General features: G+C 48.7%; 2 protein-coding genes across 2 annotated transcripts in view; both read left to right on the plus strand.

The window, feature by feature from the left end:
* The window catches only part of LOC306795069 (pancreatic secretory granule membrane major glycoprotein GP2-like), a 3502-nt gene extending 3398 nt beyond the window's left edge, over positions 1-104 (plus strand). The window contains exon 9 of the mRNA XM_079293409.1: positions 1-104. This exon is cut by the window's left edge and continues 132 nt beyond it. The gene's annotated coding sequence lies outside the window, so the exon portion shown is untranslated.
* A 28475-nt stretch (positions 105-28579) lies between these two features.
* On the plus strand, positions 28580-120794 carry LOC306794520 (alpha-tectorin-like; the record flags this gene model as incomplete). The annotated part of the gene is given in 25 exon segments (XM_079292627.1): positions 28580-28757; positions 29228-29407; positions 50826-50941; positions 51190-51468; positions 51565-51660; positions 51786-51951; positions 111714-112114; positions 112208-112578; positions 112580-112779; positions 112864-113444; positions 113709-114261; positions 114350-114948; positions 115116-115270; positions 115416-115816; positions 115975-116171; positions 116550-116945; positions 117065-117348; positions 117469-117746; positions 117904-118023; positions 118640-118824; positions 118920-119080; positions 119573-119824; positions 120007-120166; positions 120261-120363; positions 120463-120794. Coding segments are annotated over 25 exon segments (6504 nt in total). The 3' UTR covers positions 120555-120794.
* Positions 120795-121896: the final 1102 nt, after the last annotated feature.

A 121896-nucleotide genomic window follows, 5' to 3' on the forward strand; every position in this document is an offset into this window, starting at 1 on the left:
ATATTCTCAACATACATTTACTTTTAGATTGTGTTTCTATTAGAGAGGCCTTTTCCTTGTGTTGTGTTCTGTTTTTGTGGTTTGCTGAAAATTGAAGTAATTCTGCTTTATAACCATAAATGTGTAGCATGCTGAAGCTGAAATTGCTTGCCTTTTGTTGTTTTCACTATATAAGATGTTTATCGAGTGTATCCTTAGTTTCTTTGTCGGGGTTCTAATCATTAGATTTCTATCATTTAAGAAGTAACCAACCATGTATAATGAAGGTTGAAAATATAAATAAATTTTCTCAATGCATGGAGTATGGATCTCATTTTCTATTGTCCTTAGAAGAAGGTTGTGTGGTTGCTGCAAGCTGCCAGCATCACTTAATAATTGAATCAACAATGACCGGGTTATGGCTTAATACCTGCAACCCACTGCAGTGTAATGAATTTTGCATTTACAAAGGATTTACACTCAATGAAATGCAAGATGTCTTTAATCTGAACATGAGGTTTGCATGCTTCTTTTAACATTCCCTCATTGACAAAATATAATTGAATTAACTGCCACATATAGCTAAAATCTTTAGACAACAAAGGAGTGGGAAAGAAAATTGAGCGAGGATCTAACAATAAATTGAAGGCACCGTGTCCTGCTCACTCTCACACACAACCAGCAGAGATGTGCAGCAACACATGAAAGTCATGTCACAAGGAAGGTCAATAAATGATCACATACATAAACAAAGAAATCTGATATGAACAGGGCCTATCTCTGTAATTATTTTTTTCCAACAAAAGTATATAAAATAATTGTTCTATTGTGCAGCTCAAGGTGGTGTCACATTGACATTTAGGAGGAAATTTCTTCCGAGAATAAAAATCAGTGTATCAATGAAGCAAGAGTGTTGCAGTAAAAAAACACATAATTCCCATAATTTACTACTGTTACGACCACATTAAAAAAATTTCTCTTGGTTTTGGAGGGGCAGTGGAGGATAGTTCGTCACAAAGCAGCAGACAAGATAACACCAGATTAACATGGACCAGGATGGGGTGAATGTTGGTTTGTTGTCTGCTGCAATTAATGAGCTTTACAGAATTCCCACTTCACTAGCTTAGGACCCCGCCTCAGCCGAGGGTGACCCTACGTTGATTATTTGGAGCGTTGCGGAATGGTTAGTGGAGAATAGCCCGTAGCGGTTTGGGGGAGGTTTAGTTGAGGATCCACTGCGGCTCCCGGGCCTTGCAAATCCCCATGTGGTATAGGAGGATGATGACTGTGGGGGGAGATAACCTTGGGTGGAATGGTTTAACAAGAGGGCGGGAGGGTGGGATGCGGAAAGCACGAGCCAGCTGAGGCTTAGAGTGGGTAGGTATTTGTAGGAGTGTGGCCGGAAGTGGGCGAGTGGCTGAGGCGTGGTCCTGCTCCTGAAATTCAGCTTAATCAATTGTTTTACAATTCACTAGCTTAGGACCTCGCCTCAGCCGAGGGTGAACCTACGTCGATTATTTGGAGCGTTGAGGAATGGTTGGTGGAGATTAGCCCGTAGCGGTTTGGGGGAGGCTTAGTTGAGGATCCACTGCGGCTCCTGGGCCTTGCAGATCCCCAAAATAAGTCCTCCTGGAAGCAGGGTTGCCTGCCCGTGCGCAGGTCGATGAAGCTGGCGAGTGTAGTTGGTAGGCGTGGTAAGGGAATTTGGGCTTTATGGCAAAATTTAACATGGGGCTTAGTGGGCCACCGGCACTTGTGTGACACGGTGACAATGTGTCGGACAAACGGCCTACCTCCCATGCAAACTTTTGGGAACACTTGGGCCGTTGAGGGCAGAATGTGTAGGCAGTGGTCAAATCCTATAGATGGCGCCCTTGACCAGTGGCTGAAAAAGTGGGAGGGGCCAGGCCCAAAGGGGTGTTTTGGGACTTTCGGGTGGAAACCATGGAAACGGACGGGGAATGGACCGGTCAAGGTCCCGCCCATAGAAATGGGCGGGGCATGGCCAAATGGGGCGATTTGTGCCTCTCGGGTGGAAACCATGGAAATGGATCGGGAATGGACCGGTCAAGCTGGCAAACATGGAAATGGGCGGGGCATGGCCAAATGGGGCGATTTGTGCCTTTAGGGTGGAAACCATGGAAATGGATCGGGAATGGACCGGTCAAGCTGGCAAACATGGAAATGGGCGGGGCATGGCCAAATGGGGCGATTTGTGCCTTTCGGGTGGAAACCATGGAAATGGATCGGGAATGGACCGGTCAAGCTGGCAAACATGGAAATGGGCGGGGCATGGCCAAATGGGGCGATTTGTGCCTTTCGGGTGGAAACCATGGAAATGGATGTGGAATGGACCGGTCACGCTTCCAAATGGGCGGGGCATGGCCAAATGGGGCGTTTTCTGCCTTTCGGGTCCAAAGCCTTGGAAAACATGGAAACGGATCACGTATCACCATATGATGCCACAAACATGTCGGAATGTTCCTGAAAAAAAACAAAAAACTTCCCAAAGGGCTACAGACTTCTCCTTTGGCATGCTGACTCGGGTCATCGGAGGGAGTGTGTGGTGCAAAATCCAGACAGTTTCAACCTTCTTTACCCGAATTATGGTCAATTGTTACACATTGCACAAATTGCACCAATTTCGGCCCCTGATCCTGTTTCTGGGCACCTTAACTTGGACCTACGACCTCTATATTTGGATCATTTAACCTACACGACCCTCCCTTCATTCACAAAAACAATGTATTCCTTTATCTTGCTTTAAAGTATTTTTAATGAATTAAAAGACTCTTAATGATGTGTACATGTTGCTGTTTCTGTTGGGTGCAATAAAAACACTTGTAACTGGCTTATCATTCCATAATTGACATATGATGGACATAAGAGGACACTCTACAAGGTTCAATTGGATTCAAGTCGTTAGCATGCTGCTACCGGAAGTTAGCTTTCCCAAGGGTCTACAGATATCTCGCTTTAGATCCTGCATCGGCTTATAACAGGCGACTGATTTATGCAAAAATCAGGCACTTCCAACCTTTCACTGCGATTTAATGGCCTGTTTCTCACCTGCCAAAACAGGCCGAAAGATGAGGTCATATGCCTCAATTTTGACCTTTGGGGCTGTTTTTGGGAACCTTAACTTGCAGCTACGACCTCTAGATTTGGATCATTTAACCTACACGACCCTCTCTTAATTCACAAAAACAATGTATTGCTCTATATTGCTTTAAAGTATTTTTAATGAATTAAAAGACTCTTAATGATGTGTACAGTCATTAGCATGCCGCCAACAGGAGATAGCTTTCCAGAGGATCTGCAGATTTGCTGCTCCATGTGCTCATTCAAGTCATCAAGGGGAGTGTCTCGTTCAATTACAACACAGTTCCAACCCTTTTCTGAGAAGTTATGACATTCAATACTTTCCATTCAAATGTAGTCGGAATGTCCCTTTTTGGAAAATGGGCCATTTCGGATTGAGAACAAAGGTCAGTTTTCCCTCAGTTTTCACTCTTTGGTTTCGGCGGGAGATTTTTGCCGGCCCCTAAAAACACAAATAAATGACATTTTTGACATGTAATTGACAATTCTTGGACAAAATTGAACACTCTACTGGGATTGATTGGTTTTGTAGCATTAGCACGTTGCTAACAGAAGATAGCTTTCCAGAGGGTCTGCAGGTTCTATTGCACCATTTTCACATTCACGTCATCAAGGGGAATGTTGTCATGCAATCGCCCATCAAATTCAACCATGTTATGAGAAGTTATGACAAGTTGAAGGATGGCCGTTTGGGTAATCACTTTCCATTAATTTTATCCTTCAAAATGCCCCATTCAAATGTAGGCCAACTGACCCTCTTCCCGCGCAGGCATGCTAAGTGCTAGGGAGTCCCATCCAACTTGAATGTGCCTCATTGGGGCCTGTCTACAACATATTAAAAAAGCAGGGCTCTGACATATTCAGAAGTAAAAATTGGTCTGATCTCATCAAGAGTACGACAGGGTGTACAGCTTAGGGACGTGTACCCCATGCTGAAGTCTGAGTTTGATACAGGCAAAAATCAGTTCTAGATAATCTAGAGGGATTTTTTTCACGTGGTCTTATTGTAGGCCTTGTCCACAATGTGTGTGCATAATCTGGGGGTTCTAGGACCCATATTTGAGAAGTTATGGCCATTCTTGCATATGGCAAAAAATAAGCGAATAAGGCCCCAATTAAGCCCAATTAAGCCCTTTGTGGGTGTTTTTGGGGACCTTAACTTCCAGCTATGAGGCCCAGATTATAGGTGTGTAATGGTGACGAGGCCCTCTTTGAAGCAGAAAAGGATTTAAAACCCTACCCCTTTTTAAAGTATAAAAATATTGAGAAAAGACTGGTAAAATCTGGATTTTGACCACTTTTTAATATTGGTCAATTTTGAAACACTTGTAAATGGCCTTCTTTGATGAAATTCACATATGATGGACAATACAGGACCCTCTTCAAGGTTCAATTGAATTCAAGTCGTTAGCATGCTGCTACCGGAAGTTAGCTTTCCCAAGGGTCTACAGATATCTCGCTTTAGATCCTGCATCACCTTATCACAGACGACTGATATATGCAAAAATCAGGCAGTTCCAACCTTTCACTACGATTTAATGGCCCGTTTCTCACTTGCCAAAACAGGCCGAAAGATGAGGTCATATGCCTCAATTTTGACCTTTGGGGCTGTTTTTGGGAACCTTAACTTGCAGCTACGACCTCTAGATTTGGATCATTTAACCTACACGACCCTCTCTTCATTCACAAAAACAATCTATTGCTCTATCTTGCTTTAAAGTATTTTTAATGAATTAAAAGACTCTTAATGATGTGTACATGTTGCTGTTTCTGTTGGGTGCAATAAAAACACTTGTAACTGGCTTATCATTCCATAATTGACATATGATGGACATAAGAGGACCCTCTTCAAGGTGAAATTGGATTCAAGTCGTTAGCATGCTGCTACCGGAAGTTAGCTTTCCCAAGGGTCTACAGATATCTCGCTTTAGATCCTGCATCAGCTTATCACAGGCGACTGATTTATGCAAAAATCAGGCACTTCCAACCTTTCACTGCGATTTAATGGCCCGTTTCTCACTTGCCAAAACAGGCCGAAAGATGAGGTCATATGCCTCAATTTTGACCTTTGTGTTTGGGGACCTTATCTTGCAGCTATGACAGCTAAATTTGGGGGAATTCATATTCACAAGCCCATCTTTAAAGGGGAAAAGGAATCAAATCTCTACTTTGAATTAAAGTGTACATTTTCAGAGAAAAGACTGTTGAAGGCCATATCATCCTTATGACTCAGAAAGGGACATTTCACCTACATATGACTGGGGTCTCGTTTAGTCCAAAAATCCCAACCCGATCGGCCCTTCTGTTCCCAGACCTCCCAAACAATATCTAGAGTAGGCTCTGGGCTAGGAGGTTGACACTTATGAGGGGGCATACCTGGGAACAGCCAAACAGGTGTGCAAACTTTCAACCAAATCGGATGACTTAGATTTTTGGGCAAATTCAATGACATTGCCTCAGTTTGCCTGAGATACCAAAATTTCACAATTTGAGGGGCTAGCCCCACCAAACTTGGTGTGTGTGTTCATATGAAGCCACAGACCCTGTGTACCAAATCTGGTGGCTGTAGCACATTTAGATCCAATTGCACCATATATGGTGACAAAAAAGGGCCGTCCCGACTACATTTGATAGGGCTCTCATGTAGGCTGCATGTCCCACAAATCCAAGCCCGAATGGCATAAAGTGTCCCTACAGGCTTTGGGGAACCCCGGGACCATTAGTGCCATTCGGGTTGGGATTTTTGGCATAAACGAGAGCCCCATCAAATGTAGTTGGAATGACACTTTTCCAGTTATAAGGGTATTTGTCTTTGTAAAAGGGCCGTCCCGACTACATATGATAGGGCTCTCATGTAGGCTGCATGTCCCACATATCCAAGCCCGAATGGCATAAAGTGTCCCTACAGGCTTTGGGGAACCCCGGGACCATTAGTGCCATTCGGGTTGGGATTTTTGGCATAAACGAGAGCCCCATCAAATGTAGTTGGAATGACACTTTTCCAGTTATATGGGTATTTGTCTTTGTAAAAGGGCCGTCCCGACTACATTTGATGGGGCTCTCATGTAGGCCGCATGTCCCACAATTAGTGCCATTTGGGAGCTTATCCTTAGAACTCAGAAAGGGACGTTCCACCTACATTTGACTGGGGTCTCGTTTAGTCCAAAAATCCCAACCCGATCGGCCCTTCTGTTCCCAGACGTCCCATACAATATCTAGAGTAGGCTCTGGGCTAGGAGGTTGACACTTATGAGGGGGCATACCTGGGAACAGCCAAACAGGTGTGCAAACTTTCAACCAAATCGGATGACTTTGATTTTTGGGCAAATTCAATGACATTGCCTCAGTTTGCCTGAGATACCAAAATTTCACAATTTGAGGGGCTAGCCCCACCAAACTTGGTGTGTGTGTTCATATGAAGCCACAGACCCTGTGTACCAAATCTGGTGGCTGTAGCACATTTAGATCTAATTGCACCATATATGGTGACGAAAAAGGGCCGTCCCGACTACATTTGATAGGGCTCTCATGTAGGCTGCATGTCCCACAAATCCAAGCCCGAATGGCATAAAGTGTCCCTACAGGCTTTGGGGACACCCGGGACGATAAGTGCCACTTGGGTTGGGATTTTTGGCATAAACGAGAGCCCCATCAAATGTAGTTGGAATGACACTTTTCCAGTTATAAGCGTATTTGTCTTTGTAAAAGGGCCGTTCCGACTACATTTGATGGGGCTCTCATGTAGGCCGCATGTCCCACAAATCCAAGCCAGAATGGCATAAAGTGTCCCTACAGGCTTTGGGGAACCCCGGGACGATTAGTGCCATTCGGGTTGGGATTTTTGGCATAAACAAGAGCCCCATCAAATGTAGTTGGAATGACACTTTTCCAGTTATAAGCGTATTTGTCTTTGTAAAAGGGCCGTTCCGACTACATTTGATGGGGCTCTCATGTAGGCCGCATGTCCCACAATTAGTGCCATTTGGGAGCTTATCCTTATGTCTCAGAAAGGGACATTTCACCTACAATTGACTGGGGTCTCGTTTAGTCCAAAAATCCCAACCCGATCGGCCCTTCTGTTCCCAGTCCTCCCAAACAATATCTGGAGTAGGCTCTGGGCTAGGAGGTTGACACTTATGAGGGGGCATACCTGGGAACATCCAAACAGGTGTGCAAAGTTTCAAGCAAATCGGATGACTTTAATTTTTGGGCAAATTCAATGAAATTGCCTCACTTTGCATGAGATACCAAAATTTCACAATTTGAGGGGCTAGCCCCACCATACTTGGTGTGTGTGTTCATATGAAGCCACAGACCCAGTGTACCAAATTTGGTGGCTGTAGCACATTTAGATCAAATTGCACAAGTACATTTCATGTCACCCAACACCATACTGCCTGAATGGCAACTTTTGTCCCAAAAATATTGTTCCGCTACAATTTAACGCTGATCCAAGATATCTACGTTTGAGGGCGAGATATTGAACGGTTGAAGAGCTATGGCAGTTTAAAATGTCAATCCTGAAGTCCGCGGAGGTGGCCCTCGAATGTCCCTTTCGGTCCGATTCGTCCCCCCAAATGGCCCGATTTGACCCATTCGGCCCCCCAAATGTCCCTTTGTGTCCCGGGTGACATGGGGCCTATTCTGCCATTCCGGGGACATTTCCCCTAATGTCCCTTTGTAGCCCAAATGGCCCACAAATCCAAGCCCGAATGGCATAAAGTGTCCCTACAGGCTTTGGGGACACCCGGGACCATCAGTGCCATTCGGGTTGGGATTTTTGGCATAAACGAGAGCCCCATCAAATGTAGTCGGAATGACACTTTTCCAGTTATAAGGGTATTTGTCTTTGTAAAAGGGCCGTTCCGACTACATTTGATGGGGCTCTCATGTAGGCCGCATGTCCCACAATTAGTGCCATTTGGGAGCTTATCCTTATGTCTCAGAAAGGGACATTTCACCTACAATTGACTGGGGTCTCGTTTAGTCCAAAAATCCCAACCCGATCGGCCCTTCTGTTCCCAGTCCTCCCAAACAATATCTAGAGTAGGCTCTGGGCTAGGAGGCTGAAACGTATGAGGGGGCATACGTGGGAACAGCCAAACAGGTGTGCAAAGTTTCAACCAAATCGGATGACTTTGATTTTTGGGCAAATTCAATGACATTGCCTCAGTTTGCCTGAGATACCAACATTTCACAATTTGAGGGGCTAGCCCCACCAAACTTGGTGTGTGTGTTCATATGAAGCCACAGACCCAGTGTACCAAATTTGGTGGCTGTAGCACATTTAGATCAAATTGCACAAGTACATTTCATGTCACCCAACACCATACTGCCTGAATGGCAACTTTTGTCCCAAAAATATTGTTCCGCTACAATTTAACGCTGATCCAAGATATCTACGTTTGAGGGCGAGATATTGAATGGTTGAAGAGATATGGCAGTTTAAAATGTCAATCCTGAAGTCTGCGGAGGTGGCCCTCGGATGTCCCTTTCGGTCTGATTCGTCCCCCCAAATGGCCCGATTTGACCCATTCGGCCCCCCAAATGCCCCTTTGTGTCCCCGGTGACATGGGGCCTATTCTGCCATTCCGGGGACATTTCCCCTAATGTCCCTTTGTGTCCCCGGTGACATGGGGCCTATTCTGCCATTCCGGGGACATTTCCCCTAATGTCCCTTTGTAGGCCAAATGGCCCACAAATCCAAGCCCAAATGGCATAAAGTGTCCCTACAGGCTTTGGGGACAACCGGGACGATAAGTGCCAATAGGGTTGGGATTTTTGGCATAAACGAGAGCCCCATCAAATGTAGTCGGAATGACACTTTTCCAGATATAAGGGTATTTGTCTTTGTAAAAGGGCCGTTCCGACTACATTTGATGGAGCTCTCATGTAGGCCGCATGTCCCACAATTAGTGCCATTTGGGAGCTTATCCTTAGAACTCAGAAAGGGACGTTCCACCTACATTTGACTGGGGTCTCGTTTAGTCCAAAAATCCCAGCCCGATCGGCCCTTCTGTTCCCAGACGTCCCTTACAATATCTAGAGTAGGCTCTGGGCTAGGAGGTTGACACTTATGAGGGGGCATACCTGGGAACAGCCAAACAGGTGTGCAAACTTTCAACCAAATCGGATGACTTTGATTTTTGGGCAAATTCAATGACATTGCCTCAGTTTGCCTGAGATACCAAAATTTCACAATTTGAGGGGCTAGCCCCACCAAACTTGGTGTGTGTGTTCATATGAAGCCACAGACCCTGTGTACCAAATCTGGTGGCTGTAGGACATTTAGATCCAATTGCACCATATATGGTGACAAAAAAGGGCCGTCCCGACTACATATGATAGGGCTCTCATGTAGGCTGCATGTCCCACAAATCCAAGCCCGAATGGCATAAAGTGTCCCTACAGGCTTTGGGGACACCCGGGACGATAAGTGCCACTTGGGTTGGGATTTTTGGCATAAACGAGAGCCCCATCAAATGTAGTCGGAATGACACTTTTCCAGTTATAAGGGTATTTGTCTTTGTAAAAGGGCCGTTCCGACTACATTTGATGGGGCTCTCATGTAGGCCGCATGTCCCACAATTTGTGCCATTTGGGAGCTTATCCTTAGAACTCAGAAAGGGACGTTCCACCTACATTTGACTGGGGTCTCGTTTAGTCCAAAAATCCCAACCCGATCGGCCCTTCTGTTCCCAGACGTCCCATACAATATCTAGAGTAGGCTCTGGGCTAGGAGGTTGACACTTATGAGGGGGCATACCTGGGAACAGCCAAACAGGTGTGCAAACTTTCAACCAAATCGGATGACTTTGATTTTTGGGCAAATTCAATGACATTGCCTCAGTTTGCCTGAGATACCAAAATTTCACAATTTGAGGGGCTAGCCCCACCAAATTTGGTGTGTGTGTTCATATGAAGCCACATACCCTGTGTACCAAATCTGGTGGCTGTAGCACATTTAGATCTAATTGCACCATATATGGTGACGAAAAAGGGCCGTCCCGACTACATATGATAGGGCTCTCATGTAGGCTGCATGTCCCACATATCCAAGCCTGAATGGCATAAAGTGTCCCTACAGGCTTTGGGGAACCCCGGGACCACTAGTGCCATTCGGGTTGGGATTTTTGGCATAAACGAGAGCCCCATCAAATGTAGTTGGAATGACACTTTTCCAGTTATATGGGTATTTGTCTTTGTAAAAGGGCCGTCCCGACTACATTTGATGGGGCTCTCATGTAGGCCGGATGTCCCTCAATTAGTGCCATTTGGGAGCTTATCCTTCTGACTCAGAAAGGGACATTTCACCTACATTTGACTGGGGTCTCGTTTAGTCCAAAAATCCCAACCCGATCGGCCCTTCTGTTCCCAGACGTCCCAAACAATATCTAGAGTAGGCTCTGGGCTAGGAGGTTGACACTTATGAGGGGGCATACCTGGGAACAGCCAAACAGGTGTGCAAACTTTCAAGTAAATCGGATGACTTTAATTTTTGGGCAAATTCAATGACATTGCCTCACTTTGCCTGAGACACCAACATTTCACAATTTGAGGGGCTAGCCCCACCAAACTTGGTGTGTGTGTTCATATGAAGCCCCAGACACTGTCTACCAAATGTAGTGGCTGTAGAACATTTAGATCAAATTGCACAAGTGCATTTCATGTCATCCAACACCATACTGCCCGAATGGCAACTTTTGTCCCAGAAATATTGTTCCGGTACAATTTAACGCTGATCCAAGATATCTACGTTTGAGGGCGAGATATTGAACGGTTGAAGAGATATGGCAGTTTAAAATGTCAATCCTGAAGTCTGCGGAGGTGGCCCTCGAATGTCCCTTTCGGTCCGATTCGTCCCCCCACATGGCCCAATTTGACCCATTCGGCCCCCCGAATGTCCCTTTGTGTCCCCGGTGACATGGGGCCTATTCTGCCATTCCGGGAACATTTCCCGTAATGTCCCTTTGTAGGCCAAATGGCCCACAAATCCAAGCCCGAATGGCATAAAGTGTCCCTACAGGCTTTGGGGACAACCGGGACGATAAGTGCCAATAGGGTTGGGATTTTTGGCATAAACGAGAGCCCCATCAAATGTAGTCGGAATGACACTTTTCCAGATATAAGGGTATTTGTCTTTGTAAAAGGGCTGTTCCGACTACATTTGATGGAGCTCTCATGTAGGCCGCATGTCCCACAATTAGTGTCATTTGGGAGCTTATCCTTAGAACTCAGAAAGGGACGTTCCACCTACATTTGACTGGGGTCTCGTTTAGTCCGAAAATCCCAACCCGATCGGCCCTTCTGTTCCCAGACGTCCCAAACAATATCTAGAGTAGGCTCTGGGCTAGGAGGCTGAAACGTATGAGGGGGCATACGTGGGAACAGCCAAACAGGTGTGCAAAGTTTCAACCAAATCGGATGACTTTAATTTTTGGGCAAATTCAATGACATTGCCTCACTTTGCCTGAGACACCAACATTTCACAATTTGAGGGGCTAGCCCCACCAAACTTGGTGTGTGTGTTCATATGAAGCCACCGACCCTGTGTACCAAATCTGGTGGCTGTAGCACATTTAGATCCAATTGCACCATATATGGTGACGAAAAAGGGCCGTCCCGACTACATATGATAGGGCTCTCATGTAGGCTGCATGTCCCACAAATCCAAGCCCGAATGGCATAAAGTGTCCCTACAGGCTTTGGGGACACCCGGGACGATAAGTGCCAATTGGGTTGGGATTTTTGGCATAAACGAGAGCCCCATCAAATGTAGTCGGAATGACACTTTTCCAGATATAAGGGTATTTGTCTTTGTAAAAGGGCCATTCCGACTACATTTGATGGAGCTCTCATGTAGGCCGCATGTCCCACAATTAGTGCCATTTGGGAGCTTATCCTTAGAACTCAGAAAGGGACGTTCCACCTACATTTGACTGGGGTCTCGTTTAGTCCAAAAATCCCAACCCGATCGGCCCTTCTGTTCCCAGACCTCCCAAACAATATCTGGAGTAGGCTCTGGGCTAGGAGGTTGACACTTATGAGGGGGCATACCTGGGAACAGCCAAACAGGTGTGCAAACTTTCAACCAAATCGGATGACTTTGATTTCTGGGCAAATTCAATGACATTGCCTCAGTTTGCCTGAGATACCAAAATTTCACAATTTGAGGGGCTAGCCCCACCAAACTTGGTGTGTGTGTTCATATGAAGCCACAGGCCCTGTGTACCAAATCTGGTGGCTGTAGCACATTTAGATCCAATTGCACCATATATGGTGACAAAAAAGGGCCGTCCCGACTACATATGATAGGGCTCTCATGTAGGCTGCATGTCCCACATATCCAAGCCCGAATGGCATAAAGTGTCCCTACAGGCTTTGGGGAACCCCGGGACCATTAGTGCCATTCGGGTTGGGATTTTTGGCATAAACGAGAGCCCCATCAAATGTAGTTGGAATGACACTTTTCCAGTTATAAGGGTATTTGTCTTTGTAAAAGGGCCGTCCCGACTACATATGATAGGGCTCTCATGTAGGCTGCATGTCCCACATATCCAAGCCCGAATGGCATAAAGTGTCCCTACAGGCTTTGGGGAACCCCGGGACCATTAGTGCCATTCGGGTTGGGATTTTTGGCATAAACGAGAGCCCCATCAAATGTAGTTGGAATGACACTTTTCCAGTTATATGGGTATTTGTCTTTGTAAAAGGGCCGTCCCGACTACATTTGATGGGGCTCTCATGTAGGCCGCATGTCCCACAATTAGTGCCATTTGGGAGCTTATCCTTAGAACTCAGAAAGGGACGTTCCACCTACATTTGACTGGGGTCTCGTTTAGTCCAAAAATCCCAACCCGATCGGCCCTTCTGTTCCCAGACGTCCCATACAATATCTAGAGTAGGCTCTGGGCTAGGAGGTTGACACTTATGAGGGGGCATACCTGGGAACAGCCAAACAGGTGTGCAAACTTTCAACCAAATCGGATGACTTTAATTTTTGGGCAAATTCAATGACATTGCCTCACTTTGCCTGAGACACCAACATTTCACAATTTGAGGGGCTAGCCCCACCAAACTTGGTGTGTGTGTTCATATGAAGCCCCAGACACTGTCTACCAAATGTAGTGGCTGTAGAACATTTAGATCAAATTGCACAAGTGCATTTCATGTCATCCAACACCATACTGCCCGAATGGCAACTTTTGTCCCAGAAATATTGTTCCGGTACAATTTAACGCTGATCCAAGATATCTACGTTTGAGGGCGAGATATTGAACGGTTGAAGAGATATGGCAGTTTAAAATGTCAATCCTGAAGTCTGCGGAGGTGGCCCTCGAATGTCCCTTTCGGTCCGATTCGTCCCCCCACATGGCCCAATTTGACCCATTCGGCCCCCCGAATGTCCCTTTGTGTCCCCGGTGACATGGGGCCTATTCTGCCATTCCGGGAACATTTCCCGTAATGTCCCTTTGTAGGCCAAATGGCCCACAAATCCAAGCCCGAATGGCATAAAGTGTCCCTACAGGCTTTGGGGACAACCGGGACGATAAGTGCCAATAGGGTTGGGATTTTTGGCATAAACGAGAGCCCCATCAAATGTAGTCGGAATGACACTTTTCCAGATATAAGGGTATTTGTCTTTGTAAAAGGGCTGTTCCGACTACATTTGATGGAGCTCTCATGTAGGCCGCATGTCCCACAATTAGTGTCATTTGAGAGCTTATCCTTAGAACTCAGAAAGGGACGTTCCACCTACATTTGACTGGGGTCTCGTTTAGTCCGAAAATCCCAACCCGATCGGCCCTTCTGTTCCCAGACGTCCCAAACAATATCTAGAGTAGGCTCTGGGCTAGGAGGCTGAAACGTATGAGGGGGCATACGTGGGAACAGCCAAACAGGTGTGCAAAGTTTCAACCAAATCGGATGACTTTAATTTTTGGGCAAATTCAATGACATTGCCTCACTTTGCCTGAGACACCAACATTTCACAATTTGAGGGGCTAGCCCCACCAAACTTGGTGTGTGTGTTCATATGAAGCCACAGACCCTGTGTACCAACTCTGGTGGCTGTAGCACATTTAGATCCAATTGCACCATATATGGTGACGAAAAAGGGCCGTCCCGACTACATATGATAGGGCTCTCATGTAGGCTGCATGTCCCACAAATCCAAGCCCGAATGGCATAAAGTGTCCCTACAGGCTTTGGGGACACCCGGGACGATAAGTGCCAATTGGGTTGGGATTTTTGGCATAAACGAGAGCCCCATCAAATGTAGTCGGAATGACACTTTTCCAGATATAAGGGTATTTGTCTTTGTAAAAGGGCCATTCCGACTACATTTGATGGAGCTCTCATGTAGGCCGCATGTCCCACAATTAGTGCCATTTGGGAGCTTATCCTTAGAACTCAGAAAGGGACGTTCCACCTACATTTGACTGGGGTCTCGTTTAGTCCAAAAATCCCAACCCGATCGGCCCTTCTGTTCCCAGACCTCCCAAACAATATCTGGAGTAGGCTCTGGGCTAGGAGGTTGACACTTATGAGGGGGCATACCTGGGAACAGCCAAACAGGTGTGCAAACTTTCAACCAAATCGGATGACTTTGATTTCTGGGCAAATTCAATGACATTGCCTGTTTGCCTGAGATACCAAAATTTCACAATTTGAGGGGCTAGCCCCACCAAACTTGGTGTGTGTGTTCATATGAAGCCACAGGCCCTGTGTACCAAATCTGGTGGCTGTAGCACATTTAGATCCAATTGCACCATATATGGTGACAAAAAAGGGCCGTCCCGACTACATATGATAGGGCTCTCATGTAGGCTGCATGTCCCACATATCCAAGCCCGAATGGCATAAAGTGTCCCTACAGGCTTTGGGGAACCCCGGGACCATTAGTGCCATTCGGGTTGGGATTTTTGGCATAAACGAGAGCCCCATCAAATGTAGTTGGAATGACACTTTTCCAGTTATAAGGGTATTTGTCTTTGTAAAAGGGCCGTCCCGACTACATATGATAGGGCTCTCATGTAGGCTGCATGTCCCACATATCCAAGCCCGAATGGCATAAAGTGTCCCTACAGGCTTTGGGGAACCCCGGGACCATTAGTGCCATTCGGGTTGGGATTTTTGGCATAAACGAGAGCCCCATCAAATGTAGTTGGAATGACACTTTTCCAGTTATATGGGTATTTGTCTTTGTAAAAGGGCCGTCCCGACTACATTTGATGGGGCTCTCATGTAGGCCGCATGTCCCACAATTAGTGCCATTTGGGAGCTTATCCTTAGAACTCAGAAAGGGACGTTCCACCTACATTTGACTGGGGTCTCGTTTAGTCCAAAAATCCCAACCCGATCGGCCCTTCTGTTCCCAGACGTCCCATACAATATCTAGAGTAGGCTCTGGGCTAGGAGGTTGACACTTATGAGGGGGCATACCTGGGAACAGCCAAACAGGTGTGCAAACTTTCAACCAAATCGGGTGACTTTGATTTTTGGGCAAATTCAATGACATTGCCTCAGTTTGCCTGAGATACCAAAATTTCACAATTTGAGGGGCTAGCCCCACCAAACTTGGTGTGTGTGTTCATATGAAGCCACAGACCCTGTGTACCAAATCTGGTGGCTGTAGCACATTTAGATCCAATTGCACCATATATGGTGACAAAAAAGGGCCGTCCCGACTACATTTGATAGGGCTCTCATGTAGGCTGCATGTCCCACAAATCCAAGCCCGAATGGCATAAAGTGTCCCTACAGGCTTTGGGGAACCCCGGGACCATTAGTGCCATTCGGGTTGGGATTTTTGGCATAAACGAGAGCCCCATCAAATGTAGTTGGAATGACACTTTTCCAGTTATAAGGGTATTTGTCTTTGTAAAAGGGCCGTCCCGACTACATATGATAGGGCTCTCATGTAGGCTGCATGTCCCACATATCCAAGCCCGAATGGCATAAAGTGTCCCTACAGGCTTTGGGGAACCCCGGGACCATTAGTGCCATTCGGGTTGGGATTTTTGGCATAAACGAGAGCCCCATCAAATGTAGTTGGAATGACACTTTTCCAGTTATATGGGTATTTGTCTTTGTAAAAGGGCCGTCCCGACTACATTTGATGGGGCTCTCATGTAGGCCGCATGTCCCACAATTAGTGCCATTTGGGAGCTTATCCTTAGAACTCAGAAAGGGACGTTCCACCTACATTTGACTGGGGTCTCGTTTAGTCCAAAAATCCCAACCCGATCGGCCCTTCTGTTCCCAGACGTCCCATACAATATCTAGAGTAGGCTCTGGGCTAGGAGGTTGACACTTATGAGGGGGCATACCTGGGAACAGCCAAACAGGTGTGCAAACTTTCAACCAAATCGGATGACTTTGATTTTTGGGCAAATTCAATGACATTGCCTCAGTTTGCCTGAGATACCAAAATTTCACAATTTGAGGGGCTAGCCCCACCAAACTTGGTGTGTGTGTTCATATGAAGCCACAGACCCTGTGTACCAAATCTGGTGGCTGTAGCACATTTAGATCCAATTGCACCATATATGGTGACAAAAAAGGGCCGTCCCGACTACATTTGATAGGGCTCTCATGTAGGCTGCATGTCCCACAAATCCAAGCCCGAATGGCATAAAGTGTCCCTACAGGCTTTCGGGACACCCGGGACGGTAAGTGCCACTTGGGTTGGGATTTTTGGCATAAACGTGAGCCCCATCAAATGTAGTTGGAATGACACTTTTCCAGTTATGAGGGTATTTGTCTTTGTAAAAGGGCCGTCCCGACTACATATGATAGGGCTCTCATGTAGGCTGCATGTCCCACAAATCCAAGCCCGAATGGCATAAAGTGTCCCTACAGGCTTTCGGGACACCCGGGACGGTAAGTGCCACTTGGGTTGGGATTTTTGGCATAAACGTGAGCCCCATCAAATGTAGTTGGAATGACACTTTTCCAGTTATGAGGGTATTTGTCTTTGTAACAAGGCCATCCCGACTACATATGATAGGGCTCTCATGTAGGCTGCATGTCCCACAAATCCAAGCCTGAATGGCATAAAGTGTCCCTACAGGCTTTGGGGAACCCCGGGACCATTAGTGCCATTCGGGTTGGGATTTTTGGCATAAACGAGAGCCCCATCAAATGTAGTTGGAATGACACTTTTCCAGTTATATGGGTATTTGTCTTTGTAAAAGGGCCGTCCCGACTACATTTGATGGGGCTCTCATGTAGGCCGGATGTCCCTCAATTAGTGCCATTTGGGAGCTTATCCTTCTGACTCAGAAAGGGACATTTCACCTACATTTGACTGGGGTCTCGTTTAGTCCAAAAATCCCAACCCGATCGGCCCTTCTGTTCCCAGACGTCCCATACAATATCTAGAGTAGGCTCTGGGCTAGGAGGTTGACACTTATGAGGGGGCATACCTGGGAACAGCCAAACAGGTGTGCAAACTTTCAACCAAATCGGATGACTTTGATTTTTGAGCAAATTCAATGACATTGCCTCAGTTTGCCTGAGATACCAAATTTCACAATTTGAGGGGCTAGCCCCACCATACTTGGTGTGTGTGTTCATATGAAGCCACAGACCCAGTGTACCAAATTTGGTGGCTGTAGCACATTTAGATCAAATTGCACAAGTACATTTCATGTCACCCAACACCATACTGCCTGAATGGCAACTTTTGTCCCAAAAATATTGTTCCGCTACAATTTAACGCTGATCCAAGATATCTACGTTTGAGGGCGAGATATTGAACGGTTGAAGAGATATGGCAGTTTAAAATGTCAATCCTGAAGTCTGCGGAGGTGGCCCTCGAATGTCCCTTTCGGTCTGATTCGTCCCCCCAAATGGCCCGATTTGACCCATTCGGCCCCCCAAATGCCCCTTTGTGTCCCCGGTGACATGGGGCCTATTCTGCCATTCCGGGGACAGGCCCCCCTAATGTCCCTTTGTGTCCCCGGTGACATGGGGCCTATTCTGCCATTCCGGGGACATTTCCCCTAATGTCCCTTTGTAGGCCAAATGGCCCGTCCCGAATGGCAGTTTTGTTCCCAAATCAGTTTTGGGCGTTTGCCCCCTGGTGGTCGCAAACCATAAAGGGACATTCGGGCACATGGGTCAAAAACTTTGGAAAATCATAACTCGCTGACCGGAGGTCCCAAGGGAACGCCGTTCCCCCACCTGAGACCTGCCACCCTGCCCTACGGGACGAGCACCCCTCCCGATTTTTAGCGGCACTCCTTCGGTCCGTTAGGTCGGGGACAAAAAGGGCCGATTTTATCCTTCTCGCTAATACAATTGTACTCAGACTGTCCCGGAGTGACCTAAGGCCGGGAAGGTAGGTTATCGACGGTGGAGTTCTGCTGATCGATGGTCGGCAAGATTGAGTAAGGATTTATGGGTTTGAAGATGGCGTTGGATACGGCGGAACCGATGTTGGACGGGCGTTTGCAGGAGGGCGGATCTTCTGAACTTCTGGAATGAGAAACGAGAAAGCCATGGTGTTGTGGTGGCCCAGACGTGAGCTGCATCGAGAATGCGCCCTTGACTGATGGGTGTCGCAGCGTCATTTGATGATTGGGTAAACGACTAGGTTGTCAGGAGTTTAAGATATGGACTTGCTGGGCCATCCATGGCCCCACGTAATGGCTGCGGCTACTATTGGTCAGATTTCGTAGCATGAGGGGAAACGACTTGGCATTTGCTTGTGAGGTCCGAGGATGGTCTACGGCAAAACGTCGTCTGTCGTGGAAACCCCCCAAAGACGGCAGAGGGAGCGGCATCGTTGGGGAGCGGCATCATTGTGTTCACCGATTGTGTGGGTCCATTGCTGGAAGTGGACGGGGTGGGGGCACTGGCATCCCGGTGCCAGGTGTCCTGGTTACGGCAACTTGCTGTGGTTGCTGGAAGTAGGAGGCGGTGGGCACTGGCATCTCGGTGCCAGGTGCCTCGGCTAAGGCGACTTGCTGTGTTTGCTGGAGGTAGGCGGCGGAGGGCGCTGGCAACCTGGTGACGGGTGTCCCGGTTACGGCGACTTGCTGTGGTTGCTGGAAGTAGGAGGCATTGGGCACTGGCATCCCGGTGCCAGGTGTCCCGGTTATGGTAACTTGCTGTGTTTTCTGAAAGTAGGCGGCCGGGGGCAATGGCATCCCGGTGCCAGGTGTCCCGTTACGGCAATTTGCTGTGTTTTCTGAAAGTAGGCGGCCGGGGGCAATGGCATCCCGGTGCCAGTCCGGGGGGGACTGGCATTGCACTGATCTGTTGCTGCGATTCGTTGTTTTCTTGCTGCGATCCGTTGCTGCGTTCCGTTGTTGCGATGCGTTGTTGCTTGTGTTGTGAAAAATGTAGCTGTCTTTCACACTTAGAGCAGGTTTAAGAATGAAACAGAAAGCTCTCAGAGGCGTATAGTTACATCAAAGCAATAGATTTATTTATCAACAGAGTTATTCAGCCCAGCTATCAAACAAGCTTGGGTGCTAATGGTTGAACTTCGCAGAGATTCACCATGAGACACGCTTGAACACATCAGCGTGAACCTTAATATAGGGGGTCCACCCCTTGATACACATTGGTCAAAGTCAAAGATGCAGGCGTGGCACGTTTGTACGTTATGGCACCTGGGTGGAGGCCGTGGATGTCCATCCACCTTGGCCCCTCCCAATAGGCGTTGGTTTCCATCAGTGTGAGTGAGATGATGCATGCGACAAGACCTGAGAAAGAGTGTGTGAAGAAGCCGGGCTCAGCTGGGGCGTTGTCCCTCGCTTGAATCTGACTGTCTTATCTATCTGAAGATGGCTGCCTGTTTCTTGTGACGCAGTTAAATAAGTAACCTTCCTCCTGCTTCTCTCTGGCCCTGCTGTGTTGTGAGCACTGTATAAGTGGTTAATAGAACTGCATAAGCTAATGGTTATTAAAACTACAAATATGCTAGTGATTAATTAAACTGTATATAAGCCAATTGCTACTTAAAGCTGCATATAAGCTAATTGCTACTTAAAGCTGCATATAAGCTAATTGCTGATTAAAGCTGTATATAAGCTAGCTGCTGATTAAAGCTGTATATAAGCTAATTTTATCAACACTTGCTGTGATCTGTTGCTGCGATTCGTTGTTGCTTGCTGCAATCCGTTGCTGCAATCCGTTGCTGCATTCCGTGGCTGCGTTGTTGCGTTCCGTTGCTGCGATTCGTTGTCATTTGCTGCGATCCGTTGCTGCGTTGCTGCTGCTGCGTTCCGTTGTTGCTTGCTGCGATCCGTTGCTGCGATTAGTTGTTGCGTTGCTGCGATTAGTTGTTGCATTGCTGTGTTGCGTTGCTGCGTTCCGTTGGTGCGTTCCGTTGGTGCTTAGAGAGGGGGACCGGTTAGAGAGGGGGACAGAGAAAAGAAGACCTGGCAACCCGGTGCCTGGGTATAGGCAGAAGAAGGGTGGTGTAAGGGAACAGCGAAGGGACAGACAGGTGAATCCGGCGAGAAGGTGGAATGGAATACTGTGGAAATTGAAGGGAGGAAGATAGAGTCGGCATCTTGTATGGAAAGTTGAGTTTGCCTGAGGTAGTGGAGGGGGATGAGGGGTGACGCGCTGCAACCTGGCATTCCGGAACTTTGTGGGTTGGAGGCAGAGCTTGGGGTGCATTGTGGCGTCACGGTCGTTGGCGTTACGCCGGTGTGTTTTGGATGTAGGTACGTTTGTGTTTTGTGTTTGTGATGGTGAAGTTGGCATGATGTTGCCCAAGAACCAACAATACAGAACATCAGGAAGGGAAAGCAGGGCTTACCCCAGCCTGTTCTCAGTAGGGGGAGAAACTGCTGACCCGGACGGGGGACATCGTCGGGCAGTGGAAAGAGCACTTTGAGGAACTCCTAAACCGGACCCATCACAATGGGTGATCCAGTCTCTGTACGACTGCAGTAGGAGCTGTGTCCGCATTCTCGGCAATACGTCAGACACGTTCCCGGTGGGTGTTGGCCTCCGCCAGGGCTGCCCTTTGTCACCGGTCCTGTTCATGACTTTCATGGACAGGATATCTAGGCACAGCCGGGGGGCGGAGAATGTCAGGTTCGGGGGTCTCGGGATCGCCTCTCTGCTGTTTGCAGATGATGTGGTCCTGTTAGCCTCCTCGGATCTTGACCTCCAGCATTCACTGGGGTGGTTTGCAGCCGAGTGTGGAGCGGCGGGGATGAGAGTTAGCTCCTCCAAATCTGAGGCCATGGTGCTCTGCCGGAAACCGGTGGATTGCTCCCTCCAGTTGGGGACGGAGTGCCTACCGCAAGCGAAGGAGTTCAAGTATCTCGGGGTCTTGTTCACGAGTGAGGGTAAGATGGAGCGGGAGATTGACAGGCGGATCGGTGCGGCTGCAGCAGTAAAGCAGGCGCTGCACCGGACCGTCTTGGTGAGGGGGGAGCTGAGCCGGAAGACAAAGCTCTCATTTTACCACTCGGTCTACATTCCTACCCTCACCTATGGTCACGAACTCTGGGTCGTGACCGGAAGGACAAGGTTGCGGCTACAAGCGGCCGAAATGAGCTTCCTCCGGAGGGTGGCCGGGCTCAGCCTTAGAGATAGGGTAAGGAGCTCGGTCAACAGGAGGGAGCTTGGAGTCGAGCCGCTACTCCTTCGCGTCGAAGGGAGTCAGCTGAGGTGGTTCGGGCATCTAATTAGGATGCCTTCTGGACGCCTGCTGCCACTGCGACCCGACCCTGGATAAGCGGAGGAAAATGGATGGATGGATGGATTTAGACATTTAGAAGTGGAAATAAATGAATATGAATGATTTGGGATTCAGATACTCCAGCCGATCACCTCCTGCAGCCTGACACACCAGACTCAGGGCCCACTAATGAGTCTCCTGTCTCTATATAAACTCTGGTCCTGCAGTCTGGGGTTGTCAGGTCGTACCGTCTTTCACCCGCTGAACCCCCGTGGCATCCTCTGCCCTCCTTGTGTTTATGGATTACACTCCGCCGCTCTGCCCTCCTTGTGGTCTACGGATTACACTCTGCCGCTCTGCCCACCTTGTGTTAAAGGGACTACACTCGCCGTCAAGTGGCCAGCCCTCCGGTGTCGAGCCACGGGACTCACACCGTCGATCTGTCTACTCTCTGGTATCGAGCCACGGGACTTCACGCCGTCAACCTACCAGCCCTCCGGTGTCGAGCCACGGGACTCACACCAGCAATCCACCTGTCCTCCGGTGTCAGACCACGGGCTCCACACCTGCACACACAGTCTAAAATAAAACCTGTTAATATTAACTTCTGTCTCCTGTGGTCTTGCGTTTGGGTCCTACCTGTGAACTCCCGTGACACTCTCTCTCTCTCTCTCTCTCTCTCACCCACACAGACCCTTTTATTTAAGGATATGCAGTGTTAACAGTATCACCCTGATGTCCTGCCTGCTGTCCTCCCTTTGTCACTGAAAAATGTCTTTCATTATGTTTTGGGTGATGAAATAATTAAATTGACACTTTTTAAAATGAGAATTTTATTTTGATTCACGAGGCAAATTCATCCAAGATAATCCTCTGTATCGATCCTCTGTATCGATTGTCATTCTTGAGATTACATTTTGCAAAAAAGAATGCGACATGGATGAAATAAAAGCTATTCATTGTTTTTCAAATGTGTAAGTAGCTGTAAGATAAAGAACAAATCATGCGACTCGATTAACCCATGATAGCCTTTATTGTCTTGAAACACTGTGGTTGAGTGTTCTTATGCTGCATGCCAACACTCCTTCATCTTGCACATTTCAAACCGCATTGTTGAAGTGCCTTTTAATAAGTACCTCAACCTATTACACATTGTTTCTTTGTATGAGTTGACTTTCCAGTTAGTTACACACCTACTTAAACCATTCAGATTCACTGGCAGGTAGTTAATGGCGTGACTGTAAAAGGGGAACTACACCCATTTTAAAGATTCCTGTGTGTTATTCCTATGACCTGAGCCTCCCATCCATTGTCTATGGAGCAGCATCAGACTTCATACTAATTATAGATTTAGTTCCCTGGTTTCTGGCTTTGAGAGAGTCATGTTCATAAATAATGATTGAAATGATTGAACTTTTCTTGGCCATGGGAATAACATATTGGTATTCTTAAGTTAATTTAGATGGTGGTACCCTTTACTTTTCTAATGAATAAACTGGGTTACTTTTAACTAAACTAGAAATAAACAAAAAAGGGAACTGAATGCTGGACTAAACATATAGAAGACATATAAATCTACTGATAATTTATAATAATAACTTCACAATCATTACACTGCTTTTTCAAAAGAACTTAAAAGAACTGATACGCTCAAATGGATGGTGACCGAAAGACAATAGAACGTTTGTTTGTTTATTGTCTTTGATTGAAAATCCTTTAAATAATTGCAGAATTGTTATTCTCACCCATTAAGAAGGGACAGGAGGTTGGCATCAGAGGAGCGGAGCCGGTGGGATGGAGTGTGGTGGTGAAGCAGGTCGGTGAGGTAGGAGGGGGCCTGATTGTGGAGGGCTTTGTGAGTGAGGAGAAGGATTTTGTATTCGATCCGTTGTGGGACGGGGAGCCAGTGGAGGTTCTGGAGAACAGGGGTGATGTGGTCACGGGAGCAGGAGTGGGAGTGGGTGAGCAGGCGAGCAGCAGAGTTTTGGATGTACTGGAGTTTGTTTAGGATTTTGGATGATGTGCTGTGAAGAATGCTGTTGCAGTGGTCGATTCTGGAAGTGATGAAGGCGTGGATCGGAGTTTCAGCAGCAGATGAGGAGCGTGATGGGCGGAGACGGTCTATGTTTTTTAAGTGGAAAAAGGCAGTTCTGGTGATTTGTTTGACGTGGTGTTCAAAGGAGAGGTTGCTGTCGAACATGACTCCAAGGTTAATAAACCATTATATTTGTTAAGTATACTCGTGTGTCTCTTTGTTACAGTTTTAGAGCAGATATGTGACAACATGCATTTTTGCAAATGCATTATTTCTAATTCCAACTATTGGAATTATTGGTGTTGCAATGTAACTGATAATATAATGACACATAATGCCTTTCCTAAGAATTGTTCAGACCGTGAATTTGTCATAATACATGATATGAATATATATATATATATATATATATATATAACATAATATGCAGGACAGTGTTTTCCAAAAACAGCGGACGACATAGCTGCGTTGCTTCCAGTATATGAAACCTCTGACTGCTTCCTTATCTGTCATTTCATCATTTACTGTAACATTGTTTACGGCAAACACTACAATGGAAGGTCCTGAGTGATGAATGGACTACGGTTAGGATAGCTTGTTGATCAGAGGATATGAAGTCCATAGGCAGAATCGGGCAAACGATCCGTTCAAGCATCAACTTCTACTTCCTTATAATAACTGTTATTTTACCACTAATGTCATCCTCTGTATCGATTGTCATTCTTGATTAGATTTTGCAAAAAATAATGCGACATGGATGAAATAAAAGCAATTCATTGTTTTTCAAATGTGTAAGTAGCTGGAAGATAAAGAACAAATCGTGCGACTCCGGTAGATTAACCCATGATAACCTTTATTGTCTTGAAACACTGTGGTTGAGTGTTTGTTGATTTTATGCTGCATGCCAACACTCCTTCATCTTGCACATTTCAAACTGTCACATTGCTGAAGTCCCTCAACATTTTTCACATAGTTTCTTTTTATGAGTCGGTTTTCCAGTTAGTTACACACCTACTTAAACCATTCAGATTTACTGGCAGGTAGTTAATGGCGTGACTGTAAAAGGGGAACTACACACATTTTAAAGATTACTGCGTGTTATTCCTATGACCTGAGCCTCCCATCCATTGTCTATGGAGCAGCATCAGACTTTATACTGATTAGAGATTTACTTCCCTGGTTTCTGGCTTTGAGAGAGTCATGTTCATAAAGACTGATTGAAATGATTGAACTTCTCTAGACCATGGAAATAACAGATTGGTATTCTTAAGTTAATTTAGATGGTGGTACCCTTTACTTTTTTAATGAATAAACTATGTTACTTTTAACTGAACTAGAAATAAACAAAAAAGGGAACTGAATGCTGGACTAAACATATAGAAGATATATAAAGCTACTGATAAGTTATAATAATATCTTCACAATCATTACACTCTTTTTCAAAAGAACTTAAAAGAACTGATACTCTTAAATGGATGGTGACCGAAAGATAATATAATGTTTGTTTGCTTATTGTCTTTTATTGAAGATCCTTTAAATAATTGCAGAATTGTTATTCTCACCCATTAAGAAGGCTACTATGACACCTTCACTGCAGACCCCTCGAACAAATCAATCATCCTCATTTTCTATGATCATGCACCAGCCAGTAAAGGTCTGCGTGCATTTGTTTTTACGAGGGTAACCAATATCATTTGAGATACAACATTCATTAATACTCAAAGTACTTTGAAGCAAGTACATCGACACTAAAATAACTTTCGAACAACTTCCTTGCTGAACCAATTCTGATAATCTGTGTTATTATAAATGCACAATGGGAGGTTTGGTTCACTAGTTATGTCGAAGCAATTTCATTCGATTGATGCAAACATTGAAACAACACATTTATGGGTCTGTGCCAACTTTTACTGTACAAAGCCTTGTTGCAGTGCTGCAGCCTCACAGACGTGACGCATAGGAGCCAAAGAAGCACATGCGAACAGGTAATTCATTGATTTGATTTTAAAATAAGTTATTCATTTTAAACTGCCTGGTTGATATTGTTAGCATTTTACACACACACACACACACACACACATATATATATATATTTATATATATATATTTATATATATATATATATATATATATATATTTAAAACTCCAGAATTTCTTAACTTTGTAAGATATGTCTTTTTTAACTTTTGTGCCATTTTTTCTGAAACTTTCAGAAACTTTTGCAGTTGCAGTCAATTAATATTTAAAAAAAGTCTGCACATGTATGACAATTTTGTGTAGAATGGGCATTTTAATGTATATCTTGATCAATAGGAATTTAAATCTCCAAACATCTTTTGCGATTATGAAACCATATAACACATTTAAGGTCCATGCCTATGCATCCTTGGTTTGGGTATGCAGTCTCTGAGTGCTTTCTAGTTGTTGGTTTTTTTGGAATTTAATTAAATACATTTGGTCGGCAGGTTTATATTTGTGGCTTTGGAGAATGGCACATCTAATCATGTTGCCTGTGCTGCTTTTGGGATTGATAAGTAAGTATGAAATTCAGTCCGTTTCAATTAAATACATTTTTAGTTTTGTTGTATTTCAGTAAATTCACTAACAGACTTGATGTTAGCAGAACAGACTGATTGTTATCCAATTATATCTATGTGTTTGTTTTCATAGGTACAGTGACTCCTCAGACAACAGGTGAATTGAAGTTTAGATAATCTCTTCGTAATTTGTTCATGCTATTAAAATGTCAGTCATACAGTTGCTCTAGTTATTACTTCAAGATTATACACATTTCCCCTGGATTGCAGCTAATACTGCGGTTTATAATTGTTGTACATATATATATATATATATATATATAGACATACATAGATACAAAATACACAATTTATATCCTCTGCCAGTGTGGAGGTTGCAGAGGTACCACACCCAAGGCATTGCTTTGCTTTGCTTTAATCTACAAGTTAATAAGTTACAAATACCAGGCTGATGTATCAATTAAATACATTTTTATTTTTGTTGTATTTACCTAAATTCACTAACTGAATTTGTTTTTGATGTGAGCAAAGCAGACAGATTTTTATCCAATTAAATATGTTTGTTTTCATAGGTACGGTGACTCCTCACACGGCAGGTGAATTGGAGTTTAGATAATCTCTTAGTAATTTGTTCATGCTATTAAAATGTCAGTCATACAGTTGCTCGAGTTATTACTTCAAGATTATACCCATTTCCCCTGAATTGCAGCTAATACTGCTGGTTATGATTGTTATATAGACATACTTACACAATTTACATCCTATGCCAGTGTGGAGGTTGCAGAGGTACCACACCCAAGGCATTGCTTTGCTTTGTTTTAATTTACAAGTTAACAAGTTATGAATACAAGGTTGAAAGGTGGAGTTTCACCGCCACCCTCTGGTTGCACTTGGTATGTGGTACAAAGATTACTTTGCTGCACCTGCAACTATGCCCAACGGTGATTTTATGGTGTAGAAAACAAGATCTTCAGGTGGTGTTACATTGCTTTTTAAATTAGAACTTTTTGACAGAAGTAATTTTGACTGTCCCAGAAAGCAAAGCCAGTGAGCCTTTGAGAGAATTCTGTCTTTTCTAATGTTTTCATTGACAAATGTTCTGTTCCTGCTATAACATGCCATAATGGCTGCTGGGAAAAAGGTTTATTTTGGTTGGTCAGAATATTAGATTAAAAGAGTCCACAAAAACACAAATAACACAAAAAGCATATTTTGTATCAAACATTGGTATGATAGGTGTGGTGATCTAGAAATGTACAAAAAAACACTATGGATGGACATTCCATCTCTTCTTAAAAATGTGATGTCTTTTGTTCTTTCTAGGAACCCTCTACTTAATAACCGGAACAAGAAGCAGCAACACAGATGATGGAAGTTCTCCTAACATTCGCCTGCAACGATCATTTCTGTATTTTGGAAGGACGTATAATCAGATTTATGTATGTAAATATAATATTAGCAAATACAAAATCCATATATGTTATGTTTTGTGGAGGAATCTGGTTAGTAAATCACAAGAACTGTTGTAAATGTGCAACAAATAAATGAATGGAGCTAATGAATAAATTGGAGAAGTAAAAAAAAATGCACTATGCTATTAAACTAATGCTACTTTATATTTGACTTCAACTGAAACATATATTGTTACTAATTCTTTGTTAGTAAGAACTGGTTGACTTGTTTCCAGGTGAACCACAATGGACATCTGACCTTTAACTCACGTTGGGGAAGTTACACCCCTCAAAGGTTTCCACTGCATGGATCCAGGGACGTCATTGCTCCACTCTGGACAGATTTAGACAACAGAGCGAATGGTCAGGTCTACTACAACCAATACACCAGTGGCAGCATCCTCCACCAAGCTACGCAAGACATTAATCGTTACTTCCCAGGATTGAGTTTCAATGCCAACTGGGTCTTTGTTGCAACATGGTATGAGGTGGCCTACTATCCCACCACTGGAACAGTAAGTTATCTTGTTCTAAATGAGGAAACACATGACGTGTATTTGACCTATTACAACATATATTTACGATAATAACCACAAGTAATTTTTTTTCAGCAAACAACAGTTCAAGCAGTCTTGATCTCTGGTGGCCAGTACACATTTGTGCTGATGAATTATGGGATAATAGCCTCAACAAACCGAAATATACAGGTTAGAGGCATTACAATGATATGTGACTTACAATGTAAAAGTGGCCATGACTTACTTAAACCTGAATGCAGATGTGCAAAAACAAAAAATAAAACTACTTGTATTGATGCGACATGTATTTCCAGGCTGGATATGACACAGTGAGCTCCACTCACCATTTCACCATCCCTGGATCATTCTCTAACAATGCATCAGGCAGTAACTCAAATTTCCGCCTGAGCAGCAATGTCAATGTGCCCGGTCGCTGGGCTTTCCGGACAGACCATGGATCAGAAGGCTGTACTTACAATGGTAAGATCAGAACCAGAGGGTGGTCACCATATAGTTCTTTACAGTAATGTGGATATGTGTTCACCACTCCACGGAGATATGTATTAAGTGTTTGTTGAACGAAATAAACAATGTATATTTTGCTGCAGACAGCTGAGTATAATGTACATACTGCTATTACATTACAATATGGTGACATATAATTTAATTGCAAGTTAAGTTTTTTCATTTCATGCCAAAGTAGTTCTCAAAAGGCAAGCGCTGACCACAACAATGTAATGTCTCAAGTTGAAGGCGGCTGGCGACTTTTCTTGCAAGGCATCCTCTTCTTTATCCCCTAATTTTTGTCACCGTTCTACTGTTTATTATGAAAACAAAGGCAACATTGTCCACAAAGAATTAAAGTCAAATGTCTGATAATGTAAAAGTAATAGTGTCGACTCGTTTCACTCTATTCCGTGAAGTGAACTTTTCCTTTCTTTCTTCTGAAGGTGAATCCGTGCAGCTTGGTGACACATTCTGGAGTGACAGTACCTGTGCACAGAAGTGCACCTGCACCTCAGCAGGCCTGCAGTGTCACAACCAACGCTGCTCCTTTTCCCAAATCTGCCAACCTACTGCCTTTCAGTTCAGCTGCCAGACGGTGCGGAGAGGCACCTGCACCATCAGTGGTGATCCACATTACTATACCTTCGATAACAAAGTGTTTCATTTCCAAGGCACCTGCACTTATGTTCTCTCTGAACAATGTGGTCGTGGGTTGCCCTACTATAGAGTAGAGGGCAAGAACGAGCATCTGGGCAACACTCGTGTTTCCTGGACACGACTGGTCAAAGTGTTTGTCTATAATGAAACCATTGAGCTTGTCAAGGGACGTCGTGGTGCAATTAAGGTTGGTATTAAGAAATAAGTCTCCACTTGCTGTGATATTTTAGTTTTGTTCATATTTTTACAACTATGTCTTTGCTTGTTGGTGTGTTTACAGGTTAATGGCATCTTCGCACACACTCCATGCTCTCTCAACAATGGCACGGTCCAGGTTTACGAGTCAGGTTTTTCTGTGATCGTCAGTACTGACTTTGGTTTGGAGGTGTCTTATGACACAAATCATTATGTTCGGATCAGGGTGCCCTACACTTACCAGAATGCAACATGTGGCCTGTGTGGAAACTTCAACAATGACCTCACGGATGACTTTCAAACCCGCCAAGGAAAAGTTGTCAGCTCTGATGTGGATTTTGCCAACAGCTGGAAAGCATTGGGAGACAATGAGCCTGGTTGTGATGCACAGTGTGGAGGTCTGAGCTGTGCTGCCTGTACGAAGGCTCAGGCAGCTTTATACAGCAATACTGCTCATTGTGGTATCCTCCAGAGCACTTCTGGACCTTTTGCCGCTTGTCATCAACAACTTCCCCCACAGACCTTTTTGCAAAGCTGTGTGTATGATATGTGTGTAGGAGAAGGAAATCAAACCATTCTGTGCCAAGCCCTATATGTGTATGCAAGTCGGTGTCAACAGAATGGTGTACAGCTGCCAAGCTGGAGGAGGCAAGGCTTCTGTGGTATGTCTGTCAGTCAAAAACATTATTTCATATAATCCTTGGGCTGTCATGATGTCAAGATACATCTTGTTTTCTTTTGTCTAGAAATCCAATGCCCAGCAAACAGCCACTTTGAGCAGCGAGGCACATCATGTCCAGCTACCTGTGTCAGCCCCAATTCTACCGTCGACTGCCCTCTTCCTGTCCAGGAGAGCTGCATCTGCAATTCAGGCTACATACTTAGTGGTGGGGTCTGCATCCCTCATGCTGAGTGTGGCTGCAGCTTTGAGGGTTGCTACTACCGCTCTGGAGAAACTGTAATACTAGACAACGACTGTGGGAGACGATGTAGCTGCAGTGATGGCTCCATGACTTGCCGTTCCCATGGTTGTGGTCCACTTGAATCATGCAGTGTGGAGGAGGGAGAAAGAGGATGCAGACCTAACAGCTATGGAACAACAATAGCTGCCCCAACAACAACTGCAGCCCCAACAACAACTACAGCCCCAACAACAACTGCAGCCCCAACAACAACAGCTGCCCCAACAACAACAGCTGCCCAAACAACAACAGCTGCCCCAACAACAACTGCAGCCCCAACAACAACTGCTGCCCCAACAACAACTGCTGCCCCAACAACAACTGCTGCCCCAACAACAACTGCTGCCCCAACAACAACAGCTGCCCCAACAACAACTGCAGCCCCAACAACAACTGCTGCCCCAACAACCACTGTAGCCCCAACAACAACTGCTTCCCCAACAACAACTGCTGCCCCAACAACAACTGCTTCCCCAACAACAACTGCTGCCCCAACAACAACTGCTGCCCCAACAACAACTGCAGCCCCAACAACAACAGCTGCCCCAACAACTGCAGCACCAACAACAACTGCTGCCCCAACAACAACAGCTGCCCCAACAACAACAGCTGCCCCAACAACAACTGCATCCCCAACAACAACTGCTGCCCCAACAACAACTGCTTCCCCAACAACAACTGCTGCCCCAACAACAACTGCTGCCCCAACAACAACTGCAGCCCCAACAACAACAGTTGCCCCAACAACAACTGCAGCCCCAACAACAACAGCTGCCCCAACAACAACTGCAGCCCCAACAACAACTGCTGCCCCAACAACAACTGCAGCCCCAACAACAACAGCTGCCCCAACAACAACTGCAGCCCCAACAACAACTGCAGCCCCAACAACTGCTGCCCCAACAACTGCAGCCCCAACAACAACAGCTGCCCCAACAACAACTGCAGCCCCAACAACAACTGCTGCCCCAACAACAACAGCTGCCCCAACAACAACTGCAGCGCCAACAACAACTGCAGCCCCAACAACAACTGCTGCCCCAACAACAACTGCAGCCCCAACAACAACAGCTGCCCCAACAACAACTGCAGCCCCAACAACAACAGCTGCCCCAACAACAACTGCAGCCCCAACAACAACTGCTGCCCCAACAACAGCAGCTGCCCCAACAACAACAGCTGCCCCAACAACAACTGCAGCGCCAACAACAACTGCAGCCCCAACAACAACTGCTGCCCCAACAACAACTGCAGCCCCAACAACAACAGCTGCCCCAACAACAACTGCAGCCCCAACAGCTGCCCCAGCAACAACTGCAGCCCCAACAACAACAGCTGCCCCAACAACAACTGCAGCCCCAACAACAACTGCTGCCCCAACAACAACTGCAGCCCCAACAACAACAGCTGCCCCAACAACAACTGCAGCCCCAACAACAACTGCAGCCCCAACAACTGCTGCCCCAACAACAACTGCAGCCCCAACAACAACAGCTGCCCCAACAACAACTGCAGCCCCAACAACAACTGCTGCCCCAACAACAGCAGCTGCCCCAACAACAACAGCTGCCCCAACAACAACTGCAGCGCCAACAACAACTGCAGCCCCAACAACAACTGCTGCCCCAACAACAACTGCAGCCCCAACAACAACAGCTGCCCCAACAACAACTGCAGCCCCAACAACAACAGCTGCCCCAACAACAACTGCAGCACCAACAACAACTGCAGCCCCAACAACAACTGCTGCCCCAACAACAACTGCAGCCCCAACAACAACAGCTGCCCCAACAACAACTGCAGCCCCAACAACAACAGCTGCCCCAACAACAACTGCAGCCCCAACAACAACTGCTGCCCCAACAACAGCAGCTGCCCCAACAACAACAGCTGCCCCAACAACAACTGCAGCGCCAACAACAACTGCAGCCCCAACAACAACTGCTGCCCCAACAACAACTGCAGCCCCAACAACAACAGCTGCCCCAACAACAACTGCAGCCCCAACAACAACAGCTGCCCCAACAACAACAGCTGCCCCAACAACAACTGCAGCCCCAACAACAACAGCTGCCCCAACAACAACTGCTGCCCCAACAACAACTGCAGCCCCAACAACAACTGCTGCCCCAACAACAACTGCTGCCCCAACAACAACTGCTGCCCCAACAACAACTGCTGCCCCAACAACAACTGCTGCCCCAACAACAACTGCAGCCCCAACAACAACTGCTGCCCCAACAACAACAGCTGCCCCAACAACAACTGCAGCCCCAACAACAACAGCTGCCCCAACAACAACTGCAGCCCCAACAACTGCTGCCCCAACAACAACTGCAGCCCCAACAACAACAGCTGCCCCAACAACAACTGCAGCCCCAACAACAACTGCAGCCCCAACAACTGCTGCCCCAACAACAACTGCTGCCCCAACAACAACAGCTGCCCCAACAACAACTGCTGCCCCAACAACAACTGCAGCCCCAACAACAACTGCTGCCCCATCAACAACTGCAGCCCCAACAACAACTGCAGCCCCAACAACAACAGCTGCCCCAACAACAACTGCAGCCCCAACAACAACTGCAGCCCCAACAACAACAGCTGCCCCAACAACAACTGCTGCCCCAACAACAACAGCTGCCCCAACAACAACTGCAGCCCCAACAACAACTGCAGCCCCAACAACAACAGCTGCCCCAACAACAACTGCTGCCCCAACAACGACTGCAGCCCCAACAACAACTGCTGCCCCAACAACAACTGCAGCCCCAACAACAACTGCTTCCCCAACAACAACAGCAGCCCCAACAACAACTGCTGCCCCAACAACAACTGCTGCCCCAACAACAACTGCAGCCCCAACAACAACTGCTGCCCCAACAACAACTGCTGCCCCAACAACAACTGCTGCCCCAACAACGACTGCTGCCCCAACAACGACTGCAGCCCCAACAACAACTGCTGCCCCAACAACAACTGCTGCCCCAACAACAACTGCAGCCCCAACAACAACTGCTGCCCCAACAACAACTGCAGCCCCAACAACAACAGCTGCCCCAACAACAACTGCAGCCCCAACAACAACTACAGCCCCAACAACAACAGCAGCCCCAACAACAACTGCTGCCCCAACAACAACTGCAGCCCCAACAACAACTGCAGCCCCAACAACAACAGCTGCCCCAACAACAACTGCAGCCCCAACAACAACTGCTGCCCCAACAACAGCAGCTGCCCCAACAACAACAGCTGCCCCAACAACAACTGCAGCCCCAACAACAACTGCAGCGCCAACAACAACTGCAGCCCCAACAACAACTGCAGCCCCAACAACAACTGCAGCCCCAACAACAACTGCAGCCCCAACAACAACTGCTGCCCCAACAACAACTGCTGCCCCAACAACAACAGCTGCCCCAACAACAACTGCAGCCCCAACAACAACAGCTGCCCCAACAACAACAGCTGCCCCAACAACAACTGCTGCCCCAACAACAACTGCAGCCCCAACAACAACTGCTGCCCCATCAACAACTGCAGCCCCAACAACAACTGCAGCCCCAACAACAACAGCTGCCCCAACAACAACTGCAGCCCCAACAACAACTGCAGCCCCAACAACAACAGCTGCCCCAACAACAACTGCTGCCCCAACAACAACTGCTGCCCCAACAACAACAGCTGCCCCAACAACAACTGCAGCCCCAACAACAACTGCAGCCCCAACAACAACAGCTGCCCCAACAACAACTGCTGCCCCAACAACGACTGCAGCCCCAACAACAACTGCTGCCCCAACAACAACTGCAGCCCCAACAACAACTGCTTCCCCAACAACAACAGCAGCCCCAACAACAACTGCTTCCCCAACAACAACAGCAGCCCCAACAACAACTGCTGCCCCAACAACAACTGCTGCCCCAACAACAACTGCAGCCCCAACAACAACTGCTGCCCCAACAACAACTGCTGCCCCAACAACAACTGCTGCCCCAACAACGACTGCAGCCCCAACAACAACTGCTGCCCCAACAACAACTGCTGCCCCAACAACAACTGCAGCCCCAACAACAACTGCTGCCCCAACAACAACTGCAGCCCCAACAACAACAGCTGCCCCAACAACAACTGCAGCCCCAACAACAACTACAGCCCCAACAACAACAGCAGCCCCAACAACAACTGCTGCCCCAACAACAACAGCTGCCCCAACAACAACTGCAGCCCCAACAACAACTGCAGCCCCAACAACAACAGCTGCCCCAACAACAACTGCTGCCCCAACAACGACTGCTGCCCCAACAACGACTGCAGCCCCAACAACAACTGCTGCCCCAACAACAACTGCAGCCCCAACAACAACTGCTTCCCCAACAACAACAGCAGCCCCAACAACAACTGCTGCCCCAACAACAACTGCTGCCCCAACAACAACTGCAGCCCCAACAACAACTGCTGCCCCAACAACAACTGCTGCCCCAACAACAACTGCTGCCCCAACAACGACTGCAGCCCCAACAACAACTGCTGCCCCAACAACAACTGCTGCCCCAACAACAACTGCAGCCCCAACAACAACTGCTGCCCCAACAACAACTGCAGCCCCAACAACAACAGCTGCCCCAACAACAACTGCAGCCCCAACAACAACTACAGCCCCAACAACAACTGCAGCCCCAACAACAACTGCTGCCCCAACAACAACTGCAGCCCCAACAACAACAGCTGCCCCAACAACAACTGCAGCCCCAACAACAACTACAGCCCCAAAAACAACAGCAGCCCCAACAACAACTGCTGCCCCAACAACAACTGCTGCCCCAACAACAACTGCAGCCCCAACAACAACTGCTGCCCCAACAACAACTGCTGCCCCAACAACAACAGCTGCCCCAACAACAACTGCAGCCCCAACAACAACTGCAGCCCCAACAACAACAGCTGCCCCAACAACAACTGCAGCCCCAACAACAACTGCTGCCCCAACAACAACTGCAGCCCCAACAACAACTGCTGCCCCAACAACAACTGCAGCCCCAACAACAACTGCAGCCCCAACAACAACTGCAGCCCCAACAACAACTGCTGCCCCAACAACAACTGCAGCCCCAACAACAACTGCTGCCCCAACAACAACTGCTGCCCCAACAACAACTGTAGCCCCAACAACAACTGCAGCCCCAACAACAACTGCTGCCCCAACAACAACTGCAGCCCCAACAACAACAGCAGCCCCAACAACAACTGCAGCCCCAACAACAACTGCAGCCCCAACAACAACTGCTGCCCCAACAACAACTGCAGCCCCAACAACAACTGCTGCCCCAACAACAACTGCTGCCCCAACAACAACTGCAGCCCCAACAACAACTGCTGCCCCAACAACAACTGCAGCCCCAACAACAACAGCTGCCCCAACAACAACTGCAGCCCCAACAACAACTGCAGCCCCAACAACTGCTGCCCCAACAACAACTGCAGCCCCAACAACAACAGCTGCCCCAACAACAACTGCAGCCCCAACAACAACTGCTGCCCCAACAACAACTGCAGCCCCAACAACAACAGCTGCCCCAACAACAACTGCAGCCCCAACAACAACTGCAGCCCCAACAACTGCTGCCCCAACAACAACTGCAGCCCCAACAACAACAGCTGCCCCAACAACAACTGCAGCCCCAACAACAACTGCTGCCCCAACAACAGCAGCTGCCCCAACAACAACAGCTGCCCCAACAACAACTGCAGCGCCAACAACAACTGCAGCCCCAACAACAACAGCTGCCCCAACAACAACTGTAGCCCCAACAACAACAGCTGCCCCAACAACAACTGCTGCCCCAACAACAACTGCTGCCCCAACAACAACTGCTGCCCCAACAACAACTGCTGCCCCAACAACAACTGCAGCCCCAACAACAACTGCTGCCCCAACAACAACTGCAGCCCCAACAACAACTGCAGCCCCAACAACAACAGCTGCCCCAACAACAACTGCAGCCCCAACAACAACAGCTGCCCCAACAATGACTGCTGCCCCAACAACGACTGCAGCCCCAACAACAACAGCTGCCCCAACAACAACTGCAGCCCCAACAACAACAGCTGCCCCAACAACAACTGCAGCCCCAACAACAACAGCTGCCCCAACAACAACTGCAGCCCCAACAACAACTGCTGCCCCAACAACAACTGCAGCCCCAACAACAACAGCTGCCCCAACAACAACTGTAGCCCCAACAACAACTGCAGCCCCAACAACAACTGCTGCCCCAACAACAACTGCAGCCCCAACAACAACTGCAGCCCCAACAACAACAGCTGCCCCAACAACAACTGCTGCCCCAACAACGACTGCAGCCCCAACAACAACTGCTGCCCCAACAACAACTGTAGCCCCAACAACAACAGCTGCCCCAACAACAACTGCTGCCCCAACAACAACTGCTGCCCCAACAACAACTGCTGCCCCAACAACAACTGCTGCCCCAACTACAACTGTAGCCCCAACAACAACAGCTGCCCCAACAACAACTGCAGCCCCAACAACAACTGCTGCCCCAACAACAACTGCTGCCCCAACAACAACTGCAGCCCCAACAACAACTGCTGCCCCAACAACAACTGCTGCCCCAACAACAGCAGCTGCCCCAACAACAACAGCTGCCCCAACAACAACTGCAGCGCCAACAACAACTGCAGCCCCAACAACAACTGCTGCCCCAACAACAACTGCAGCCCCAACAACAACTGCTGCCCCAACAACAACTGCAGCCCCAACAACAACAGCTGCCCCAACAACAACTGCAGCCCCAACAACAACAGCTGCCCCAACAACAACTGCAGCCCCAACAACAACAGCTGCCCCAACAACAACTGCAGCCCCAACAACAACAGCTGCCCCAACAACAACTGCAGCCCCAACAACAACTGCTGCCCCAACAACAACTGCAGCCCCAACAACAACTGCAGCCCCAACAACAACTGCTGCCCCAACAACAACTGCAGCCCCAACAACAACTGCTGCCCCAACAACAACTGCAGCCCCAACAACAACAGCTGCCCCAACAACAACTGCAGCCCCAACAACAACTGCAGCCCCAACAACTGCTGCCCCAACAACAACTGCAGCCCCAACAACAACAGCTGCCCCAACAACAACTGCAGCCCCAACAACAACTGCTGCCCCAACAACAACTGCAGCCCCAACAACAACTGCTGCCCCAACAACAACTCCTGCCCCATCAACAACTGCAGCCCCAACAACAACAGCTGCCCCAACAACAGCAGCTGCCCCAACAACAACAGCTGCCCCAACAACAACTGCAGCGCCAACAACAACTGCAGCCCCAACAACAACTGCTGCCCCAACAACAACTGCAGCCCCAACAACAACTGCTGCCCCAACAACAACTGCAGCCCCAACAACAACTGCTGCCCCAACAACAACTGCTGCCCCAACAACAACTGCAGCCCCAACAACAACTGCAGCCCCAACAACTGCTGCCCCAACAACAACTGCAGCCCCAACAACAACAGCTGCCCCAACAACAACTGCAGCCCCAACAACAACTGCAGCCCCAACAACAACAGCTGCCCCAACAACAACTGCAGCCCCAACAACAACAGCTGCCCCAACAACAACTGCAGCGCCAACAACAACTGCAGCCCCAACAACAACTGCTGCCCCAACAACAACTGCAGCCCCAACAACAACAGCTGCCCCAACAACAACTGCAGCCCCAACAACAACAGCTGCCCCAACAACAACTGCAGCCCCAACAACAACTGCTGCCCCAACAACAGCAGCTGCCCCAACAACAACAGCTGCCCCAACAACAACTGCAGCGCCAACAACAACTGCAGCCCCAACAACAACTGCTGCCCCAACAACAACTGCAGCCCCAACAACAACAGCTGCCCCAACAACAACTGCAGCCCCAACAACAACAGCTGCCCCAACAACAACTGCAGCCCCAACAACAACTGCTGCCCCAACAACAACTGCAGCCCCAACAACAACAGCTGCCCCAACAACAACTGCTGCCCCAACAACAACTGCATCCCCAACAACAACAGCTGCCCCAACAACAACTGCAGCCCCAACAACAACTACAGCCCCAACAACAACTGCTGCCCCAACAACAACTGCTGCCCCAACAACAACAGCTGCCCCAACAACAACTGCTGCCCCAACAACAACAGCTGCCCCAACAACAACTGCAGCCCCAACAACAACTGCTGCCCCAACAACAACTGCAGCCCCAACAACAACAGCTGCCCCAACAACAACTGCAGCCCCAACAACAACTGCAGCCCCAACAACTGCTGCCCCAACAACAACTGCAGCCCCAACAACAACAGCTGCCCCAACAACAACTCCAGCCCCAACAACAACTGCTGCCCCAACAACAGCAGCTGCCCCAACAACAACAGCTGCCCCAACAACAACTGCAGCGCCAACAACAACTGCAGCCCCAACAACAACTGCAGCCCCAATAACAACAGCTGCCCCAACAACAACTGCAGCCCCAACAACAACTGCAGCCCCAACAACAGCAGCTGCCCCAACAACAACAGCTGCCCCAACAACAACTGCAGCGCCAACAACAACTGCAGCCCCAACAACAACTGCAGCCCCAACAACAACAGCTGCCCCAACAACAACTGCAGCCCCAACAACAACTGCAGCCCCAACAACAACAGCTGCCCCAACAACAACTGCAGCCCCAACAACAACTGCAGCCCCAACAACAACTGCTGCCCCAACAACAACTGCTGCCCCAACAACAACTGCAGCCCCAACAACAACTGCTGCCCCAACAACAACAGCTGCCCCAACAACGACTGCTGCCCCAACAACGACTGCAGCCCCAACAACAACTGCTGCCCCAACAACAACTGTAGCCCCAACAACAACAGCTGCCCCAACAACAACTGCAGCCCCAACAACAACAGCTGCCCCAACAACAACTGCTGCCCCAACAACGACTGCTGCCCCAACAACGACTGCAGCCCCAACAACAACTGCTGCCCCAACAACAACTGTAGCCCCAACAACAACAGCTGCCCCAACAACAACTGCAGCCCCAACAACAACAGCTGCCCCAACAACAACTGCTGCCCCAACAACAACTGCTGCCCCAACAACAACTGCAGCCCCAACAACAACTGCTGCCCCAACAACAACAGCTGCCCCAACAACAACTGTAGCCCCAACAACAGCAGCTGCCCCAACAACAACAGCTGCCCCAACAACAACTGCAGCGCCAACAACAACTGCAGCCCCAACAACAACTGCTGCCCCAACAACAACTGCAGCCCCAACAACAACTGCAGCCCCAACAACAACAGCTGCCCCAACAACAACTGCAGCCCCAACAACAACAGCTGCCCCAACAACAACTGCAGCCCCAACAACAACAGCTGCCCCAACAACGACTGCTGCCCCAACAACAACTGCAGCCCCAACAACAACTGCTGCCCCAACAACAACTGCAGCCCCAACAACAACAGCTGCCCCAACAACAACTGCAGCCCCAACAACAACTGCAGCCCCAACAACTGCTGCCCCAACAACAACTGCAGCCCCAACAACAACAGCTGCCCCAACAACAACTGCAGCCCCAACAACAAATGCTGCCCCAACAACAGCAGCTGCCCCAACAACAACAGCTGCCCCAACAACAACTGCAGCGCCAACAACAACTGCAGCCCCAACAACAACTGCTGCCCCAACAACAACTGCAGCCCCAACAACAACAGCTGCCCCAACAACAACTGCAGCCCCAACAACAACAGCTGCCCCAACAACAACTGCAGCCCCAACAACAACAGCTGCCCCAACAACAACTGCTGCCCCAACAACAACTGCAGCCCCAACAACAACAGCTGCCCCAACAACAACTGCTGCCCCAACAACAACAGCTGCCCCAACAACAACTGCAGCCCCAACAACAACTGCTGCCCCAACAACAGCAGCTGCCCCAACAACAACAGCTGCCCCAACAACAACTGCTGCCCCAACAACAGCAGCTGCCCCAACAACAACAGCTGCCCCAACAACAACTGCAGCGCCAACAACAACTGCAGCCCCAACAACAACAGCTGCCCCAACAACAACTGCTGCCCCAACAACAACTGCTGCCCCAACAACAACTGCTGCCCCAACAACAACTGCTGCCCCAACAACAACTGCTGCCCCAACAACGACTGCAGCCCCAACAACAACTGCTGCCCCAACAACAACTGCTGCCCCAACAACAACTGCAGCCCCAACAACAACTGCAGCCCCAACAACTGCTGCCCCAACAACAACTGCAGCCCCAACAACAACAGCTGCCCCAACAACAACTGCTGCCCCAACAACAACTGCTGCCCCAACAACAACTGCTGCCCCAACAACAACTGCTGCCCCAACAACAACTGCTGCCCCAACAACGACTGCAGCCACAACAACAACTGCAGCCCCAACAACTGCTGCCCCAACAACAACTGCAGCCCCAACAACAACAGCTGCCCCAACAACAACTGCAGCCCCAACAACAACTGCTGCCCCAACAACAACTGCAGCCCCAACAACAACAGCTGCCCCAACAACAACTGCAGCCCCAACAACAACTGCAGCCCCAACAACTGCTGCCCCAACAACAACTGCAGCCCCAACAACAACAGCTGCCCCAACAACAACTCCAGCCCCAACAACAACTGCTGCCCCAACAACAGCAGCTGCCCCAACAACAACAGCTGCCCCAACAACAACTGCAGCGCCAACAACAACTGCAGCCCCAACAACAACTGCAGCCCCAACAACAACAGCTGCCCCAACAACAACTGCAGCCCCAACAACAACTGCAGCCCCAACAACAACAGCTGCCCCAACAACAACTGCAGCCCCAACAACAACTGCTGCCCCAACAACAACAGCTGCCCCAACAACGACTGCTGCCCCAACAACGACTGCAGCCCCAACAACAACTGCTGCCCCAACAACAACTGTAGCCCCAACAACAACAGCTGCCCCAACAACAACTGCAGCCCCAACAACAACAGCTGCCCCAACAACAACTGCTGCCCCAACAACGACTGCTGCCCCAACAACGACTGCAGCCCCAACAACAACTGCTGCCCCAACAACAACTGTAGCCCCAACAACAACAGCTGCCCCAACAACAACTGCAGCCCCAACAACAACAGCTGCCCCAACAACAACTGCTGCCCCAACAACAACTGCTGCCCCAACAACAACTGCAGCCCCAACAACAACTGCTGCCCCAACAACAACAGCTGCCCCAACAACAACTGTAGCCCCAACAACAGCAGCTGCCCCAACAACAACAGCTGCCCCAACAACAACTGCAGCGCCAACAACAACTGCAGCCCCAACAACAACTGCTGCCCCAACAACAACTGCAGCCCCAACAACAACTGCAGCCCCAACAACAACAGCTGCCCCAACAACAACTGCAGCCCCAACAACAACAGCTGCCCCAACAACAACTGCAGCCCCAACAACAACAGCTGCCCCAACAACGACTGCTGCCCCAACAACAACTGCAGCCCCAACAACAACTGCTGCCCCAACAACAACTGCAGCCCCAACAACAACAGCTGCCCCAACAACAACTGCAGCCCCAACAACAACTGCAGCCCCAACAACTGCTGCCCCAACAACAACTGCAGCCCCAACAACAACAGCTGCCCCAACAACAACTGCAGCCCCAACAACAACTGCTGCCCCAACAACAGCAGCTGCCCCAACAACAACAGCTGCCCCAACAACAACTGCAGCGCCAACAACAACTGCAGCCCCAACAACAACTGCTGCCCCAACAACAACTGCAGCCCCAACAACAACAGCTGCCCCAACAACAACTGCAGCCCCAACAACAACAGCTGCCCCAACAACAACTGCAGCCCCAACAACAACAGCTGCCCCAACAACAACTGCTGCCCCAACAACAACTGCAGCCCCAACAACAACAGCTGCCCCAACAACAACTGCTGCCCCAACAACAACAGCTGCCCCAACAACAACTGCAGCCCCAACAACAACTGCTGCCCCAACAACAGCAGCTGCCCCAACAACAACAGCTGCCCCAACAACAACTGCTGCCCCAACAACAGCAGCTGCCCCAACAACAACAGCTGCCCCAACAACAACTGCAGCGCCAACAACAACTGCAGCCCCAACAACAACAGCTGCCCCAACAACAACTGCTGCCCCAACAACAACTGCTGCCCCAACAACAACTGCTGCCCCAACAACAACTGCTGCCCCAACAACAACTGCTGCCCCAACAACGACTGCAGCCCCAACAACAACTGCTGCCCCAACAACAACTGCTGCCCCAACAACAACTGCAGCCCCAACAACAACTGCAGCCCCAACAACTGCTGCCCCAACAACAACTGCAGCCCCAACAACAACAGCTGCCCCAACAACAACTGCTGCCCCAACAACAACTGCTGCCCCAACAACAACTGCTGCCCCAACAACAACTGCTGCCCCAACAACAACTGCTGCCCCAACAACGACTGCAGCCACAACAACAACTGCAGCCCCAACAACTGCTGCCCCAACAACAACTGCAGCCCCAACAACAACAGCTGCCCCAACAACAACTGCAGCCCCAACAACAACTGCTGCCCCAACAACAACTGCAGCCCCAACAACAACAGCTGCCCCAACAACAACTGCAGCCCCAACAACAACTGCAGCCCCAACAACTGCTGCCCCAACAACAACTGCAGCCCCAACAACAACAGCTGCCCCAACAACAACTCCAGCCCCAACAACAACTGCTGCCCCAACAACAGCAGCTGCCCCAACAACAACAGCTGCCCCAACAACAACTGCAGCGCCAACAACAACTGCAGCCCCAACAACAACTGCAGCCCCAACAACAACAGCTGCCCCAACAACAACTGCAGCCCCAACAACAACTGCAGCCCCAACAACAACAGCTGCCCCAACAACAACTGCAGCCCCAACAACAACTGCAGCCCCAACAACAACTGCTGCCCCAACAACAACTGCTGCCCCAACAACAACTGCAGCCCCAACAACAACAGCTGCCCCAACAACGACTGCTGCCCCAACAACGACTGCAGCCCCAACAACAACTGCTGCCCCAACAACAACTGTAGCCCCAACAACAACAGCTGCCCCAACCACAACTGCAGCCCCAACAACAACAGCTGCCCCAACAACAACTGCAGCCCCAACAACAACTGCTGCCCCAACAACAGCAGCTGCCCCAACAACAACAGCTGCCCCAACAACAACTGCTGCCCCAACAACAGCAGCTGCCCCAACAACAACAGCTGCCCCAACAACAACTGCAGCGCCAACAACAACTGCAGCCCCAACAACAACAGCTGCCCCAACAACAACTGCTGCCCCAACAACAACTGCTGCCCCAACAACAACTGCTGCCCCAACAACAACTGCTGCCCCAACAACGACTGCAGCCCCAACAACAACTGCTGCCCCAACAACAACTGCTGCCCCAACAACAACTGCAGCCCCAACAACAACTGCAGCCCCAACAACTGCTGCCCCAACAACAACTGCAGCCCCAACAACAACAGCTGCCCCAACAACAACTGCAGCCCCAACAACAACTGCTGCCCCAACAACAACTGCAGCCCCAACAACAACAGCTGCCCCAACAACAACTGCAGCCCCAACAACAACTGCAGCCCCAACAACTGCTGCCCCAACAACAACTGCAGCCCCAACAACAACAGCTGCCCCAACAACAACTCCAGCCCCAACAACAACTGCTGCCCCAACAACAGCAGCTGCCCCAACAACAACAGCTGCCCCAACAACAACTGCAGCGCCAACAACAACTGCAGCCCCAACAACAACTGCTGCCCCAACAACAACTGCAGCCCCAACAACAACAGCTGCCCCAACAACAACTGTAGCCCCAACAACAACAGCTGCCCCAACAACAACTGCAGCCCCAACAACAACTGCAGCCCCAACAACTGCTGCCCCAACAACAACTGCAGCCCCAACAACAACAGCTGCCCCAACAACAACTGCTGCCCCAACAACAACTGCTGCCCCAACAACAGCAGCTGCCCCAACAACAGCAGCTGCCCCAACAACAACAGCTGCCCCAACAACAACTGCTGCCCCAACAACAACTGCAGCCCCAACAACAACTGCAGCCCCAACAACAACTGCAGCGCCAACAACAACTGCTGCCCCAACAACAACTGCAGCCCCAACAACAACTGCAGCCCCAACAACAACTGCAGCCCCAACAACAACAGCTGCCCCAACAACAACTGCAGCCCCAACAACAACTGCAGCCCCAACAACAACAGCTGCCCCAACAACAACTGCAGCCCCAACAACAACAGCTGCCCCAACAACAACTGCTGCCCCAACAACAACTGCTGCCCCAACAACAACTGCAGCCCCAACAACAACTGCTGCCCCAACAACAACAGCTGCCCCAACAACGACTGCTGCCCCAACAACGACTGCAGCCCCAACAACAACTGCTGCCCCAACAACAACTGTAGCCCCAACAACAACAGCTGCCCCAACAACAACTGCAGCCCCAACAACAACAGCTGCCCAACAACAACTGCTGCCCCAACAACAACTGCTGCCCCAACAACAACTGCAGCCCCAACAACAACTGCTGCCCCAACAACAACAGCTGCCCCAACAACAACAGCTGCCCCAACAACAACTGCTGCCCCAACAACGACTGCAGCCCCAACAACAACTGCTGCCCCAACAACAACTGCAGCCCCAACAACAGCAGCTGCCCCAACAACAACAGCTGCCCCAACAACAACTGCAGCGCCAACAACAACTGCAGCCCCAACAACAACTGCTGCCCCAACAACAACTGCAGCCCCAACAACAACTGCTGCCCCAACAACAACTGCAGCCCCAACAACAACAGCTGCCCCAACAACAACTGCAGCCCCAACAACAACAGCTGCCCCAACAACAACTGCAGCCCCAACAACAACAGCTGCCCCAACAACAACTGCAGCCCCAACAACAACAGCTGCCCCAACAACAACTGCAGCCCCAACAACAACAGCTGCCCCAACAACAACTGCAGCCCCAACAACAACAGCTGCCCCAACAACAACTGCAGCCCCAACAACAACTGCTGCCCCAACAACAACTGCAGCCCCAACAACAACTGCAGCCCCAACAACAACTGCTGCCCCAACAACAACTGCAGCCGCAACAACAACTGCAGCCCCAACAACAACAGCTGCCCCAACAACAACTGCTGCCCCAACAACAACTGCATCCCCAACAACAACTGCTGCCCCAACAACGACTGCAGCCCCAACAACAACTGCTGCCCCAACAACAACTGCTGCCCCAACAACAACTGCAGCCCCAACAACAACTGCAGCCCCAACAACTGCTGCCCCAACAACAACTGCAGCCCCAACAACAACAGCTGCCCCAACAACAACTGCAGCCCCAACAACAACTGCTGCCCCAACAACAACTGCAGCCCCAACAACAACTGCAGCCCCAACAACAACTGCAGCCCCAACAACTGCTGCCCCAACAACAACTGCAGCCCCAACAACAACAGCTGCCCCAACAACAACTGCAGCCCCAACAACAACTGCTGCCCCAACAACAGCAGCTGCCCCAACAACAACAGCTGCCCCAACAACAACTGCAGCGCCAACAACAACTGCAGCCCCAACAACAACTGCTGCCCCAACAACAACTGCAGCCCCAACAACAACAGCTGCCCCAACAACAACTGTAGCCCCAACAACAACAGCTGCCCCAACAACAACTGCAGCCCCAACAACAACTGCAGCCCCAACAACTGCTGCCCCAACAACAACTGCAGCCCCAACAACAACAGCTGCCCCAACAACAACTGCAGCCCCAACAACAACTGCTGCCCCAACAACAGCAGCTGCCCCAACAACAGCAGCTGCCCCAACAACAACAGCTGCCCCAACAACAACTGCTGCCCCAACAACAACTGCAGCCCCAACAACAACTGCAGCCCCAACAACAACTGCAGCGCCAACAACAACTGCAGCCCCAACAACAACTGCAGCCCCAACAACAACTGCAGCCCCAACAACAACTGCAGCCCCAACAACAACAGCTGCCCCAACAACAACTGCAGCCCCAACAACAACTGCAGCCCCAACAACAACTGCTGCCCCAACAACAACAGCTGCCCCAACAACAACTGCAGCCCCAACAACAACTGCAGCCCCAACAACAGCAGCTGCCCCAACAACGACTGCAGCCCCAACAACAACTGCTGCCCCAACAACAACTGCTGCCCCAACAACAACTGCAGCCCCAACAACAACTGCAGCCCCAACAACTGCTGCCCCAACAACAACTGCAGCCCCAACAACAACAGCTGCCCCAACAACAACAGCTGCCCCAACAACAACTGCAGCCCCAACAACAACAGCTGCCCCAACAACAACTGTAGCCCCAACAACAACAGCTGCCCCAACAACAACTGCTGCCCCAACAACAACTGCTGCCCCAACAACAACTGCTGCCCCAACAACAACTGCTGCCCCAACAACAACTGCTGCCCCAACAACAACAGCTGCCCCAACAACAACTGCAGCCCCAACAACAACTGCTGCCCCAACAACAGCAGCTGCCCCAACAACAACAGCTGCCCCAACAACAACTGCAGCGCCAACAACAACTGCAGCCCCAACAACAACTGCTGCCCCAACAACAACTGCAGCCCCAACAACAACAGCTGCCCCAACAACAACTGCAGCCCCAACAACAACAGCTGCCCCAACAACAACTGCAGCCCCAACAACAACAGCTGCCCCAACAACAACTGCAGCCCCAACAACAACTGCTGCCCCAACAACAACTGCAGCCCCAACAACAACAGCTGCCCCAACAACAACTGCAGCCCCAACAACACCTGCAGCCCCAACAACTGCTGCCCCAACAACAACTGCAGCCCCAACAACAACAGCTGCCCCAACAACAACTGCAGCCCCAACAACAACTGCTGCCCCAACAACAGCAGCTGCCCCAACAACAACAGCTGCCCCAACAACAACTGCAGCGCCAACAACAACTGCAGCCCCAACAACAACAACTGCTGCCCCAACAACAACTGCAGCCCCAACAACAACAGCTGCCCCAACAACAACTGCAGCCCCAACAACAACAGCTGCCCCAACAACAACTGCAGCGCCAACAACAACTGCAGCCCCAACAACAACTGCTGCCCCAACAACAACTGCAGCCCCAACAACAACAGCTGCCCCAACAACAACTGCAGCCCCAACAACAACAGCTGCCCCAACAACAACTGCAGCCCCAACAACAACTGCAGCCCCAACAACAACTGCTGCCCCAACAACAGCAGCTGCCCCAACAACAACAGCTGCCCCAACAACAACTGCAGCGCCAACAACAACTGCAGCCCCAACAACAACTGCTGCCCCAACAACAACTGCAGCCCCAACAACAACAGCTGCCCCAACAACAACTGCAGCCCCAACAACAACAGCTGCCCCAACAACAACTGCAGCCCCAACAACAACTGCAGCCCCAACAACAACTGCTGCCCCAACAACAACTGCTGCCCCAACAACAACTGTAGCCCCAACAACAACAGCTGCCCCAACAACAACTGCAGCCCCAACAACAACAGCTGCCCCAACAACAACTGCTGCCCCAACAACAACTGCTGCCCCAACAACAACTGCAGCCCCAACAACAACTGCTGCCCCAACAACAACAGCTGCCCCAACAACAACAGCTGCCCCAACAACAACTGCTGCCCCAACAACGACTGCAGCCCCAACAACAACTGCTGCCCCAACAACAACTGTAGCCCCAACAACAGCAGCTGCCCCAACAACAACAGCTGCCCCAACAACAACTGCAGCGCCAACAACAACTGCAGCCCCAACAACAACTGCTGCCCCAACAACAACTGCAGCCCCAACAACAACTGCTGCCCCAACAACAACTGCAGCCCCAACAACAACAGCTGCCCCAACAACAACTGCAGCCCCAACAACAACAGCTGCCCCAACAACAACTGCAGCCCCAACAACAACAGCTGCCCCAACAACAACTGCAGCCCCAACAACAACAGCTGCCCCAACAACAACTGCAGCCCCAACAACAACTGCTGCCCCAACAACAACTGCAGCCCCAACAACAACTGCAGCCCCAACAACAACTGCTGCCCCAACAACAACTGCAGCCCCAACAACAACTGCTGCCCCAACAACAACTGCAGCCCCAACAACAACAGCTGCCCCAACAACAACTGCAGCCCCAACAACAACTGCAGCCCCAACAACTGCTGCCCCAACAACAACTGCAGCCCCAACAACAACAGCTGCCCCAACAACAACTGCAGCCCCAACAACAACTGCTGCCCCAACAACAGCAGCTGCCCCAACAACAACAGCTGCCCCAACAACAACTGCAGCGCCAACAACAACTGCAGCCCCAACAACAACTGCTGCCCCAACAACAACTGCAGCCCCAACAACAACAGCTGCCCCAACAACAACTGCAGCCCCAACAACAACAGCTGCCCCAACAACAACTGCAGCCCCAACAACAACTGCTGCCCCAACAACAACTGCAGCCCCAACAACAACAGCTGCCCCAACAACAACTGCTGCCCCAACAACAACTGCATCCCCAACAACAACAGCTGCCCCAACAACAACTGCAGCCCCAACAACAACAACAGCTGACCCAACTTGGTTTGGGTATGCAGTCTCTGAGTGCTTTCTAGTTGTTGGTTTTTTTGGAATTTAATTAAATACATTTGGTCGGCAGGTTTATATTTGTGGCTTTGGAGAATGGCACATCTAATCATGTTGCCTGTGCTGCTTTTGGGATTGATAAGTAAGTATGAAATTCAGTCCGTTTCAATTAAATACATTTTTAGTTTTGTTGTATTTCAGTAAATTCACTAACAGACTTGATGTTAGCAGAACAGACTGATTGTTATCCAATTATATCTATGTGTTTGTTTTCATAGGTACAGTGACTCCTCAGACAACAGGTGAATTGAAGTTTAGATAATCTCTTCGTAATTTGTTCATGCTATTAAAATGTCAGTCATACAGTTGCTCTAGTTATTACTTCAAGATTATACACATTTCCCCTGGATTGCAGCTAATACTGCGGTTTATAATTGTTGTACATATATATATATATATATATCTATAGACATACATAGATACAAAATACACAATTTATATCCTCTGCCAGTGTGGAGGTTGCAGAGGTACCACACCCAAGGCATTGCTTTGCTTTGCTTTAATCTACAAGTTAATAAGTTACAAATACCAGGCTGATGTATCAATTAAATACATTTTTATTTTTGTTGTATTTACCTAAATTCACTAACTGAATTTGTTTTTGATGTGAGCAAAGCAGACAGATTTTTATCCAATTAAATATGTTTGTTTTCATAGGTACGGTGACTCCTCACACGGCAGGTGAATTGGAGTTTAGATAATCTCTTAGTAATTTGTTCATGCTATTAAAATGTCAGTCATACAGTTGCTCGAGTTATTACTTCAAGATTATACCCATTTCCCCTGAATTGCAGCTAATACTGCTGGTTATGATTGTTATATAGACATACTTACACAATTTACATCCTATGCCAGTGTGGAGGTTGCAGAGGTACCACACCCAAGGCATTGCTTTGCTTTGTTTTAATTTACAAGTTAACAAGTTATGAATACAAGGTTGAAAGGTGGAGTTTCACCGCCACCCTCTGGTTGCACTTGGTATGTGGTACAAAGATTACTTTGCTGCACCTGCAACTATGCCCAACGGTGATTTTATGGTGTAGAAAACAAGATCTTCAGGTGGTGTTACATTGCTTTTTAAATTAGAACTTTTTGACAGAAGTAATTTTGACTGTCCCAGAAAGCAAAGCCAGTGAGCCTTTGAGAGAATTCTGTCTTTTCTAATGTTTTCATTGACAAATGTTCTGTTCCTGCTATAACATGCCATAATGGCTGCTGGGAAAAAGGTTTATTTTGGTTGGTCAGAATATTAGATTAAAAGAGTCCACAAAAACACAAATAACACAAAAAGCATATTTTGTATCAAACATTGGTATGATAGGTGTGGTGATCTAGAAATGTACAAAAAAACACTATGGATGGACATTCCATCTCTTCTTAAAAATGTGATGTCTTTTGTTCTTTCTAGGAACCCTCTACTTAATAACCGGAACAAGAAGCAGCAACACAGATGATGGAAGTTCTCCTAACATTCGCCTGCAACGATCATTTCTGTATTTTGGAAGGACGTATAATCAGATTTATGTATGTAAATATAATATTAGCAAATACAAAATCCATATATGTTATGTTTTGTGGAGGAATCTGGTTAGTAAATCACAAGAACTGTTGTAAATGTGCAACAAATAAATGAATGGAGCTAATGAATAAATTGGAGAAGTAAAAAAAAATGCACTATGCTATTAAACTAATGCTACTTTATATTTGACTTCAACTGAAACATATATTGTTACTAATTCTTTGTTAGTAAGAACTGGTTGACTTGTTTCCAGGTGAACCACAATGGACATCTGACCTTTAACTCACGTTGGGGAAGTTACACCCCTCAAAGGTTTCCACTGCATGGATCCAGGGACGTCATTGCTCCACTCTGGACAGATTTAGACAACAGAGCGAATGGTCAGGTCTACTACAACCAATACACCAGTGGCAGCATCCTCCACCAAGCTACGCAATACATTAATCGTTACTTCCCAGGATTGAGTTTCAATGCCAACTGGGTCTTTGTTGCAACATGGTATGAGGTGGCCTACTATCCCACCACTGGAACAGTAAGTTATCTTGTTCTAAATGAGGAAACACATGACGTGTATTTGACCTATTACAACATATATTTACGATAATAACCACAAGTAATTTTTTTTCAGCAAACAACAGTTCAAGCAGTCTTGATCTCTGGTGGCCAGTACACATTTGTGCTGATGAATTATGGGATAATAGCCTCAACAAACCGAAATATACAGGTTAGAGGCATTACAATGATATGTGACTTACAATGTAAAAGTGGCCATGACTTACTTAAACCTGAATGCAGATGTGCAAAAACAAAAAATAAAACTACTTGTATTGATGCGACATGTATTTCCAGGCTGGATATGACACAGTGAGCTCCACTCACCATTTCACCATCCCTGGATCATTCTCTAACAATGCATCAGGCAGTAACTCAAATTTCCGCCTGAGCAGCAATGTCAATGTGCCCGGTCGCTGGGCTTTCCGGACAGACCATGGATCAGAAGGCTGTACTTACAATGGTAAGATCAGAACCAGAGGGTGGTCACCATATAGTTCTTTACAGTAATGTGGATATGTGTTCACCACTCCACGGAGATATGTATTAAGTGTTTGTTGAACGAAATAAACAATGTATATTTTGCTGCAGACAGCTGAGTATAATGTACATACTGCTATTACATTACAATATGGTGACATATAATTTAATTGCAAGTTAAGTTTTTTCATTTCATGCCAAAGTAGTTCTCAAAAGGCAAGCGCTGACCACAACAATGTAATGTCTCAAGTTGAAGGCGGCTGGCGACTTTTCTTGCAAGGCATCCTCTTCTTTATCCCCTAATTTTTGTCACCGTTCTACTGTTTATTATGAAAACAAAGGCAACATTGTCCACAAAGAATTAAAGTCAAATGTCTGATAATGTAAAAGTAATAGTGTCGACTCGTTTCACTCTATTCCGTGAAGTGAACTTTTCCTTTCTTTCTTCTGAAGGTGAATCCGTGCAGCTTGGTGACACATTCTGGAGTGACAGTACCTGTGCACAGAAGTGCACCTGCACCTCAGCAGGCCTGCAGTGTCACAACCAACGCTGCTCCTTTTCCCAAATCTGCCAACCTACTGCCTTTCAGTTCAGCTGCCAGACGGTGCGGAGAGGCACCTGCACCATCAGTGGTGATCCACATTACTATACCTTCGATAACAAAGTGTTTCATTTCCAAGGCACCTGCACTTATGTTCTCTCTGAACAATGTGGTCGTGGGTTGCCCTACTATAGAGTAGAGGGCAAGAACGAGCATCTGGGCAACACTCGTGTTTCCTGGACACGACTGGTCAAAGTGTTTGTCTATAATGAAACCATTGAGCTTGTCAAGGGACGTCGTGGTGCAATTAAGGTTGGTATTAAGAAATAAGTCTCCACTTGCTGTGATATTTTAGTTTTGTTCATATTTTTACAACTATGTCTTTGCTTGTTGGTGTGTTTACAGGTTAATGGCATCTTCGCACACACTCCATGCTCTCTCAACAATGGCACGGTCCAGGTTTACGAGTCAGGTTTTTCTGTGATCGTCAGTACTGACTTTGGTTTGGAGGTGTCTTATGACACAAATCATTATGTTCGGATCAGGGTGCCCTACACTTACCAGAATGCAACATGTGGCCTGTGTGGAAACTTCAACAATGACCTCACGGATGACTTTCAAACCCGCCAAGGAAAAGTTGTCAGCTCTGATGTGGATTTTGCCAACAGCTGGAAAGCATTGGGAGACAATGAGCCTGGTTGTGATGCACAGTGTGGAGGTCTGAGCTGTGCTGCCTGTACGAAGGCTCAGGCAGCTTTATACAGCAATACTGCTCATTGTGGTATCCTCCAGAGCACTTCTGGACCTTTTGCCGCTTGTCATCAACAACTTCCCCCACAGACCTTTTTGCAAAGCTGTGTGTATGATATGTGTGTAGGAGAAGGAAATCAAACCATTCTGTGCCAAGCCCTATATGTGTATGCAAGTCGGTGTCAACAGAATGGTGTACAGCTGCCAAGCTGGAGGAGGCAAGGCTTCTGTGGTATGTCTGTCAGTCAAAAACATTATTTCATATAATCCTTGGGCTGTCATGATGTCAAGATACATCTTGTTTTCTTTTGTCTAGAAATCCAATGCCCAGCAAACAGCCACTTTGAGCAGCGAGGCACATCATGTCCAGCTACCTGTGTCAGCCCCAATTCTACCGTCGACTGCCCTCTTCCTGTCCAGGAGAGCTGCATCTGCAATTCAGGCTACATACTTAGTGGTGGGGTCTGCATCCCTCATGCTGAGTGTGGCTGCAGCTTTGAGGGTTGCTACTACCGCTCTGGAGAAACTGTAATACTAGACAACGACTGTGGGAGACGATGTAGCTGCAGTGATGGCTCCATGACTTGCCGTTCCCATGGTTGTGGTCCACTTGAATCATGCAGTGTGGAGGAGGGAGAAAGAGGATGCAGACCTAACAGCTATGGAACAACAATAGCTGCCCCAACAACAACTGCAGCCCCAACAACAACTACAGCCCCAACAACAACAGCTGCCCCAACAACAACAGCAGCCCCAACAACAACTGCTGCCCCAACAACAACTGCTGCCCCAACAACAACTGCTGCCCCAACAACAACTGCTGCCCCAACAACAACTGCTGCCCCAACAACAACTGCAGCCCCAACAACAACTGCTGCCCCAACAACCACTGTAGCCCCAACAACAACTGCTTCCCCAACAACAACTGCTGCCCCAACAACAACTGCTTCCCCAACAACAACTGCTGCCCCAACAACAACTGCAGCCCCAACAACAACAGCTGCCCCAACAACTGCTGCCCCAACAACAACTGCATCCCCAACAACAACTGCTTCCCCAACAACAACTGCTGCCCCAACAACAACTGCTGCCCCAACAACAACTGCAGCCCCAACAACAACAGTTGCCCCAACAACAACTGCAGCCCCAACAACAACAGCTGCCCCAACAACAACTGCAGCCCCAACAACAACTGCTGCCCCAACAACAACTGCAGCCCCAACAACAACAGCTGCCCCAACAACAACTGCAGCCCCAACAACAACTGCAGCCCCAACAACTGCTGCCCCAACAACTGCAGCCCCAACAACAACAGCTGCCCCAACAACAACTGCAGCCCCAACAACAACTGCTGCCCCAACAACAGCAGCTGCCCCAACAACAACAGCTGCCCCAACAACAACTGCAGCCCCAACAACAACAGCTGCCCCAACAACAACTGCAACCCCAACAACAACTGCTGCCCCAACAACAGCAGCTGCCCCAACAACAACAGCTGCCCCAACAACAACTGCAGCGCCAACAACAACTGCAGCCCCAACAACAACTGCTGCCCCAACAACAACTGCAGCCCCAACAACAACTGCAGCCCCAACAACAACAGCTGCCCCAACAACAACTGCAGCCCCAACAACAACAGCTGCCCCAGCAACAACAGCTGCCCCAGCAACAACTGCAGCCCCAACAACAACAGCTGCCCCAACAACAACTGCAGCCCCAACAACAACTGCTGCCCCAACAACAACTGCAGCCCCAACAACAACAGCTGCCCCAACAACAACTGCAGCCCCAACAACAACTGCTGCCCCAACAACAACTGCAGCCCCAACAACAACAGCTGCCCCAACAACAACTGCAGCCCCAACAACAACTGCAGCCCCAACAACTGCAGCCCCAACAACAACTGCAGCCCCAACAACAACAGCTGCCCCAACAACAACTGCAGCCCCAACAACAACTGCTGCCCCAACAACAGCAGCTGCCCCAACAACAACAGCTGCCCCAACAACAACTGCAGCGCCAACAACAACTGCAGCCCCAACAACAACTGCTGCCCCAACAACAACTGCAGCCCCAACAACAACAGCTGCCCCAACAACAACTGCAGCCCAAACAACAACAGCTGCCCCAACAACAACTGCAGCACCAACAACAACTGCAGCCCCAACAACAACTGCTGCCCCAACAACAACTGCTGCCCCAACAACAACTGCTGCCCCAACAACAACAGCTGCCCCAACAACAACTGCAGCCCCAACAACAACTGCAGCCCCAACAACAACAGCTGCCCCAACAACAACTGCTGCCCCAACAACGACTGCAGCCCCAACAACAACTGCTGCCCCAACAACAACTGCAGCCCCAACAACAACTGCTTCCCCAACAACAACAGCAGCCCCAACAACAACTGCTGCCCCAACAACAACTGCTGCCCCAACAACAACTGCAGCCCCAACAACAACTGCTGCCCCAACAACAACTGCTGCCCCAACAACGACTGCTGCCCCAACAACGACTGCAGCCCCAACAACAACTGCTGCCCCAACAACAACTGCTGCCCCAACAACAACTGCAGCCCCAACAACAACTGCTGCCCCAACAACAACAGCTGCCCCAACAACAACTGCAGCCCCAACAACAACTACAGCCCCAACAACAACAGCAGCCCCAACAACAACTGCTGCCCCAACAACAACTGCAGCCCCAACAACAACTGCAGCCCCAACAACAACAGCTGCCCCAACAACAACTGCAGCCCCAACAACAACTGCTGCCCCAACAACAGCAGCTGCCCCAACAACAACAGCTGCCCCAACAACAACTGCAGCGCCAACAACAACTGCAGCCCCAACAACAACTGCTGCCCCAACAACAACTGCAGCCCCAACAACAACAGCTGCCCCAACAACAACTGCAGCCCCAACAACAACAGCTGCCCCAACAACAACAGCTGCCCCAACAACAACAGCTGCCCCAACAACAACTGCTGCCCCATCAACAACTGCAGCCCCAACAACAACTGCAGCCCCAACAACAACTGCTGCCCCAACAACAACTGCAGCCCCAACAACAACTGCAGCCCCAACAACAACAGCTGCCCCAACAACAACTGCTGCCCCAACAACAACTGCTGCCCCAACAACAACTGCTGCCCCAACAACAACTGCAGCCCCAACAACAACTGCTGCCCCATCAACAACTGCAGCCCCAACAACAACTGCAGCCCCAACAACAACTGCAGCCCCAACAACAACTGCAGCCCCAACAACAACAGCTGCCCCAACAACAACAGCTGCCCCAACAACAACTGCTGCCCCAACAACAACTGCTGCCCCAACAACAACTGCAGCCCCAACAACAACAGCTGCCCCAACAACAACTGCAGCCCCAACAACAACTACTGCCCCAACAACAACTGCTGCCCCAACAACAACAGCTGCCCCAACAACAACTGCAGCCCCAACAACAACTGCTGCCCCAACAACAGCAGCTGCCCCAACAACAACAGCTGCCCCAACAACAACTGCAGCGCCAACAACAACTGCAGCCCCAACAACAACTGCTGCCCCAACAACAACTGCAGCCCCAACAACAACAGCTGCCCCAACAACAACAGCAGCCCCAACAACAACAGCTGCCCCAACAACAACTGCAGCCCCAACAACAACAGCTGCCCCAACAACAACTGCAGCCCCAACAACAACTGCTGCCCCAACAACAACTGCAGCCCCAACAACAACAGCTGCCACAACAACAACTGCAGCCCCAACAACAACTGCAGCCCCAACAACTGCTGCTCCAACAACAACTGCAGCCCCAACAACAACAGCTGCCCCAACAACAACTGCAGCCCCAACAACAACTGCTGCCCCAACAACAGCAGCTGCCCCAACAACAACAGCTGCCCCAACAACAACTGCAGCGCCAACAACAACTGCAGCCCCAACAACAACTGCAGCCCCAACAACAACTACTGCCCCAACAACAACTGCAGCCCCAACAACAACAGCTGCCCCAACAACAACTGCAGCCCCAACAACAACAGCTGCCCCAACAACAACAGCTGCCCCAACAACAACTGCAGCCCCAACAACAACTGCTGCCCCAACAACAACTGCAGCCCCAACAACAACAGCTGCCCCAACAACAACTGCAGCCCCAACAACAACTGCAGCCCCAACAACTGCTGCCCCAACAACAACTGCAGCCCCAACAACAACAGCTGCCCCAACAACAACTGCAGCCCCAACAACAACTGCTGCCCCAACAACAGCAGCTGCCCCAACAACAACAGCTGCCCCAACAACAACTGCAGCCCCAACAACAACTGCAGCCCCAACAACAACTGCTGCCCCAACAACGACTGCAGCCCCAACAACAACTGCTGCCCCAACAACAACTGCAGCCCCAACAACAACTGCTTCCCCAACAACAACAGCAGCCCCAACAACAACTGCTGCCCCAACAACAACTGCTGCCCCAACAACAACTGCAGCCCCAACAACAACTGCTGCCCCAACAACAACTGCTGCCCCAACAACAACTGCTGCCCCAACAACGACTGCTGCCCCAACAACGACTGCAGCCCCAACAACAACTGCTGCCCCAACAACAACTGCAGCCCCAACAACTGCTGCCCCAACAACAACTGCAGCCCCAACAACAACAGCTGCCCCAACAACAACTGCAGCCCCAACAACAACTGCTGCCCCAACAACAGCAGCTGCCCCAACAACAACAGCTGCCCCAACAACAACTGCAGCGCCAACAACAACTGCAGCCCCAACAACAACTGCTGCCCCAACAACAACTGCAGCCCCAACAACAACAGCTGCCCCAACAACAACTGCAGCCCAAACAACAACAGCTGCCCCAACAACAACTGCAGCACCAACAACAACTGCAGCCCCAACAACAACTGCTGCCCCAACAACAACAGCTGCCCCAACAACAACTGCTGCCCCAACAACAACAGCTGCCCCAACAACAACTGCAGCCCCAACAACAACTGCAGCCCCAACAACAACAGCTGCCCCAACAACAACTGCTGCCCCAACAACGACTGCAGCCCCAACAACAACTGCTGCCCCAACAACAACTGCAGCCCCAACAACAACTGCTTCCCCAACAACAACAGCAGCCCCAACAACAACTGCTGCCCCAACAACAACTGCAGCCCCAACAACAACTGCTGCCCCAACAACAACTGCTGCCCCAACAACGACTGCTGCCCCAACAACGACTGCAGCCCCAACAACAACTGCTGCCCCAACAACAACTGCTGCCCCAACAACAACTGCAGCCCCAACAACAACTGCTGCCCCAACAACAACAGCTGCCCCAACAACAACTGCAGCCCCAACAACAACTACAGCCCCAACAACAACAGCAGCCCCAACAACAACTGCTGCCCCAACAACAACTGCAGCCCCAACAACAACTGCAGCCCCAACAACAACAGCTGCCCCAACAACAACTGCAGCCCCAACAACAACTGCTGCCCCAACAACAGCAGCTGCCCCAACAACAACAGCTGCCCCAACAACAACTGCAGCGCCAACAACAACTGCAGCCCCAACAACAACTGCTGCCCCAACAACAACTGCAGCCCCAACAACAACAGCTGCCCCAACAACAACTGCAGCCCCAACAACAACAGCTGCCCCAACAACAACAGCTGCCCCAACAACAACAGCTGCCCCAACAACAACTGCTGCCCCATCAACAACTGCAGCCCCAACAACAACTGCAGCCCCAACAACAACTGCTGCCCCAACAACAACTGCAGCCCCAACAACAACTGCAGCCCCAACAACAACAGCTGCCCCAACAACAACTGCTGCCCCAACAACAACTGCTGCCCCAACAACAACTGCTGCCCCAACAACAACTGCAGCCCCAACAACAACTGCTGCCCCATCAACAACTGCAGCCCCAACAACAACTGCAGCCCCAACAACAACAGCTGCCCCAACAACAACTGCAGCCCCAACAACAACTGCAGCCCCAACAACAACAGCTGCCCCAACAACAACAGCTGCCCCAACAACAACTGCTGCCCCAACAACAACTGCAGCCCCAACAACAACAGCTGCCCCAACAACAACTGCAGCCCCAACAACAACTACTGCCCCAACAACAACTGCTGCCCCAACAACAACAGCTGCCCCAACAACAACTGCAGCCCCAACAACAACTGCTGCCCCAACAACAGCAGCTGCCCCAACAACAACAGCTGCCCCAACAACAACTGCAGCGCCAACAACAACTGCAGCCCCAACAACAACTGCTGCCCCAACAACAACTGCAGCCCCAACAACAACAGCTGCCCCAACAACAACTGCAGCCCCAACAACAACAGCTGCCCCAACAACAACTGCAGCCCCAACAACAACAGCTGCCCCAACAACAACTGCAGCCCCAACAACAACTGCTGCCCCAACAACAACTGCAGCCCCAACAACAACAGCTGCCACAACAACAACTGCAGCCCCAACAACAACTGCAGCCCCAACAACAACTGCAGCCCCAACAACTGCTGCTCCAACAACAACTGCAGCCCCAACAACAACAGCTGCCCCAACAACAACTGCAGCCCCAACAACAACTGCTGCCCCAACAACAGCAGCTGCCCCAACAACAACAGCTGCCCCAACAACAACTGCAGCGCCAACAACAACTGCAGCCCCAACAACAACTGCAGCCCCAACAACAACTGCTGCCCCAACAACAACTGCAGCCCCAACAACAACAGCTGCCCCAACAACAACTGCAGCCCCAACAACAACAGCTGCCCCAACAACAACAGTTGCCCCAACAACAACTGCAGCCCCAACAACAACTGCTGCCCCAACAACAACTGCAGCCCCAACAACAACAGCTGCCCCAACAACAACTGCAGCCCCAACAACAACTGCAGCCCCAACAACTGCTGCCCCAACAACAACTGCAGCCCCAACAACAACAGCTGCCCCAACAACAACTGCAGCCCCAACAACAACTGCTGCCCCAACAACAGCAGCTGCCCCAACAACAACAGCTGCCCCAACAACAACTGCAGCGCCAACAACAACTGCAGCCCCAACAACAACTGCTGCCCCAACAACAACTGCAGCCCCAACAACAACAGCTGCCCCAACAACAACTGCAGCCCCAACAACAACAGCTGCCCCAACAACAACTGCAGCACCAACAACAACTGCAGCCCCAACAACAACTGCAGCCCCAACAACAACAGCTGCCCCAACAACAACTGCAGCACCAACAACAACTGCAGCCCCAACAACAACTGCTGCCCCAACAACAACAGCTGCCCCAACAACAACAGCTGCCCCAACAACAACAGCTGCCCCAACAACAACTGCAGCCCCAACAACAACTGCAGCCCCAACAACAACAGCTGCCCCAACAACAACTGCTGCCCCAACAACGACTGCAGCCCCAACAACAACTGCTGCCCCAACAACAACTGCAGCCCCAACAACAACTGCTTCCCCAACAACAACAGCAGCCCCAACAACAACTGCTGCCCCAACAACAACTGCTGCCCCAACAACAACTGCAGCCCCAACAACAACTGCTGCCCCAACAACAACTGCTGCCCCAACAACGACTGCTGCCCCAACAACGACTGCAGCCCCAACAACAACTGCTGCCCCAACAACAACTGCAGCCCCAACAACAACTGCTGCCCCAACAACAACTGCAGCCCCAACAACAACAGCTGCCCCAACAACAACTGCTGCCCCAACAACAACTACAGCCCCAACAACAACAGCAGCCCCAACAACAACTGCTGCCCCAACAACAACTGCAGCCCCAACAACAACTGCAGCCCCAACAACAACAGCAGCCCCAACAACAACTGCTGCCCCAACAACAACTGCAGCCCCAACAACAACTGCTGCCCCAACAACAACAGCTGCCCCAACAACAACTGCTGCCCCAACAACAACTGCAGCCCCAACAACAACTGCTGCCCCAACAACAACTGCTGCCCCAACAACAACTGCTGCCCCAACAACGACTGCAGCCCCAACAACAACTGCTGCCCCAACAACGACTGCAGCCCCAACAACAACTGCTGCCCCAACAACAACTGCTGCCCCAACAACAACTGCTGCCCCAACAACAACTGCTGCCCCAACAACAACTGCTGCCCCAACAACAACTGCTGCCCCAACAACAACTGCTGCCCCAACAACAACAGCTGCCCCAACAACAACTGCAGCCCCAACAACAACTGCTGCCCCAACAACAACTGCAGCCCCAACAACAACTGCAGCCCCAACAACAACTGCAGCCCCAACAACAACTGCAGCCCCAACAACAACTGCAGCCCCAACAACAACTGCAGCCCCAACAACAACTGCAGCCCCAACAACAACTGCTGCCCCAACAACAACTGCTGCCCCAACAACAACAGCTGCCCCAACAACAACTGCAGCCCCAACAACAACTGCAGCCCCAACAACAACAGCTGCCCCAACAACAACTGCAGCCCCAACAACAACTGCAGCCCCAACAACAACTGCTGCCCCAACAACAACTGCTGCCCCAACAACAGCAGCTGCCCCAACAACAACAGCTGCCCCAACAACAACTGCAGCGCCAACAACAACTGCAGCCCCAACAACAACTGCTGCCCCAACAACAACTGCAGCCCCAACAACAACAGCTGCCCCAACAACAACTGCAGCCCCAACAACAACAGCTGCCCCAACAACAACAGCTGCCCCAACAACAACTGCTGCCCCAACAACAACTGCAGCCCCAACAACAACTGCTGCCCCATCAACAACTGCAGCCCCAACAACAACTGCAGCCCCAACAACAACAGCTGCCCCAACAACAACTGCAGCCCCAACAACAACTGCAGCCCCAACAACAACAGCTGCCCCAACAACAACTGCTGCCCCAACAACAACTGCTGCCCCAACAACAACAGCTGCCCCAACAACAACTGCAGCCCCAACAACAACTGCAGCCCCAACAACAACAGCTGCCCCAACAACAACTGCTGCCCCAACAACGACTGCAGCCCCAACAACAACTGCTGCCCCAACAACAACTGCAGCCCCAACAACAACTGCTTCCCCAACAACAACAGCAGCCCCAACAACAACTGCAGCCCCAACAACAACAGCTGCCCCAACAACAACTGCAGCCCCAACAACAACTGCAGCCCCAACAACAACAGCTGCCCCAACAACAACTGCAGCCCCAACAACAACAGCTGCCCCAACAACAACTGCAGCGCCAACAACAACTGCAGCCCCAACAACAACTGCTGCCCCAACAACAACTGCAGCCCCAACAACAACAGCTGCCCCAACAACAACTGCTGCCCCAACAACAACTGCTGCCCCAACAACAACTGCAGCCCCAACAACAACTGCTGCCCCAACAACAACAGCTGCCCCAACAACAACAGCTGCCCCAACAACAACTGCTGCCCCAACAACGACTGCAGCCCCAACAACAACTGCTGCCCCAACAACAACTGTAGCCCCAACAACAGCAGCTGCCCCAACAACAACAGCTGCCCCAACAACAACTGCAGCCCCAACAACAACTGCTGCCCCAACAACAACTGCTGCCCCAACAACAACTGCAGCCCCAACAACAACTGCTGCCCCAACAACAACTGCAGCCCCAACAACAACAGCTGCCCCAACAACAACTGCAGCCCCAACAACAACAGCTGCCCCAACAACAACTGCAGCCCCAACAACAACAGCTGCCCCAACAACGACTGCTGCCCCAACAACAACTGCAGCCCCAACAACAACTGCTGCCCCAACAACAACTGCAGCCCCAACAACAACAGCTGCCCCAACAACAACTGCAGCCCCAACAACAACAGCTGCCCCAACAACAACTCCAGCCCCAACAACAACTGCTGCCCCAACAACAACTGCTGCCCCAACAACAACAGCTGCCCCAACAACAACTGCAGCCCCAACAACAACAGCTGCCCCAACAACAACTGCTGCCCCAACAACAACTGCTGCCCCAACAACAACTGCAGCCCCAACAACAACTGCTGCCCCAACAACAACAGCTGCCCCAACAACAACAGCTGCCCCAACAACAACTGCTGCCCCAACAACGACTGCAGCCCCAACAACAACTGCTGCCCCAACAACAACTGTAGCCCCAACAACAGCAGCTGCCCCAACAACAACAGCTGCCCCAACAACAACAGCTGCCCCAACAACAACTGCAGCCCCAACAACAACTGCTGCCCCAACAACAACTGCTGCCCCAACAACAACTGCAGCCCCAACAACAACTGCTGCCCCAACAACAACTGCAGCCCCAACAACAACAGCTGCCCCAACAACAACTGCAGCCCCAACAACAACAGCTGCCCCAACAACAACTGCAGCCCCAACAACAACAGCTGCCCCAACAACGACTGCTGCCCCAACAACAACTGCAGCCCCAACAACAACTGCTGCCCCAACAACAACTGCAGCCCCAACAACAACAGCTGCCCCAACAACAACTGCAGCCCCAACAACAACAGCTGCCCCAACAACAACTCCAGCCCCAACAACAACTGCTGCCCCAACAACAACTGCTGCCCCAACAACAACAGCTGCCCCAACAACAACTGCTGCCCCAACAACAACTGCAGCCCCAACAACAACTGCTGCCCCAACAACAACTGCTGCCCCAACAACAACTGCTGCCCCAACACCAACTGCTGCCCCAACAACGACTGCAGCCCCAACAACGACTGCAGCCCCAACAACAACTGCTGCCCCAACAACAACTGCAGCCCCAACAACAACTGCTGCCCCAACAACAACTGCAGCCCCAACAACAACTGCAGCCCCAACAACAACAGCTGCCCCAACAACAACTGCAGCCCCAACAACAACTGCAGCCCCAACAACAGCAGCTGCCCCAACAACAACAGCTGCCCCAACAACAACTGCAGCGCCAACAACAACTGCAGCCCGAACAACAACTGCAGCCCCAACAACAACAGCTGCCCCAACAACAACTGCAGCCCCAACAACAACAGCTGCCCCAACAACAACTGCAGCCCCAACAACAACAACAGCTGCCCCAACAACAACTGCTGCCCCAACAACAACTGCAGCCCCAACAACAACAGCTGCCCCAACAACAACTGCTGCCCCAACAACAACTGCTGCCCCAACAACAACTGCTGCCCCAACAACAACTGCTGCCCCAACAACGACTGCAGCCCCAACAACAACTGCAGCCCCAACAACTGCTGCCCCAACAACAACTGCAGCCCCAACAACAACAGCTGCCCCAACAACAACTGCAGCCCCAACAACAACTGCTGCCCCAACAACAACTGCAGCCCCAACAACAACAGCTGCCCCAACAACAACTGCAGCCCCAACAACAACTGCAGCCCCAACAACTGCTGCCCCAACAACAACTGCAGCCCCAACAACAACAGCTGCCCCAACAACAACTCCAGCCCCAACAACAACTGCTGCCCCAACAACAGCAGCTGCCCCAACAACAACTGCAGCGCCAACAACAACTGCAGCCCCAACAACAACTGCAGCCCCAACAACAACAGCTGCCCCAACAACAACTGCAGCCCCAACAACAACTGCAGCCCCAACAACAACAGCTGCCCCAACAACAACTGCAGCCCCAACAACAACTGCAGCCCCAACAACAACTGCAGCCCCAACAACAACTGCTGCCCCAACAACAACTGCTGCCCCAACAACAACTGCAGCCCCAACAACAACAGCTGCCCCAACAACAACAGCTGCCCCAACAACGACTGCTGCCCCAACAACGACTGCAGCCCCAACAACAACTGCTGCCCCAACAACAACTGTAGCCCCAACAACAACAGCTGCCCCAACAACAACAGCTGCCCCAACAACAACTGCTGCCCCAACAACAACTGCTGCCCCAACAACAACTGCAGCCCCAACAACAACTGCTGCCCCAACAACAACTGCTACCCCAACAACAACAGCTGCCCCAACAACAACAGCTGCCCCAACAACAACTGCTGCCCCAACAACGACTGCAGCCCCAACAACAACTGCTGCCCCAACAACAACTGTAGCCCCAACAACAGCAGCTGCCCCAACAACAACAGCTGCCCCAACAACAACTGCAGCGCCAACAACAACTGCAGCCCCAACAACAACTGCTGCCCCAACAACAACTGCAGCCCCAACAACAACTGCTGCCCCAACAACAACTGCAGCCCCAACAACAACAGCTGCCCCAACAACAACTGCAGCCCCAACAACAACAGCTGCCCCAACAACAACTGCAGCCCCAACAACAACAGCTGCCCCAACAACGACTGCTGCCCCAACAACAACTGCAGCCCCAACAACAACTGCTGCCCCAACAACAACTGCAGCCCCAACAACAACAGCTGCCCCAACAACAACTGCAGCCCCAACAACAACTGCAGCCCCAACAACTGCTGCCCCAACAACAACTGCAGCCCCAACAACAACAGCTGCCCCAACAACAACTGCAGCCCCAACAACAACTGCTGCCCCAACAACAGCAGCTGCCCCAACAACAACAGCTGCCCCAACAACAACTGCAGCGCTGTTCTGCAGAGCTTGACTAGAGATATACCGACTCAACACATTTAAACCTGGGAGAACAAACAATCTGCAGCCACTGGGTCAAGTTCTGAGAAAACACGTATTTTATTCTGCGCAGGTGCATCAGCTTAAATAGACAGTCACATGACACACTCACACCTGAAATGCATTGGCAATAATTGGGAGCACAATCAGTTGCTTCAATTAACACCCCCACTTGATCACACATTATTGACAACCATAAATCATACAAGGGGAAAAACATGGAAACCAACTGCACTTAACTGCACTTAACTGGCTATGCCCCAAACAAGAACATGGAAAAAGTAAGTAGCTTTGCTTTAGTAGCTGGTTTTGTCATCAGGTCAGCTACCATCCGGTCTGTTGGGCAATACTCCAAACATACTTTACAGTCATTAACAGTTGATCTCACAAAATGGTATTTTATATCAATGTGCTTACATCGCTGTCTGCTCACTGGATTCTTGGCTAATGCAATTGTACCTTGGTTATCTTCAAAAATCTTAGGTACATCATACAGACAGTCATCAAGATGTTCAAGCAGTTGAGATAAGTAAAGACACTCTTGTGTGGTTGCGGCCAACGCCATATACTCTGCCTCACAAGTTGACAGTGCTACCGTTGGCTGCTTTTTGGTCTTCCAGGAAATCAGAGGACCATTCTCACTCAGACTAACACAATAACCAGTTGTACTGCGTCTGTCAGTTGCATCACCTGCCCAATCTGCATCACTGTAAGCAAACAACCTCAGCTCATCACATTTTCTGTAACACAACATTTTGTCATTTGTGCCCTTCAAATATTTCAGTACATGCTTAACAGTTGTCCACTGCTCTTCTGTCGGCTCACTGAAATGCTGTGACAGTCTGCTTACAACAAAGCTCAGATCAGGTCTGGTGCATGAGGTTAGGTAGATTAGGCTACCCACTGCCTCTCTGTATTTTCTGGGGTCACCTAGCTTCTCATCAGTGTAATGCAGCTTTGGTTCACAAGGTGTTGACCTGGGCTTACAATCCTGCATATTAAACCTGTCAAGCAGCTTGTCAACATAGCTCTGCTGTGACATGGTCACACATCCATTACACTGGTCAAAAGTGATACCAAGAAAATTCTTCAGTCTGCCCAAATCTTTCATCTGGAACTTCACAGCAAGCATATTTTTTACTGCTTTTAAAGCACTCTCATCACTGGCTGCAATAACCAGGTCATCAACCCAGATCAGTAGGATCACCTTGTCATGTTCCGTTTCTCTCTCATAAACACAGTGATCGGCTGGATTCTGTACAAACATATTTTCACATAGATAGTCATGCAACATTATGTTCCAGTTTCTACCTGATTGTTTAAGCCCATATAGTGACTTCTTTAGTCTACACACCATCTTCCCATTTGTCTGAGATTTTACATCATAACCCTCTGGCTGTTCCATGTAAATCTCACAATCAATTGGTGCATGTAAGTAGGCGGTTTTAACATCCATCTGATGCAGGATCAGATCCTCCTGGGCAGCTTTCTGCATCAACACTCTCACACTAGTCAGGTCGGCAGTAGGAGAAAACGTTTCTCCATAATCTACACCCATCCGTTGACTGTATCCCTTGGCTACATAGCGGGCCTTGTACTTGTCAGATCCATCAACATTGGTTTTGAGAGTATACACCCATCTACCCCCCACTGCTTTCTTGCCCTCAGGTAAGGTGGTCAGAGTAAATGTGTTGTTATCCCTCAGTGCCTTCATCTCCTCATCCATTGCATCTATCCACTTACTTGAGTTGGATGAAGACACAGCATCTCTGAACGTCTGTGGTACATTACAAACCATCCTGTAGCAATAATCAATGTTGATCTGAGCCTGATCACTCTCTATCCCATAGAAGTCTGGCCTCCTCCTCTCTCTAGCAGGGTATCTCCGTGGAGACTGGGATTCGGGCTTGACTCCACCTGTCTGTAGGCCTATCTGGCTTGGACCTGGCCTAGCTTCTGGGATGTCGTTCTGCTCGGGTTGGTCAGGGTCAGGTCTGGTTGCGTTAGACTGCACACCAGTGTCATCGTCGGACATGTCATCAGTCTGCTGTCCCTCAACACAGGACATGAACCTCACCAGTCGGTGCTTCATCACCTTCCTGCTGTCAGGGTAGTAGACCATATAGGCTGGACTGTTCTTGTCATAACCAACGAAGATGCCCTTGTCAGACCTTGACTCTAGCTTCTTCCTGTCCTGCCTGTAGGCGTAACATACAGTACCAAACTTCTGCATCCTGGAGACATTAGGTCTCCTTCCTGTCAGCATAAAGTAAGGTGTCTCTCTAGTGCGGTTGTTGAAACATCTATTCCTCACCACTGCTGCTGTCTGGACCGCATACGGCCATAGCTCCTTGGCTAACTGGCTCTCCAAGAGCATACATCTCGCCATGTCAAAAAGGGTTCTCCAGTTACGCTCAGCAGTGCCATTCTGGTGTGGTGAGTATGGTGCTGATCTTTCATGTCTGATTCTATTCCTACGCAGTAGAGCTTGGTAACCCTGCCCTGTGAACTCTGTACCATTGTCAGACCTGATACACTTCACTTTCCCATATGGGGCTGTGTCGGCTAGAAACCTCTCTGTGGCTTCTACAGTGTCCCTCTTGTACTTTAGATAGTACACAAACACTGCACTTGAATAGTCGTCAGTAAAGGAAAGTGCATACCTATACCCTTCCTTGGACTCTGGGTCAATGGGGCCTGACAAGTCAGTGTGAACCAGCTCTAAGGCTGATTTGGCCCTCACATCAGGCTTCCTGTTTCTGCTCTGAGTGAACTTGCCCTGAGTACACACTTCACATATCATGGGTTTGGACGCTTTACCCCTGATTGACATTCCATCCACAACATTCTCTAACTTCATGACATCATCAAAATTACAGTGCCCCAAAATCTCGTGCCACGTCTGAATATCATGACAGCTCATACATTGATCATCACAGTCATTGTTTACTGACACAGTAGGCAAATAGAACAGTCTGTTATGCTCATAAATGAGGAAGCGCGTACCGTCTCTATACTGCAAGACGTTTTCTCCTTCCTTGAAGATCACCGTTGCCCCACGATAAGTTGCAGCTCTCACGGAGAAGATGTCTTGGGGATACGAGGGGATGTACAGCGCCTGCTTCAGTGTGGTACTGAGGTGCCGCCCCCTGCTGTCGATCAGACACACCTCGGCGTCTCCTCTGCGCTCCGCGACCCCCGTGCAGCTTGTGCCATCGGCCAGCTCCACGCAGTGCGTCTCGGACTGGAATCGGTCATCGAAGTTCTTGAACTTCGCCAGGTCAGTGATGATATGCGCCGTCGCACCGGTGTCCACCATCAAGCCCTTTCTGGTGACACCGCTTCCTGGCTCGCTGGTCACCAGCTTGAACACGAAGGTGTTGTCATCCATCTCCTCGGACACTCCACGCGCGTTGTCCCGCTGCCACTGTCGCCATCCTCCTCGCCGTCCGGTACTCTCGCCCTGGCCGTACCACTGTTGACCACGCTGACAGTCTCTTACCTTGTGACCTCTCTGGCCACAACGGAAACACACAATGTCCCCGCTCTCGGTGCTGCGTGCACCTGCGCCTGCTGGGGCAGCCCTCCTTGGATGCGCCTGGGCCCTCATGACATTGTCGTCGGCCGCAGCTGTGCGCATACCTTCAGTGCTCTCATAACTGCGCAACTTAGTCTTGAACTCCGCAAAAGAGAGAGTCTCATAACTTTGAGTGATAAAAATGGAAAAAGGCTTAAATGAGTCTGGCAGCCCCTTCAAAATCATTGCAACCAATAGTCCATCGCTTAAAACCTCTCCAGCATTACGCAGCGCTGTGATCGAAATCTCAGCACGTATGACATAGTCAGTCACACTCTCACTACTCATCTTTTGCAAAGAAGTCAGTTCTGTATACAGGCATACAATGCGGGGCTTACCCTTGCCTGCATAATAGTCACGCAAAATCCTGAGCGCTCCACGCCCGTCATCCGCTGCCTCTCGCATGACCAGAGACAAACTTTTGTCATCAAGGAATTGGATCAGTTCCGCGTACGCTTCCGCGTTCTTCGCCGCATCCTCAGCCAGTGCGTTTTCTTCTGCGCCATCGGCGGGCTGATTCAAAATGGTGTCCTTCAGTTTCTGCAACCGCAGATGTCCCAAAAACTTTGTCTCCCACAGTTCATAGTTCTTTTCGTCCCCATTAAAAACAAGACGAGACCAACGTGAACTCGTATGTCCGCTCATGGTGCTGGCACTCCAATCCGTGAGATACGCACACAAGCAAATGTCTCTCAGTGGCTACTCACGCCGGATATCTCTTTGCACAAACGTCTAACGCATCTGGGCCCATAACCTGTTCTGCAGAGCTTGACTAGAGATATACCGACTCAACACATTTAAACCTGGGAGAACAAACAATCTGCAGCCACTGGGTCAAGTTCTGAGAAAACACGTATTTTATTCTGCGCAGGTGCATCAGCTTAAATAGACAGTCACATGACACACTCACACCTGAAATGCATTGGCAATAATTGGGAGCACAATCAGTTGCTTCAATTAACAAGCGCCAACAACAACTGCAGCCCCAACAACAACTGCTGCCCCAACAACAACTGCAGCCCCAACAACAACAGCTGCCCCAACAACAACTGCAGCCCCAACAACAACAGCTGCCCCAACAACAACTGCAGCCCCAACAACAACAGCTGCCCCAACAACAACTGCTGCCCCAACAACAACTGCAGCCCCAACAACAACAGCTGCCCCAACAACAACTGCTGCCCCAACAACAACAGCTGCCCCAACAACAACTGCAGCCCCAACAACAACTGCTGCCCCAACAACAGCAGCTGCCCCAACAACAACAGCTGCCCCAACAACAACTGCTGCCCCAACAACAGCAGCTGCCCCAACAACAACAGCTGCCCCAACAACAACTGCAGCGCCAACAACAACTGCAGCCCCAACAACAACAGCTGCCCCAACAACAACTGCTGCCCCAACAACAACTGCTGCCCCAACAACAACTGCTGCCCCAACAACAACTGCTGCCCCAACAACAACTGCTGCCCCAACAACGACTGCAGCCCCAACAACAACTGCTGCCCCAACAACAACTGCTGCCCCAACAACAACTGCAGCCCCAACAACAACTGCAGCCCCAACAACTGCTGCCCCAACAACAACTGCAGCCCCAACAACAACAGCTGCCCCAACAACAACTGCTGCCCCAACAACAACTGCTGCCCCAACAACAACTGCTGCCCCAACAACAACTGCTGCCCCAACAACAACTGCTGCCCCAACAACGACTGCAGCCCCAACAACAACTGCAGCCCCAACAACTGCTGCCCCAACAACAACTGCAGCCCCAACAACAACAGCTGCCCCAACAACAACTGCAGCCCCAACAACAACTGCTGCCCCAACAACAACTGCAGCCCCAACAACAACAGCTGCCCCAACAACAACTGCAGCCCCAACAACAACTGCAGCCCCAACAACTGCTGCCCCAACAACAACTGCAGCCCCAACAACAACAGCTGCCCCAACAACAACTCCAGCCCCAACAACAACTGCTGCCCCAACAACAGCAGCTGCCCCAACAACAACAGCTGCCCCAACAACAACTGCAGTGCCAACAACAACTGCAGCCCCAACAACAACTGCAGCCCCAACAACAACAGCTGCCCCAACAACAACTGCAGCCCCAACAACAACTGCAGCCCCAACAACAACAGCTGCCCCAACAACAACTGCAGCCCCAACAACAACTGCAGCCCCAACAACAACTGCTGCCCCAACAACAACTGCTGCCCCAACAACAACTGCAGCCCCAACAACAACTGCTGCCCCAACAACAACAGCTGCCCCAACAACGACTGCTGCCCGAACAACGACTGCAGCCCCAACAACAACTGCTGCCCCAACAACAACTGTAGCCCCAACAACAACAGCTGCCCCAACAACAACTGCAGCCCCAACAACAACAGCTGCCCCAACAACAACTGCAGCCCCAACAACAACTGCTGCCCCAACAACAGCAGCTGCCCCAACAACAACAGCTGCCCCAACAACAACTGCTGCCCCAACAACAGCAGCTGCCCCAACAACAACAGCTGCCCCAACAACAACTGCAGCGCCAACAACAACTGCAGCGCCAACAACAACAGCTGCCCCAACAACAACTGCTGCCCCAACAACAACTGCTGCCCCAACAACAACTGCTGCCCCAACAACAACTGCTGCCCCAACAACAACTGCTGCCCCAACAACAACTGCTGCCCCAACAACGACTGCAGCCCCAACAACAACTGCTGCCCCAACAACAACTGCTGCCCCAACAACAACTGCAGCCCCAACAACAACTGCAGCCCCAACAACTGCTGCCCCAACAACAACTGCAGCCCCAACAACAACAGCTGCCCCAACAACAACTGCAGCCCCAACAACAACTGCTGCCCCAACAACAACTGCAGCCCCAACAACAACAGCTGCCCCAACAACAACTGCAGCCCCAACAACAACTGCAGCCCCAACAACTGCTGCCCCAACAACAACTGCAGCCCCAACAACAACAGCTGCCCCAACAACAACTCCAGCCCCAACAACAACTGCTGCCCCAACAACAGCAGCTGCCCCAACAACAACAGCTGCCCCAACAACAACTGCAGCGCCAACAACAACTGCAGCCCCAACAACAACTGCTGCCCCAACAACAACTGCAGCCCCAACAACAACAGCTGCCCCAACAACAACTGTAGCCCCAACAACAACAGCTGCCCCAACAACAACTGCAGCCCCAACAACAACTGCAGCCCCAACAACTGCTGCCCCAACAACAACTGCAGCCCCAACAACAACAGCTGCCCCAACAACAACTGCTGCCCCAACAACAACTGCTGCCCCAACAACAGCAGCTGCCCCAACAACAGCAGCTGCCGCAACAACAACAGCTGCCCCAACAACAACTGCTGCCCCAACAACAACTGCAGCCCCAACAACAACTGCAGCCCCAACAACAACTGCAGCGCCAACAACAACTGCTGCCCCAACAACAACTGCAGCCCCAACAACAACTGCAGCCCCAACAACAACTGCAGCCCCAACAACAACAGCTGCCCCAACAACAACTGCAGCCCCAACAACAACTGCAGCCCCAACAACAACAGCTGCCCCAACAACAACTGCAGCCCCAACAACAACAGCTGCCCCAACAACAACTGCAGCCCCAACAACAACTGCTGCCCCAACAACAACTGCAGCCCCAACAACAACAGCTGCCCCAACAACAACTGCAGCCCCAACAACTGCTGCCCCAACAACAACTGCAGCCCCAACAACAACAGCTGCCCCAACAACAACTGCAGCCCCAACAACAACTGCTGCCCCAACAACAGCAGCTGCCCCAACAACAACAGCTGCCCCAACAACAACTGCAGCGCCAACAACAACTGCAGCCCCAACAACAACTGCTGCCCCAACAACAACTGCAGCCCCAACAACAACAGCTGCCCCAACAACAACTGTAGCCCCAACAACAACTGCTGCCCCAACAACAACTGCAGCCCCAACAACAACTGCTGCCCCAACAACAACTGCAGCCCCAACAACAACAGCTGCCCCAACAACAACAGCTGCCCCAACAACAACTGCAGCCCCAACAACAACTGCTGGCCCAACAACAGCAGCTGCCCCAACAACAGCAGCTGCCCCAACAACAACAGCTGCCCCAACAACAACTGCTGCCCCAACAACAACTGCAGCCCCAACAACAACTGCAGCCCCAACAACAACTGCAGCGCCAACAACAACTGCTGCCCCAACAACAACTGCAGCCCCAACAACAACTGCAGCCCCAACAACAACTGCAGCCCCAACAACAACAGCTGCCCCAACAACAACTGCAGCCCCAACAACAACTGCAGCCCCAACAACAACTGCTGCCCCAACAACAACTGCAGCCCCAACAACAACTGCTTCCCCAACAACAACTGCTGCCCCAACAACAACTGCTGCCCCAACAACAACTGCAGCCCCAACAACAACTGCTGCCCCAACAACAACTGCAGCCCCAACAACAACAGCTGCCCCAACAACAACTGCAGCCCCAACAACAACTGCAGCCCCAACAACAACAGCTGCCCCAACAACAACTGCTGCCCCAACAACAACTGCTGCCCCAACAACAACTGCAGCCCCAACAACAACAGCTGCCCCAACAACAACAGCTGCCCCAACAACAACTGCAGCCCCAACAACAGCTGCCCCAACAACAACTGCTGCCCCAACAACAACTGCAGCCCCAACAACAACAGCTGCCCCAACAACAACTGCTGCCCCAACAACAACTGCTGCCCCAACAACAACAGCTGCCCCAACAACAACTGCTGCCCCAACAACAACTGCAGCCCCAACAACAACAGCAGCCCCAACAACAACTGCAGCCCCAACAACAACAGCTGCCCCAACAACAACTGCAGCCCCAACAACAACAGCAGCCCCAACAACAACTGCTGCCCCAACAACAACAGCTGCCCCAACAACGACTGCTGCCCCAACAACGACTGCAGCCCCAACAACAACTGCTGCCCCAACAACAACTGTAGCCCCAACAACAACAGCTGCCCCAACAACAACTGCAGCCCCAACAACAACAGCTGCCCCAACAACAACTGCTGCCCCAACAACAACTGCTGCCCCAACAACAACTGCAGCCCCAACAACAACTGCTGCCCCAACAACAACAGCTGCCCCAACAACAACAGCTGCCCCAACAACAACTGCTGCCCCAACAACGACTGCAGCCCCAACAACAACTGCTGCCCCAACAACAACTGTAGCCCCAACAACAGCAGCTGCCCCAACAACAACAGCTGCCCCAACAACAACTGCAGCGCCAACAACAACTGCAGCCCCAACAACAACTGCTGCCCCAACAACAACTGCAGCCCCAACAACAACTGCTGCCCCAACAACAACTGCAGCCCCAACAACAACAGCTGCCCCAACAACAACTGCAGCCCCAACAACAACAGCTGCCCCAACAACAACTGCAGCCCCAACAACAACAGCTGCCCCAACAACAACTGCAGCCCCAACAACAACAGCTGCCCCAACAACAACTGCAGCCCCAACAACAACTGCTGACCCAACAACAACTGCAGCCCCAACAACAACTGCAGCCCCAACAACAACTGCTGCCCCAACAACAACTGCAGCCCCAACAACAACTGCTGCCCCAACAACAACTGCAGCCCCAACAACAACAGCTGCCCCAACAACAACTGCAGCCCCAACAACAACTGCAGCCCCAACAACTGCTGCCCCAACAACAACTGCAGCCCCAACAACAACAGCTGCCCCAACAACAACTGCAGCCCCAACAACAACTGCTGCCCCAACAACAGCAGCTGCCCCAACAACAACAGCTGCCCCAACAACAACTGCAGCGCCAACAACAACTGCAGCCCCAACAACAACTGCTGCCCCAACAACAACTGCAGCCCCAACAACAACAGCTGCCCCAACAACAACTGCAGCCCCAACAACAACAGCTGCCCCAACAACAACTGCAGCCCCAACAACAACAGCTGCCCCAACAACAACTGCTGCCCCAACAACAACTGCAGCCCCAACAACAACAGCTGCCCCAACAACAACTGCTGCCCCAACAACAACAGCTGCCCCAACAACAACTGCAGCCCCAACAACAACTGCTGCCCCAACAACAGCAGCTGCCCCAACAACAACAGCTGCCCCAACAACAACTGCTGCCCCAACAACAGCAGCTGCCCCAACAACAACAGCTGCCCCAACAACAACTGCAGCGCCAACAACAACTGCAGCCCCAACAACAACAGCTGCCCCAACAACAACTGCTGCCCCAACAACAACTGCTGCCCCAACAACAACTGCTGCCCCAACAACAACTGCTGCCCCAACAACAACTGCTGCCCCAACAACGACTGCAGCCCCAACAACAACTGCTGCCCCAACAACAACTGCTGCCCCAACAACAACTGCAGCCCCAACAACAACTGCAGCCCCAACAACTGCTGCCCCAACAACAACTGCAGCCCCAACAACAACAGCTGCCCCAACAACAACTGCAGCCCCAACAACAACTGCTGCCCCAACAACAACTGCAGCCCCAACAACAACAGCTGCCCCAACAACAACTGCAGCCCCAACAACAACTGCAGCCCCAACAACTGCTGCCCCAACAACAACTGCAGCCCCAACAACAACAGCTGCCCCAACAACAACTCCAGCCCCAACAACAACTGCTGCCCCAACAACAGCAGCTGCCCCAACAACAACAGCTGCCCCAACAACAACTGCAGCGCCAACAACAACTGCAGCCCCAACAACAACTGCTGCCCCAACAACAACTGCAGCCCCAACAACAACAGCTGCCCCAACAACAACTGTAGCCCCAACAACAACAGCTGCCCCAACAACAACTGCAGCCCCAACAACAACTGCAGCCCCAACAACTGCTGCCCCAACAACAACTGCAGCCCCAACAACAACAGCTGCCCCAACAACAACTGCTGCCCCAACAACAACTGCTGCCCCAACAACAGCAGCTGCCCCAACAACAGCAGCTGCCCCAACAACAACAGCTGCCCCAACAACAACTGCTGCCCCAACAACAACTGCAGCCCCAACAACAACTGCAGCCCCAACAACAACTGCAGCGCCAACAACAACTGCTGCCCCAACAACAACTGCAGCCCCAACAACAACTGCAGCCCCAACAACAACTGCAGCCCCAACAACAACAGCTGCCCCAACAACAACTGCAGCCCCAACAACAACTGCAGCCCCAACAACAACAGCTGCCCCAACAACAACTGCAGCCCCAACAACAACAGCTGCCCCAACAACAACTGCTGCCCCAACAACAACTGCTGCCCCAACAACAACTGCAGCCCCAACAACAACTGCTGCCCCAACAACAACAGCTGCCCCAACAACGACTGCTGCCCCAACAACGACTGCAGCCCCAACAACAACTGCTGCCCCAACAACAACTGTAGCCCCAACAACAACAGCTGCCCCAACAACAACTGCAGCCCCAACAACAACAGCTGCCCCAACAACAACTGCTGCCCCAACAACAACTGCTGCCCCAACAACAACTGCAGCCCCAACAACAACTGCTGCCCCAACAACAACAGCTGCCCCAACAACAACAGCTGCCCCAACAACAACTGCTGCCCCAACAACGACTGCAGCCCCAACAACAACTGCTGCCCCAACAACAACTGTAGCCCCAACAACAGCAGCTGCCCCAACAACAACAGCTGCCCCAACAACAACTGCAGCGCCAACAACAACTGCAGCCCCAACAACAACTGCTGCCCCAACAACAACTGCAGCCCCAACAACAACTGCTGCCCCAACAACAACTGCAGCCCCAACAACAACAGCTGCCCCAACAACAACTGCAGCCCCAACAACAACAGCTGCCCCAACAACAACTGCAGCCCCAACAACAACAGCTGCCCCAACAACAACTGCAGCCCCAACAACAACAGCTGCCCCAACAACAACTGCAGCCCCAACAACAACTGCTGCCCCAACAACAACTGCAGCCCCAACAACAACTGCAGCCCCAACAACAACTGCTGCCCCAACAACAACTGCAGCCCCAACAACAACTGCTGCCCCAACAACAACTGCAGCCCCAACAACAACAGCTGCCCCAACAACAACTGCAGCCCCAACAACAACTGCAGCCCCAACAACTGCTGCCCCAACAACAACTGCAGCCCCAACAACAACAGCTGCCCCAACAACAACTGCAGCCCCAACAACAACTGCTGCCCCAACAACAGCAGCTGCCCCAACAACAACAGCTGCCCCAACAACAACTGCAGCGCCAACAACAACTGCAGCCCCAACAACAACTGCTGCCCCAACAACAACTGCAGCCCCAACAACAACAGCTGCCCCAACAACAACTGCAGCCCCAACAACAACAGCTGCCCCAACAACAACTGCAGCCCCAACAACAACAGCTGCCCCAACAACAACTGCTGCCCCAACAACAACTGCAGCCCCAACAACAACAGCTGCCCCAACAACAACTGCTGCCCCAACAACAACTGCATCCCCAACAACAACAGCTGCCCCAACAACAACTGCAGCCCCAACAACAACTACAGCCCCAACAACAACTGCTGCCCCAACAACAACTGCTGCCCCAACAACAACAGCTGCCCCAACAACAACTGCTGCCCCAACAACAACTGCAGCCCCAACAACAACTGCTGCCCCAACAACAACTGCTGCCCCAACAACAACTGCTGCCCCAACAACAACTGCTGCCCCAACAACAACTGCTGCCCCAACAACGACTGCAGCCCCAACAACAACTGCTGCCCCAACAACAACTGCTGCCCCAACAACAACTGCAGCCCCAACAACAACTGCAGCCCCAACAACTGCTGCCCCAACAACAACTGCAGCCCCAACAACAACAGCTGCCCCAACAACAACTGCAGCCCCAACAACAACTGCTGCCCCAACAACAACTGCAGCCCCAACAACAACAGCTGCCCCAACAACAACTGCAGCCCCAACAACAACTGCAGCCCCAACAACTGCTGCCCCAACAACAACTGCAGCCCCAACAACAACAGCTGCCCCAACAACAACTGCAGCCCCAACAACAACTGCTGCCCCAACAACAGCAGCTGCCCCAACAACAACAGCTGCCCCAACAACAACTGCAGCGCCAACAACAACTGCAGCCCCAACAACAACTGCTGCCCCAACAACAACTGCAGCCCCAACAACAACAGCTGCCCCAACAACAACTGTAGCCCCAACAACAACAGCTGCCCCAACAACAACTGCAGCCCCAACAACAACTGCAGCCCCAACAACTGCTGCCCCAACAACAACTGCAGCCCCAACAACAACAGCTGCCCCAACAACAACTGCAGCCCCAACAACAACTGCTGCCCCAACAACAGCAGCTGCCCCAACAACAGCAGCTGCCCCAACAACAACAGCTGCCCCAACAACAACTGCTGCCCCAACAACAACTGCAGCCCCAACAACAACTGCAGCCCCAACAACAACTGCAGCGCCAACAACAACTGCTGCCCCAACAACAACTGCAGCCCCAACAACAACTGCAGCCCCAACAACAACTGCAGCCCCAACAACAACAGCTGCCCCAACAACAACTGCAGCCCCAACAACAACTGCAGCCCCAACAACAACTGCTGCCCCAACAACAACAGCTGCCCCAACAACAACTGCAGCCCCAACAACAACTGCAGCCCCAACAACTGCTGCCCCAACAACAACTGCAGCCCCAACAACAACAGCTGCCCCAACAACAACTGCAGCCCCAACAACAACTGCTGCCCCAACAACAGCAGCTGCCCCAACAACGACTGCAGCCCCAACAACAACTGCTGCCCCAACAACAACTGCTGCCCCAACAACAACTGCAGCCCCAACAACAACTGCAGCCCCAACAACTGCTGCCCCAACAACAACTGCAGCCCCAACAACAACAGCTGCCCCAACAACAACAGCTGCCCCAACAACAACTGCAGCCCCAACAACAACAGCTGCCCCAACAACAACTGTAGCCCCAACAACAACAGCTGCCCCAACAACAACTGCTGCCCCAACAACAACTGCTGCCCCAACAACAACTGCTGCCCCAACAACAACTGCTGCCCCAACAACAACTGCTGCCCCAACAACAACAGCTGCCCCAACAACAACTGCAGCCCCAACAACAACTGCTGCCCCAACAACAGCAGCTGCCCCAACAACAACAGCTGCCCCAACAACAACTGCAGCGCCAACAACAACTGCAGCCCCAACAACAACTGCTGCCCCAACAACAACTGCAGCCCCAACAACAACAGCTGCCCCAACAACAACTGCAGCCCCAACAACAACAGCTGCCCCAACAACAACTGCAGCCCCAACAACAACAGCTGCCCCAACAACAACTGCAGCCCCAACAACAACTGCTGCCCCAACAACAACTGCAGCCCCAACAACAACAGCTGCCCCAACAACAACTGCAGCCCCAACAACACCTGCAGCCCCAACAACTGCTGCCCCAACAACAACTGCAGCCCCAACAACAACAGCTGCCCCAACAACAACTGCAGCCCCAACAACAACTGCTGCCCCAACAACAGCAGCTGCCCCAACAACAACAGCTGCCCCAACAACAACTGCAGCGCCAACAACAACTGCAGCCCCAACAACAACAACTGCTGCCCCAACAACAACTGCAGCCCCAACAACAACAGCTGCCCCAACAACAACTGCAGCCCCAACAACAACAGCTGCCCCAACAACAACTGCAGCGCCAACAACAACTGCAGCCCCAACAACAACTGCTGCCCCAACAACAACTGCAGCCCCAACAACAACAGCTGCCCCAACAACAACTGCAGCCCCAACAACAACAGCTGCCCCAACAACAACTGCAGCCCCAACAACAACTGCTGCCCCAACAACAGCAGCTGCCCCAACAACAACAGCTGCCCCAACAACAACTGCAGCGCCAACAACAACTGCAGCCCCAACAACAACTGCTGCCCCAACAACAACTGCAGCCCCAACAACAACAGCTGCCCCAACAACAACTGCAGCCCCAACAACAACAGCTGCCCCAACAACAACTGCAGCCCCAACAACAACTGCAGCCCCAACAACAACTGCTGCCCCAACAACAACTGCTGCCCCAACAACAACTGTAGCCCCAACAACAACAGCTGCCCCAACAACAACTGCAGCCCCAACAACAACAGCTGCCCCAACAACAACTGCTGCCCCAACAACAACTGCTGCCCCAACAACAACTGCAGCCCCAACAACAACTGCTGCCCCAACAACAACAGCTGCCCCAACAACAACAGCTGCCCCAACAACAACTGCTGCCCCAACAACGACTGCAGCCCCAACAACAACTGCTGCCCCAACAACAACTGTAGCCCCAACAACAGCAGCTGCCCCAACAACAACAGCTGCCCCAACAACAACTGCAGCGCCAACAACAACTGCAGCCCCAACAACAACTGCTGCCCCAACAACAACTGCAGCCCCAACAACAACTGCTGCCCCAACAACAACTGCAGCCCCAACAACAACAGCTGCCCCAACAACAACTGCAGCCCCAACAACAACAGCTGCCCCAACAACAACTGCAGCCCCAACAACAACAGCTGCCCCAACAACAACTGCAGCCCCAACAACAACAGCTGCCCCAACAACAACTGCAGCCCCAACAACAACTGCTGCCCCAACAACAACTGCAGCCCCAACAACAACTGCAGCCCCAACAACAACTGCTGCCCCAACAACAACTGCAGCCCCAACAACAACTGCTGCCCCAACAACAACTGCAGCCCCAACAACAACAGCTGCCCCAACAACAACTGCAGCCCCAACAACAACTGCAGCCCCAACAACTGCTGCCCCAACAACAACTGCAGCCCCAACAACAACAGCTGCCCCAACAACAACTGCAGCCCCAACAACAACTGCTGCCCCAACAACAGCAGCTGCCCCAACAACAACAGCTGCCCCAACAACAACTGCAGCGCCAACAACAACTGCAGCCCCAACAACAACTGCTGCCCCAACAACAACTGCAGCCCCAACAACAACAGCTGCCCCAACAACAACTGCAGCCCCAACAACAACAGCTGCCCCAACAACAACTGCAGCCCCAACAACAACAGCTGCCCCAACAACAACTGCTGCCCCAACAACAACTGCAGCCCCAACAACAACAGCTGCCCCAACAACAACTGCTGCCCCAACAACAACTGCATCCTGTTGATAAAATTAGCTTATATTAGCTTATATACAGCTTAATCAGCAGCTAGTTTATATGCAGCTTTAAGTAGCAATTGACTTATATACAGTTTAATTAATCACTAGCATATTTGTAGTTTTAAATAACCATTAGCTTATGCAGCTCTATTAACCACTTATACAGTGCTCACAGCATACACTAAGGCCAGAGAGAAGCAGGTGAAAGGTTACTTATTTAACTGCGTCACAAGGAACAGGCAGCCATCTTTAGAGAAGATAAGGAAGACACAATAGACAGCGAGATTCAAGCGAGGGCCAACGCCCCCAGCTGAGCCCGGCTTCTTCACACACACACTTTCTCTAGGTCTGCTAGCATGGAACACCTCCCTCACACTGATGGAAACCAACGCCTATTGGGAGGGGCCAAGGTGAATGGACATTCACGGCCTCCATCCAGGCGCCATAACGTACAAACGTGCCACGCCTGCATCTTTGACTTTGGCCAATGTGTAGCAAGGGGTGGACCCCCTATATTAAGATTCACGCTGATGTGTTTAAGCGTGTCTCATGGTGAATCTCTGCGAAGTTCATCCATTAGCACCCAAGCTTGTTTTTGATAGCTGGGCTGAATGACTCTGTTGATAAATAAATCTATTGCTTTGATTTAACTATACGCCTCTGAGAGCTTCTGTTTCATTCTTAAACCTGCTCTAAGTGTGAAAGACAGCTACAACATTTTTTTTTCACAACAATTTGGTGACCCCGACGTGATAGATATGATACGGAGCTTCGGGTTGGAATGTTAACAGACCTCTCTATCTGTGTTTCAGAAAACAAACTGCGAGTCTCCCTGGAGGCTGGGAGCCCTGGTATTTGCCACCAGGTCGTGCCTGCAGTTCGGGAACAGTCTGATAGTGTCGACACAACTAACAAGGTGAGCAGAAGCCTATTTGACTGAATTCTGCATATTGTATTATAGACATACTCCAAATTTTATCTGACTGTCCGAACTGTAAGTATTACATAGTCATTAAAAGTATTGTAAAGATTAAAAACACAGCAGCAGGGTTGTTCAGCCCAGCATTTGGGGTTTTTTGTACATATGCGTGTTTGTACATATGCGTGAATGAGTCCAGCAGAAGACGTTAGATAAAAGGCGAAAAATGATGTTTTTTTTGTGGCAGCGTAGAGTGAAGTAGTGTGAGACGCGGTCGCGCGCCTCTTCTGTCGCGGTCACGCGCCTCGCTTGAAACGCTCAAATTCCTGCCACAAATAAAGCGTAATCTTTAACGTAATTATAAGACGTTTTGGGCTACGAAGAAATTGCATAACATGACGGGGATATATGTATATGTTATTGATGTCATTGATAAACTGTATTGAGAAAAAGTGACTGCGGAATTCCCGTATTAAGAGCATCGAGTCTTCGGACATTAACTCGTGAGTAGCGATCCAGTGAAAAATAATGTTACTCTGCTTAGAGTTTCCTCGACGGAGTTTCTGGACGAGAGCACAGAAGTTGATTATATCGGTGTGTTGTTAATGACGGACGAGATTAATGAAAATGGCCAGAACGTGTACAGGTCCAGAGATGACCTAGGATAAAAAGCAGTTAAATTGTATTGTAGACGTGCTACCCTGATGGAGTAGTGGTTAAAATAACGGTCTTCGACGCGGTAGGTCCGGGATCGGCTCCCGGCTGTAACATTGTTTTTGACAATAAGCAGCGGCCGTGTGATGTATTAAAGAGCAGCGCTCTTTGATATGTGTGTAGGATAGGGACAGAATTGATTATAATTTGACTGATTGTTTGCTGAAAAAGCATTTGTTTTTCATTTGTATTGTGGTCGAGAGGTCAGCGGTACACAGTCTGTTTGATGAGGTTGAGAAAAAGAAATTGCTGTTGGAATATAAAATAGTGTGTCTAAAAGAAAAAGAGCTGTTTTCTGCGCTTCTGACTGATTTATATTTAAAGAGACAGCCGTGTATGTTCTAATGTGTGTTCATTGTTTCACTGCATTTGTAAAGATATTAATTTCCTTCTAGACCGTACTGTGTTTGTTTGCTGAGAAGCAGTTTGCTTAGTTTGAGAAAAAGAGCTGTCCATCTCCTTTGAAGACAGCGCGCTTGAGACTTATTTAACTTCAGAAAATGGCAGTGCCTGTTTTAATTTGTGTTTATGATTTTACTTCAGAGAATGGCAGTGTACGTTTTGAGCTTGTGTTTATGCTTTGCCTTCAGAGACACAAGAGCATGTTTTAACTGTGTTTATTAGTTGCCTACAGAGAGCTAATGCTGAGGCGTACGTTTTAACTTTTGTTTATTTGTTTGACTGTATTTCTAAAGATATTCCTTTACCGTATTTGTGATCTGTGCGCATTTAAAAATGGCAGTGTGTTGCAATTTTGTTTGAATGAGAGTTGATGTTTGAAGCGTACATATGAGACAGAGACAGCTGAGCGCTGAGTTGATGTGTGGCAACATGTTCGTGCGTTGTTTCAAAGTTTGGTCAGTTGAGCAGAAAAAACACGCATTAGACACAGACGTTGCACTCACACACACACATAAATCACTAGAATATGCTGAGAGACAGCTGAGGGTTAATATAAGTGTCAGTTTTACTGGCGTAGTTAAATTTATTGGAAAATTGTGTTCCTTAGGGATCGTTAGCAAAGTCTAATGCGGAAACACAGCAGCCACTATATTCAGCCAGACAGATGCTAAAATTAGGGAGTCAGCAAATTTAAAAATGCTGTAACAAAGCATCCATTCATTTAGTCAGACAAACGCTGGTGGGAAAATACGGGAGGATAGAGCATTCCTGATAAGAAAGAACAGTGCGGCCTTAGATTGTGTCCACTGCAAGGACAGAGCTGAAGAAAATTACAATGGGGGGGGTTATGGGCATATTTGTTGCCTTACTAATCTGAGAAATTCGAAACCACGTAACACACACACCAGCACCTATCTAATTCAACTGCCCCTCTTCCCTCTCCGAATCAGACACACACACCCGTACTAGACAAAGCACCCCCACCAACTTCTGATTCAGATGATAGATGATCTAATACATAGAGTTACAGCCATTGCATGTGTAATTAAAACATAGACGTTCACACCTAGCAGGGGTAAAAAGGGGGAGTTATAAATAAAATATATTCATACACTGTTAAATAATACACGTTATACTTGTAAAGCTTATATTGCGGAGTTGTGAGGTCACTGTATGTAGGTCAAAAACGCCGAGAGAAGCACTCCGTCATTCTTTCGTACAACAGAATAAAGATCAGTGACCCTGAAAGTATCTGCTCGCTAAAAAACCCATCAGATTAGGGCAGAAAACTGCCATCTTAACGCAGGAACAGAGTGTTCTGCTTATCTATCCACACAGAGACTTCGAAATATGTTTAGAACATTACTGTTTTCGTCTTCTTCACCCTAAGTGTTAATAATAAAATAGATCATCATTTCACACACACACATTCCAGAGAAAGCAAGGTTGTGAACGAGGGCCAGTGTGAATTCAGAGAGCAAACATGTCAATTGAAGGCATAAGAGGAGGTTTGGCTCCCTCTGCTGGCACTTCACAACCTGGGAAAAAAAAAAGAAAAAAAAAAAAGAAAAACATTTGACATGCAATTTGGCTTTTCTATGGCCACTTCAGGAACTGCAACAGGAACAGTGGACAGGAGCTTTGGCTCCATCGTGTGGACATTTGGGAATACTGATTTCAGATTTTTATTGATTATTGCAGAGGGGGACATCATGGCTGCGAAATACTCCTCTTGTATGTGCAACTTGGAGAATGATGTCCAGGATCAGAGCAGGATGAATGGAAGAATCAAACATTGGCCGGTGGAACAACAAGCGTACAAAAGAATGATAAAGAGATGGAAAGATAAAGACATTTGGGATGGAGAACTGCTGAACTGTCCTCTCACTGAAGAGAATCTGCAACAAATAAGCGAAGAACACACTTATGATGAATACAGAGCTGCTGTGGAAAGAACAGATATGGAGCTCGAAGCACTAAAAGTGTCAATACAGCTGGCAAAGCTTGACGTGGCCCCAAAGCCTGCTAAAAAGAAAAAGAAACAGCACGGACGAACTTTCTACTGCTACAACTGTGGAAAACCTGGTCACTATTCACGAGACTGCCGCACGCGTGGTCAACAACAACAAGGCTCACCACATGGAAGAAGAGGAAATTATCAGAGAGAGACAGGCAGTCAGCATCCAAGAAGCCAGAATCACGCTGAACAGCAATATCTTTCACATATCTGGCAACAACAGAGACACTGCTGCAACTATTAGCCACAATACCTGCGTCATATCCAGTTCCAGATCCACATATTCCCTTAACAACCCGCAGCCCACAGCCCACAGACAAAGCATCCTCCATCATGAAACACCTCAGCCCCTTTAGTTTGAACACAAGAAACAGAAGATGTGTTCACCATTCTCACGTAGACTCTGTCACATGCATCGGCACTTCAAGAATTGACTATTCATTCCCTTTTCCACCGAGATGTTTCTGAACAAAAAGAGGGATGTTAATGCAGTTTTGTATCAGAAAAAAGGGGGAGAAGGAGCTCATCAAAGAATCCTCCTAAGAAATTCACATTCGGAGCTGCTGCATCTAAGAGAAATTCACATTCGGAGCTGCAAGAAAATCGAAAATTCAAAAAGAATGCACAAAAGCACACATTGCCTATGAAACAGGAAGAATGTTGCTACAAAGGAGATGAAGGAAACACAGCATCCTATGCTGTGGTGAGACAATTCGAAGATATGGAACACTCAATAGTAGCATCAGGTATCCTACCTCAACCAGCATCAGCACAACTGGCAGAAGTCGAAGCGCTCATACAAGGCTTGAAAATAGCAGAAGGAAAATCAGTAAACATCTTCACAGATTCGGCTTACGCACATGGAGCAGCTCACGTTGATGGGCCCATGTGGCGAAGAAGAGGATTCACGACATCAATGGACGCACCCATCAAACACAAGAAAGAAATCATGGCACTGGTGGAAGCTATGAAGCTACCAAAAAAGAGTGGCAATCATGAAATGCAAAGGACAAGATGGCAAAGCAAAAACCAGAATAAGTGTGGGAAACGACATGGCAGATGAAGCTGCTAAAGAAGAAGAGGATACAGACCAAAACAGATGGTTCTGAAAACAGCCATACAAGAACCAGAAATCACTGAAGAAACACTGATTGAGATACAGAAGAAGGCTGGCCCATACGAATGGTCCGAATGGCAAAAGAAGAGGAGCAACAACAGGAGAAAGTGGACTTTGTAGATCCCATGATGGCAGAGTGGTAGCACCAGCAGAATTGTGTGTCTCACTGATATCAGAGGCACGCACGAAGGAAAGAAAGGAACATTGCAAAGAATGCAAGCACTGTGCCTCTTCTGCGACGAATGCACCACCTGTGGAGATCACAATGTGAAGAAACCGTACAAAACACCTATGGGCTCTTATCCTGTACCATCAGCCTGCTTCCAAGACATCAGCATGGACTTTACTCATCTTGGTAATGGTGGACAGATTCTCAAAGTGGGTGGAGACAATCCCAACTAAAAAAAGAGAAGACGCACAGACAGTAATGAAGTGGCTGCAGACAGAGCTGATACTCCGATAATGGTTCACATTTCAGTAATAAGCATTTGCAGGAAGTAGTTATGGATCAGTGTATCATCCACAGTCACAAGGACTGGTAGAGAGGGCAAATCAGACGCTAAAATCGAAAAATAGCGAAGACATGTGTAGCATCAAAGCTGACATGGGTTAAAATTTTACCATTAGCTCTAATGGCAGTGAGGAGCGCACAAGGAAATAAGACGCATCCTTCACCACATGAGTTAATGACAAGGAGGCAAATGCCTGGTCCTCCAAGAGACGGTAGTCATATACATAGATATACATAGATACATAGATGTACATATACTTAGATGTGCAGCAAGACGAAATGAAGGCATATGTGACTGCATTAATCATTCTCACGGAGGCTCTCTCCAAACAGGTCCAGCGAACCAGTGCAGCTGACCAGGAAAAGGTAAAAATCTCATCCGAGAGGGTGACTGGGTCAGGGTCAAAGTTCATAAGAAAAGTGGACTGACCCCAGGTGGACAGGGCCGTACGAAGTGAAGGAGGTTACTTCACACTCGGTCCAAGTCATAGGTAAAGCAGGAGCACCTTGGCACCACCTGTCACACTGTGCCCCAGCACCTGAGCCGTCCAGACCTCTAGCAGAGGTCCGAGGTAATCTGACGCAAAATGCATAATTTGTTTTGTAATTTGTAATTTGACTTTTCAGCAACCACCAACAGGTGATCCAATTAGCTACAGGACATGGAAACGACAATGTTTGGTTAAATTGAATTGTTGATAATGCTATAAAAAACAAAATGGGTGGCTGTATAGCTTGTGCTGCAGCTAGACCAGCTAGGTTCACCGAACCAGCACCACTATATCCTGAATCTGACCCAACAGGATACGCATGCATGACAAATATGACTAAAATGGCTACTCCACCAAATTGCACTACTCTGGCATCCATATTTAAAGTACAAAACCTGACCCAACGCAGACGCAGACATATCTTAGCTAAAAGAGCAGCTGGAGCTGAGTTCAGCCTGGACAGAGGTCCAACCTACATAGATGCTATCGGAGTGCCCAGAGGAGTGCCTAATGAATACAAATTGGTATATCAAATTGCAGCAGGTTTTGAGAGTATCGCAAGTATTATTCCATGGATAACTGTGAATAAAAATGTTGATCGTATCAATTATGTGCATTACAATGTTCTTCGTTTGGCTAATCATACTAGGGATGCAATAGAGGGTCTGGCTGAGCAGCTGGCCCCAACTTCTTTGATTTCTATGCAAAACAAAATGGCTTTGGAGCTTTTGCTCAATGTTTGGAGATCTGTGTTGCACTAACATCCCCAACAATACTGCGCCGGACGGTTCAGTCACAAAAGCACTGAATAGTCTGAAGGCACTGTCAAAAGAAATGCAGGAAGCATCAGGTGTGAATAATCCATTTGGAGATTGGATGGAAAACATGTTTGGAAAATGGAAGCACCTGATCTTGTCAATAGCAGTGTCAATGGGTGTGTTCATTGCAATACTGGTCTCATGTGGATGTTGTATAATACCCTGTATTCGTTCTTTGGTTGGCCGTCCTATCACCACTGCCCTCTCCAAGGAACCATCACCACCCCCTCCTTATGGAGCTTACCCAGTATGGGAAGAGCAGAACAGCCTGGTAGGGTCAGGAGAGGCAGAGGCAGACACCAGCGTGTGAACAGGGCAGAAAGGTAAAGAAAGTGACGTCCTTCAGACGTCAAGAGAGGGATTTGTTGATAAAATTAGCTTATATTAGCTTATATACAGCTTAATCAGCAGCTAGTTTATATGCAGCTTTAAGTAGCAATTGACTTATATACAGTTTAATTAATCACTAGCATATTTGTAGTTTTAAATAACCATTAGCTTATGCAGCTCTATTAACCACTTATACAGTGCTCACAGCATACACTAAGGCCAGAGAGAAGCAGGTGAAAGGTTACTTATTTAACTGCGTCACAAGGAACAGGCAGCCATCTTTAGAGAAGATAAGGAAGACACAATAGACAGCGAGATTCAAGCGAGGGCCAACGCCCCCAGCTGAGCCCGGCTTCTTCACACACACACTTTCTCTAGGTCTGCTAGCATGGAACACCTCCCTCACACTGATGGAAACCAACGCCTATTGGGAGGGGCCAAGGTGAATGGACATTCACGGCCTCCATCCAGGCGCCATAACGTACAAACGTGCCACGCCTGCATCTTTGACTTTGGCCAATGTGTAGCAAGGGGTGGACCCCCTATATTAAGATTCACGCTGATGTGTTTAAGCGTGTCTCATGGTGAATCTCTGCGAAGTTCATCCATTAGCACCCAAGCTTGTTTTTGATAGCTGGGCTGAATGACTCTGTTGATAAATAAATCTATTGCTTTGATTTAACTATACGCCTCTGAGAGCTTCTGTTTCATTCTTAAACCTGCTCTAAGTGTGAAAGACAGCTACAACATTTTTTTTTCACAACAATCCCCAACAACAACAGCTGCCCCAACAACAACTGCAGCCCCAACAACAACTACAGCCCCAACAACAACTGCTGCCCCAACAACAACTGCTGCCCCAACAACAACAGCTGCCCCAACAACAACTGCTGCCCCAACAACAACTGCAGCCCCAACAACAACTGCTGCCCCAACAACAACTGCTGCCCCAACAACAACTGCTGCCCCAACAACAACTGCTGCCCCAACAACGACTGCTGCCCCAACAACGACTGCAGCCCCAACAACAACTGCTGCCCCAACAACAACTGCAGCCCCAACAACAACTGCAGCCCCAACAACAGCAGCTGCCCCAACAACAACAGCTGCCCCAACAACAACTGCAGCGCCAACAACAACTGCAGCCCCAACAACAACTGCTGCCCCAACAACAACTGCAGCCCCAACAACAACAGCTGCCCCAACAACAACTGCAGCCCCAACAACAACAGCTGCCCCAACAACAACTGCAGCCCCAACAACAACAGCTGCCCCAACAACAACAGCTGCCCCAACAACAACAGCTGCCCCAACAACAACTGCTGCCCCAACAACAACTGCAGCCCCAACAACAACAGCTGCCCCAACAACAACTGCTGCCCCAACAACAACTGCTGCCCCAACAACAACTGCTGCCCCAACAACAACTGCTGCCCCAACAACAACTGCAGCCCCAACAACAACTGCTGCCCCAACAACAACAGCTGCCCCAACAACAACAGCTGCCCCAACAACAACTGCAGCCCCAACAACAACAGCTGCCCCAACAACAACTGCAGCCCCAACAACAACTGCTGCCCCAACAACAACTGCAGCCCCAACAACAACAGCTGCCCCAACAACAACTGCAGCCCCAACAACAACTGCAGCCCCAACAACTGCTGCCCCAACAACAACTGCAGCCCCAACAACAACAGCTGCCCCAACAACAACTGCAGCCCCAACAACAACAGCTGCCCCAACAACAACTGCAGCGCCAACAACAACAGCTGCCCCAACAACAACTGCAGCCCCAACAACAACTGCTGCCCCAACAACAGCAGCTGCCCCAACAACAACAGCTGCCCCAACAACAACTGCAGCGCCAACAACAACTGCAGCCCCAACAACAACTGCTGCCCCAACAACAACTGCAGCCCCAACAACAACAGCTGCCCCAACAACAACTGCAGCCCCAACAACAACAGCTGCCCCAACAACAACTGCAGCCCCAACAACAACAGCTGCCCCAACAACAACTGCAGCCCCAACAACAACTGCTGCCCCAACAACAACTGCAGCCCCAACAACAACTGCAGCCCCAACAACTGCTGCCCCAACAACAACTGCAGCCCCAACAACAACAGCTGCCCCAACAACAACTGCAGCCCCAACAACAACTGCTGCCCCAACAACAGCAGCTGCCCCAACAACAACAGCTGCCCCAACAACAACTGCAGCGCCAACAACAACTGCAGCCCCAACAACAACTGCTGCCCCAACAACAACTGCAGCCCCAACAACAACAGCTGCCCCAACAACAACTGCAGCCCCAACAACAACAGCTGCCCCAACAACAACTGCAGCCCCAACAACAACAGCTGCCCCAACAACAACAGCTGCCCCAACAACAACTGCAGCCCCAACAACAACAGCTGCCCCAACAACAACTGCTGCCCCAACAACAACTGCAGCCCCAACAACAACAGCTGCCCCAACAACAACTGCTGCCCCAACAACAACTGCTGCCCCAACAACAACTGCTGCCCCAACAACAACTCCTGCCCCAACAACAACTGCTGCCCCAACAACAACTGCAGCCCCAACAACAACTGCTGCCCCAACAACAACTACAGCCCCAACAACAACTGCTGCCCCAACAACAACTGCTGCCCCAACAACAACAGCTGCCCCAACAACGACTGCAGCCCCAACAACAACTGCTGCCCCAACAACAACAGCAGCCCCAACAACAACAGCTGCCCCAACAACAACTGCAGCCCCAACAACAACTGCTGCCCCAACAACAACTGCAGCCCCAACAACAACAGCTGCCCCAACAACAACTGCAGCCCCAACAACTGCTGCCCCAACAACAACTGCAGCCCCAACAACAACTGCAGCCCCAACAACAACTGCTGCCCCAACAACAACTGCAGCCCCAACAACAACAGCTGCCCCAACAACAACTGCAGCCCCAACAACAACTGCAGCCCCAACAACAACAGCTGCCCCAACAACAACTGCTGCCCCAACAACAACTGCTGCCCCAACAACAACTGCAGCCCCAACAACAACAGCTGCCCCAACAACAACAGCTGCCCCAACAACAACTGCAGCCCCAACAACAGCTGCCCCAACAACAACTGCTGCCCCAACAACAACTGCAGCCCCAACAACAACAGCTGCCCCAACAACAACTGCTGCCCCAACAACAACTGCTGCCCCAACAACAACAGCTGCCCCAACAACAACTGCTGCCCCAACAACAACTGCAGCCCCAACAACAACAGCAGCCCCAACAACAACTGCAGCCCCAACAACAACAGCTGCCCCAACAACAACTGCAGCCCCAACAACAACAGCTGCCCCAACAACAACTGCTGCCCCAACAACAACTGCTGCCCCAACAACAACAGCTGCCCCAACAACAACTGCTGCCCCAACAACAACAGCTGCCCCAACAACAACTGCTGCCCCAACAACAACTGCTGCCCCAACAACAACTGCAGCCCCAACAACAACTGCAGCCCCAACAACAACAGCTGCCCCAACAACAACTGCTGCCCCAACAACAACAACTGCTGCCCCAACAACAACAGCTGCCCCAACAACAACTGCAGCCCCAACAACAGCTGCCCCAACAACAACTGCTGCCCCAACAACAACTGCAGCCCCAACAACAACAGCTGCCCCAACAACAACTGCTGCCCCAACAACAACTGCTGCCCCAACAACAACAGCTGCCCCAACAACAACTGCAGCCCCAACAACAGCTGCCCCAACAACAACTGCTGCCCCAACAACAACTGCTGCCCCAACAACAACTGCTGCCCCAACAACAACAGCTGCCCCAACAACAACTGCAGCCCCAACAACAGCTGCCCCAACAACAACTGCTGCCCCAACAACAACTGCAGCCCCAACAACAACAGCTGCCCCAACAACAACTGCAGCCCCAACAACAACTGCTGCCCCAACAACAACTGCAGCCCCAACAACAACAGCTGCCCCAACAACAACAGCAGCCCCAACAACAACTGCTGCCCCAACAACAACTGCAGCCCCAACAACAACAGCTGCCCCAACAACAACTGCAGCCCCAACAACAACTGCTGCCCCAACAACAACTGCAGCCCCAACAACAACAGCTGCCCCAACAACAACAGCAGCCCCAACAACAACTGCTGCCCCAACAACAACTGCAGCCCCAACAACAACTGCAGCCCCAACAACAACAGCAGCCCCAACAACAACTGCAGCCCCAACAACAACAGCTGCCCCAACAACAACTGCAGCCCCAACAACAACAGCTGCCCCAACAACAACTGCTGCCCCAACAACAACTGCAGCCCCAACAACAACAGCTGCCCCAACAACAACTGCTGCCCCAACAACAAATGCAGCCCCAACAACAACAGCTGCCCCAACAACAACTGCAGCCCCAACAACAACTACAGCCCCAACAACAACTGCTGCCCCAACAACAACTGCTGCCCCAACAACAACTGCAGCCCCAACAACAACTGCTGCCCCAACAACAACTGCAGCCCCAACAACAACTGCTGCCCCAACAACAACAGCTGCCCCAACAACAACTGCTGCCCCAACAACAACTGCAGCCCCAACAACAACTGCTGCCCCAACAACTGCTGCCCCAACAACGACTGCAGCCCCAACAACAACTGCTTCCCCAACAACAACTGCTGCCCCAACAACAACTGTAGCCCCAACAACAACTGCTGCCCCAACAACAACTGCTGCCCCAACAACAACTGCTTCCCCAACAACAACTGCTGCCCCAACAACAACAGCTGCCCCAACAACAACTGCAGCCCCAACAACAACTGCTGCCCCAACAACAACTGCAGCCCCAACAACAACAGCTGCCCCAACAACAACTGCAGCCCCAACAACTGCTGCCCCAACAACAACTGCAGCCCCAACAACAACTGCTTCCCCAACAACAACTGCTGCCCCAACAACAACTGTAGCCCCAACAACAACTGCTGCCCCAACAACAACTGCTGCCCCAACAACAACTGCTGCCCCAACAACAACTGCTTCCCCAACAACAACTGCTGCCCCAACAACAACAGCTGCCCCAACAACAACTGCAGCCCCAACAACAACTGCTGCCCCAACAACAACAGCTGCCCCAACAACAACTACAGCCCCAACAACAACTGCTGCCCCAACAACAACAGCTGCCCCAACAACAACAGCTGCCCCAACAACGACTGCTGCCCCAACAACAACAGCTGCCCCAACAACAACTGCTGCCCCAACAACAACTGAAGCCCCAACAACAACTGCTGCCCCAACAACAACTGCTGCCCCAACAACAACTGCTGCCCCAACAACAACTGCAGCCCCAACAACAACAGCTGCCCCAACAACAACTGCTGCCCCAACAACAACTGCTGCCCCAACAACAACTGCAGCCCCAACAACAACTGCTGCCCCAACAACAACTGCAGCCCCAACAACAACTGCTGCCCCAACAACAACTGCTGCCCCAACAACGACTGCAGCCCCAACAACAACTGCTTCCCCAACAACAACTGCTGCCCCAACAACAACTGTAGCCCCAACAACAACTGCTCCCCCAACAACAACAACTGCGATATCAACATCAACAATTGTTGCCTCAACAACAACTGAAGAGGGTAAATCACTAACTGACTTTTGTTTTTGATGTTAGCAGAGCAGACTGATTGTTATCCAATTATATCTATGTGTTTGTTTTCATAGGTACGGTGACTCCTCAGACGACAGGTGAATTGAAGTTTCGATAATCTCTTCGTAATTTGTTCATGTTCTTAAAATGTCAGTCATACAGTTGCTGTAGTTATTACTTCAAGATTATACCAATTTCCCCTGGATTGCAGCTAATACCGCTGTTTATGATTGTTATATATATATATATATATATCAGTGGCGGGCCATGTATTTTATACTTGGGCCATCAGTGCTGTCCTACTACAGTTGAACAACCTCCTAATAACCTCACTATTAGCCAGCGTGTCGGAATGCTTTCATTAATGGGCAATACATATCGTCAAAATCAATGTAATTAAGACAATGACGAGAACAAACTCGCAAGAATCAGTCTCATATATGCAGAATAACATAAAACCCAAATGACGTGGCGCTCTGCTTTGCTGTGTGGTGAGTTTGCACTGGTCTTATGGACAGCCAAAATAATGAATGAGAGATAACATAACTTTACCATTTGTCCTACTTCTGGAAAAAGGTATTTTGTTACTTGTTTTTTCTGTTTCATCACTCATCCTTTCCCCACTATTTCCATAGCTGAGTCAGACCCCTGTGAACAGCTGAACTGCACAGAGTATGAGTGGTGTGGTAAGAAGCACGGTGTGTACGGCTGCTTCTGTGATGAGGACTACCATCGGCCCAACAATGAGAGATACGGTGAGGCCAACTGTAAGATTAGTAGTAGATATTGCTTCATAGTACAACGGCATTGTTTGTGAAATATACACCAACGTAAGACCACGGAACAATAATATCCACTCAGGTGTCGGTTTATCATCGTTCTTTTGCCATAATATCCCATCCCAGAGCTTAGAACTCTGTTTGTGCACAACTGACGGCATGTGGAAGCTAAAGATTACGGTCTTGAAAAAAAGTGCAACCTGCAACTTAAACCAATTCACTTTTAAATTCTGCGTCAATTTTAAATGAATTCAGCCAATCTGAATGGCACCCCTGAACAAATCTCAGCCAAGGCTCATGGGTACTGCAGTAATGTGAACCGTGCACAATGCCAAAATGAGAGACGAAACATGATTTTATGGAAACAGCGTTAAAATTATTTAAATGGTCAATATAAACCATGAGGATTGTTACAATATCTGTGAGTCACAACTCTGTGGGTTTGTCACTATGAGCAACACCTTTCAAATTACATATACGGTAGTTATTTAATACAGGAAAATATTGATGAGTGCAGATTTAACTATGAGGTTAGCTACAAACACTGCAGAATTGTTTTTAAAATCTCTCTCTCTCTCTCTCATACATAGACTCGTCCATCAGTTGTTCCAGTAGTTCAGGCACCATATCTTTGTCACGCTGCCAGCTATTTGAAGCTGGCTTCCACTCCAGCGCCCTCCACCTGCGAGATGACTCCTGCAAAGGGACTCTCCAGGACGGACGACTGGTGTTCCACTTTAACAATGACGACCAGCTGTGTGGGACAGCTCTCAGGGTACAGTCCATTTTAGACATTGATGTGCTCCATCAGACATATTACAAGTACAAGCAACTTACTGAAGTTTACCATTTTTTCATTTGAATTTTAAGAGCAATGGAACCCATTTTATCTATGAGAACACCATCCAGGGTGACGTGGACCCTCATGCATGGCTAATCAGCCGCCAGAGGAGCATTCAGTTGCGTTTCTTCTGTGAATACCATCTGACCCAGGCCCTGTCTATGGATGTGGGCATCAACCCTGTAGAGAGGTAACAATAACAACACCATCTACTTTACATGTTTTATGCTGACGAAATACAATTTCCACAATCCTTTTTATAGTGAACATATGTCCATAGTGATACGTCATGACGTATGTTTCAATATTTATGTTTTCAATAACTACCATATTTAACAGTGCTACATCTGCACCTCAAACCTTTTTTAAGTACTTATCTTCTGCGACAGTGATGCTTGATGATGACAAAGACTGAAAATAGTTAGTTATAATTAAACCTTTGTTGTCATAAATCCACTACCCACATTCTGCACCCAATGCAATCAATAAACTTGCCATTTAAACCAACAATACGAAGAAAAGTTAAAAGAAAAGAAAAAAAACTGTCCCTGTTCTGTAATTGTGAATGTGTCAAAGATTGTCAACAAGACGTTGTTCCCAAGAACAAGCCAGTGAATTGGTCCTTCTCAAGTGCAATCAACTTCTTTGTTGTTTTTTTGCAGCATTGTGAGAAAGAAGCTTACATCAGGCCATGGACAGTATCTTACGAGAATGATCCCCTACCAGGACGCTGGCTTCCGCTATCCCCTGGCCAGTGGCAGGAACATAGAAATGGAAGTTAACCAGAGGCTATATGTGGAGATTCGGACAGAAGGAGTCGATGCAAGGCAGATCTCCACCATTATGGACTCTTGCTGGGCCACGCCAGTCAACGACGCCAGCTACCCTGTCCGCTGGGATCTCATACATGAAGAGTAAACAAGCTATTGCAACTTCATGTAGTTTAGCATTCTGATCACTGGTTCTTGATTACCCAGAAAATGATTTACTCTTGAAGGGCCTCTCTTCACTCGCTCCACCCTTCCTCACTTTCACAACTTAACCCTGTTTATTTTATAGTCCAGCTGGTAACATTGTAACCTCTATCTCCCTCCAGGTGTCCTAACCCAGCAGATGGTACAGTAGAGCTGGTTGCGAACGGCATCTCCACGGTGGCCCGATTCTCCTTCGAGATGTTCACCTTTAACAACTTTTCATCCATCTACCTGCACTGCCAGGTCCACCTGTGTCTTCTGAGACACAACAACTGCACTGCTGTAAGTGCTACTGTGTTTGTGTGCGTTCATAATGAGTTTGGATAGATTATCAAAAGGTGCATTAACAGAAACCTCCAATGTTGTTTTCCTGCAGCTATGCTACCCAGGCCACCACAACCGAGTTGTATCCCAGCATGCCATGACGGGCATCTCAATAGGACCACTTACCATGCCGCTCAATCGGAAAGGTAAAACCCTCTTACCTCCTCATGACTTTTGCTCTTTTGATAACACTAATCTTGATGCATACATTTTATGTACTCTAAACTTTAAATCTTCTCTTACAGCCAGAATGGTGAATCCGAACAGTGCCTCAGGCCAGTTGGCCTCACTGGTGACCCTGCTAGTCAGTTTGCTGACAGTCAAAACTCTGGTGTAGGGCGTTGAAAGATGATCCATATTCTAAAATCATACTCAACATATTCTCAACATACATTTACTTTTAGATTGTGTTTCTATTAGAGAGGCCTTTTCCTTGTGTTGTGTTCTATTTTTGTGGTTTGCTGAAAATTGAAGTAATTCTGCTTTATAACCATAAATGTGTAGCATGCTGAAGCTGAAATTGCTTGCCTTTTGTTGTTTTCACTATATAAGATGTTTATCGAGTGTATCCTTAGTTTCTTTGTCGGGGTTCTAATCATTAGATTTCTATCATTTAAGAAGTAACCAACCATGTATAATGAAGGTTGAAAATATAAATAAATTTTCTCAATGCATGGAGTATGGATCTCATTTTCTATTGTCCTTAGAAGAAGGTTGTGTGGTTGCTGCAAGCTGCCAGCATCACTTAATAATTGAATCAACAATGACCGGGTTATGGCTTAATACCTGCAACCCACTGCAGTGTAATGAATTTTGCATTTACAAAGGATTTACACTCAATGAAATGCAAGATGTCTTTAATCTGAACATGAGGTTTGCATGCTTCTTTTAACATTCCCTCATTGACAAAATATAATTGAATTAACTGCCACATATAGCTAAAATCTTTAGACAACAAAGGAGTGGGAAAGAAAATTGAGCGAGGATCTAACAATAAATTGAAGGCACCGTGTCCTGCTCACTCTCACACACAACCAGCAGAGATGTGCAGCAACACATGAAAGTCATGTCACAAGGAAGGTCAATAAATGATCACATACATAAACAAAGAAATCTGATATGAACAGGGCCTATCTCTGTAATTATTTTTTTCCAACAAAAGTATATAAAATAATTGTTCTATTGTGCAGCTCAAGGTGGTGTCACATTGACATTTAGGAGGAAATTTCTTCCGAGAATAAAAATCAGTGTATCAATGAAGCAAGAGTGTTGCAGTAAAAAAACACATAATTCCCATAATTTACTACTGTTACGACCACATTAAAAAAAATTCTCTTGGTTTTGGAGGGGCAGGGGAGGATAGTTCGTCACAAAGCAGCAGACAAGATAACACCAGATTAACATGGACCAGGATGGGGTGAATGTTGGTTTGTTGTCTGCTGCAATTAATGAGCTTTACAGAATTCCCACTTCACTAGCTTAGGACCCCGCCTCAGCCGAGGGTGAACCTACGTTGATTATTTGGAGCGTTGCGGAATGGTTAGTGGAGATTAGCCCGTAGCGGTTTGGGGGAGGTTTAGTTGAGGATCCACTGCGGCTCCCGGGCCTTGCAAATCCCCATGTGGTATAGGAGGATGATGACTGTGGGGGGAGATAACCTTGGGTGGAATGGTTTAACAAGAGGGCGGGAGGGTGGGATGCGGAAAGCACGAGCCAGCTGAGGCTTAGAGTGGGTAGGTATTTGTAGGAGTGTGGCCAGAAGTGGGCGAGTGGCTGAGGCGTGGTCCTGCTCCTGAAATTCAGCTTAATCAATTGTTTTACAATTCACTAGCTTAGGACCTCGCCTCAGCCGAGGGTGAACCTACGTCGATTATTTGGAGCGTTGAGGAATGGTTGGTGGAGATTAGCCCGTAGCGGTTTGGGGGAGGCTTAGTTGAGGATCCACTGCGGCTCCTGGGCCTTGCAGATCCCCAAAATAAGTCCTCCTGGAAGCAGGGTTGCCTGCCCGTGCGCGGGTCGATGAAGCTGGCGAGTGTAGTTGGTAGGCGTGGGAAGGTAGGTTATCGACGGTGGAGTTCTGCTGATCGATGGTCGGCAAGATTGAGTAAGGATTTATGGGTTTGAAGATGGCGTTGGATACGGCGGAACCGATGTTGGACGGGCGTTTGCAGGAGGGCGGATCTTCTGAACTTCTGGAATGAGAAACGAGAAAGCCATGGTGTTGTGGTGGCCCAGACGTGAGCTGCATCGAGAATGCGCCCTTGACTGATGGGTGTCGCAGCGTCATTTGATGATTGGGTAAACGACTAGGTTGTCAGGAGTTTAAGATATGGACTTGCTGGGCCATCCATGGCCCCACGTAATGGCTGCGGCTACTATTGGTCAGATTTCGTAGCATGAGGGGAAACGACTTGGCATTTGCTTGTGAGGTCCGAGGATGGTCTACGGCAAAACGTCGTCTGTCGTGGAAACCCCCCAAAGACGGCAGAGGGAGCGGCATCGTTGGGGAGCGGCATCATTGTGTTCACCGATTGTGTGGGTCCATTGCTGGAAGTGGACGGGGTGGGGGCACTGGCATCCCGGTGCCAGGTGTCCTGGTTACGGCAACTTGCTGTGGTTGCTGGAAGTAGGAGGCGGTGGGCACTGGCATCTCGGTGCCAGGTGCCTCGGCTAAGGCGACTTGCTGTGTTTGCTGGAGGTAGGCGGCGGAGGGCGCTGGCAACCTGGTGACGGGTGTCCCGGTTACGGCGACTTGCTGTGGTTGCTGGAAGTAGGAGGCGGTGGGCACTGGCATCCCAGTGCCAGGTGTCCCGGTTATGGCAACTTGCTGTGTTTTCTGAAAGTAGGCGGCCGGGGGCAATGGCATCCCGGTGCCAGGTGTCCCGTTACGGCAATTTGCTGTGTTTTCTGAAAGTAGGCGGCCGGGGGCAATGGCATCCCGGTGCCAGTCCGGGGGGGACTGGCATTGCACTGATCTGTTGCTGCGATTCGTTGTTTTCTTGCTGCGATCCGTTGCTGCGTTCCGTTGTTGCGATGCGTTGTTGCTTGCTGTGATCTGTTGCTGCGATTCGTTGTTGCTTGCTGCAATCCGTTGCTGCAATCCGTTGCTGCATTCCGTGGCTGCGTTGTTGCGTTCCGTTGCTGCGATTCGTTGTCATTTGCTGCGATCCGTTGCTGCGTTGCTGCTGCTGCGTTCCGTTGTTGCTTGCTGCGATCCGTTGCTGCGATTAGTTGTTGCGTTGCTGCGATTCGTTGTTGCATTGCTGTGTTGCGTTGCTGCGTTCCGTTGGTGCGTTCCGTTGGTGCTTAGAGAGGGGGACCGGTTAGAGAGGGGGACAGAGAAAAGAAGACCTGGCAACCCGGTGCCTGGGTATAGGCAGAAGAAGGGTGGTGTAAGGGAACAGCGAAGGGACAGACAGGTGAATCCGGCGAGAAGGTGGAATGGAATACTGTGGAAATTGAAGGGAGGAAGATAGAGTCGGCATCTTGTATGGAAAGTTGAGTTTGCCTGAGGTAGTGGAGGGGGATGAGGGGTGACGCGCTGCAACCTGGCATCCCGGAACTTTGTGGGTTGGAGGCAGAGCTTGGGGTGCATTGTGGCATCACGGTCATTGGCGTTACGCCGGTGTGTTTTGGATGTAGGTACGTTTGTGTTTTTGTGTTTGTGATGGTGAAGTTGGCATGATGTTGCCCAAGAACCAACAATACAGAACATCAGGAAGGGAAAGCAGGGCTTACCCCAGCCTGTTCTCAGTAGGGGGAGAAACTGCTGACCCGGACGGGGGACATCGTCGGGCAGTGGAAAGAGCACTTTGAGGAACTCCTAAACCGGACCCATCACAATGGGCGATCCAGTCTCTGTACGACTGCAGTAGGAGCTGTGTCCGCATTCTCGGCAATACGTCAGACACGTTCCCGGTGGGTGTTGGCCTCCGCCAGGGCTGCCCTTTGTCACCGGTCCTGTTCATGACTTTCATGGACAGGATATCTAGGCACAGCCGGGGGGCGGAGAATGTCAGGTTCGGGGGTCTCGGGATCGCCTCTCTGCTGTTTGCAGATGATGTGGTCCTGTTAGCCTCCTCGGATCTTGACCTCCAGCATTCACTGGGGTGGTTTGCAGCCGAGTGTGGAGCGGCGGGGATGAGAGTTAGCTCCTCCAAATCTGAGGCCATGGTGCTCTGCCGGAAACCGGTGGATTGCTCCCTCCAGTTGGGGACGGAGTGCCTACCTCAAGCGAAGGAGTTCAAGTATCTCGGGGTCTTGTTCACGAGTGAGGGTAAGATGGAGCGGGAGATTGACAGGCGGATCGGTGCGGCTGCAGCAGTAAAGCAGGCGCTGCACCGGACCGTCTTGGTGAGGGGGGAGCTGAGCCGGAAGACAAAGCTCTCATTTTACCACTCGGTCTACATTCCTACCCTCACCTATGGTAACGAACTCTGGGTCGTGACCGGAAGGACAAGGTCGCGGCTACAAGCGGCCGAAATGAGCTTCCTCCGGAGGGTGGCCGGGCTCAGCCTTAGAGATAGGGTAAGGAGCTCGGTCAACAGGAGGGAGCTTGGAGTCGAGCCGCTACTCCTTCGCGTCGAAGGGAGTCAGCTGAGGTGGTTCGGGCATCTAATTAGGATGCCTCCTGGACGCCTGCTGCCACTGCGACCCGACCCTGGATAAGCGGAGGAAAATGGATGGATGGATGGATTTAGACATTTAGAAGTGGAAATAAATGAATATGAATGATTTGGGATTCAGATACTCCAGCCGATCACCTCCTGCAGCCTGACACACCAGACTCAGGGCCCACTAATGAGTCTCCTGTCTCTATATAAACTCTGGTCCTGCAGTCTGGGGTTGTCAGGTCGTACCGTCTTTCACCCGCTGAACCCCCGTGGCATCCTCTGCCCTCCTTGTGTTTATGGATTACACTCCGCCGCTCTGCCCTCCTTGTGGTCTACGGATTACACTCTGCCGCTCTGCCCACCTTGTGTTAAAGGGACTACACTCGCCGTCAAGTGGCCAGCCCTCCGGTGTCGAGCCACGGGACTCACACCGTCGATCTGTCTACTCTCTGGTGTCGAGCCACGGGACTCACACCAGCAATCCACCTGTCCTCCGGTGTCAGACCACGGGCTCCACACCTGCACACACAGTCTAAAATAAAACCTGTTAATATTAACTTCTGTCTCCTGTGGTCTTGCGTTTGGGTCCTACCTGTGAACTCCCGTGACACTCTCTCTGTCTCTCTCTCTCTCACCCACACAGACCCTTTTATTTAAGGATATGCAGTGTTAACAGTATCACCCTGATGTCCTGCCTGCTGTCCTCCCTTTGTCACTGAAAAATGTCTTTCATTATGTTTTGGGTGATGAAATAATTAAATTGACACTTTTTAAAATGAGAATTTTATTTTGATTCACAAGGCAAATTCATCCAAGATAATCCTCTGTATCGATCCTCTGTATCGATTGTCATTCTTGAGATTACATTTTGCAAAAAAGAATGCGACATGGATGAAATAAAAGCTATTCATTGTTTTTCAAATGTGTAAGTAGCTGTAAGATAAAGAACAAATCATGCGACTCGATTAACCCATGATAGCCTTTATTGTCTTGAAAGACTGTGGTTGAGTGTTCTTATGCTGCATGCCAACACTCCTTCATCTTGCACATTTCAAACCGCATTGTTGAAGTGCCTTTTAATAAGTACCTCAACCTATTACACATTGTTTCTTTGTATGAGTTGACTTTCCAGTTAGTTACACACCTACTTAAACCATTCAGATTCACTGGCAGGTAGTTAATGGCGTGACTGTAAAAGGGGAACTACACCCATTTTAAAGATTCCTGTGTGTTATTCCTATGACCTGAGCCTCCCATCCATTGTCTATGGAGCAGCATCAGACTTCATACTAATTATAGATTTACTTCCCTGGTTTCTGGCTTTGAGAGAGTCATGTTCATAAATAATGATTGAAATGATTGAACTTTTCTTGGCCATGGGAATAACATATTGGTATTCTTAAGTTAATTTAGATGGTGGTACCCTTTACTTTTCTAATGAATAAACTGGGTTACTTTTAACTAAACTAGAAATAAACAAAAAAGGGAACTGAATGCTGGACTAAACATATAGAAGACATATAAATCTACTGATAATTTATAATAATAACTTCACAATCATTACACTGCTTTTTCAAAAGAACTTAAAAGAACTGATACGCTCAAATGGATGGTGACCGAAAGACAATAGAACGTTTGTTTGTTTATTGTCTTTGATTGAAAATCCTTTAAATAATTGCAGAATTGTTATTCTCACCCATTAAGAAGGGACAGGAGGTTGGCATCAGAGGAGCGGAGCCGGTGGGATGGAGTGTGGTGGTGAAGCAGGTCGGTGAGGTAGGAGGGGGCCTGATTGTGGAGGGCTTTGTGAGTGAGGAGAAGGATTTTGTATTCGATCCGTTGTGGGACGGGGAGCCAGTGGAGGTTCTGGAGAACAGGGGTGATGTGGTCACGGGAGCAGGAGTGGGAGTGGGTGAGCAGGCGAGCAGCAGAGTTTTGGATGTACTGGAGTTTGTTTAGGATTTTGGATGATGTGCTGTGAAGAATGCTGTTGCAGTGGTCGATTCTGGAAGTGATGAAGGCGTGGATCGGAGTTTCAGCAGCAGATGAGGAGCGTGATGGGCGGAGACGGTCTATGTTTTTTAAGTGGAAAAAGGCAGTTCTGGTGATTTGTTTGACGTGGTGTTCAAAGGAGAGGTTGCTGTCGAACATGACTCCAAGGTTAATAAACCATTATATTTGTTAAGTATACTCGTGTGTCTCTTTGTTACAGTTTTAGAGCAGATATGTGACAACATGCATTTTTGCAAATGCATTATTTCTAATTCCAACTATTGGAATTATTGGTGTTGCAATGTAACTGATAATATAATGACACATAATGCCTTTCCTAAGAATTGTTCAGACCGTGAATTTGTCATAATACATGATATGAATATATATATATATATATATATATATATATATATATATATATATATATATATATATATATATATATAACATAATATGCAGGACAGTGTTTTCCAAAAACAGCGGACGACATAGCTGCGTTGCTTCCAGTATATGAAACCTCTGACTGCTTCCTTATCTGTCATTTCATCATTTACTGTAACATTGTTTACGGCAAACACTACAATGGAAGGTCCTGAGTGATGAATGGACTACGGTTAGGATAGCTTGTTGATCAGAGCATATGAAGTCCATAGGCAGAATCGGGCAAACGATCCGTTCAAGCATCAACTTCTACTTCCTTATAATAACTGTTATTTTACCACTAATGTCATCCTCTGTATCGATTGTTATTCTTGATTAGATTTTGCAAAAAATAATGCGACATGGATGAAATAAAAGCAATTCATTGTTTTTCAAATGTGTAAGTAGCTGGAAGATAAAGAACAAATCGTGCGACTCCGGTAGATTAACCCATGATAGCCTTTATTGTCTTGAAACACTGTGGTTGAGTGTTTGTTGATTTTATGCTGCATGCCAACACTCCTTCATCTTGCACATTTCAAACTGTCACATTGCTGAAGTCCCTCAACATTTTTCACATAGTTTCTTTTTATGAGTCGGTTTTCCAGTTAGTTACACACCTACTTAAACCATTCAGATTTACTGGCAGGTAGTTAATGGCGTGACTGTAAAAGGGGAACTACACACATTTTAAAGATTACTGCGTGTTATTCCTATGACCTGAGCCTCCCATCCATTGTTTTTGGAGCAGCATCAGACTTTATACTGATTAGAGATTTACTTCCCTGGTTTCTGGCTTTGAGAGAGTCATGTTCATAAAGACTGATTGAAATGATTGAACTTCACTAGACCATGGAAATAACAGATTGGTATTCTTAAGGTAATTTAGATGGTGGTACCCTTTACTTTTTTAATGAATAAACTATGTTACTTTTAACTAAACTAGAAATAAACAAAAAAGGGAACTGAATGCTGGACTAAACATATAGACGATATATAAATCTACTGATAAGTTATAATAATATCTTCACAATCATTACACTCTTTTTCAAAAGAACTTAAAAGAACTGATACTCTTAAATGGATGGTGACCGAAAGATAATAGAACGTTTGTTTGCTTATTGTCTTTTATTGAAGATCCTTTAAATAATTGCAGAATTGTTATTCTCACCCATTAAGAAGGCTACTATGACACCTTCACTGCAGACCCCTCGAACAAATCAATCATCCTCATTTTCTATGATCATGCACCAGCCAGTAAAGGTCTGCGTGCATTTGTTTTTACGAGGGTAACCAATATCATTTGAGATACAACATTCATTAATACTCAAAGTACTTTGAAGCAAGTACATCGACACTAAAATAACTTTCGAACAACTTCCTTGCTGAACCAATTCTGATAATCTGTGTTATTATAAATGCACAATGGGAGGTTTGGTTCACTAGTTATGTCGAAGCAATTTCATTCGATTGATGCAAACATTGAAACAACACATTTATGGGTCTGTGCCAACTTTTACTGTACAAAGCCTTGTTGCAGTGCTTCAGCCTCACAGACGTGACGCATAGGAGCCAAAGAAGCACATGCGAACAGGTAATTCATTGATTTGATTTTAAAATAAGTTATTCATTTTAAACTGCCTGGTTGATATTGTTAGCATTTTACACACACACACACACACACACACACACACACACACGCACACACACACACACACACACACACACACACACACATATATATATATATATATATTTTTTAAACTCCAGAATTTCTTAACTTTGTAAGATATGTCTTTTTTAACTTTTGTGCCATTTTTTCAGAAACCTTCAGAAACTTTTGCAGTTGCAGTCAATTAATATTTTAAAAAAGGTTGCACATGTATGACAATTTTGTGTAGAATGGGCATTTTAATGTATATCTTGATCAATAGGAATTTAAATCTCCAAACATCTTTTGCGATTATGAAACCATATAACACATTTAAGGTCCATGCCTATGCATCCTTGGTTGGATATGCAGTCTCTGAGTGCTTTCTAGTTGTTGGTTTTTTTGGAATTTAATTAAATACATTTGGTCGGCAGGTTTATATTTGGGGCTTTGGAGAATGGCACATCTAATCATGTTGCCTGTGCTGCTTTTGGGATTGATAAGTAAGTATGAAATTCAGTCCGTTTCAATTAAATACATTTTTAGTTTTGTTGTATTTCAGTAAATTCACTAACAGACTTGATGTTAGCAGAGCAGACTGATTGTTATCCAATTATATCTATGTGTTTGTTTTCATAGGTACGGTGACTCCTCAGACAACAGGTGAATTGAAGTTTAGATAATCTCTTAGTAATTTATTCATGTTATTAACATGTCAGTCATACAGTTGCTTTAGTTATCACTTCAAGATTATACACATTTCCCCTGGATTGCTGCTAATACTGCTGTTTGTAATTGTTATATGTATATATATATATTAGGGGTGTAACGGATCACAAACCTCACGTTTCTGTTCGGATCAAGGTTCAGGAGTCACGGTTCGGATCATTTTTCGGATCAACAAAGAAAAGGGGAGGAGACAAATATAACTTTGCTTTCAATGTATTAATTGAAGAACTTCGGGCTATAGTCTTACATGAAAACAAAAATATTGAAGATGTCCAATTTGAAACTAAATTAAATAAATAAATAAAAATAATACATTCAAGAATTCTGTTACGTTTAAGTGCAACATGAGGTATGTTGATATCCTCGTCCTTTCATCAATGTTGAAAGAAAGAAACAGCCAGTGAGCTTCCACTGTTACACTGAACTGAACTGCTCAGCAACAACTTGGGTCTGTGTTTACTTCCTGTCAGGTCATTCAAATACACAATAATGTTTACCATTACTGTGACATTATTTTCAAAAAGATGAGAATATCTCCATTGTCTGGGGAGAGGGTCGACCTTTCTGTGGAGACTGGAATATTATTGGGCCTCTCTAGCTTCACTCTGATACTTCTGTCAGCACCTGAACCAGGTGTGTGTCTGTGTGACTCTCACAGAGGGGGCGTGTCTACAGAACCGGACTAAGAATCACTCCGCCGTGGTGAAAGCGGTCTCTAGTCTTTTCCTTCTCATAGAGGTCTGGAACAGCTTCACACTGAAGTGGGTGCGTGAGTGGATTTCGTAGCGTGGCTCAAGCATTTTAACCAGATTTAGAAATCCTTTGTTTTCTACAACGGAGTGTCCCCGTCGCTGACAGACGGGATGGTGTCTCTTCATATGTGTGGACATGCCGATGTTTTGCCGTTGTCGCGTGTCTTTCTCTTTAAATAACGCCGACATACCGTAACGCTTTGTCCACCACCCTCATCCGTCATTATACAGGGAAGACAAAATGTTCCCAAACTTACGACTTAAATGACGCCGCGGCTTCTGACGTTCCTCCGCTCGCCATGACGTCACCATTAAATGCTTCTAAGCTGCTCCGTTCACGTGAACACACTACTGCTTTATATCTGTTCACTGACACTCTGCATTGATATTCGGGGACTTGTTACTTGAAAAGGAACAGCAGCAGTATAACTTTATTACACACTATGATGATTACACTGTAAAAAAGAAAAGAATAAAAATACTCGATTGATCCGCGGTTCACGAGTGATCCGAACCGTGAGGGCTGATCCGAACGGATCACGGATCGATCCTTGATCCTTGACACCACTAATATATAGAGACATACATAGATACAAAATACACAATTTACATCCTCTGCCAGTGTGGAGTTTGCAGAGGTACCACACCCAAGGCATTGCTTTGCTTTGCTTTAACTTACAAGTTAACAAGTTACAAATACCAGGCTGATGTATCAATTAAATACAGTTTGATTTTTGTTGTATTTACGTAAATTCACTAAATTACTTTTGTTTTTGATGTTAGCAGAGCACACTGATATGTATCCAATTATATCCATGTGTTTGTTTTTATAGGTACGGTGAATTGGAGTTTAGATAATCTCTTAGTAATTTGTTCATGCTATTAACATGTCAGTCATACAGTTGCTCTCGTTATTACTTCAAGATTATACCCATTTCCCCTGGATTGCAGCTAATACTGCTGTTCATGACTGTTATATATATATATGGACATATATATATATATATATATATATATACAAAATACACAATTTACATCCTATGCCAGTGTGGAGGTTGCAGAGGTACCACACCCAAGGCATTGCTTTGCTTTGCTTAATTTACAAGTTAACAAGTTATGAATACAAGGTTGAAAGGTGGAGTTTCACCGCCACCCTCTGGTTGCACTTGGTATGTGGTACAAAGATCACTGTGCTGCACCTGCAACTATGCCCAACGGTGATTTCATAGTGTACAAAACAAGATCTTCAGGTGGTGTTACATTGCTTTTTAAATTAGAACTTTTTGACAGAAGTAATTTTGACTGTCCCAGAAAGCAAATCCAGTGACCCTTTGAGCGAATTATGTCTTTTCTAATGTTTTCTGTGACATGTTTTTCTGTTTTTTTTGTGTCATCTGTGCTGTTCCTGCTATAACATGCCATAATGGATGCTGGGAAAAAGGTTTATTTCCCATTTATTTTTATTTATCTGCTGCCCCAACAACAACAGCTTCCCCAACAACAACTGCGGCCCCAACAACAACTGCAGCCCCAACAACAACTGCTGCCCCAACAACAACTGCTTCCCCAACAACTGCTGCCCCAACAACAACTGCTGCCCCAACAACAACTGCAGCCCCAACAACAACAGCTGCCCCAACAACAACTGCAGCCCCAACAACAACTGCTGCCCCAACAACAACTGCAGCCCCAACAACAACTGCTTCCCCAACAACAACTGCAGCCCCAACAACAACTGCTGCCCCAACAACAACTGCAGCCCCAACAACAGCAGCTGCCCCAACAACAACAGCTGCCCCAACAACAACTGCAGCACCAACAACAACTACAGCCCCAACAACAACTGCAGCCCCAACAACAACTGCTGCCCCAACAACAACAGCTGCCCCAACAACAACTGCTACAACTGCTTCCCCAACAACAACTGCAGCCCCAACAACAACAGCTGCCACACCAACAACTGCTACAACTGCTTCCCCAACAACAACTGCAGCCCCAACAACAACTGCTGCCCCAACAACAACTGCAGCCCCAACAACAACTGCTGCCCCAACAACAACTGCTGCCCCAACAACAACTGCAGCCCCAACAACAACTGCAGCCCCAACAACAACTGCAGCCCCAACAACAACTGCTGCCCCAACAACAACTGCAGCCCCAACAACAGCTGCCCCAACAACAACTGCTGCCCCAACAACAACAGCTGCCCCAACAACAACAGCTGCCCCAACAACAACTGCAGCCCCAACAACAACTGCTGCCCCAACAACAACTGCTTCCCCAACAACAACTGCAGCCCCAACAACAACTGCTGCCCCAACAACAACTGCAGCCCCAACAACAACAACTGCTTCCCCAACAACAACTGCAGCCCCAACAACAACTGCTGCCCCAACAACAACTGCAGCCCCAACAACAACTCCAGCCCCAACAACAACTGCAGCCCCAACAACAACTGCTGCCCCAACAACAACTGCAGCCCCAACAACAACTACAGCCCCAACAACAACTGCAGCCCCAACAACAACTGCTGCCCCAACAACAACTGCTGCCCCAACAACAACTGCAGCCCCAACAACAACTGCTGCCCCAACAACAACTGCAGCCCCAACAACAACTGCTGCCCCAACAACAACTGCTTCCCCAACAACAACTGCAGCCCCAACAACAACTGCTGCCCCAACAACAACTGCAGCCCCAACAACAACTGCTTCCCCAACAACAACTGCAGCCCCAACAACAACTGCTGCCCCAACAACAACTGCAGCCCCAACAACAACTGCAGCCCCAACAACAACTACAGCCCCAACAACAACTGCAGCCCCAACAACAACAGCTGCCCCAACAACAACTGCAGCCCCAACAACAGCCGCCCCAACAACAACTGCAGCCCCAACAACAACTCCTGCCCCAACAACAACTGCAGCCCCAACAACAACTGCTGCCCCAACAACAACTGCTTCCCCAACAACTGCTGCCCCAACAACAACTGCTGTCCCAACAACAACTGCAGCCCCAACAACAACTGCAGCCCCAACAACAACTGCTGCCCCAACAACAACAGCTGCCCCAACAACAACTGCAGCCCCAACAACTACAACCCCAACAACAACTGCAGCCCCAACAACAACTGCAGCCCCAACAACAACTGCTGCCCCAACAACAACTGCTGCTCCAACAACAACTGCTTCCCCAACAACAACTGCTTCCCCAACAACAACTGCAGCCCCAACAACAACTGCAGCCCCAACAACAACAGCTGCCCCAACAACAACTGCGGCCCCAACAACAACTACAGCCCCAACAACAACAGCTGCCCCAACAACAACTGCTGCCCCAACAACAACTGCTTCCCCAACAACAACTGCTTCCCCAACAACAACTGCAGCCCCAACAACAACTGCAGCCCCAACAACAACTGCTGCCCCAACAACAACTGCTGCCCCAACATCAGGAGGCTGTCCTTACAATGGTAAGATCAGAACCAGAGGGTGGTCACCATATAGTTCTTTACAGTAATGTGGATATGTGATCACCACTCCATGGAGATATGTATTAAGTGTTTGTTGAACTAAATAAACAGTGTATTTTGCTGCAGACAGCTGAGTATAATGTACATACTGCTATTACATTAGAATATATATTGCAATGCAATATAATTGCAATGCAATACAATTGAATTACATTGCATTGCAAGTTAAGTTTTTTCATTTCATACCAAAGCAGTTCTCAAAAGGTGACAATGTAATGTCTCAAGTAAGGCGGTTGACGACTTTTCTTGCAAGGCATCCTCTTCTTTATCCCCTAATTTTTGTCACCGTTCTATTGTTTATTGTAAAAACAAAGGCAAAATTGTCCACAACAAATTACCGTAAAGTCAAATGTCGAATGTTTTAAAAGTAATAGTGTCGACACGTTTCAGTCTATTCCGTGAAGTGAACTTTTCCTTTCTTTCTTCTGAAGATGAATCCGTGCAGCTTGGTGACTCATTCTGGAGTGACAGTACCTGTGCACAGAAGTGCACCTGCACCTCAGCAGGCCTGCAGTGTCACAACCAATGCTGCTCCTTTTCCCAAATCTGCCAACCTACTGCCTTTCAGTTCACCTGCCAGACGGTGCGGAGAGGCACCTGCACCATCAGTGGTGATCCACATTACTATACCTTCGATAACACAGTGTTTCACTTCCAAGGCACCTGCACTTATGTTCTCTCTGAGCAATGTGGTCGTGGGTTGCCCTACTATAGAGTAGAGGGCAAGAACGAGCATCGGGGCAGCACTCATGTTTCCTGGACACGACTGGTCAAAGTGTTTGTCTATAATGAAACCATTGAGCTTGTCAAGGGACGTCGTGGTGCAGTTAAGGTTGGTATTAAGAAATAAGTCTCCACTTGCTGTGATATATTAATTTTGTTCATATTTTTACAACTATGTCTTTGCTTGTTGGTGTGTTTACAGGTTAATGGCATCTTCGCAGACACTCCATTCTCTCTCAACAATGGCACGGTCCAGGTTTACGAGTCAGGTTTTTCTGTGATCGTCAGTACTGACTTTGGCTTGGAGGTGTCTTATGACACAAATCATTATGTTCGGATCAGGGTGCCCTACACTTACCAGAATGCAACATGTGGCCTGTGTGGAAACTTCAACAATGATCACAGGGATGACTTTCAAACCCGCCAAGGACAAGTTGTCAGCTCTGATGTGGATTTTGCCAACAGCTGGCAAGCATTGGGAGACAATGAGCCTGGTTGTGAGGCACAGTGTGGAGGTCTGAGCTGTGCTGCCTGTACTGAGGCTCAGACAGCTTTATACAGCAATACTGCTCATACTGCTCCAGAGCACTTCTGGACCTTTTGCCGCTTGCCATCAACAACTTCCCCCACAGACCTTTTTGCAAAGCTGTGTGTATGATCTGTGTGTAGGAGAAGGATATCAACCCATTCTGTGCCAAGCCCTAAATGTGTATGCAAGTCGGTGTCAACAGAATGGTGTACAGCTGCCAAGCTGGAGGAGGCAAGGCTTCTGTGGTATGTCTGTCAGTCAAAAACATTATTTCATATAATCCTTGGGCTGTCATGATGTCAAGATACATCTTGTTTTCTTTTGTCTAGAAATCCAATGCCCAGCAAACAGCCACTTTGAGCCGCGAGGCACAGCATGTCCAGCTACCTGTGTCAGCCCCAATTCTACCTTCGACTGCCCTCTTCCTGTCCAGGAGAGCTGCATCTGCAATTCAGGCTACATACTTAGTGGTGGGGTCTGCATCCCTCATGCTGAGTGTGGCTGCAGCTTTGAGGGTCGCTACTACCGCTCTGGAGAAACTGTAATACTAGACAACGACTGTGGGAGACGTTGTAGCTGCAGTTATGGCTCCATGACTTGCCGTTCCCATGGTTGTGGTCCACTTGAATCATGCCGTGTGGAGGAGGGAGAAAGAGGATGCAGACCTAACAGCTATGGGACATGCTGGATAAAAGGCCCAGTGTCATATCAAACGTTTGATGGTTTGACATACCTGTATCCTGGGGCGTGTCGATTGACCCTTGCCAAAGTAATGGGATTGTCTAGTTTCCCACATTTTGTGGTGACAGCAGAAAAACTGCCCAGAGGCCAGCAGGGTTTTTCCAGGTTGCTAAAGTTTGAGGCAGAGGGAACACACGTGTCTATTGAGATGGCGAGCAGCAGAGTAGAGGTAAGTGATTGGAACTTTTTTGACAAGACAGATTCCGATGTGTTACATCCAACATTTTAAAAGTTAGGCATTTGAACTATAATGAAGACAAATTTGACAAAAGGATTGCTGACGTGAGAAAGTTCAGTAATATGAATATTATTACAACTGTTTTAGGTTCTTTAATGATTTAATCGTTTCTTCTGAATATTTAACAGCACATACCTTTGTTTAAATCTTGTGAACTACAAAGTAATTTGATCTACTGTTCAAATGGCCCTTTAGGTTGACGGTCAGCGGATAAGACTACCATTCAGCTCGGCATCCAACCGAATCCAAATCTACCAGAGCAGCATTCACAGTATCATCATTCGCACTTCCTTTGGTGTAACTGTGCAGACAGTTTGGCCTCACTTTGTGCGTGTCACTGCACCTGGTATCTACAACGGTTCATTAGGTGGACTCTGTGGTAATTACAATGGCCAGCCACGTGACGACTTCCGCACACCCAACGGCATTCTGGTCACCAGCCCTCAGGACTTTGGGGACAGTTGGCGGGACGGCTCTCTCGCTGCACAATGTGTGGAAAGTGTAAATCATGACTCTACAACACATAACAATTCCCGTGAGTACTGTGGCATTCTTGGCTCACCACGTGGGCCGTTTGCCCAATGCTTGGCCATGGAGGACTCCCAGCAGCATGTGAATGCATGTGTGGGGATCCTTAGAGCCTCTAGAGATCCAGCATCAGCACTATGTGAGGTCCTACGAGATTATGCACTGATGTGTCAACAGCAGGGCTTTGCCCTTGGACGCTGGAGGAATGCAACTCACTGTGGTAAGCACTGTGCCCCCTTTTGGTGCAGGTTGTTTTGATATAATGTAAATGACTTTGCGAAATTAATTGATTTTGTCTTCGTCTCTAGAGCAAACCTGCCCCCAAAACAGCCATCATGAAGTCTGTGGAAGCTCTTGTCCTTCCACCTGCCCCAGCCTCTCTTTCCCTTTCGTCTGTGACACTGTGTGTCAGGATGGGTGCCAGTGTGATGATGGTTTTATCCTTAATGGCAACCAGTGCGTGCGACCTACAGCCTGCGGATGCCATCACCAAGGACGCTATCGGCGAGGAGGAGAGCGATTCTGGGATGGTGAGGAATGTCAGAGCTTGTGTTCCTGTAATGGCACTACTGGGGCAGTCCACTGTATCCCCAACGCCTGTGGTCCCCAGGAGTCCTGCCGTGTGGTGGAGGGTGAGTTTGGCTGCCATCCCAACCCTCATGGCACCTGCTCTGCCTCTGGTGACCCCCACTACCTCACCTTTGATCGCAAGGCCTATGACTTCCAGGGAACCTGCCGCTATGTTTTGGCGACCCTTTGTAATGCCACTCATGGGCTTCACCAATTTTCTGTGGAAGCTAAGAATGAGCCGTGGAGAGGGCGGCCAGTTTCAATCACAGCAGAAGTTTTTGTGAATGTCGGGGGCTATCGAGTGCACATGTCGAGGGAGAGCAGTGGTGTGGTACAGGTGAGTTACACAAATTCTGAATAGTTAGAGATATTCTTTCTCCTGACCTTTCCTCTATTTTTAATCTATGCTGGGTTTGCAACTATCATTTTTAAAAGCACCATATAGTTGCAACAAAAATACAAATCTATGATTGTTAATCCAATTTTCTTTGTACATTGTTAAAGGTGAACGGAGTAACTAAAAGCTTACCTATTCTCCTGAATGGAAGTCTTGCAATCTATGCAAGTGGATTTCGCACATATGTCAGTGCTGAGTTTGGCCTGAGGGTCATGTACGATGGATATAGTACAGTGTCTGTCTCTGTACCTCCAAGTTACAGGTAACTGCCATTTACTGCAGCCCATGTTTGAATGCTTTAGTTTACATTCTGAAAGATATTTTATTACAAATGTTTAAATCATGTAGCTTCAATGTATAAACATATTTTTGACTCTGTGTGTATTTAATTATTGTCTTCATTACAGACAAAAAACATGTGGACTTTGTGGAAACTTCAATGGAAATCCAAATGATGACTTCCACACCCCATCTGGAATGATGGTTACCACTCCACAGGAGTTTGGGACAGCCTGGAAAGTGGCAAGCAACTACACCTGCAGTGATGGGTGTGGCTCCTCCTGCCCACAATGCAACAATGAGCTACCTGCTAGAGCCCAATGTCAGGTGATTCAGGCATCTGACGGCCCCTTAAGCTTCTGCCATGAGGAGGTGAACCCAGCGCCATATTTCAGGGACTGCGTGTTTGATGTTTGTGTGTCGGGAAGTGAAGGCCAAGATCTTCTGTGCAGAGCCATTCAGACGTATGTCACTGCCTGTCAGTCTGCTAATGTTCGAATCTACCCTTGGAGACAGAACACCACCTGCAGTAAGTCAACGAGTCAATGTGTTGTTTATCCACTATTTAAACAGCCGAGGAAACAATCAAAGAAGTCTCGACCTACTGCATCTACGTGTAGGCTATGTTAATTTACTGAATCATTTTCAACCATCTGACATGCATCATTTAATTCCTCTCTCATGAAGGACTTGACTGTCCCGCCAACAGCCATTATGAGCTGTGTGGTACCGACTGTGGTCACATCTGTGCCAGCAGCGTTGATGCCATCTGTGAGCAGGTCTGCTCTGAGGGATGTTTCTGTAATGAAGGTTTTCTCAGGAGTGGGACAAGATGTGTCCCCGTGGAAAGCTGTGGCTGCCAATATGACGGGTTCTACTATAATGTAAGTCATATAGCTCTAAATGGATAAGAAACCAGATTTGTATCACTGTGCCCGAATAATTCATCTGACAGTCTCTGTGATTTATTTGCACATAATCATTTCACTTTGGTCAAGCAACTCTCTTATATCACAGATATCAGAATCCTTTTGTCTTCTTTTTTAATCAGCCAGCATCAGTGTGCTCAATAAAAAGCGATCCTCATTTGCCTAAAATGATCAAGTAACAAGACATTTAGAAATACTGTTGACAGAGAACCAAATATTTTCTACTTTATTGTGCTACATATATTGTGTCACAACTGTCATTTTGTACCTTGACCAACTGTAGTTGTAGCACATTATCATTTTTATTGCATCTGTTTTTCTCACATGTTACAGGCTGGTGAATCCTTCTGGACAGAGGGTTGCTCCGAGCGGTGTGAATGCCATGCTCCCAATGACCTGCGCTGTTCTGCTGCATCTTGCACTTCTACACAAGAGTGCACCATCAGAAATGGCCAGCTGGGCTGTTTAGATGAGATGTCTACTTGCACTGTTACGGGCGATCCACACTACATCACCTATGATGGGGCACTGGCCCATTTCCAGGGCACATGCTCTTACATCATTACTGAGAGTGTGAACCCCGGCATCAATGAGAAACACTTTCAGGTAGTAGCCACCAATAATCACCGTGGCAACAACCGTGTGTCGTTTGTGTCAGCAGTGGATGTATACCTCTCAAATCAACTAGAGAGTGTGCATGTCAGGATTGGACCCAACAAAAGAGTAAAGGTAAGCTCTTCATTGCTTGCAAGATGAACAGCTTTCTGTATCTCTGTATTGTAAATATAATTACTAACAAGTGCCTCCTCCCTTCTTGTCCGTCTCTCTCTGATCTCTCTTCCTTCCAGGTAAATGGAAGTGAGGTGTCTCTTCCCACCACTGTGGGAACATTAGCTCAGGTAGTAAGACAGGGAAGCTACATCGTGGTCGACGCCATTGACTTGAAAGTTCACTTTGACGGCCGAAGCACTTTACTGGTCAGACTGGCCCAATACCATCAAAATAGAGTCACAGGCATGTGTGGAAACTTCAACAGGGATCGTTCAGATGACAAAGTCTTGCCCAATGGCACTTTGGCACAAAATGACAATCACTTTGGACACAGCTGGAAATCCTCCACAAGCCAACCAGGGTGAGATGTTATGAAAATAACTTGCAGGGTTAACAATCCTTCACGACATAAAGACACAACAATAGACATATGATGGAAAAATATGTCAAAATAAACAAAGTCAAATCATCTATTTTCTAGATGTGGATCCACTGATGGAAGGAGTGATGATGGATTGGATGACTGTCCCTATATGGAAGAATACTCTGAGCACTGTAGTGTCATCACCAACAGTAGCGGTCCATTCAGTGCATGTCACCTGCACTCTGATCCACAGCCATTTTTCAGTTCCTGTGTCTATGACCTCTGCCTCTCCACTCCAGCCAATGGCATGCTGTGTTCTGCAGTCTCCGCCTACGAGAGCACCTGCTCTGTCTTGGGGTTAAACATCCCTGAGTGGCGCTCTGCTTTGCTGTGTGGTAAGTTTGCACTGGGCTAATGAACAGACAAAATAATGAAGGAGAGATATAATCCTTAGTTTAACAGAACTTTAGCATTTGTCCTACCTGTGGAAAAAGGTAGTTTTTTACTTGTTTCGTCACTCTTTGTCTCATCCTTTCCCCACAATCTCCATAGCTGAGTCAGACCCCTGCGAACAGCTGGACTGCACAGAGTATGAGTGGTGTGGTGAGAAGCGCGGTGTACACGGCTGCTTCTGTGATGAACATCACCATCGGCCCAACAATGAGAGCTACGGTGAGGGCAGCTCCATTTAAAACACTGCTTTGTTTTAAAGATTCCGGATGTGATATGTGTAAGATGAGAAGTAGAAATTGCTTCACAGTACAATTTTATTGTTTGTGAAATATACGCCAACGTAAGACCACGGAACAATAATATCCACTCAGGTGTCGGTTTATCATCGTTATCTTGCCATAATATCCAATCCCAGAGCTTAGAACTCTGTTTGTGCACGACTGACGGCATGTGGAAGCTAAAGATTACGGTCTTGAAAAAAGTGCAATCTGCAACTTAAACCAATTCACTTTTAAATTCTGCGTCAATTTTAAATGAATTCAGCCAATCTGAATGGGTATTGCAGTATTGTGAACCGTGCACAATGCCAAAATGAGAGACGAAACATGATTTCATGGAAACAGCGTTAAAATGATTTAAATGGTCAATATAAACCATTAGGATTGTTACAATATCTGTGAGTCACAACTCAGTGGGTTTGTCACTATGAGCAACACCTTTCAAATTACATATAGTAGTTATTTAATACAGGAAAATATTGATGAGTGCAGCTTTAACTATGAGATTAGCTACAAACACTGCAGATTGTTTTTAAAGCTCTCTCTCATATACGTAGACTCGTCCATCAGTTGTTCCAGTAGTTCAGGCACCATGTCTGTGTCGCGCTGCCAGCTGTTTGAAGCTGGCTTCCACTCCAGCGCCCTCCACCTCCGAGATGACTCCTGCAATGGGACTCTCCAGGACGGACGACTGGTGTTCCGCTTTAACAATGACGACCAGCTGTGTGGGACAGCTCTCAGGGTACAGTCCATTTTAGACGTTAATGTGCTCCATCAGACATATTACAAGTACAAGCAACTTACTGAAGTTTACCATTTTGTCATTTAAATTTTAAGAGCAATGGAACCCATTTTATCTATGAGAACACCATCCAGGGTGACGTGGACCCTCATGGAGGGATAATCAGCCGCCAGAGGAACATTCATTTGCGTTTCTGCTGTGAATACCATCTGACCCAGGCCCTGTCTATGGATGTGGGCATCAACCCTGTAGAGAGGTAACAATAACAACACCATCTACTTTACATGTTTTATGCTAACTGAATACAATTACCACAATCCTTCTTATGGTGAACATATGTCCATAGTGATACGTCATGACATATGTTAAAATATTTATCTTTTAAATAACAGTACCATATATTAAACAGTGCTACATCTGCACCTCAAACCTTTTTTGAGTACTTATCTTCTGCGACAGTGATGCTCGATGATGACAAAGACTGAAAATAGTTAGTTATAATTTAGCCCTTTGTTGTCATAAATGTTGTGTAATTTCTCCACTACCCACAGTCTGCACCCAATGCAATCAATAAACTTGCCATTTCAACCAACAATACGAAAAAAAGTTAAAAGAAAAGAAAAAAAAACTGTCCCTGTTCTGTAATTGTGAATGTGTCAAAGATTGTCAACAAGACGTTGTTACCAAGAGCAAGCCAGTGAATTGGTCCTTCTCAAGTGCAATCAACTTCTTTGTTGTTTTTTTGCAGCATTGTGAGAAAGAAGCTTCCATCAGGCCATGGACAGTATCTTACGAGAATGATCCCCTACCAGGACGCTGGCTTCCGCTATCCCCTGGCCAGTGGCAGGAACATAGAAATGGTAGTTGACCAGAGGCTATATGTGGAGATTCGGACAGAAGGAGTCGATGCAAGGCAGATCTCCACCATTATGGACTCTTGCTGGGCCACGCCAGTCAACGACGCCAGCTACCCTGTCCGCTGGGATCTCATACATGAAGAGTAAACAAGCTATTGCAACTTCATGTAGTTTAGCATTCTGATCACTGGTTCTTGATTACCCAGAAAATGATTTACTCTTGAAGGGCCTCTCTTCACACGCTCCACCCTTCCTCACTTTCACAACTTAACCCTGTTTATTTTATAGTCCAGCTGGTAACATTGTAACCTCTATCTCCCTCCAGGTGTCCTAACCCAGCAGATGGTACAGTAGAGCTGGTTGCGAACGGCATCTCCACGGTGGCCCGATTCTCCTTCAAGATGTTCACCTTTAACAACTTTTCATCCATCTACCTGCACTGCCAGGTCCACCTGTGTCTTCTGAGACACAACAACTGCACTGCTGTAAGTGCTACTGTGTTTGTGTGCGTTCGTAATGAGTTTGGATAGATTATCAAAAGGTGCGTTAACAGAAACCCCTAATGTTGTTTTCATGCAGCACTGCTACCCAGGCCACCACAACCGAGTTGCAAGGGACATATCCCAGCATGCCATGACGGGCATCTCAATAGGACCACTTAACATGCCGCTCAATCGGAAAGGTAAAACCCTCTTATCTCCTCATGACTTTTGCTCTTTTGATAACACTAATCTTGATGCATACATTTGATGTACTCTAAACTTTAATTCTTCTCTTACAGCCAGAAGGGTGAATCCGAGCAGTGCCTCAGGCCAGTTGGCCTCACTGGTGACCCTGCTAGTCAGTTTGCTGACAGCCAAAACTCTGGTGTAGGGCGTTCAAAGATGATCCATATTCTAACAATCACTCAACATACATTTGCTTTTAGATTGTGTTTCTATTTGAGAGGCCTTTTCCTTGTGTTCTGTTTTTGTGGTCTGCTGAAAATTGAAGTAATCCTGCTTTATAACCGTAAATGTGCAGCATGCTGAAGCTGAAATCACTTGCCTTTTGTTGTTTTCACTATATAAGAAGTTTATCGAGTGTATCCTTAGTTTCTTTGTTGGGGTTCTAATCATCTATCATATAAGAAGTAACCAATCATGTATAATGAAGGTTGAAAATATAAAGTTTCTCAATGCATGGAGTGTGGATCTCATTTTTTGTTGTCCTTAGAAGGTTGTGTGGTTGCTGCAAGCTGCCAGCATCACTTAACAATTGAATCAACAATGACCGGGTTATTTTATGATCCGAAAGGGATTAGAAATCTGCACTAATACTTTGATAATACCAGAAATATAGAAAGCGAGGGTGATAAATTGTTCAAACTAATTTCATCCAAGAATGAAAATGCTAGTCGGCAAATCAGTGTATCAATGAAGCAAGAGTGTTGCAGTAAAAAAAAAAAAAAAAACACAATTCCCATAATTTACTACTGTTACGACCACATTAAACTATTTTCTCTTGGTTTTGGAGGGGGAAGGGAGGATAGTTTATCACAAAGCAGTGTTGTGGAAAATTCCTAAGACTAGTCGGGAGAAGAAAGTGGAGGTTTTTTAGTCAATATCAAATAAGACAGAGTCTGACAAATGAACAAAGTTGCCATGATAATTTATTTGTCCGTAGACAGAGAGAACAGTCTAACAGAAACATCGCTGTTATCTGTGAAAAATGCTCTGAACAACCAGTCATAAAGCATGGTCATTTATGCTCAAAACAGCTTCCTGTTCCTTTCAGCTGAGCTGGCAAGGACACACAATGGAGACAAAGAAAAGGCACGTCATCATCTTGCCTTGGACACTTCCTTAAACAAGACAGGAAGGCGTTTTATCTGCTCTCTGCAGAAACCTTTATTCACAGTTTTTTGCCTTAAAGAAAACCGTTTCAACACACAGCAGCGGTTTCCTCTTAACTTTGCAAAGACCATCTAAACACATATTTTTTACTGACACAGCAGCAGACAGGATAACACCAGATTAACATGGACCAGGATGGGGTGAATGTTGGTTTGTTGTCTGCTGCAATTAATGAGCTTTACAGAATTCCAACTATATGGCGTGATCATTAAAATGTCATTGTTACAGGTGTAGTAAGGACCCAGGAGCAGTATGACAATACCAGGAATAGTTTGACTTGAATTCTTTAATTTCTTCAACACACACCACAGGAAGAATAT

The sequence above is a fragment of the Melanostigma gelatinosum genome (assembly GCF_949748355.1).
Source record: "Melanostigma gelatinosum genome assembly, chromosome: 21".
NCBI lineage: Eukaryota > Metazoa > Chordata > Actinopteri > Perciformes > Zoarcidae > Melanostigma > Melanostigma gelatinosum.